The sequence below is a fragment of the Lutjanus erythropterus genome, chromosome 3, assembly GCF_056507025.1.
Source record: "Lutjanus erythropterus isolate fLutEry1 chromosome 3, fLutEry1.hap2, whole genome shotgun sequence".
NCBI lineage: Eukaryota > Metazoa > Chordata > Actinopteri > Lutjaniformes > Lutjanidae > Lutjanus > Lutjanus erythropterus.
In genome coordinates this window covers 39,655,078-39,799,256 of record NC_139319.1, presented here as the reverse complement: position 1 = coordinate 39,799,256, position 144,179 = coordinate 39,655,078, and the positions used below count along the sequence as shown (strand labels likewise).

Here is a 144,179-nt window from a genome sequence, read left to right as displayed (position 1 = left end):
TGTGTCAAATACCTCTCAGAGGAGTGTTGCAGACTGAAGCGGGCGACAGTTTTCCTCATATCTGGGCACTTTATCCCTGTGTGGAACCATTTGAACCTTCACCAGGTTTAGTCGTGCCCAAGACTCTTGTGTGTATCTCTGATTACTGCTGTGGCTCATGCTAGCTGATGATACTGTGCTTTATATTTAGATAGGTATGTTGAGTGGTATTACACACAGCAAGATTTGGATTTTGCTACTTTGCTTGTCTTTCTGATACACATGCATTTGTATGTTTCATCAAGATTATAGACAGTGTATTAATTAGTGAGAAGTGAAGCCAGTGCACAAGTGACTTAAACCTGCATTCTTTCTAGTGGCCTGCAGGAAAAATGACAATGCTTCCCACTTGAATTATGACCTCGCTAAACAGTTTCCTAATGAGTTCATCATCTTAAAATAAAATATGCCCAACACACAAGGCTCATGAAACTCAGATTATACAGTGAAACTAGGCAGTGCTGATCACATACTAATTAAGATTCCATTGCATATTTCTTGGAAAATGTTTTCAAATTTTATTGTACTGTTTAGCTGTAATATGAGAAAGATTGTGACTTGGCAGGCAGCCATTTTTTTGTGCTGAACGGGGAAGCCAAAACCAAGCACCACCAAAGTTGCAATATGTCACCCACCAGCTCCACACTCTCGTCGGTACCACACATGCTCTGGTTGCAAAAGACAAGATGAGCAGCAGCCTTGTAGAGGCTGAAATGAGGCTGGGTGATACGGTCTAATAATGAAGCGTCTTCTTCAATGTTGAATTAAATCAAAGCTACGCAACTTTGAAAACATCACAGTATAAGCTGCCTCTTCTCTCAGGTATTGAGTAGAAAAGGTACACTGTTCTTTGCAGGAATTGCAAAGGTTTTCTCCATCAAGCCCTTGCAACCATATACAGTTATGCACTTAACATCTGCTGCCTGTTCTGATCCAAACCTTTGGTTTATGTTCTCAGGTTGTCCGCCTGTCCATATGTACATCCGTCCGTCCCATTATTGAGGGAATGTTTTCAAACTCGACACAAGTATCCACTTGGACACAGGGATGAACTGATTAGATTTGGGTGGTCAAAAGTCAAATTCATTGTGACCTCACATCTGTCCCATTCTTGGGACCGTGATATCTCAGTAACACCTGGAGGGAAATTCTTCAAATACGGTACAAGCGCCCACCTGGGCTCAAGGATGAACTGATAAGATTTTGGTGGTCAAAGGTCACTGTGTCACCGTGACCTCCCAAAATACGTTTTTTGGCTGTGACTCAAGAAATCATCTGTTGATTATGATGAAATTTCACACAAATCGTCATCTATCGTGATAACTTTCATTTTGCCAAGAAAATACACTTAATACTTTTTGATAAATTCCTTCACTACATGTGGTTTCAGTCTGGACAGACATGGATGTAAACTGCAACTTGATTGGCTGATGGAGGCTTACAACCAATCAAAGCATTGAGTGCTTCCACTTTTTTTTAAATGAATCTAATCTTGTTTTAAAAAAGTGTCACAGTTGCACTCAATAAGTTGATTTAGTGTAATTATCAACAAGGATTCCCACTGGAGCTGACAGCTCTGTGATTTGGACAGGTTCACCATTTTGAGTGCAAACGACAGCTAAGCCATCTGGCTAAGCTCCTAATGCTCCATTTATAAATTACACCACAATAGAAAGTGGATTAACAGCTGTTGATGTAATCCTTTAATGAGTTTCATAGTGCTTTCTGTGATTTAGTTTATCCTGTACTGATAGCAGAGTCCAAAAGTAATACACACCAGTGAACCGGCATGTTGGCCTCTGACATGTTGATATCAACTGACAATAAAGAAACTTAGTTGTAGGGAGATGAGTCACATCAATGTTTCTTCCTTTTCCCATTCTTTAAAGCTAGAATTACTGATTTCATGGCCTCTTGGGGGCAGCACAATAAGCCATAAACACAACATTGACGTATTGTCACCTTGTAAAGTTGAAAATGTTAGCAAACATCAAGTAGACACACAGCAACATTGCCATTTCATTCATTGGTGGTCACGTTTGTGTCCAACTGTAAGCTGTAAGCCCAGTGTTCACTTTTGGCTCTGTTTTGGTCTCTACCAATCCCTCAGGAAAAGATCTGGCTGTTGAGCTGCTAAATGCTAGACTGTGTTCACTGGCTAGTTGTTAGTTACTCATGAAAACTGAAAGCTGTGGAATGTAAAAGCCAAAATGTTACGCTGACAGATGTTAAAATTCCCTATGCAGCTGAGGGCAAATTTTAAGCACTTTACTTAATCGATCATTGATACCATTAACAATTACTTATAGTCAATTAATTAAAAAACTAAACGTTTTGCTTATACCAAACAATGCTAAATGCGTTTTTCCCCCAAATCAAAGTTTTATTTCACAGCAACAAATTATATTATTCTGATAAAGAGAACGATCTTTATTTGACCAATTAAACTTTACTTGTCATTATTTTTTTAAGATCAAATTTTTATTTATTCAAAATTAGAAGAGACAATACACAATGATAACAAGTATAACAAGGCACAGCCATTAACTGGGAAAAAACAATAGTGCGAAATGACAACGGGACAAAAACAGGGGAGGAAAAGGAAGGCCACCCCAGGGCACTCCAGGACCAAATGCTATAAACCAGGTTAGATGACTAGATCCGTTCCTTTAATTTTTCAGTCGCCGATGCCCACAGACCAGTATTGGACTCGCTGACGCCAATCACACGAGCAGTGGACAACTCCAAGTAAAGTATATCGAAAAATGTGAGAGACCAGTTGCTCATTGAGAGCCTGTCAGGGTTCAAAAAACTGTTCGAAAGTAAAGTAGTTTCTGATACAGGCAGTGTCAAAGAGAATATATCTGACAATTGAGAGGAGAACGTGTTCCAAAAACGAGCGACAGGCGGGTGTTCCCAGAACATATGGAGGAATGTCCAAGGAGCCCTCAGGGATCATGGGGTGTATCGGGAATCAGCCAGGAGACCCATGAAATGCAGTCTTCTCGGAGTAAGGTCAATTCTGCTTTATAAAAATTTAAGTATACCAGCATTAAACATGTTATGTGTAATATTTCTACGCTAAAATGTCTATGACTAGTAGTTTGAAAATCCCAAATGTTTACAACCATGTTCAACCCCCAGAGAAAACAGGAATTTTAATCAAGGTACATTTTAATTTGGTCGCCTGTTCACGTAACTTCTGGGCAAACACAGAATACATCAAAGCGTGAGGTAATTCTACTTCATGACATCGTCAAACCGTATCTTTTGTCATTGTTTTGATGTGTGAGTGACCCCTAGTGGCAGAAATTATGTTCTGTGCTTTTAAATAACCTGTCTCCAAAACATCACATGTCCTTTCTTTCTCTTTCTCTCTAGCTAACCTTTCCCGTAAGTCAGTCTCACATGACTCATGTCTGAGAGAGAAGTTGAAAGTGAAAGAGGTATCACGTGAAGTAGTCAAGGTGTCCATGAAACAAGACATAACAAGGAGTAAGGAAAAAAAATAAAAGACAGGACCGGGAATTCCTGAGAGTTTAGAGGGTGTCTGCAGAATACGGAAGGCTGAAAAGACAATTTGAGGTCTGACCAAAAAAAAATGCAAAGGAGCAGAAAGAGATATAAAAACTCATGACAGCTAAAACATTTACTGGAGTAGGGATGCTAAGGTCAAAACTTTCCACTGGTCAGTTTTTTTCTCTGTAAGTCCTTGGTTTATTTGTCTCCTTGTCTCTGTCTGCGCTGTAGATGTTCTATCCTTCTACTTCCAGTAAACACTCCTCTTTTTCTGTCTGTGGCAGTTTGTCATCTCTTATCCTCCTGCCTCCCTCTCCCCATCTCGCCCTCTCTCTGTCTTTTTACACGTCCTTCAGTAAGACAAGCTGTCCTCTGCTCTGCAGGGCATTAAAGAGACGTCAGCTTCTCCCTTCACCCTCATTTAAAGTCTCCTCATCTTCAGCCTTTGTTAAATGCCTCAACTTGCATCACGTTCCTGGACGCCTCGCCCTGTTGATGTCAGGCACCCGACTGTAATGTCACTCGTAGTGAGTTTTCACAGAAGGAACACGAGTTCAGTGGCTTGTTGGGATCTGCCTGCTCTTATTTTGTGAAGCAAACGCTGAACCCTTAAAAGATGGGTGCAGGTGAAGATCTGTGCCCGCACACCGTATCTCCTTTTTGCTTTCCCACATCCGCCTGGAGTCAGACACGTCTTACTCTGTCAAAGACAAATCAACACGCACGCAAAGCTGGCTTCAGTTTAGAGACTACTGGGCGAATCTGCAGGACAAAGGAGGTTTTGAATTATATTAAACACACTTTTGCTGCAGAGATGGGCAGCTGTTGGTACAGGCTGAGACATAAAAAGACTGTAGACGTCCAGCCAAAGTGATGGATTTCACAGAGGGTGGAAACAATAAAAGGCGTTCAGCTCTGGGAGAGTCTGTGGTGTAAATCATAAAAGACCGGGTACATCTGACATGGATAATGGTCTAATGATGTTCAACCCAGCCCTCCAGCATGTGACAGGCTGAACTTATTACAAGTTTATTCCTGTTAATCTTGTACAATGTGTTTAATTTGTTGTTTTTGAGGTTTTCAAGAAGTGATCAAATTCAGATGCGTAAAACAATTGTAACCAGTTTAGTTTTTTGGTGTACACTCATTCTTGAGAATTGGGACAAAACCATATTTCAGGTTTTGACTTTTAAAATATATTTTAAAAACTCAAACTCTTGGATATTAAACCTTGTAATTTAACCTTTGTAAAAATAAAAACTTGATTTTTAAACAAAGATGATTATAATAGCACATTTTGACAGCTATGTTATCAGTAGGTATCGTTAGTCTTAGATTTTGAAGGTTTTTAACACATTTTTAAATTGTTCAAAGTTGTAAATTCTTGTCTTGGACAAGGGTGTTTTCTGGCACAAAGCAAGTTAAGGGGGAAAAAAGTTATTCAGAGCATTTTATAAATCACATGTATCTCATATAAATTCTTAAAGAGCGTTGGTATTAATATTTCATGATAATTATTGAATTTTTATTTTACTAGCACATGATTTGTCCCAATTCTCAAGAGTGGGTGTTTAAGTTTGGTTGTGTTGCTATAAGAGAGACGATGGTAGACAGACATGAAGTTCACACTCTGTTTGACCTGGAGGAACACACACACATACAGATTTGCGCTGACCATGTGCATTGATATTAATCAAAAGAAGTCTTTCCAAGAACTGACGTGTGCTGATTTGTAGTCCCTCCAAACAGTTTTAATTATAAACAGACTGGGTGTTTCCCTGATAAATAACAGCTGTCTCCTCTGATGTGACTCATCAGCTCTGACAGCAGCCAGAGGAGGAGCTTGGTTTGTGTGTGTTTGTGTCTATGCCTGATCGCACATGTACTGTATTTAGTTTGTGTTTTATGGTCACATTTGATATGATTTGTTGGCCTCCGTTTGTAGTTGTGTTAAGATCTAAGAAAGAGTTCTGGTCTTGTCGCAGCGGTCGTATATCTTTCACTTATGGCCGTCATGTCTGCGTGCCATGGTTTGGTGGTTGACTTTGTGATCCGGTCCATGTGATGTGTCTTGTAATCATTAGGCTCATCCCAGTGAAATGCATACTGACCACATCTTGACCACATACACATGAGGGATGTTTGCAATTAGTCAGCTAAACGATTAAATGTTTCTACTTTCACTAGTGAACACCAGAAACACTAGACAGTTAAAATATTTACCAGTATTTTATTAATGTGCAACACTGGCTAAAGTAGTAATCTGTAATATATTTAATGTAATAAATCATAAAACGACCACAATATGTCATCAGAGATCAAGGAAACATGTTAAGTTGAAATTCTCAATTCACTGACAACCACAGTCCAGCCATGGTGTTTGAAATACTTTGACATTTCTATTCAGGGCCAGAATAACTGTTATTGTTTGCCTGTTTAATGTTAATCAGAGTTCAAATTCTTGCCGAAAGTTCGCTGAATGAGATAGTATCTTCTTAGGACTTATAAGAAATCATTAATAATCTTGTAGAAGGAGCAGATGTTTATAATGGTTAAATTGAGCAAAATGTTAATGGAGTTTGGCAGGCAGGAAGACAGGCAGCCACTTAACTTGAAGTTCAGCGTGTGTATTTTTCAAAGCAGTGGACTTGTATTGTCAGGATAACAGGCTGAACTTTACCTTGACAGACATTTGATGGTTATAAACAGCTGATCAGCTTACAGTGTAGAACTCGTTGTCACTTGTTATTGTCAATTATGATGTTATTCTCCTGCCGGGCTCCTGCGGGGCTCTTGCGGGGTTCCTGCAGGACTCCTGTGGGGTTCCTGCGGGGCTCCTGCAGGGCTCCTGTGCTTCTAACACTAGCTAATCTGCATAACTGCTAACGTCTGGATGCTGTGATTCTGTTCGGACTCAAAAGTTGATGCATTTAGTAAATTGTTGGATAATTCGCAATGTTCATAATGCAAGTGCCACACATTTCAGCAGCCTTTGTAATACAATTTATGTAATGTAATGACATTGATCATTTATAAGGAATGAAATCATGCTTGCATTAGATCTGTAGTCCTGCACATAACAAGCAGACACATGAAACAAAATTTAAAGTTCAGTACAGACTACTAGACTACGCTACTACTTCACTACAGACTGCTTTCTGAGTGTTTTGTTTCTTTTTGACTAGTTGACTTAAATATTTTGTGAAATCAAGGCGGTGATTTTGTGATTTATTTCTGCATACCATGTACAAAGGAGTGCCCACCTGTGAAAGCCTTGTAACCCTTTATTGGTAATTGCCTGGCGCCGGCGCTGGTACAAGCATATACACAAACATATAGGCCTACAGTCGAAGACACACTTACTGACACACATTCACTTTCAGCTCTGGTGGCCTGTGGGGCTTTTGTAGTGCTGAGAGGCCACAAACGACAGCTTTGTGTTCTGGGAGGCTGGGAAATTTGGACCGCAACACACACACACACTCTCCCTTTCACTTTCACACACACACACTTTGGCAGTGTCAAAGCCTGTGCTGCACAGTTCTGCCTGGCTCAATAGGCTGATTCATTAGAGCCTCCTCATGACACTAGAGGAGAAAATGGACTCGCAGTGAAGGGAGGACGAGGAGACGGGAGTGTTACGGCTCAGCATTCTGCTGCTGAAGTCTGACACGACCTGACAGTGGTCAGGTCAGTCTTAAAGGAAAAATCCCCCCTAAAATGCTTGCTTTTTTGTGTGTTGATGAGTAGTGTTGGTCCAAGCATTCTCGGGTACATTTTGTTGTTCATAGATGGATCTTTATCGTGTTAGATGAGTGTCATTCAAGGCCTCTGTGGGCATTAGCATCAACAACATTAGTTTCGTAAGTGTAGATTATATATCTGTATTTCCCAGTGTCAGCTGGGATATGCTCCAGCCCCCAACGACCCTGCATATGTGGTTATAGATAATAGATGTTTGGATATTTGTAGTGTGGGGAGGATGGAGGCAGCATGTCCACCACAACTACTAAAAAACATGATGTTGTCCCCCACAATAAATTATTTTGAGATAAATTATGTATTTGAAAGTAATTATATTTAATAGAAACCATCTCCACTTTTGAAATAATTCACACAGTAACACAACATTTTTTGAAGGTTTTTCTTTGTGCTCCCTCGATCCATCTGGCTAAGTGGTATGACCTGCATATGTCACTTTAGTCTGATGAAAGCAAGTGCTGTAGTGCCAGGCCTGTCAGTACGCGTACACTGAGTAGAGATGTACTGATCCACTTTTTTCAGTTATGATCCAATTCTGATATCTAAAATCAGATGTTTACCAATACCAATACTATACTGATATCAGCACTCTTTTTTCTTTATGTTTATGATTGTTTATTATTATTATTAATATTATTGTTGGTAGTAGGAGTAGTAGATGGAGTAGGAGTAATAGGAGTAGTAGTAAGGCTGAAACTGAACTACAGGAAAGGCTGTGTAGTTTGTGTAATGTCACTTTGTGCAAGTTAACTTTGTGTCCTCCAACCATTGTGGGGTGCTGTAGGATTCTGGCTTGTGACATTTACATGTGCAGCTGACATACTGAGAGATGATCCACCATTTGCATAATTTCCCATGATACATTGCTGAGATTTTAAATTTGTTATTTATGTTCCAAAATGTGAATGTTACTGTTACTGTAATGTAATGTTACTGTGGCTAGTACATTTACTCACTCCAGCTTTATCTTTATCCTTTCTCCGGATATTGGATTGTTTCGGCCCCATCCCTCATCGCAGGTTAAGTAATGTTTTTACTGCTGATCGTTCCTGTAGATGAAAGTACATAAGAAAAGAGTATTAGTGATGTGTAACACTAGTTTTTACTGTGAATAGAATGGAGTTTGGTTTAACAGTCTGCCAACTTGAAAGACCACCGGGACCAGAGGATATTTTAATGTTTATTGTGATCTGCGCCCCCTGAGTGTGGGTGCGATGTGTTGCCTCCTTTTCACTTGACCTTACCTAACCAGGCTTTCGGTCATACTTTAACTTTCAATGGGGACAAGCACTGCCTCAGGTTTCTTAATGGTGCAGATCATATCAGCGCTGTATTCACTTCTTCATCGCGTTTGTCTGCACTGGCTTGTCTCAAAGTGTTTTACATGCATTATATTTGTAGTGAAAGAAACTTGGAAGGATGACATGTGTTGTTCCTGATTGGCCCATGTGCCGTTTGTACCCTAGATCAGACAAATAAAACTACTTTATTTCAATCAAACAGCTTTTGATCTCTCCTTCAGTTCATTTCAGATCTTTCTTCTATTCTTTGCCCTAAATTGGGAACTTCACGCGATTGAAACACCAAGCAAGTAATAACAAACACTACAAATTATTCTCTGTCTTCATTGTAGCCCAGCTCTGCTTAGAGGGTCCAGATATATCATAGAGAATTTCATTGCTGGTGTCGTTATAGCTGTCATAAAAGTGTCCCATCAAAACATAATTTTGGCAATATTTTCCTCAGCAGATCCAAAAAATCCAAAATTTAGAGGGTACTGACAGCCATCATTACACATCATTATTCACACTGGAGCCACACAATGATTCACAAATATTTACACTCTTCAGTCATTCTGCCTCAGTGCATAAAAACTCTCTGAAAATGTCCAAATCCTTTTCTTTCCAATAGCTCATCTCAGATTAATTTCATTTGCTCTGCAGGAGAGGGTTTTTTTTTTTTTTTGTATTTTTTAAAGTTGTTTTTATCTAATATTATCATTACTGAATCTGGCACCAGGCAGTGGAAATGTGCTGTGGAGTGGAGTGGGTGTTGTAAGTAACGATGCTTGGCAGCGAGCTGTGTTTGTCTGGATCTTTCCCTCGCTGTCTCCGTTGGAGCCAGGCAGACTTAAAGCCGAGGCCTCCTGTCGACGAGGGGCTCTTGCAGCCCAAACCCGCCACCCCCCCTCCCTCGGATACGTGTGAGATTTACTTCGTGTCCTAACAGCTCCCTCTGGACAGCGCTGGGAGATTAGATTGAATTTTCAGATTTTTACGATCTGTTGTAGGTAGATGAGTTTTATGGTGTTGCTAAACCTGATTTCATTATCATGAAGCTACTGACGTGAGTATCACTAAATCTTGAAAACTGGGCCAAAACCATATTTTGAGGGGGGTTTGATTTTTACTCTTTAACTATGCTGAGAAAATGTATTTTGAAAGACCAAATTCTTGGCTATTAAAATGGTTCAACCTCCTAATGATGAATCTATTTATTGACGGACTTGACAAATGTTCCATTTTTTCATTTTACAGCATAGTCATAGTGAGTTAACTTGACATGCCAGATGGTTTGTTGCACAGAACCATATGGGAAGTTGTCCTTAGAAAGTGTTTGGAAAAGGGCAGGCACTTTCAAAAAAAACTTAGCAGGTGATTGGATAAACCATCAGTCTATAATGTCTGACTTCAATCAACTGCTTTTATTTCACTGAAGAAACAGTCTCCAGTTTTGATGGAAGTGATGCTACAGCAGTATCTACGCTAACCTCTTCAGGAGCCGCCATTGTTTCTTCGAGATGATTCGCTTTCATGGCCAGTAGTCCTTCCGAGGACGCTGATTGGCTGCACCACTTTTGGTGCAGACACAATGCATGACTTGAAGCCTGGCGAGATTGATTCTCATGTGATCTGGTGAATCCAGCTGCCTCTCACGATAAGAAGTGAGTGACCATTTTATTTTTTAAAAGTTGCTCAGTTCTCTTAATGCTAATCAAAATGCACATTTTAAAACCCATTTCTTATTCAGCTTTGATTTAGAAGAGAGACATGTTGGGATTGAGACACATCTGAGAGTAACATTATTTGATGAATTTGTCGAAATAATAAAAAGCTTTCTGGTGCTTGAGCAATATCCCTGCCTTTTATAAACCGGGAAGTGAGAAAGGGGTCCTTAGGGTATAGCTGATCCTTTTTGTGCCGGATTAAAATGTTTTTGTAAAAATCTGACACAGTTGATGGAAATCTGGGACACAACTTTAAGAGCCAACATTTTCATCAAAAAAATCAATTTAAAAGAAAAGATTATTATAACATCACATCTCTATGCCTTTGTTATATTGTAAGTTTGAGATTATAAAGGCTTTTTACGTGTTTTTAAATTGCTTGAAGTTGTGAATTCTTGTCTGGGACAAGGATTTTTTTTCTGGCACAGAGTAAGTTAAGTAATAAAGAAAAACTAAAGCAGCCAAAAACATTTCATGAATTACATATATTTCATGTATATCCTTTAAGAATACATTTTCACACACACACACAAATGGAATTAGAGTGTTGGTATTAATAACTTTTAAAGTTGTTTTGGTAGGACATGATTTGTTCCGATTCTCAAGAATGGGTGGTATATTTTTCTCCACGAAGGAAAGAAAAATCATAGGTGACCGACTGTTACCGATTATTACATTTCAAATGAAGTTAATCATGTTCCAGCTCTTACACGGTGAAGTTTGAGTCCCCATCACAGTGTGCGTGTTTACCATAATGAGCACCTCCTGACCTTGGGCCAGACATGGACTCATTAGCTGAAACACCATGTTTACCTCTGTCACATGGTGTTACAGTCAACATGGGGAATTAAACAGAAACCCCCTCCCCTATGCAAACAGGCCAAGAGTCTCCACACCCCACGCTGTGACGGGGGGAGGTCGCCTCAGGACTCGAGTGGACCGAATTCTGCGAATAAACAAGGAAAAATGAATCTGGATGATTAACAAAGCAGAGCGCTCTGGGCCATTTTGTCAGGTTTAGTTATTATGAAGTATGACATGTACCTATGAATTATTTATTAAATGTCACACTTTGTCAACATCTAGAACTATGAAATAAGAAACCTTATAGATTCCTGGAAGAGTTTAATAGATAATACATTAATTACGCAGCTCTACTATTTTCTCTGAATCTCTTACCGGTCTTGCATTATATCAGCCCATGCTGTGTGTTGCTACACAGGGACTTTATTAGGCCTGGCGGTCAGATCATGCAGTGGGTTGTGCATGCGTGTGTGTGAGTGAATGTGTGACCTATGTCTGCTCTGTTTGCAGCTAAGCTTGCATACCACAGTTTTTGTGCACATTTATGTTTCAATGCTCAAGGACCACTTGTGGTTGTGGTAATCACAATTTATGAAAAACCTTGAAAAACTCATTTTATTGACTGTTTTATTGACTGAGGCTCAAAATCTGATATCCATATTAAAGTTTTGCTTCATCTTAAATCAGAGCATCTGCAGATTAATTCCAGAACCAATATGTTATGATCCACTAAAGACATGATACCAGATGGATAAATCTCTGTTGTGTTAGCATTGCTGCCATCTGAACTGTAAGTGAGCATATTGGAGCGTTCAAGTTCCACTAGTAATTCTGAACTGAAGTCCACTTACTGGTGTGATCTTATCATCTCTGTGCCAAAACAATAACCTTGTGTATAACCACAACTTCCACTGTGGCATGTGACACAATTTTTGACGTAACATGCTGGCAAACAATGGAGCATCACGGTTTGGTCTGACAGGCTAGCTGCTAGCTAAAACTGAGGCAAGGCAAGCATTACAAGAAGAGGATACAAAATTGTTGGTGTTCCATAATTGAAGACAAAGTCAGATGTTTGGTAGGGTTTTGGTGTGCTCAAATTCTGTGAAAATAACTTTGTAGGTTTGTTGCTTGTAAAAAGCATCATCTCTATGAAAACATGTCAACAGCTGCAGAAGCACAGATGCTGGACGAGTCAGTTAGTGACAAGTGAGTGACTGTAGGGGTGTTTAATCACAGGGGCGGGGCAGGACACAGGGCTTATATTCACAGTTCTGGGCAGGTACATATTTGACTTTGAGGTAAATGGCAATATTGGTTTGGTTCAGGTTCTCAGCTTTGTGGGTGCGGGCAGGGCCGGTTTGCAAAATACGACCAATGCAGGACCAAATCCATATTTTGATTTTAAGCAATTTTCTGATTTTAGACAGCAGTTCATTAATTATACCCTGACAACATTTACATGTCATTTACATTTTCAAATTTTTCTTTGAAAAGTAGGGTATCAAGTGTGATATAACAGCCGGTAAGCTATGCTGTGTCATCTTTGAAGTGTTCCTTATTGGTCACGCATCAGATGTTGCAAGTCGGCAGGGATGGAGAGAAAAACAGTTACTGGGAAAATTGTGATTCTGCCTTTGAACTTTCCATACATGTATATAAGAGAACTTAAGACTAGAGGCCTATTATACTAAGCAAAAAATACATAATTTAAAACTTAAGATATTCTGGTTGCATCTGGCAGTTGTGGTGGCATTGCAGTAGGTGCTTCACCGACTATTGCCAGACAGACACATGCACTCTACTGAGTGCACTCAGGCTGGCTGATATCTCTTTACCAAAAGGACAGTCAGCCTCCTCCTGCATCATCTTCAGTGTTGCTGGATGCAGGCCTGTAGGCCGCTGCAGGTGAATCCTCACACCTCCTCTGTGTTTTTCAGGGTATTTGAGCTTGTGTCAGCGGTTACTTTGCTTCTCTATCCTCTCGTGTTTGCAGCATAAAGTAGAGTAGAAATGGTTTATTCATGCACAGAGCTGGAATCTGGGCAGAGGTATTTTGTCTTTTTAACCACTTGATTAGATTTTTTGGGCTTTTTCTTCTCTTTCAGTATAAAACATTCAGACAACTATTGTGTTGCTGTTTTATTCTTGTTGATGCTGCAGTTCTGTGGCTTTTTCTACAGCTCCAGGCTGCTTGCTTTGTTGTTTTTGGTTATGGAAAGCTACATATTTGTCATATGTAAGAGTGGAAAGAATCATGTATTGTGGCTCGATGGATCAAATGGTATTTTTCTTTTTAAAAAACTCCAACACTGACATTCAGCAGCAGGTTTTGTCTATCAGCTGCAGCAGCAGGATCATTCACACAGTTGTTGAGTCTTCACAGCTGAGTTGAGAAACATTATGTCAGGGTCAGTTAACGGGCGGATACTGACAACCAATCTGATGATTTATAATGTCTGAATCTCACTTTGGTATGCACAGATCATATGTGCAGACACAGAATTGCCAACCAGTATAGATTTACAACTTTCTAATAACTCCAGGGCTCATTCTGCTCTATGTGAGCTATATAATTAGCTGCCTATGAGTGCTTATTAACATAGAGTATGCACACACCATCTGCCTTGTGCAAAGTGCACCGCTCCATCTTCCTCCTGCCTCTCCTTAAAAGAGGTATTGTAGAAAGTTACAACTAGCAATCCCGCTCATAAATAATGTAGATGTGCTTCCCTTTTTAACCTGTGGAGACTGCAGAGCCCCTGCACATTTCACTCAAATATGTTCTAATGTTAGACCAGGCATCCAGCTCGGGTTGTGCTGCAGGAGGCCAGAGGGCGAGGGTTTATTCTGGGACAGGTATGCGCAGAGATGGAGGGAGGCCACGAGAGTGGACGAGGTGCTGGTTCTTGTGTTTAATGTGCTGTTAAAAGAGGTACTGCACACTTCAACATGTTTTTGAGCTATAAACTGTTACTTTATTACTGTACTGTGATGAAACACATCAATTCTGGTGGTAATAATTGACATTACTTTAAATGACTTTGTAAAACTTTTAGGAGTTGTAAATGACTCAAAATGCCACTCGCTTTCTTAAATAGATGATGACACTGTCCATCGAGATGCTGGACAGATCGTCCACTGAGCTCTCTACCATCATAACATCATAATTTTAAAGCACCTTTGATCTGATGGATATATATTTTAAGGAGCACCATCCAGAGAGCACAAAGGTATAGGATGTAATTATTATAATAGCATCTTGCGTCTGATTTACTTAAGGAAAAACAGCATGTGATCGCTTGCATATGTACGTGTCCCTGACTAATGGACCTGAAGCTTGTCCGAAGCTAATCTCAAATACTACTGGACCGATAAGCCTAATTTCTTTTGTGCACATTCAACACTGTATGCTGAAGGACCTCTTTGAGTCAAAGTTTTGGGAAAACCTTGGAAAAACTTCTTATGGCTCCACACTGGCAACAACTGCGGCCACGGACATTATGTTTTTGGGTCATCCCATTGTTGTGAATACAATATGTCTAGAACAGCGTGAGAGAATTTCTTTAAATTTGGTGCAAATGACCACTTGGACTCAAGGACGAACTGATTAGATTTTAAAATGTTGGTGATCACATAGGGGTTACATACTGATATCGAGCTAATGTGTGTCCTCTGATGGAACTGTGAGTGGGAGGCTAACAGACGACAGCGTGCTGGTAGGTTGCTGTTTCAATGAGTGCTGGCTTGAAAATGAAAAAGGAAAAACGTGATTGTTTGATCGATTAGGTCAAGTGTTTATTTTCTTCCTTTCATTGTCACCTTGCTGTAGAACACTGACAGGCACCTGCCCCTCTGGTGCCCCCATTTTCAAAAAAGTTCGGCAGATGTGCCCTTTTGGGATGCCTGTATGGTAGATAAAACCTGGTAAGGTGCCCTACAAGTTTTCCTTCTAGTGGACGAAATGTGGTAAAGTGCCATCCAGGTGCCCTACATGCTAGAAAATTATTTGGCCTCTAGACACCTTTAAACGGTTAAATAGTTACAGAGGCGTAGTAGTTGTTGCACTTTAAGTCACATAATAAAACAATATTAATCTAAATCAATTTGAACTGTTTCACCTCAAAAGTATAACGACTTTTGCTGCACTGGTGCCCCGCTGCCTGTGGGTGATACCCTATAAAATTTTTTTCACCCCAACTGCTGTCACTAAACATACTTTTGGCTACTTATAGTACAATAATATCTGATTTAATGTGATGAAGAAGTGAAATAATCATTTGGATGCTTGATGGTTGACTTTGAAAAGGAGTAGGCATGTGTGAGGTGTTTTTATATGAAAAGAACCAACAACAATTAGGTCATAAGACGATGCAGGACTACGCAGGTATGAGGTTTTTGAGCAAACACAAGCTATTATCTGTCAATTACAAATTATTCCAGACATCACTGGGAGTACCGTCTATTCCAGTGCAGCTTTAACACACCACAGCTACATAGTTTCCAGTGTGGGGGATTCACTGCTCTCAGCCCTGACGAGGGATTGATCCTCCCGTCCTGGCCGTAGTTTGACAAACATAAAACCACACTCACCGCACAGACGAGCAGAGCGAGCAGGGAATCCCTGCCACTTAGAGATTGACAGCTGGGTATACAGTAGCTTGGCCATAATCTCCCCCTCTCTTAGCTTGAATAATTGATTCTGAATTGATTTCGGCTCAGCTGGCTCACTCACTTCTTCTGCCGGCTTTGGACGCTGGCGTGTATTTTTGCTTCCTATAATTATTGTCTGCCTCCTTTCTGTGCTAGTCAGCAGTAAAGCCGAGCCTTTACCCTCCAAATGGAAGCGTCTGCGAGGAAGCAGCAATTAAAAATTCATTTGAGAATTGTTTGTTGCTCCGACTGACCATAAATTACACACCCCAACATGAGTGAAGTTAAATGTCCTCTGATGCCCGTTTTAATTCTTCTAAATAGAGTTCTGAGAAACCTAAGGCCCTGTGGAAAATGATTTTCCTCAATATCAATCTGGTACAAACCCACTAATGAAATGATGTCTTTAAAAGCCTGTAATGCGCAGAATGTTTTTTTTTTCCTCTGGCTAGAAAGCACATGATTAAAGGGACAGTTCACCCCAAAATCAAAAGTACATATTTTTCCAAGAACTGCTCTCTCTTAATAGAGAGAAAGTAGCTTCATGTCGGAACTACTTTCTCTCTTAATAGAGAGAAAGTAGTTCCGACATGAAACTGCTCACAGCAAGGTCTGTGGATTATCCCAAGTAACCAGGACATGATTTCCTGGAAAGAGACACTGGTTTTTAATTTGTCCGTGGAGAGAAGGCTGATATCTCAAAAACTCTGCAACTCACATCAAAACTAATCTAAATGGAAAAATAGCCCTACAGGCCCAGAGGAAAATATGTATTTTTGATTTTAGGATGAACCGTCTCTTTAATGCAGAAGTTTTTCTATGACATGGAGGGAAGAAAAGTGAAGACGCCTCCTTAGTTCGACTTTGCGTGGACAGCTGTGAAGTCAGTGAGTGAGCCTTTCACATGCTAATTTAATGTCATTCCCCTGGCCTCTTTTTATATCGCCCCAGTTAACAAATTGACTAGTTGTGACAACACTAAAACAAATTAACTATCTGTATCCTCTCACATCTGCCCAGCAGTTTTGTAGGAAATACAGGCCACCGGTAGAAAGAACCGTGGAGGCCAGTGACAGCATATTACAGTGATCAGCGATGTTGGACCGCTGCTTATAAGGAGACGGATGCAACTCATGGCTGATCTGAAAAAGATTCCTGGGTGATACGATCACAGGCGGACAGCCCTGAGTACAGGTCTGAACACACTTAGGAGGCATTTGAGATCTGATCGCTCAGACCAGATCTGGTCTTGCAGTGTGTCCTGGGCTTCACTGAAAGACCACCTATTTAAGTGATGTTCTTTAAGTACATCATTTGTTTCACTACAGTATATCTATACTCACAGTAACCCCAAACTCCCTTAAAAAAAATCAGGCTATTTTGTGAGTTGCTGAGGTAGGAGAAACTTTATAAACTGTGTGAAATGCTGTCTACTACAAATTATTAATTATTTAGCTCTTCTTGTAAATTCGGCAAGTGTTATACATTAAGTTATTTCTTTCTTTGTGGAAAAAGAGTTGTATCCGTTTGTCTCAGTGTGTTAATGGTTGCTACTGTTGGCCTGCCAATTATGAACAAATATACAATTTGTGTTTATTTGCATACAGAGTGGGGAAGTAAAACGACTAAGGTGAATTCTTACTCAGTTGTGCCTCTTTGTAAATTCGGCATCAAATGCAATACATTGCTTTGTTTCTTTCCTTATAAAAAGTCTTGTGTTGCTGCAGAGCAGACAGGAGAGAGGCTCTGTGGTGCGCTGGGATGCATAGTTATAAAATCCCAGCGCACCACAAAGCATGTCTCGTTCCTGGCTGCTGAAAGTAGCTTTTTTTTTCTTTTTTTTTTTTTTTTTTGCTTTATTGCTGAGAACGAGATGAGTCAATTGATACCAGTCTCATGTATGCACAGTATGAAGCTACACAAGGGAAACAAGGGAAACCAGCTTGTTTGGCTCTACCAGCTTGACTAAAGTTCATTAATATGTTTTGTCTTTGTTTAATTGGTACAAAAACCAACTTGTAAATGTGACAATTCACCGTTTTATGTTGCATTATGTGCCTGACTATTTCTACATGTTAATTACGTTCTTTAGGCTAAGCTAAGCTAACCACAGCAGGCTCTCCTCTCATATTAAGTGCAAAGGCATGACAGTGGTATCTGTCTTCTCTTTTCATTCTTGACAAGATGAATAAGCACATTTTTCAAAATACTGAATTACTCCTCCCTTAAAGGTTGAGGGCATGGTTTGGCAGAAATTTCTAAAAGCACAAAAAAAAAGATAACAAAATATCCAGTGTCTTGACATTTTATGCAAATCCCACTCTTTCTAAATACCAGCACCTCCCTCATGTCTTTGTTTCGGTCAAATTCTCCTCCAAACTCCTTTGTGTGGAGGGAGATTCCTCACATGAGGAGGTTGTTAAGCTGCTATCAGGGAAAGTGCTGCATGTCTTTTGGAGGAGTAATGTGGAGGGAGGGACCCTTTAGTGGAGGGAAAGAAGGAGAAGGCTCTCTTGTCAAACCTGGCTGAAAGAAACTCCGGCATTTTTTTTCTCTTTTTGTGCCTCTCCAAGGACTTTGGAAAATGTAGCAACAATGATGGAGAGGAGTTGAGTGGAGGAATTTAAATTAAAGGGGTAGTTCAACACAAAATCAAAATAATGTGTTTTCCTTCTGGCTTGTGGTGCTTTTTATCCATCTAAATTTTTTGGTGTGAGTTGCTGAGTTTTGGAGATTTTGGCCAAAGAGATGTCTTGCCTTCTCTCTGACGATATTTTTCTCAGTCTGTCAGTCTTAATTAATCCTGTCATAATCTTGTCAGTTGAAAAATGTAGTGATTGTTTTCATTATCAATCAATCTGTCAATCATTTTCTCCACTAATAGGTTAGTGGTTTGGTCCAGAAAGTGTCAATCCTTGTTTCGCAAAGCTCATGATAACATCCTCAAATGTCCTGTCATGACCAAAACCCAAAGATATTCAGTTTAGAAGTAAAGAAATCAGAAAATATTCACATTTAAGGAGCTGAAGTGAGAGAATTTTTGATTAATTATTTCCAAAAATCATAACACAGTTACTTAAAATATTCCACAGACCTTGTTGTTAGCAATTTCATGTAGAAACTACTTTCTTTCTGCAGTAGAATCTACCAGAAGTACTTTAGAATCTACTGGAACTACTGTCTTTTCTTCTAGAAAAAAGTAGTTCATACGTGAAACTGCTCTCAACAAGGTCTGGATTATCTTGAGTAACTGGGGCATGATTTTTGGAAATTTTTCACTTTTACTTTTTTGGTCCTTTGAGCACCACAAGCCGAGTGCCATTTAGTCCCATTACATTTGAGAGGAAAGACAGAAATATTTCAAAAATTGCAACTCACACCAAAATTATTTAGATGGAGAAGGCGGGAAATACGTATTTTTGATTTTGGGGTGAAAACCGTCCCTTTAAAGTAAAAGTTGAATGAAAGGAGGGAGTGGATACAAAGGTTTAGCAGGGACGGCAAGAGGTAAAGAATGGGGGAAAAAAAGGAGACGGAGGGAAAATAGCCAATAAGTTTTTTTAATTCTCAACTTTTACTTTTCGCTTCACTCTGATTCTGTTAGCCTCCAACTTTGGGCTAATGAATGAAACATCATGAAAGAAGAGGGAACGGAAAAAAAAAAAAAAAATCTTTGAAGGTCTTTTCCACAAAAGATCACTGAAGCACCCTGAGGGGAAAGGACCCTGTCATCCCGCTCCTGTGTTTGTGTGTGTGTGTGTGTGTGTGTGTGTGTGTGTGTGTGTGTGTGTGTGTGTGTGTGAATTTAAATCAGGGTCTGACCCTCCCCCCCTCCTCTCATCAGCACCCACTGAACAGTCCCCCCCATCCACCACCACCACCACCACCACCACCTTTTTCTGCACGCCGGGCCAGTCCTCTGCAGCTCGTGCAAGCAGAGAAGTTGTGTTTCCTATCAGCAGTGAGGGAAAGGGAGTATAAAAAAAAAAAGAAGGGAGATACTGTAGGAGGAGCGTGAGGGAAAGAGGGCAGCAACAGTTTTACACTGCATTCAGCTACAATGGGAGAGGCGTGTTGTTAGAGAGGCAGAGCCAGTGCAGGCTGAGGACTCGCTGCAGTGCAGGTGGATCACAACTGTCTGGTGAGGAGGAAGCTTCGGAGGCAGCGGTTTAACTCTGATTGGCTGATCCTGCAGGTTTGTAGAGCTGTTTCTTACCAACGCTGGCTGTCTGTTGCGTGGTTCGTGCCTGCGTGTGTCTGATATAATGGATGCTGTGTTCTCCACCATCGGGGCTGCTATCTCACTGTTGTAACACTCCCCCGAGCTGACAGTAGCAAGGAAGAGATCACGAATCTGGGCTTGCATTTTTATTCATCTATTCATTTATTTATTTATTTTCACTGGCGTCTCATGCAGACAAGTTCAGGCAACATGAAAAACTGGGAGGAGAAGAAGACTTTCTGCTTTTCGTGCTAAATGAAATAGCAGAGGCCCTCTTCCCTCCTTTCAGATGGGCTCTTTTTACTACGGAGAAGAATAGAGCTGAGGGCTGTGAATGGGCCTGAGTTGGCTTTCTGTGTGCAGAGGAGAGGTGCCGCCCTCTCAAGTGTCAGCATGCTTAGTGGGTTGGTGGTGGGGGGGGTTGTGTTCATGTGCTTGGCTGGGTTTAATGCCTTGATAAGAGAGGACATATTACCTGTGTTGTAAAAGTTGTCTTATAAGTATTTCTAATGTTTCTTCCTGTGATGTGGCATTACAGCCGCAAGGGAAAGGCAGAGCGATGCTTCAGTCTCCGTCCGTCTTTTCATCGGTGTCTGTTTACTATTGACCGAGCGGTGATAAGGAGCCGTGAGGAGCTGCTCGTTTCTATTCCTGGCTGTTGTTTTGAGGGTGTTCCTGTGAAAGGGGCCCTTTCATGCTCAGATAACTGACTGAGTGATGTGAGAAGCTCTTATTTGTTTGCCAGCCATGAATCTGCTGCCTACAGTCGCTTTACTTTATTCAATTTTATGTAGCGCTTAAGGCGTTTTGCGTGATTCCAGGCCTCAAAGTTAGGGAGCATTTTGTTCTTGTTTTCTTTTTCTTCTTAACCCTCTGCAAAGGAACTACCAGAAATATCTGCACAGCATTTCAGCTCAGGGGTTTTTGATTTTGAATTTGGCTACAAATTATTTTGTAATCGTCTTTTGGATTAGCAAGTGAAGTATGGAGATTTATGGCCAAGTTGAATCTTGTTTGCGGTGCTTCTGAGGTTCTACTTGCACAAAAAGCTACAATATGAAGCTGGATTTAAAGTTTTGTGTTGAATCTACGCCACAGGTACGGTGTAGCCTGTCATGTACCTCACCAGACATGTAACGATACGTTGCAGCAACACAGCTCAGTTTCAGTCACCATTGTTTGAAGTATGCAAAGACATGCAACACAGTGGCATAGTAATCCCACTGCCAATTAGGGTTTTGGTGGTGTAATAGCAGAGCTGTGTATCTCTGTTTTATACTCACTTTGACCTGGCATGTCAGCCCTGCACAGCCAGCATTATACTCAGGCCACCCCGTTGAGGGCGTGTCTTTTTGCTTACATGGATGAAAAAGAGCAAATAAACATAAAATTTCCTATAAAGTCTTCACAATAAAAGTCCCCTGTTATTTTTGTATTTAAATGCTTTTACTACAGAGCTGCAAGATCAGGAAGTGATGCGTTTTCATCAGCAATTACTTAACACGACTCTGATCAGCTGAAAGTGAACACGAAATGGTAAAATGAAACAGACACCTGAAAGTACACACAGCGACGCAGGGGAGAAACTAAACTGCAGACCGCAGACATTCAGTTAGAAGTTACAAAACTACTGAGTGCCAAACACACAGACACTTTTAAAATATAAATATAAATAGATAAACAGAACTCCCTATGCACAGCTAGGTCAGATCAGGTGCTGGTCGTTGCAGGAACATTTCAGGTAAAATCATCGACATAAACCAAGCACACTGAACTGAGTTACGGTGATTTTATTAGGAGCGAATAACGCATTTCGCCTGTGGCTTCTTTAGGTTTGCTCAACAGAATCAAATAAATATAAACAGATATATGAAATAGTAATCACAACTGTGCAGGACATGTGCATAAACAACAGAGAGCCTATGTAGAACTGTAAATCAGCTTTAAGACCATCTTGCAGTGCAATAAAATAAACCTCCACGCTGAACAGTATTAAGCTAACAAAGCTTCAAAATGTGTCATGTCTTTAGAGAAATGACTCTCCAGCATGTGGATATTTGCTCACAAGAAACAGCACTTTTTGGTTTGCCTCACTCCCTGTCATTGAACTGTTCTTTCTGACAAACACAGCTGAAATGTTTTCCCAGCCACTGGCAAATTGACTCTGACTTGCTGTCAAGTTTGTCTCGTCAGTGCAGATATAATGAAGTCTGATGGGTTCACATCAGTGACACAGACATCTGCGTCCATGCTGCCGCCTCCTGAAGGCATGGAGCTCCTTGCACGTTGTACACGCACTTTCCTCCTCTGTGGCATCATTATATTTTCTGTTGTCGCCACCAAGATGCACATGAATTTAAATTAGAGGTATTCTGAGAACATTATTAATTATAGCAGTCTATCAGTGGGATAGTACAGTGTCTAAAGAATGTAGAAAGATGATAGATAGAAATGGTTTTTGGTCAAACATATGAGGATGTTTGATCTTGTTCTTGCTGAAAAGTAGATTACATAATAGATTTGCTCACAAAGTGACCCTTCCTACATCCCACCCCTCTTCACTCCCTGCTCCAATGATAGTTGAGCAAGCTTGGTAACTCTGTCTCTTTCCTGCAACTATTAAACTTTCTATTTTCCTCTGAAAGTTTTTTTCTTTTTTCAGATATGACATCCATAGCTAGCCTAGACTAGCCATCGGCACAATTTAGAGTAAAAGGCTCTGAGCCACAGATGCAGGCTATGATGGACATTTTAGATGACAAAATATTAATATTCAGTGCACAGATACACATCTTTACAACTGGAGAAAGTATGAATCTATTTAGATCTAGGACAAGGATAAATGAAAATTAAAATGTTAAAAGACTAATCAACATTTATTTCCATATAATTTGTTGACATATAAGCCAAAGGGAGTCACTGGAAAGAAGCAAAATTTTGCTGACTCCTGAGCTAGATGGTTAGCATTTTGCTAGCATTGGTTAGATAATTAATATTTTACGAACACTAGCAAGTTTAAAATGTGACCTCGTGTGTTGCTTTTCCAGTACAAAGAAAAAGTTAACCTAGCCACCAAAAAATTATTGGAGCACAGAGCAAAAAGGGGTGGGACAAACTGACTAACCTTACACACAGGATAGTTTGTTACACAGAACCATCTGAGTAGTTGTCCTTGGAAACTGTTTGGAAAAGGGCAGGAACTTTCAAGGAACACTTGGCAGGTGACTGGATGAACCAGCTGTCTAACACGGGCTAACTTTATCCAATCAGATAAACAAATCACATTAACCAATAGGAGAGGGCAGAGGAGAAACACAACAACAGTCTGTAGTCTGAAGTAGCATGTCGCTTCCATGGACGCTTCTCACTGTTGTCACACCTTGAACCACGGCCGTAACTGCCAGTGGTCCCTCCTAGGATGCTGATTGGTTGCACCACTTTTGGTGTGGACACAAACAGATAACTTAAACCCTGGCAAGATGGATTTTCGGGTGATCTTGCAAACGTAACTAACATTATGACATTCTGCATGCAAATTCCTCAAAACCCTTGATTAAGCAACAAAATGTGCACATTGTTTAAAGTGCAAATTCAGTTGCTAGTAATCTTGCTGTGCAGACATTTTACCAAAGTGCAGTGTATTCTGCTTTGAGATTCAACTCTGTCTGCAGAGGAGACTTATATCTGCATACACATCCTGCTTCCATGGCGCTCGCTGCCATGGTGATGTCCTCGGTCCTCTCATGAATCCTGAAACGTCTAATCAAATATTTGTCGAGAGTTCTTTTGCACAGAAGTAATAAAACAGGACCCTTGCAACAGGCTTTGTTTGGTCTTCATCTTTTGGCCGTTCTCCGAGGTTTTCTCATTGTTTCAGGAATGACTGTGTGTGCCGGCCGGGCCCTTCAAGAAAATATTGCTGCTTCAGGCCGAATGATTTGCAGTCACGCTGGCCTTGATTTCCTCTCCTGAGGCGTTTGTGTATCCATCTGAATTCAACACTGCATGCCTGCTCTCGGGTCAAGGTTCTCGGATATATCTTTGCGGTAAATTAAAGCAGATTCCTGTCGCTTTTACATGTGACTTATTGCACTTCCACCTCGGACATGTAGTTCAGTAACATTTTTTAAAGTAGCCAGAAGAGGTTCCTTTTCCCCCCACGCTGAACGTGGAGCACTGCGGCGGTGAAGTATTGTCCCGGTGTCTCAATCAACCCCGGTGACCCGAGCACCTCTCCAGTTCCCCTCCTTATGTTTCCACTTTAGGTCGGATGATAGAGTGTGTGCGCGCATGTGTGTATGTGAGTGAATGAGTGTGTGTTTTACAAAGAGGAGACAGGAAGGAGTTGTCTTATCGTCCAAGAAATGGGTGTTACTCTTCTTTCTAACTTGTGTTGTAAATCACTGGTTTATGTAATGTGTGTGTGTGTGTGTGTGTGTGTGTGTGTGTGTGTGTGTGTGTGTGTTAAATGGCTTGGCTAGCCTGCCTGCGATTATGTCATACAGCATGGTTTCCAGCTGTCCGAGTCTGCTGCATTTAATTTAGTTTTAAAGAAAGTCATCCCCAACCGCAGTGTGTGTGTGTGTTTGTGTATGTGTGTGTGTGCGTGTGTGTGTGCGTGTGTGCGTGTGTTTGTAAACTGTATATATTTGTGTGTTTTTAGCTTGTGCCTAATTGTTTGTATAAAAGCACACACTCAAAAATCCCTGTGAAGCGTCACCTGTTGGCCCACAAAGAGAAGAAATCACTGCTGTCAGATTGTGGCTAATGAAAGAACTCTGAACCTTTTTTTTTCTTTCCTTTCGGTTCTTTTTGATGATTGTGATTCGGGTCTGATTGAACCCTGCAGTCCAGCTAAGTCAAACCAAATGTATTTGGGCTGGGTCCCACTGAGGAGCTTTACACGTGAGCTTTGACAAAAGGACTGCACACATTTCAGCTTTAACGCAGGTGCACACGCAGGGGCCCAAACTCACTGCGATCAGGTTTCTTTGCAGAAAGCAAAGCGAGAAAATTCCATCTCTGAACCAGTGATTTTTTTTACAGTCTAGATCTTTTTATTTAGTAAACACTGAGGTCTTTTAAAGTTTGGTATTCCCATGGGCCGATGCTATCTGATCTTCAATTTCCTCCAGATTTAAAATCATATCTAGCGGTTTGTAGACATAGGCTCTTTGACTCATTGTTGTCCTCTCCCACACATGGTTTAACGGTTGTGTTACTTAATCAGACTCCTGGAAACGCCTGGAAAAAAAAGGCTGTTATCAATACATCCATTGTATGTTCCTGATAGTAGGAGTGTAAATCACAAGTTTCGCCATGATTCTGTGGACAACAACACGATATTTGATCACAAGTCTGACATGATACAGTTTCAGTTGAGTTTGATTCAGCAGCCTGTAATTAATATGAGATGATATCATGTGCCCATTTTAAAGGGACAGTTCACCCCATATCAAAAATACATATTTTTCAACCGGCCTGTATTGCTGTTTATCCATTAAGATAATTTAGATGTGAGGTACTGAGTTTTGGAGATATTGGCGTAGAGTGAGAGAGTCTGCCTTCTCTCCAATATAATGTAACTAAATGGCACTAGACTTGTGGTGCTCAAAGCACTAAACACATACATTTGAAAAACTCAAAATAAGTGTCTATTCCCAAAAATTATGACCCGGTTAGTCAAGATAATCCACAGACCTTGTTGTGAGCAGTTTAACGTAGGAACTACTTTATTTCTAGCGCAGTTTGAATATTTAGGAAAGAGGTGCGCTTGGACAGAAGCTTTTGGGCTCATAGAATTTACTTTGGTTTGTCCATACCTGCAAATATCACTCATTTATTGTACAATCTGAGATGCCTGAACATTTTTATCTGCAGATATTACATGTTGTTTGCATCTGATCAGTGCAGTTTTTCTTCAGACTCCCTTTTGTCAAGGACAGCTTTCCTCCCTGTTTTGGCAGACGTGCTGAGTCATAGGGACTATCATGTGTCTTACACCAGTTTGGCTGTTTGAAGGGAGGAATTTCAGGGTATTTGTTGGCATCAAACTAACATCAGCTTTTTATTAGCACTAGTTAAGAATGCTGAGCCAACTAGTCGAGTAAGAAACCACCACTCGGCATCAAACTGAAGCCACTCTTGGTTTTCGGTAGCTGTGGTAAGTCAGGGAAACAGTTTGAAAGGTGTTTTATGAGTTTTTTTTATTGTGATGTTTAATGCCTCATTAACTTTCATATTAATTGCTAACAGATGCCAGGTAATAAGTGCTAATTTCCCAATTTCCTTGGATAAAGTCTTCAATAAACACCAGAGACGGGAACAAGTCACAAGTAAATCTCAAATGTTTGTATTCAAGTCCAAGTCCCACATCAAGACAGACAAGCAGTAAGTCAAGTCCCAAATCCTCCAAACTTTGAGTTTCGAGTCCTGAACAAGTGATTATGTGATCCTTGCCAAATCCATTTTAGTCTGAATGTGTCTTGATGTACTATTCTTTGTGCAGCTTCAAACATCTAAACAGAATGGAAGTTGTCATGTCTCTATGTGTACTTTTTCACCCAAAAGTTTTGCATACTGCAGTTTGTTTTTTGTTGACCACCTGTAATTGTACACAAATGAATTATCTTTATTCCCACCCCAAACGGAGCTTAGTAACGTAACGCATGCTGTTACTTGATTCTGGAAATCAAGGGAAATGGAATGACTTGTGGCACATTTTTTAAAATAATGTACTTTTTAATCCTTGGGTTTTGGGGAAAGGCTCTTGTCCAAGTGAAGTCACAAGTAATTGGTGTACAAGTCCAGTTTTGTCTTTTTTGGTTATGTCAAGTCAAGTTTAAAGTCATCAAATCAGTGACCTGAGTCTGACTCGAGTCCATGTGACTCAAATACACACTTCAGGTAAAGACTTGTGAAATTCTACATTCTCTGTAAAATGAAAAGGGGAAGTCTGTATTTTAAGCGGAAGGTGAGAATTTCAAAGTAAAGGAAGAACTTTTTTTGATGAACTGTCGGTTTGTTCCAGATGTGACATTTGTGTGTGGGGATTTGCAGCTGTGTAATGTGATGTGTGACAGGTTGAGGGGGTGTAAAAGGAGGAGTGAAGCACACAGGAAGGGTATTGCTTTGCCTCCTCACTCATATCAACCAACCAGCACAAACGCATATGAACAAACTTGCAGTACATCCCTGGAATACACTGCCAAACTTTACAGAACCTTGTTTGCTGAAGTCCAAAAACAATGACTTCATCATTCGGTGGGAAGCTTTTCTGTCCTGGCAAATATTGACTCTGGGGGTGAGGAGGCTGGGCACACAGCCTCCCAATTTCCCCTTAAATCCCTTCCTTTCTTTTTTCTTTCTATCATTTCTTTCCCTCCCTCCTTCTTAACCAAAACCTGGAAGTCATTTATGTAGTCAGGATGGGGTTTCTCCCATCCAGAGGAGGATATTTGAGTAGAGCCCAGTGAGGCGGGACTCCAGTTTGACGTCCCACACCTCCCATCAAGGGAATTGCATCAGAGTGAAGCTGAAGATCTCAGTGCTGGAACCAGCTGTGGGTTGATGTTTAGCTATAACCAAAACTAGTTACTAAAGCAAAGACTGTTTACCACAGTCACAATCTTTTTAACAATCACAGTCTCTCCCAAATCAAACAAAGTGCAAACAGGTGCTCAACTGTACATCAGTAGCATTGGTGTAGAGACTTTGTACAAGATAGTGTGAGGCCTGTGAGGGGAAATCGGGAATATACTGGCACAGTTCACCACTACAGTTTACTCTGAGCAAGCTGTATTGCATTGTAATATGGGGTTAACTAAAGCAAGTCAAGTGAAACTCAAGTGAAGTTTAGTGAAGAAGAAGAAGACTGACTTTATGGAAAGTTTTCTTTTAATGAGTTTAAGTGTTTGATATCTGTTATGTGTAAACATGATATTTCAATGGGCATTCCCCATTGTTTCATGTCTGTGCTGAGCTTCAAAGAATGGATTAAGTTATTTTCGAGGGAATCAAATCCAAATCATTCAAAGCACCATCTTTCAGTTCCAGCCTTTATTTTCATTCTGTTTCTGTTTTCCTGTTAATCTTGAACAAGGAGGGACTTACCGTTAGGCAAGGTTTGGCAATTGTCTTAGGCCCCAAGTTACAAGGGGGGCAGATGTTGCATGTGTAGGCCATTCTGGATGATGTTGTTGGTGTGCTGATGTCTTGTTGTTGTTTCTTCCTCTTCAATGTTTTTGCCTCTTAGTGTTGAGCCTAAGATGTTTCATATGTCTGCAGACCAATGTGGAGTGTCTGCTGCCACTGAAGACAATCCTGAGCAGCGTCTTCCTAGGTGGTGATGTCAGATGACTAAATTATGATACCAGTACCAATATCAATTACTCTGACATGCCAACTGGTTTGTAACACAGAAACATCTGGGAAATAAAAGTGCAGGCAGCTTGGTGTGGTGTACAGACTGTTAAAAAATAAAGCAAAGCTACCCCAGTTGGTTTAAAAAATAGTAGGAAGCTGAAGGATACTAAAAGACAATACCCACCCTAGCCACAGCCTGTTCACACTGCTCAGACTCTCTGTCTGGCAAGAGATACAGAAGTATCCAGACAATAGCTTTTTTTCGTTGAGGCTGTGAGTAAGTTTATTATTTTAGAATTCATTATTTATTTAAGGATCGAAAAGGGAGGAGACCAAGGAATGTGGAGGGCCCCATCCCAGTGTTTCCCATAGGCCCCAAAATGACTAAATCTGCCCCTGAATGAACTTGTTCCTCATCTGTAAGAATGACCTTCATTTACCCTTCATTCTTACATTTGTTACACAAACTGGATTAGAGGTATAAGATACTCTAGTATGCTTGTTTTTACTGTTATTGTACTGTCTCATCCTGATCTACCTAATCAGGTTTACTATAAAGTACACTATTTTGATACGTCTGTACTCTTTGAGGTGGTCTGTGCTTTTGTGCCTCAAAAGTGAGAATGTAAATGGATAAAATGAGGGAAAACAGATGAAGTATGTAATCCGTCCACAGTTAATAAAAGTGTTAAGATGTTAAGAGTTAAGATGTTTAAGTGTTTAGATACATGGATACAAAGCTCTTGATTGTGTTGAGCCGTAAAGCTCAAACATAACAAGTTTGAGGGAGTTCTGTGGGTCCACTCCCTAAAGCCTGCTAATCATTGTGGGCTTGAAGTTGGAGAACACAGCCCAGATTCCTCACGCATGACAGAGGACAGGGTCTAAAGAGGGAGCCTCCTGAGTTTGTGCGAGATGGAGCGACGTATCAATTTCACGGGTCGAGGGTCCCAACCCTGTAGATGAAACGAGTAGAAGTGCAGATTGAGAAGTGGGGCGGGTGGTCAAACAAGCCACATGCGCAGAAAAAGAACAGTTTTGGATACATGTAGGGAGAAATGGGCGATGGAGTGGGGAGCATGAGTCGGTGGGAGGAGATGTTATTAATCTCTGTTGTTTTCCTCTCATATTGTCATTTCCTTTGCAGCTGGTCCCGGGTTGAGAGGGAAAGAAAAACACAACTGAGGAGATCAGAAATCTAAACAGTGGTCCTGCCAGTGGGCTGGGTGTTCCCCACCACTGACACATCTGTAATAAAACACATTGTCTGATTTCATAATGTGCTGCTAATGAAGGTAAAGAGAAGGCCAGGCAGAAGAAGAATGCACAGATGTAATGCAGCCCTTATGTTAAATAAATCAGCATGAACCAAGGATTCACAAAGTCACAAACTGATATTAATGAAGATGGATTACCAATCTCTAGATATACATTCTTTATAAATCGTATTAAAACCTGGTCATGTATCTGCTTTGCTGTCTCAAGTGTCCCAACACTATGACCTGAAAACAACCTAAAACATGGACACACCATTTCACAGGCTAATTGGACAATTGGACATGTACGGACATTGTTTGAGACACCAGAGGACAGTGACAGGATTTTTTTTTTTTTTTTTTCTTTTTTTTTTTTTGTTCTTCTGTGTCAGGTTGTTGGAACTGAAGTGAGCTGAAGAGAACTGCTGGTCTGATTTTGATTGAGAGAGTCGCTCAAGGTATGTTCATAGCAAAACGTTGTGGAAGGGGAAGCAGTATCATTCATGTGATGCTTCACAGGGCTAATATAGTGTTCCACACTTCAGTACTACATAGTTTTAAGTCTTTACACATTTTCAGCAACTATTTTCTAACATGTATGATATGTTTATCTTCTAAACTCTGAATTCCCTTTACACACACTTAAACATTTCGCACCACTTGGTGTGACAAGAGTAGTTCCACAGATTTATTGCCCTGCGTTGGCCCTCGACTGAGATCTCCATCAACCCTCTTGTCTACTCTCAAGTCAGGTCATAGGAGTTTGACCTGACCGTCTGTGGGTCATGGCCCCATTAAAACACACTCCCAACAAGGGTTTTCCCACCTGACAGCAAGCCTCTTCTAGACCTTTACGCTCATGAACAATCATGTATGCACTCATACACACCAGAGACCATCTGGCACTGAGGGAGAGACATCTATGCCAAGTCTTCATATGGTTGGAATACCCATAGCATGTCGTGCCACTATCAGACCTCCCGTTTCTTAACAATAAAAGCCTTTAATGAAGAAAAACTTGTGCTTCTGGTCAAACTTTACCTTGATGACCAAAAGAAAAAATTTGAGGAGCCTCAGTTGATCTTATTTTAATATATGAGTTTTAATACAACACACATCTGTTGACAGAGAAGATGTTGGTACAGTTATGTGCACATGGGTACAGTTTATGCCAAAAATTTCAAGATACAGTAGAAACACTGTATTTTATACAGTGTGTCTTGCGTCATACAGAATCATGTATCATCAGGACACTAGACAGGAGGGCACTTCATTGCATAAGCAACAATGTCAGTGTTGCAAAAGCTGTTAGGACTTTATCTAAAGCTCAGGATACCTGTGCACCAGACAGGCTGACACACATGTCATCCACGTGTCAGGCATTATTATATATTAGGCAATTATAAAGTTATTCAAAGTTGTTTGCGTAAATCTTTTAATATGAAGTAACAGAAGCACAAAATGTTGTGCTTCAAACAAAGTCCTAGTCCAGGCATGTCCAAACTGTTCCATAAAGGGCCGAGTGGCTGCAGGTTTTCATTCCTACCAAGCCGGAGCACACCAGGCTCGACTCATTTAATCACCTGATGTCAGTCTTCAAACAGCTGATTAGTCGAATCAGGTGTGCTGTAGACTGGTTGGATCAAAAACCTGCAGCCACTCGGCCCTTTATGGAACAGTTTGGACATGCCTGTCCTAGTCAGATCATTTGACAGCATCTTAAAGTCTGTTTCAGACATTGAAATCAAGGGGCAGAATGTGTCCGAAAACCAACAAGCATGTCCACTTCGAGCAGGGATCGGCTATCTGTGTCAAGGTGAGACAGTAAAGCAGGTTTTCAGCCTCTCTCTCAAGCTCTCTTTTTTCACTCCACCCACAACTATTTCCATCACTTTTTTGTGAGAATACCTGAATTCAACACCAAGAATGCTGTCTAGAAGAGACTGATTGAAAGTGTGTGCTCTTATTCCATGTGTGATTAATCTCTGAGACTCTATAAAGATCTGCAAAAGACATAGGATTCTTGGAGAGAGGTTTGTAAGGCAGCCAGAGATTGCAGTCTTGTCGCCCCATCTTCGAGTGTGGACATTCTTATCAGCTATAAACACTTTTAAACACTTTAGATGACTGGACACAAACCTGCCTGTTTCAAACAAAGTGAGGGCTTTATCAATATATTTTACAGCAAACAGATGTTAGCACATCATAGTCTCGTTAACGAAGCATGGATCAGAAAATAGACCAAAGTAACAACAGCCAGTAACAGTAAGTGAGGAAAGAGTCCAGAAGACTTCCTTACACAGGACTTACAAAGGACTAAGACTGGTTATCGGTACTTGAAACAAAATAACCCAGTACCAGGTTGTGTTGAAACCCCTCCAGTGAAACGATATCTGCATTTGACCCTTGTTGTACTGAGATCTTGGAGAAAAAAAAAGGCTATTTGTATGGTTTTGCTTGCAGCTGATCCCCGCAAGAGTTCTTGAGCAGTCTGTGGTGGGGTTTAGTTGAGTGTGGTGTATTTGACCGAGTTGGCAAAACATAAGTATGACTGTATGACACCCCTGTGACGTCTGATAAAAATACACATATAAAATGTCACGATTATTTCAGGAATACTTCCTTTCCCATGACAAGTAGAAAAAAAGGGTATTGAATGAAGTACTCCATTGGTATCACTTTAAGAATACTAGTATTTGTTGTAGTACTAGTATTTTTTAAAGGATACCTAGCCCTGAGGACGTACCAGATGTTGAGCACTGGAGAGTTTTATAAGTAGTAGTATTAGTTTCCTGTCTGGCCACAAATGTTGAGCCAATCACTTCAGTGCAATGACACCATTCAGCTGAGGACAGAGACTGTCATGGTTTGGCCCTGCTTCTAAGTATGACCGCAGCATCATGGGTCAGTACACTTGTTCCCAGCTGTGAGGCTGCACTGATCACTGCTCCACACACCACTCCATGTGTGATGCGTGCTATACAGGGGTTACATAAGGGGGCATTTAAGGTCCCATTCCACCCCCGGTCATTATTAATGCTAATGTATTGTGTGTACGACAGAAAGAAATCTGCATTTGGTCTGATCTGATTTGATCTGCAGTTGATCTGGCATAGTGCTATTCATTAATCATTGTGAATATTTTTTCACTGTTCTTCTTTAATAAATTGCAAGAGAGACACACACGATTTTGCATTGTCCATCCATCCCATTGTCATGAATGCGATATTTGAAGAACACTTGGACAGGATCTCTTGGTGGTTGAATACAAATGTCTAATAAGATAAAATAAGAGGATAAAGTGATGAGGTGACGACATTTTATATCCCAAAGGTCAACTTCACTGTGACATTGTAATATTCAGCTCTTTATCAGTCTTCTGTACAACTAAAAATATTCTCTATGGGAATACAGCATGTTATTCATTGGATATTATTCACTATAATAATACATGTCCATTTGCCAAAAAGAAAGTAATAACTTTTATTAAATTCCTTCAGTGTCCTCACTATACACATTATATGAGTCTGGACAGACATGGATGTAAACTGGAACTTTACTTGTTGGTGGTGTTATACAACTGTGAGGTATTATTTCTAGTTTAGTTATAAGTTTTATTTATCAGTTTAGCTCATAGATATGTCTTCTTCTTGCTTGAGAAGCCCCTGGTCTCTTTTAAAGCTGCTCAGCGCTTCAAAGGATACTACTTGGCTCCGGTTCACAAAGCTCGTCATCAGTGCCGCTAAACTGGCTCATCTAGAGTCCACTGCTTCCCTCATGCTGCCTGGGGTTTGGCAGGTAAAGAAGCCAGAGTTATGGAAGTCATTAAAATTCCTCGGGAACATGTGGATGCTTGTTTATTTTTCCGCCTCGGCGGGGAGGGTGGAGAGCTGCCAGGACGCTGCACTGTCCTTCTTGCTGAGAGAAGGACAGTGGGGCAGAGTGTGTGAGAGCGAAGGAGGACCTGATCGAGGACGAAGTAGATGAGAGACAGATGAGATGGGGAAGGGAGGAGCGAGCAAAGCAGAGGACAGGACTGGTGGAGGGGCCGAGGGATGGAGGGTGAGCGGAAGTGGTTGAAAGGGGGAAATGGAGGATGGAGGGATGAATGAACATCAATCTCCACTGGATGCCAAATAAAGAGTCGGACAAATGAACGTTGAGGTTTCAGTGAGCTGTACAGGAAGTGGATTAGGGACGGATGGATTCACACACTGGCTGGAGGCGAGAGAAGAGTGGAGGGAGAGTGGGACAATATATAAGCAACATTTTGTCCAACTGTCGCGTAAAGTTCAGGCAAAGTTTTAAAAAAATCATGAAAAATATTTTGTATCACTTGGTTGAAGCAAATGATGTGGGCATAAACTAGAAGTGGTCAATCAGTAGAGTCCAGCTCTCCACCATCAACCCCAAAAAAATATTAGGATCACCAACATTTTGATTAGTAACTGTAATTTAATTGCATATTTTTTCTCAGTAACTGTAATGGATCGCAATGACATTTATTTTGTAAATTAGTTACATGTGACTACTTACATGTAAGTGTAAGTATCACAGCTTTGCACCAAAATCTAATCCGACCATCCTTGAGTCCAAGTGGACATTTGTACCAAATTTGAAGACATTCCCTTCTAGCATTCCTGAGATACCGACTTAATGAGAGTGGATAGATGTGGGGTCACAGCTTGACCTTTGACCAACAAAATTTAATCACTTCATCATTGAGTCCAAGTGGACATTTGTGCCAAGTTTGAACAATTTCCCTCAAGTTGTTCTTGAGATATCAAGTTCACAAGAATTGGCTGTGGCCCTGGGTTGTCACTAGCGTGGACACATTAAAAAACACAGGTTTTACAAAAACTGAAAAACTAATACAAGAAAGTTTGCATCCAGGCCACCAATTTTTTCCTGCTTGAAAATGGACCAAGGACTGCCATCCAGTGACTAACATCCATCCAATTGATAGAGCCATTTGGGTTTGGATGTTTAGTAATGCCCCTTGGAAAATGAAAATTAAGCAAGATATTGCAGGTGAGTTACAACCTGTGTCTATCAAACCTAATCAAACCACAAGCACACAGTCCTGATTAAACACATGTATTATATTTTTGAATGATAAACTCAAAATAAATAAAGAATCTTCTTTCTCAAACCTAAACTTTTCCCATGGTTTATGCAGTCATAAACATGTTTAAAATTAGACATCAGGGGCAGAAGCGGCTAATCAGTCCATCAGATCATTTCCCCTCACACGTCCCAGGCTGGTCATTCCACACCGCTGTCCTCTGTTAAAGCCATCCGGCATCGTCGGCTGTTAACAAGAGATCTCGGATGGTGTCTCATTTTCTGTGACGAGTTAGTTCCTCCATGTGCAATACACGGTCATGCTTTACATCGCCCACCAACGAGCCATAAATCTTCTTTCCTTCATTTTAAATGTGGAAAGATCCCTTCACGCTCGTCTTTAAACACCAGATCCAGAAACGGCCTGCTGCAATGGTGGGTGTTTTCTCTGATTGGTTAAACAGAGGGGAGGACTTGAAAGGGATATTGGTGCTGAGGGTTACCACGGGGGAACCGATACTATAATATACTTGTGTGAGTGTGTGTGGGAGACAAAAACAGAAATGACCGGTCTGCCTCTTCCATCAGGCACCTTGTAAACTGAGTCAAGTCTCTGCCATGACTTAAAAAGACTTCAGTGTTCTCCTTTTTCTTGTCCACTGACAGTATTCAGTTCACCATCTGATCTGACAGTAGCTTGATCATTGGAAAAACCCACAACTGCTGTGTTGTGTCTCCCTTTCATTCATCTTCCCTCCAGTTTTTATCTAATAACCAATGATAATGGATGAGGAGATTGCAAGGACTCCACAGGGGGCAGGGAATGAGGGATGAGGACGGTGCAGTCGGCCTGGGAGAAAGAGGGGAGCTGTGGAATTTCTCAGCGCATATTTGCGGTATCGCCTCGCGCAGCTGAAAAATGTATCAAAGCGATCATTTCTGCTGCCGGTACTCCCCTCATCATGGGCCAAGAGACTTCAGCCCCAGGCCTTCAGTGAGGTCACTCCCCATCTCCATCCCTTTCTTTTTCCGCTTTTCCTTCCTCTCCCTCTCTTTCCGTTTGATCATGATAATTGAAACTGATGCTGTGCGGACCCTGAGGGTGATCCTAGCGTTTACCAGCCCTGACGACAAATGGGTGGCTAATTGAGACGTAACGTGAGAACCTGCGTCGTCCTCCCGCCTAAACGTTCCCTCACAGAAGGCTGTGGCCTTTGACATAGATCCAAGTGTCACATTGCACATCTGCAATGGCAATTTAAATGATTACGTGGCATGTCTGCAAAGCTGACATGACATCAGTACATTGGGTCAGATGCATTCCTTCATACCATATGTTGGGAAATCAAGTTTATTACTTAAACAAAAATGTCAAAGGTTTGCTGAGAGTTTGCATGCTAAAGATGAGCTTTACCCAATCTGTTGGCAACACCCCCCCCCCCATGTACCAAAGTCCCTACATAAATTATAGTCATGTGTCAAACAGAGCATCAGTCAGTCAAGAGAGAAGTCATTCCCTTCAAGGATTTCCCTGGATTTCCCATGGTTTTAAAGTTTATGAGGTCAAAGAAGCAGGTTCCTAGTTTGAATCCTAAAGGCCACAGCAAGCTTCACCTGCTGGATCATCTTAATCTAACAGTCCCTCAGTCCCTCTTTCTGTGGAGGTTGGCCAGCTGTTTGTAGCCAGATGTGAAGCAAGCAGGACTTGAACTTCTCTCTCATACTCTCTTCATAACCCCAACTTTTATGCAAATGTGAATAATTGTAGCTTTCCTGCAAATTCCACCAATCATAGCTGTTCCGTTAGTAAATCTCATACGCTGAAAAGAACACAAAGGACATTTATCAGAGCTTTACGTGCTTTTATATCCTACAATTTTGTGCTGTTTTGAGCTTTTGCTTCTGTGTGGAATATCCCCCAGGTGCTCGTCTTCTCTCTTTACACATGCAGCATATTTCGTTAGAATTTATCATAAGCCTTTTTGGTGAGGTTGCTTAGAGCGCTCAGAACAGATTGTGGTTTTATTCTCCCTGGAACAAGTTGCCTCTGATTTTTAAGGAATTATGCAAAAAAGAAGTACGCAAAACAAACAAAAAAGGAATCTTTGGTATTGAAGCGGGGCTGCTGCCGAGGACTCTTAGCCTCAGTATACGGGGGGCACCCTCTGCCAAGTGAGCTACCAGGGCACCCAGGCTTTCTTCTTTAATTGATTATGCAGCCACTTTTGTCACTTTTTGTGTGAAACTGAGTTAAGCACTGTGAATGCCTTTGAGGAGAGACTGTCTAAAAGCATGCGTCCTTATCCCCATTTGTACAATTCATCACGGAAAGACTTCAAAACACACAGAGTCGTTTGAGCTTGATAGGAGAGGCAGATGGATCGAGCCAAAAGAAAACCTCCGACAGTGGAGTTTTTAGCCAGCGTTTCAGCATGGCCATTTAGAAACCATATAAACACTGTTCTTTTAGACGTGGTTGGACAACATTCAATCATTTGAAGCATACTGTGGCCTTAAACTCTCTCTTTTACTGTTCCCTTTGAGAGTGTCGCTTTAAACCTGTGATTGCTCATCTATAAATGTGTTCAGCTCCTGCTGGTCGTTTGGTGTGACAGTATGAATGTTGTGATTGGCTGTTGATGGGGACAAACCTCTGTCTTACATAATGCTGAAAGGCACACAGGAAGCTGATCATTTCTGTTGCCTGGACACTTTTATACTTTCAACAGCTTACTTGTCATTGGTGATCTACAATGTAAGCTTATTCTGTTGTATCTGCAACAATTTATTGATAAGTCACTTGAAAGAAAATTTTGAAAGTCACCCATTTCAGTCATTTTTCAAGCAAAAATGTCAAACACTTTTTGGTTCCAGCTTCCTTAATATGTTGTTTATTAGGGGTGTCCCAATCCGATATTGGATATTGGTCCGATATCAGCCAAAAAACAAGTATTGGATTTTATCGGACTGCATCTAAAATCTCCGATATAAGCGCTCCGATAATCAGTCCATTTTCCGCTCCAGCACTTCTATCCATAGGTGACTCTGGTTGCTGACTATTGTTCTCTGTTTGAGTAACATCACTTGATCAAGCCTTTTCTAACATTCCACACTACAAAATAAGTAATAAAAGTATGTATGATTTGTGCTGATATCGTATTGGATCGATATCGGTATCGGCCAATACTCAAGGCTGCAATATTGGTATCATATCGGAAGTGAAAAAGTTGTATCGGGACATCCCTAATGTTTATGATGGTACATGAAGAGTCTTAGGGTTTTGGACTGTTGGTTGGACAAAAGAAGAGATTTGAAGACGTCCCTTTGGGCTGTGAGAAACTTGTGATGAGCATTTTTCACTTTTTTTTTTTATTTTATTAGTGGATTAATTAATTAAAATAACCATTAATGCAATCCTAGTAGATAAGAGTGTGAGCTTAACAGGTGTTTATGGTTTGTATTGAAGTTTGGTCTTGAACAACTTTTGTCTGCTTTTGTGAAAAATGTTTTCTCAGACAGGTTCCCTGACTTGATGCTGATGCACAGTGACACACTGTACTTCCTTGTAACCATTAGCCTGCAGGAGTTTTTTTTCTTGAATTAACGTCTGAGTGATCTTTATCCCGGCGGGAAAATGATCAGACATCTAAGCTCGGAGGTTGAAAAGATAATCCCTCGTGCTTTATGGTCCACCAGCAGTTGCGTAATCCTTCCTTTGCCTGCTTTGCTCTCGTTCTGCCATTTTAAACGTCTCACCGTCTACGGCGGCTTCAGGATATCTGTCATTAGATCCTTTTGGTTTGTTCCCCGCCAGTCTCAAATTGACAGTGACACGTGTGATGGCGGTGCAGGCATGCCGCAAGTCGACTGCAGAGAATCTAAAGATCCTCCTGTCGAGATGCCAGATAGATAAGAGATGAAGGCAGCATTTGAGACAAAACAAACCAGATGAATACCATGAGTAAGCACTACTGATTGAGTGTTTTAGCTTTCTGCAAGTGCTAAGCTGCACTGCATCCTTCATCTTGAAAATGGCAAAAAACTTTGCTGTGAAAAATACAGTGCTAAGCTCCCGCCTGCTACACCAAAGAGCCGGTGTTTGTTGGGTGAAGGGATCACTCCACAGTCACAAATTTGGACGTCCATGACGTGGCCTGTAAGTTGTGAAAGGATGATTTGGGTTTTACTGCTTGAGGCATCTTGTCAGTTACTGGAGCCAGAAAATTCAAATCTGGGGAGAGAAAGGGAAGCCCACTGCAAAACATCAGCTCACCAAAACAAGGGGAAGAACTGCAAAATAAGCAAAATTATCCATCAACAGGACAGGAAACTTTTACTTTGTTTTTAAACAAAAAAAAAGTTAAAATAAGTCAAAATATCTAGTCTCAAAGAGCCAACAGCTTGTGCTGCCAAACTAAAAACAAGAAAATTACTTTGATACAAGATTTAAAGAAAAAATCTGTAGCACTTCAGAAATTAGTACTGTAGTTCAAACAGTGAGTTGGAGCCATAGATTGTGTATTAAATAAGTTGAATCCCTATTTAATATATGATCTAATGTTGAAGTGTTCCCCCCGCCCCCCTCCTCTCTAGACTCTCCTCCTCTCTAGCAAAGCTCAGGCAGGCTGCAGGAGTTCTGCAGGAGTGTAAGACGAGTGCAACATTGTAAATTGACTATAACAAGCAATGAGGAGTCCTACACTGTAAGTTGATCAGCTGTTTATAACTGTCAGTTGCCTGTCAATGTAAAGTTAAGCCAGTTATCCAGAAAACAAAAACCCACTGTTTGAATTCAGTGATTGCCTTACTGGCCACCAAACCTCATAAACATTTTGCTCACTTTAGCTGTTATAAACATCTACACATTCTAAAAGATTATTAATGAACTCTTATGACTCATAAACAGACACTTACTCATTCAGCAAAACATTCGGCATTAATTTAAACTCCAGTGAATGAGAAATGAAAACCATTATTCTGGCCTGCAATGGAAATTTCAAAGGGGGACGACACAGCCATAGCTGTTGTCAGAGAGGCGAGTACTTCATTTTAGCATGTATCCTTTTAGATAGATAGTTTAGATTCCATGAAATCAAGTAAAACCATACTTATGTTTAATCTCTACTTAATCTCTACATTTGATTCACACTAGGCACTGAACAGGAGACTTGCATTTAGCTATAAAAACTGAGTCACTTCTATACAGTTATAATTCATTAGAAGCTCTGGATGCTGCCTGACTTTTACAGAAAGATGAGTTCAGCACTCAGCTGTGGCGATTGTCACTCACTTCAAAGTTTTCCTTCCTGATTGCATCACTAGGTCTTGGTCTCCGTGGTGACAGTGAGTCACAGCACACTGGTCGTCAGGAACAATAAGTTGCCGCAATGATAAGCCGCTTCTCTTTGGGATATCCTTTAAGCTCTTCCTGACTGGGAAGGATGGTAGTGTTGTGTGTGCGCTGGTGTGTAAGTGGGAATGTGAGGGGTGTGTGAGGAAACAGCTGGACCCACTAGTACAAACATACACCGAAACACAGAAACATCCACATCTGCACAACTGGAAATTAATGAGGTCATTTATGTTTGTGCAGAAATGTGTTTCTTGAAATTGTATCAAGATAAAGCACATAACTTATAGAAAATTGTATTACATATTCAGTCAAAATAATCAAAATATGACTTTTTAAACATATCTTGCAGCCCGGCAGCAGTCAGAAAAAAGCTGTCTACCTAAAATACGGTTTGTTGTCGACCTTGTCCACAGCCGTTCATTGCTCAGCATCTATGGTAGCTAATACATCATTGATAAGTGCCTCATGCAACCCTTTATCACATCATCTGAAGTATCTCTTTAAGGCTTTTAAGTACAACTATGCGAATGAAAACATCATATGAATCTGGCTGAGGTATCATGTGATAGTGGGAAGAAGCAATTTCTCCATACACCCAAAAGCCGCAGACAGTGACTTAGTAATGTAATCTTGGTTCTGAGGAAATTGTAATTTTATAGCATTTATCTACCCAGTCGTTATTGTCTATTTTTTCTCTTCTATATTAAGCATTACATTTCCTGGTCAGTAACAGAATTATTGTTCAGATCGTCAGATATTCTCCAACATTTTTGTTCTTTTTGTGCCACTCTGAATGATTTCTATACATTTTGCCAAGTAGAGATCACAGAGAGAAACATGCATGAATAATGGTGACAGGAAGAGAGGATGTGGACCGAGAAGGCGGCTGAGATTAATGTAGAGAGTAGGACGGATGGGAAAAAGTAGAGAGGCAGGAGGAGAGGACCAAAGGGGAACTAGGAGGCCCAGTCTCTGGAGGATTTATCTCCTCCTTGGTGGTCTCATTATCTAGAGTCTGTGTAGATCAGTGAAGCCCTCCACTGTGATTGGGGTGCAGGAGAGACGCTGATAATTGGCCTTATTCAGGCTGATCTGGAGCTCTGCTGCTCAGGAGTTTATGAATGAAAGCTCCGCCACAGCACGGGAGTGAAACCTCTTTGATGCTGGAGAAGAATTTCCTCCAGTCGATGAAATGACTCCTCTGAAATGAAGTATGCTTGCTCAGTGGTCAGAGCAATCAGGATGCCGACAATTGCACACGAGTGTGCTGCATCGCAAGGACACGCACAGACACACACAAACTCCGACACGCTTGGTTTCAGCAGAAAGTTGTGACTTCTGGCCAAGTGCCACTGTCCCCCTGCTGGACCCCACATCCTGTCAGGAAGCTTGTCCTTCCTTCACACACACGCTCACACACACACACACTCATATGTGTGACTGTCAGAGAGGCACTGAGACACTGCAGGCTACACATTTGGACGACCACAAAATAACAGTGATAAGGAGATGGAGAAGAAAACGGATGAATAGAATGAATTACACACACCACAAATGGGGGGAAATGGTGCCTAAATTGCACCAGGACCTCTTAATAAAGAGCTCTGACCCCATGTGGAGGGCCTGGCTTCCCAAACGCACCTCTGCACAATAATTATTGTCATCCATTGGCTTTAAGCAAAACTAATGGTTCCTGTAGACGGTGAGATTTCTGAAATGCAGCCACACTACACAACATGGATCTAAAGAAGCTGGGGACTACATCAAGTTTGATGTATATAAACTGTATGATGATCACACCTACTGAATCATAGGCTATGATAGGGCTGTGGTGGTATGCATTTTTTCTTACCACCATGACAAAGCCACACATTCCCGCAGGACGGCGGTTTACCACAACTTGAAGTTTTACTGTACTTTACATAGCTTCTTTAAGGAATATGGCAGTACATATTGTGGGTGTGTGTGCAGTGTACAAGTGAGCAGCAGACTGAGAGTTACAGTGATCCCCATAGCGGAGCAGAGAGTTGTCAGTCTGGCAGTGAATGTACAGTTCAGGTTACAGTGTGTCTGTTAATAAATGCTGCAGCTTCTCAAGACCGAGTCTTGTCTGTTGTTTCGCAACTGCTGGAAAAGTAATGTGGCTAATGCTAAGCTAATGCTAGCGCTAGTTTGAACTGCAGCGTGCCCAAGGTTATTGTCACAGGCCTGGATGTCATCAGTGTGTGTCATCCATCTGCGTTGATATAGTGGTAAATGGTGAAGCTAAGCAAGAATCAAGGTCTTCCAATGTATTTTTAAAAGAGATGCATCTCAATACCTTTCAAGCCTTTGTCAGGGGGTCAAACAGATTAGTTGGAACAAAAGTCACCGATCAGAGGTCCTGTTTTTGACTTGTCAACCAATCAGACACACAATATGACAATTATGTGGTCAAGCTCTTATCGTCAAAGCTCTAACTTTGATTGGTAGCTGCTCCCATAAAAGAAAGACTAAAATGTACAAGCCATGTTGCATCATTCCTCTCACCACAAACACACACAGTCATAGTTCAGACTACTTAAAGCACCAGATAAATGGACCTGTTTCCTCCTCAAAACTGAAATTCTTTTATCTCCAGCCATGTTTTTTTGGATTCTCCATGACAGTGAAGCTCAGTGAATGAGTTGTTGACTGGGCGAGGAAGGACCCCAGGGTCCTGTGCAGCAAGATGCCTGACCTTCTACATGTCATCTGCATCAGTTGCGAACACTTTCCTTTCCATGATGGATGCTTTGTATGGATTTGTGTCGCAGCCCCCGAGGTTTGAGCCTGACAGGGCCGGAAACACACACACAATCACGCACACACATTAGAGGCTCTTTTCCCTCTGCTGTGACAGCGTGTCATTGAGCGGTCAGATGTGATAGAAGGGGTCAAAGCACAGCACAGTGACAGTGACTCACAGAGAAGAACTCTGCTTGTTTCCTTTCCTGTTGTGGTAGAGACACACTGAGATTTCCTTCCAAATAAAACAAGGACTCATCAAAGCCCCCTGGACGAATTCCAGTCTGTGGAGACCACCCATTTAATCCATGGTCTGCATGGGTCCACACTGTAGTCCAGAAAGTCTTGCCCAGAGAGCAGCTTTTGGCACTTGAACACTGTCAGAAAAAGCCGACATCACAACTGTTGGATTTTCCAGACCTGCCCCAGCTTGGTCCATGAATCAACTAAATATCCGTTCTGATCACGGTTGACTGCTAACTTGATTGACGTACTGGCATCGCTGCTATATTTCACTCTTCACCCTGGTAGGACATTAGTTTCCTTTTGGCTTCTTTTCACCAGGATAGTGAAACTTCTTGCTGTCAAGCATATCATGCATACCATTATCTACTGGCACTGGCTGTGGACGGCTCAATGTTAGTCATAGACAGGAACAGAGTGGAAGGAGTCTCCAGATTCAAACTAGAAGAAGAAGAAGGCATACTTTATTAATCCCTGAGGGGACATTTTTTTTCATTTTGTACATAATACACAGGCCAGAAACACACACACATGCATAAACATGCATAGGTGTCAGAGCGAGGGGGCTGCACACATACATATAGTCAGGCGCCCCGAGGAGTTAGAGGTCCGGTGCCTTGCTCCAGGGCACTATGGCAGTGCCCAGGAGGTGAACAGGCACCACTCCAGCTACGAGTCCACACTCCGTACTTTGGTCTGTGTGGGACCTGTACTGGCGACCCTTCTGTTCCCAAGCCAAGTCCTTACAGACTGAGCTACTGCCGCCCCTGAAACTAAAGCAATAACTAAAGTTATAGGAGTGTTCATGCCTGTAAATACTATGGTTGTGCTGATGTCCATTGCAATGCCTGGCAGTCATCAACCAATGAGCCCCCACCATCGTGACATGGAAAGCGCCTTAGAACTGCTAAATAAAGAAGTGTCAGCCAGAATTATAATAGCTGCTTGCGCCATGCATAAAAAGTATAAAAGAACGTAAATAAAAGTAAGTAAAAGTATATAAGTATGTGAAAATATCATTGTCTATCGTGAAATTTAAGTATCTGGCCAAAGTGCTTGAGTTCTGTTACAATGTGCCTTCACGTGTGTGTGTTTGATGTGCTGCTTTGTATACAGGTCAGACTTTGTCATCTTCCCTGTCTGGTGCCCACAGGTGCCTACTGCTTTTTTTGTTTTTAATGGAATCTAACGCTTGACCTTTCACCAGGACCAGCTTTCATCTCGGCAGGATGGACCTTAGAGAACAGAGGAAAATGCCAAGTGTCCAAGTCCAAGTGGTCAGAGGTTTCTTCAACCAACAAAACATCTAAATGCCAGCGTCCTTTTAATGTGCGGATGTGGGCGTCTTGAACCTTGATTGACCTCGGAGGCTGCTAAGCCTCAGTAACCGGCCTTCACTTTGATACAAAGCTGCGTGTCTATTGTTGGTTTGCTCTTTTTTTCCTCTTTCTGGAGTGTAAGGTCGAATGAAAAGGCCTTTTGTGGGGGCTGGTTGTCTGTGTGGTCACTGTGCGCTCAGGCTCCGACCTGTGTGGTAGAACAACACAAGAGGCCCATGGGATGAGGTTATTTCACCATCCCTCAGTCTTATTGTGAAATCAACTCTTTCCAAGTAACTCAACAAGAGACTCTAGTTTTAGTTTTGTTACCAATTTTGAGCATGTTTTTTGGAATACAAATGCAAGTTCAGTCCAAAGGTGGGGAAACGTGCGCTATGGTGAAAGGTTTCTTCCAAAGGTGGGAACGAACAAATTACAAAATATTCTGTTACTGTACTCAGTTATCTGTACTTAACTTGAGTGTTGTTGTTTTTTTACTGACAGTGTTTTACTTTCACTTCCTACATTTTAACACCAATATCTCTACTATCTACTTCTTACATTTTCAGAACAGGACAGTAACACATAGAAAAGATGAGTCATTGTTGTATCCATCAGTGCAGATCAGGCATGACAGATTTACAAAACTGAAAGTAAATAAAAGACGTAACAAGATGAAAAGACCAAAGAGGGAGACTCAGCCACAGAAAAAGAGTGAGGGTCAGTTAGCTTTTCACAGAAACAGCCAGTAGAAATGTCCTACTTTTTTACTTTTATACTTTGAGTTTCAGAGCCTGTACTTTTTCACTTTTACTTGAATGAGGAAGTTGAATCAGCACTTCTACTTCTTTTAACAAAGTCTTGTTACACAAGTATCTGAACTTCTACTTGAGTAAAGACTGGATGCTTAAAAAGTCTAAAATCCAGTAATTGTAATTTTAGGCCATAACATGTCTTAAATGTGATTTTGAAGTTGATGTTATATATAAAGTTGCATTAACATCTGTTCCTTTTTTAAAAGTGTTTTTGGAAAGATGCTGTAACAACTACAAAACAAAATCAATATGGAGCCAATAACCTCTAATGCAAACTGTGCAGCCTGGTCAGAAATTATCAGAGGACATCCAGCAAGTGTCACTTTCAAGTGTGAAGAGGACAAGAAGGCTTACATTACACGCTTTTGATTGGCAGATTTCATTAAAAGATTAATTTGTTTTACTTAATCATTATAAAAAAAAATCTGAATCATAGATAGAATCTTTTGTTGAGATAATTTACTTATATTCTTTTGACAAAGTTGAATCTTTGAGTTTTAGAAAACTCCCAAAAATGTGTATTTCAGAAACTGTTCAGTGAGCTGTAAACCATATTTGTCATTATTTAGGTACTTGAAAATTAAATGGTTGCAGTGGAAAATATCCAATTATTGATCATTATGACATTCACTTCAACAAGTTTACCCAGCAGTTTGTGAAATAGAATTTTCTGGGGCGTTTCTAAAACTAAAATATTCAAGTTTAACTAAAGTAAATTATCTTAACAAAACGTTATTAGTTTGTAAAAAAAATTTGTACAAAAAAAAAAAATTGTATTTTTTGTTGTCTTATTTGAGTTCAAAGCTAAAAGTTTTTTTCAACTTGCATTGCATTTGTTTTTAAAAAGGTCTTCTGCCACCTCTGGTTTCTTCAATGCATGTGGCAGTTTTTTAATGTCTGCTATAAATCAGACATAGAGCGTTCATAAGTGAAGCATATGCAGCTATAGAATCTGTTTTAATGTCCTTTACAGTTGTCTTCATCTCCACCCTCGCTCTCTATCTTGCTTAATGTCTGTTTTCGCCTCGCTGCCTCGGTTTCTCCCTCTTTTTTTCTGCTGGGGTGGGGTCACCACATGTACGGACTGTTTGTTTGGAGTTGCTATGGAAACCCATGTGAGTGTGCGACTGTTTGTGTACTCATGCCCCTGTGTGTGTGTGTCTGTGTGTGTGTGTGTTTTTGTGCTGGTGCGATGGGGCTGCAGCTCTGCTTCATGCGTAATGACCTCATCCAGACACAGACCCTGACATATCGAATCCGTCTGCTTCCTCGGATTGTGTAATGGATAGTCCCAGAACACACACACACACATACACCAGCTCTCTGGCTGACGCCCCCTCAGTGTTGTGCCTCGTTGCTTGACCACAGGCGGGTCATGGGGCCGTATGCTCATCAACAGTCGTACAATCCATTTGACAACAGGAACAATGTGTCATTGCTCGATAATTTGATTTCAGATCGTGCATAAGTGTGGAATTTGATTTACTTGGATGGAGTTCTGCGTCAGACGTCTCTTTAGAAAAGGGGAAATAAAGTTCATGAACCGATGATGAACCTTTGTACCTTAGCGCTCCTCATCAGGCATGTGTGTTTCAGCGATCCATGTTGTTACAAAAGTGCTCCCACTCCCTCCTTATCACCCGGGATCAAACACTTTACGTTCCTCAGCTGCTAATCTCAGACAGTGTGAAAACGTGGAACACAGCCCATCTGTTGATGTGCATTTATTACAAGCTGAGAATCAAGTCGGTGCTCAGAAATCTTTTCCGTGTGGAAAAGAATGCCGCTTTCTCTGAGGGGGAAAAGTTCTGCTTCATTGCAGCAAAGATTTCTGGAAGATCTATTTTCCCCCAAAGCATAAACGTACACAGTTATTAAAGGTCTTATTATTGATCCGCCATGTGACTGTGGTCTTCCACGAAAAAGCCGTATTCACTGTAAAAAGGGCACATTCAGAAACGCTGCCACAATGTTCAGTTTGGCTCCTCGGTCGTTGTTGTATGCAAAAGAAAGAGAACTTTCTTTTGCGTAACTGTGCATAACACAGCTGAGAAAATCAGTTACATTCAGATACACATGACTACTGATCCTATTATATGCAGCTTTACAAGTCTGATTTCAAATTATAGACATTTCATATTGGAATGAATAAATAAATAGCTGATTTGACGTCGGAGTGTCGCAGTGACGGACTTTCCCCTGTGGTTAAGTTGACTCATAAGCACAGCATGCATGCATCACTGCAGCTCTTTTATTTGTTTTTGCAAATTATTTTATTTATGACAAATGAAATTTGTTGCACTAAGAAGCTAGCTAGCTAGCTAGGATGCTAGTTAAAGTCAGACAATGTTGCAAATGAATTCCTAGTTTCATTCAGCATTTCTTTTTCCCACATAGATGTGTTGTTACCTGCAGGGCATGTCTATCAAGTAAATTTACATATGGCAACAACACAAATACACATACACAGCAACGTCAAAGATCACAAAGCAGAACTGGACAGCTTCTGTATAACAACAAAGCTAACACGCTAACGCTGCAGCATCAACTTTAACAAAAAGCAACATGAAAAAAATTATTACCAGCATCCAATCTACAAGAGCTGAGCGATATGGCTTAGAAATTATATCTTGATATTTTAAAGTTGTTCCCAGACATGTATCTCTATATACACATTTTCTCTAAAATAACGTACTGTATGTACACATACACATTAATGCAGCGGTGATATTAATCCAGAAACATCAGATATGATAGTAAAACACTGACAGGGACCATTTTACTGCACAGTGAGAAATGCCATATTTACTTTTGACACTTTTGTTGTAGTACTTGCATACTTTTACCTTAGTAAAGTTTAGAATGCAGCCTTCCTCTTAAAGGAAGGTGGGCTTGTAGTTTGTAGCTGTCTAAAGTCTAAAGGCTAAAGACAATGGAAAGAGCCTCAAACCGGAGGTCTTCCAGATCCTTTTTTTTAGAGTAGCAAACATGATTATATGATCAACTGTGTTTTCATATGATTATTTCTTTTACAACACTGTGAAAAAAATACTTGTAGCTGCTAACTAGCTAAGCAAGCTTTTCACGGAGCAGCTCTGCTGTGAAGAATACAGGAAGACGCTGTAGTAACGTGACATAAATGGACTTATTTATTTTCTGTGGCAGCAAACACAACACACAGCCTTTTAGCAACAATTATACTGTTATCTGAGCTGATCTACACACTTTATGGCTGACAGACTTAAAGTAAAAGCCCCTCAGCAGCGACCAGCAGAAACTCCAATATAATGATATGGTCATCAGCTATATCGCACATTAAATAATACGCAGATATAATTGATTATGTATCACCCAACCTATGATCTACTACTCTCCTTATTTGGTTGGCTTCAAATGCATTCACACAGTTTCTCTTGACTGTCCCTCAATATTACAACATTAGTCCAACATTGCCTCAGTCTGTGCTGGTAGCCATATTTGCCGCGCAGCATGCTAATGCTGATTTCAACAGCTTTATCAACAAAATAAACAGTAAAAAAAACAAAAAATGGCAAAACTTGCAGCTGTCAAGATTAGCAGTTGGGTCACAGACAGCCTGTATTGATCTGTCATTGAGCTTGAACCCCGGGCCTCCTGCTGCTTATCAGACTTTTGAAGATTCATTGAACCCGCGCTGAAACGTAAGACAAGAAGGTTAAGAAGATAAAACATGAACGTTGTAGTTGTTTGCGTCTCCTGCGGTTAGCGTGTGAATAGTGTGGCATTTCAGAATTGTTACAGCACTAATTTGACTCAATCAGTTTTCAAACCAGTCCCCACAGGAAGTCAGAGATCACAACCAATGTGCATCAACTCATGAGACGTAGCACATCCCCCAAAAGCTGTTATTGTGCTCCATGAATAATTTGTCTATCTGTTCCCACACGTCAGGCAAAATGTGTGGTCAGCTGCACTACATTTTTAGTTGTCCCCTTTTATCCCTTTTATTATTTGCCACGTCCCACATATTCATTTATTCCCAAACATACGAAAGTGAAACTTTTCATTCCAGTGTGAAATATCTACTGATTCTGTCATAGTGACACACAGTCCCACTCAGTGCTCCATTCTGCAGCTTTTGCCCCTGAGACTGACAAAAAATAACTCAGCTCTCAGTTGGAAATCCAGGACAGAAGTATATTCTCGTCCTCTACTGCAGGAAATCTGTACAAGCTACTGCAGCAAAGAAAGGGATCTCTCCAGGGGTTTTGTGAATATAAGAAAAGGCTTTAAAAGGTTCCTCTGCGCAACGTTTGTGCCCACAGCCAGGAGAGAAACTGCAGTTGTGGTTCATAAAAAACGGATCTTGATAATCCGGCTCTGATACATTAGTCAGACATGACTAAACTAACAAGCATAATGATGCAGCAAACACATTTTAAAATCAGGGATTTACCAGTGGAGTTGGATGGAGGACATGGAGGGAAAGATACTGCAAATTCAAAAAAACATAAATCAATTAACTTCCAAAAAATATGCTTATAAATTATAGCTAACTCATAACTTCAATGATTTGAAGTGACTGACCAGTGATTACAAATATCATTTAGAGTACATGGTACAAAAATACGATTTAGAAGGGCTACAGAGTTTACATGTCATGGTTGAGACACACCTGACAGGAATATTATTTCATGAATTTATCAAAAAATAAAAAGCTTACCAGTGCTTGAGCAGTATTCCCACCTTTTTTAAACCAGGACATGAGACAGGGGTCCTCAGGGTATAGCTAACTCTTTTTATGCCTGATTAAATCATGATATTGTAAAAAATGAAAAACTGATTTTAAAACAGAGATGATTATGACAGCACATTTTGACACCTGTGTTATCAGTAGGTATTGTTAGTCTTAGATTTTGAAGGTTTTTAACACATTTTCAAAGTTGTGAATTCTTGTCTTGAACAAGAGTGTTTTCTGACACAAGTTTAGAGATTAAAAGAAAAATCGTCTTCTTTTTTAGTAGGACGTGACTTGTCAAAATTCTCCAGAGTGGGTGAACTCTCTGGGTGAATGCTACTGTGCCTTTTAGCAAACCTGCTCAGCCAGTATGTTTATCAGTGGTCAGTAGTGCTGAGGCTGTTTGTCTGGCTGATAGAGTCTCACTGAGCCCCGGCTTGTGATTTGAATCTTAACCAGGTACCATGAAAACATTTCTAAAGTGTTTTTGTTTGCAGAAACCATCAGGACGTAATTAAAGAAAAAAAAAACAGCGGACTCAACTTCAAAGTCCACATGGTTTTCTCAGTCTTTCTCAGTCAGCCATTGCTGCCAGTAAGAGCTCTGAGGAAATGTCAAGTAATTCACACCGAGGCTAATTCAGCACACAGCTCTCCTGTAAAACTGTATTGTTTTGTGTAGCCATGGAGCGGCTCGGACCGCTCTGCCGTTGAGTCTGTCTGACTATAAAGACAGCGTCTGGCGGTGAGGACATACGGTAGCAGTTAGCAGCTGCGACACCCGGCGAGGGATTGTTTTTGTTTGTGTGGTTAAAGCAACGGGGTCCCGTTAAACTGTGTCTATGGCTCTGTCATTACCGGCTATAATTACAGGGTGATTAGCGGACAGCGCTCTGTGTGTGTGTGTGTGTGTGTGTGTGTGTGCACATGTGTGTGTGACCATCAGAATTTATTTCTACATTTCACTTTGGTTTGTTTGTGTAATCCTTTTTTGAATTATCCTAAATTGCTCTAACATCAGTGATATCATAATTACTGAGCAAGTCCATTGAACTTACATTTAATGATAATAAATGACCAGTTTTTAGTGTTGTAATGTGTTATACAACTGAGTTAACTACCCTGCCCATATTTGTCCAACCAGTTAGCTTAGCATAAAGATTATAAGCAGGGGAAACAGCTTTCATAGCTCAATTCAAAAGTTAAAATTTCCCACTAACAGCTCCACCTCACCAAATAATGAAAAAAGTATAAACAGGTTGTATTTTTTGCCTGGGAACCTCAAAGAAGTGTTAAGTCTCTAGAAGCGTCACCACAAATTTGTCCAGCATATTAACCCCCATGTAAAACACAAAGTGTTGCTTTTACACTTTTGTATGTGTATTAAACAAACAAAGTATAGCCTAACAGCTTAATTATTTTACCGTAGAAGTGCTGATGGACAGAATTGGTTACCTTTCAACTATAGACTTATAATAGAATTAGGCAGGACTTTGTCGCTCAGCGTTACCACCAATTTTTCCCAGTGGTTACTCGCGGTGTTGTGGTGAAAAATTCCCCACTTGCCCAAAAGCCATTTTCCCCCATCAACCACCAGTGTAAAAGAGACGTTTGTAAAACTGTTGACAGGACACTTCAAACTGCAAACAAGGCCAGTTACTACTCTTTCCATTATGAAATTTTAATCCATGGATGTTTTATATTTGTAAAACTTTCCTTGCATAGAAAAAAGCTATTTTAAAATCTGTGACATCATCACAATGTAAAGTCTAAGAGCCAAACAGGAACTCACGGGTGTGGGAAAGGGGGGAACAATATTGCAAATTTTCAGTGGGTCATATAACCAGGAAGTAAACCTACAAAAGCCATAAAACTTTTTTGGCTCATGCGCCAGATGAGTCACTCTCATCAGACTGAATGGACGCCAACTTTGCAAACACTATTTCATTACAACATATCTATGCTTTGGACAGACCCTAGCTAGCTGTTTCTGTCTATATTTATGCTAAGCTAAGCTAAGGCTGTAGCTTCAAATTTACAGACATGAGTGTGGTATCGATCTTTTCATCGAACTCTCAGCAAAAAATCTACAAGGCATGTTTCCCAAAATATCACACGAAAAACATTTGTGTGCAAGTTACCATGATGTTGGTGTTTGTTGCTGGACAACAATTCATTAACGCACATTTAATTTCAGTGGAATTTTATTGTGTTGTGATGCTCGTACTTGGTTTTCATTAAATTCTGCTGCCCAAACTAGTGATTTCCCAGCTAATTAGAAGTAAAAAACTACATAGGGCACTAACACTAAGTGTCAGTATTCAACAACCTGGGAATGAGACTCAACAATCTGCTATCTTTCTCCAGAATTACTTTCTTTACCTTTAAAAACTAACAGAAAACTAACTTACATGATGAGTTTTATAGCAAGTTTGATGCTTTTCTATGTAAACATTTCCATACCATGATTTAAAGCACATTCACATTGGAAAAACATTCCTGTTAGTATTGCAATATACATTTTAGCCCTAGTTTGTGGCATGTTGGTCATATGATGAGTGAATAAAGCTTTATTGGGTCAGCCTGGCCATTTTAATGACCTTACCACATAATAAATTTTTATGAAGATGAAGATGAAACATGTTTAGTAGCTCCATGCTTAATATGACTTTTACAACCCATTTTAAAAACAATATGACCAGTTCCTTTCAAATGGCCAATTAAGATTGTCACCACAAATTACTGCTCTCTGTCAAACAGCATTGTCTGATACTAATCATTGTGTTTAAGCTTACCAAACACACAGTCATGCACACACATTCTCCAGAATTGACGGTCATTGGCTTCTTTCATGCTATGCGCACTGTGCCGTTCACTGCTGAGGATAAAAGTGGGCGATCCCCTCCTTTCACGGCTTTGATTCAGAGGAATTGGCCAGTGGGATGTGAAGCTACAAAGCAAAGTTTTGTGTCCTGAAAGTTTGTGTGTGTCGCAGTCCTCTGCCTTTCATGTCTCAGTTTGATTAAAGAGTCATACTGCTGGCTGCCAAGTGGGGACTTTGTGACTTGCTTCTCATTAGCTTCAAACATGCTAAAAATCAACAGCTTTGAACCTCTAAGTTGCCCCACACCCATGAATAGTTGCAGTTTACAGCGGCTTCAAGGTGTTTCCGGCCATTCTGGACAAAAACTTGACAATGAAGTTCTTTTGATATTTTGTGATGTTACATTTAGTCCCTGTGGCTCCTCCAAAAAGAAACTGCTGCAGGTCAACGTCTGTGGACTTTTCTATTGGCGCTGTTGGCTGTGGTGAGTCAAACCATGCCATGCTGATTAGCATTTCCATTACCACTTTTAACATGCCGAGCTGTGCTAAGTCGCGCCCATGATGGAACTTCTCTTGAGTGAAAGGTTGCTGGACCCACCTCAGACATCTTGCCAACTGCACCCAACCTGTAATGACCCCACCTTTTAGCCCCTAAAACAAGCGTATGTAGTGAGACTCGCCTCTGAGGCTGCCTGAGTCAAATTTTTCGATACCAGCACTGGTACCAATTTACCTTGCGAGGCAGCTGGATTTGCGAATCCATCTTGCTAGTCTTCAAATTACCCATTAGTGCCCGCACTGAAAGTGGTGCAGCCAATCAGCATCCTTGGAGGGGACTTATGGCAGCTACGGGTGTGGTTTTAAGTGTGACGACAGCGAGAAACATCCATGGAAGCAATTCTTTTCAAACAAACAGTGGCAGCTCTTGAAGAAGTTAGCATAGATGCTGTGATGGCATCAGCATTATTTCTTCATAGAAAGAAGAGCGAAGTATGGCACTGAAGGCTTTTATTGATGGAAAATATGTTTTTGGTCTTCTCTCGACCGTCTTCGGCAAGCTTGTTCCGATTGGCTGGTTCATCCAATCACCTGCCAAGTGTTTTTTGAAAGTGCTTGCCCTTTTCCAAACAGTTTCTAGGGATGACTTTTAAAATGGTTCTGTGTAACAAACCATCTGACATGTCAGGTTATGTACCATACCATTAGCATTACGGCGTGCTTATTTGCTAACTGACGATGAGATTTACTTCTTAGGTATTGAAATTTGGTATCAAATGACATGGCAAATGTTTATTCACCATTTTGCAGCCACTTGACTTGCGCTAAGCTCATCTTCAGTTAAAAACACACCTTCAAACGGTTATCCCTGTTCTAACTGAGATAAAAATCCCTGCCATGATGGGCTGATGTGCTGAGTCAAACCAGACCAGCACATTTGTATGGGACTGGACTACAGAAAATGTAGATCTGTTAAGTAAATTTCCTTTGTTTTTACATGTTTTAAAGTAAAAAAAAATGGATTGGTGGCAACACGAAAAACTACAGAACATAAATATGTTATTTTGTGAACATTTTGTCCTCATTTTCTGTTGACTCAAGGTGCGTATGGCATTGTCTTGTCAACAGGGAGTGGAAAAGGTGTGTGTGTGTGTGTGTGTGTGTGTGTGTGTGTGTGTGTGTGTGTGTGTGTGTGTGTGTGTGTGTGTGTGTGTGTGTGCGAGGTTATCTGATATGCTGAGGTTGCTGTGGGAGTGACAACAGTCCATGACTATGGTAGACTCTGTTTAGAATTGGTCTAGGGCCTCCTCAAGAGATAAACAGCACAGATAAAAGATGTTACACTCCGCCTGAATGATCTGGAAACCAAACCAAACCTTAACACAATAATCCCTTGTATAGCTCTTAAATATTGTGAAAGATATTTAATGTATTCGTTTCAGTGTGCAACTCCCACCTGCTTGTCTTCTAGACATGCTGAGGCATCGAAATGTAATGCAACACTGTTTAATGGAACTTTTGCTGAATTCTTCTACTGTATTTTTTGACAGGAAACTAATAACTCCATAACTCAATTATGGCTTCATGAGAATTTAAGCAGAGGCTTGTCTCAATGCATTTAGTGTCCTGCTTTTTCACAAGAACGATAAGAAAAGACGTTTGTTACTTGAGGAAATGACACATGTAGTTAAAAGGTCAACATCAGCAATAAATGGAGACTGTTCCATAACCAGCTAGAAACCCCTTGTAGTAGCTTTAATCAATGAATTGATTAATTTATAAAATATTTAAAAAATTGAAAAATACTCCCCAGAGCCCAAAGTGACCTCTTCAAATAGCTTCTTTTGTCCAACCAACTGCCCAAAACCCAAAGACTCTCATCATTTACCTTCATAAATGACCAATAAAAACAGCTTATCCCAAAATCAAAAATGTATATTTCTTCCCTGGCTCGCAGTGCTATTCAACTGTCTAGTTTTTCTTGATGTGAGTTGCAGAGTTTTGGAGATATCGGCCATAAAGATGTCTGACTTCTCTCTAATATGATGGGACTAAGCTTGCAGTGCTCAACCTCCCCACCCCCCACAGACAGACTTAAAGGGTGACCAATAGCATTGATTTATAAAGGGCTGGAAAGTCAAAATATAGAGATACAGTGTTTGCACCCAACAGTGATGATATGTGACCAGGACAAGGAAGAGTGAATAGAAATGAATTGGTCAACATTATTAACGTTTGAGCCTTGTCAGGTGAGTCATCGCTTGGGTCATAAATTAGCATCCGTGAGGACAGAAGAGTTCCTATTTATTCTCTAAATTTCCTACAGGCAAACACTGTGTTTCCTCGACGATCTGTCACTGAGGTGCTCTTCATTGAACTTGACCTGGAATAGCACACTTGACCGAGCTGACGACCGGGCGGCGACTTCCCATTGTCACTTCCAGGCCTCGTTTCATCTCCATCAACGGAGGAAATGAAGGACTAACAACGACTCCTTAAAAAATACACACATGCACGTTTCCTCGCTCGCTCGCTCGCTCTCATCTGTCTCTATAGAGGTCTGTTATCTCTCTACCTCAACCTACCAGAGACCCTGGTCACACTTGAGTACATCCCTGTAATGGTGTGTATTTATGTGTGTGTGCTTGCGTGTGTGTGTGTGTGTGTGTGTGTGTGTGTGTGTGTGTGTGTGTGTGTGTGTGTGTTTGTGTGTGTGTGTGTGTGTGTGTGTGTGTGTTTGTGTGTGTGCTTTTTCTCCTTGCTCAGTAACACAGCTGCTCAGACAGTGACAGCATTGTTCCCGGTGAGGACTCCAGGAAGTGACTCTGGACATGTCTCAGTGCGTTAAACATTAGCTGCTCTCTAAATACCTCTTTACCCCTCAAACATGGATTAGAGGCTACTTACAGTCGCTCCCATACCAGCGTAAAACTAGACAGGTCGTAAAGAACTGGATAAACAGACGAGTGACAGCTATACGGGTTTTCTCTGGGTGCGGGTGTGTGTGTTTGGGTGTGTGTTTGTGTGTGTGTGTGCACGAAAAACAAAGTTGATCAGGGCCAAACCTTTCTACACTGCACTGCAGCGTAGCTGTAAAAAGGTCCACTGTAATTGTACATAATTTGTTTTCCCAGTGTCCACTCTTACAAAACATTATAACAACTTGGGCTGCATCCTAAAAGTTGGAGATGCCTCTGTTGACTTGGGCTGAACAATTAATGGAAATTTTATCAAAATTGCATTATGGTCTACTTCAATTTTCAAATCACAATATGTGCGCAGAGAAATCTGTAATTGCCGTTGCTAGCAAGTTCCTAGCTAACCCTAGCTTCTGGGAAAACATGGGAGACATCAGATACGTCTGAGGGTCAGGACAGAAATTGATTAACGTAAGAAAAAAGCTTTAATCACCTCGTTCATGAATGTTATGTCTGCCGGAGATTTTCATCAGCTCTGATGGTTGTTTGGCTGCTCTGTGGAGAGACGTCTGGCTATTTGAGAGGCTAACATGAGTGAAAACCTCCAGGTGAAGTTGGAAAAAACGTCTCACTCTGCTCTTGCTTGTCCTCAATCTTTTCTGCAGGTCAGCTCATGATGAAACATGATTTTCTATGTGAACTGACATGCTGTTACCAAGAGTTAATTCAGAGGCCGTTGTGTGGCTCTATACTGTCCTCCAGGGATCAACTTGACCTCTCTGTCGTGGACAAACAGTGTTTGAAATAAAAGTAGTCAAAACAAGCTGTGTGAAAAAGCACTCCTCTTATGTCATCAGCGTTGCCACACTACCATTAACCGAATGAGTTTTATTTTCTTAAGAATTACCACATCTGTCAGTTTCCCACCATGGGGTGTCCTGCACCAATGGGGTTATTTTTCCTGTTCTTGGGAAAAAACCTCAGCGTTCCCAATAATGAGCTCAAGTGTTTGTACATTCCTGAACAGTTAGCATCAGTGAACGTGCCCCGTCTCTCCTCTCCTGTTACGGCTTGGCGTTTGGTGGGAAATGCTGACAGAACACTGATGGCGAGGCTTTGGCAGTAAATGGATACCAGCATGCAGACGCTCAGGTCTTCCGCTCCGTTGTGTTTTGTTTTTTGTCCACAGCTTATCACAGGGGTCAAGGAGGGGATGACTTCAACCGAAATACGGGATAACTTAAGAGCACTGTGGTGTGCGAAGGACTCATTAATCATCCGACTTGATAACAGTTGCGTGGAGACGGCGGAGTACGAAGCACACGCTGGACCGCCCGGGTTTAGTCTAATCTTGTCTGTAATGTGTCACATGAGTCAACCTAAAGTAATAACAGTTATTTGGGTTTCCACAGGGTCATGATTAGCTATCGTTCAGAGACAAGCCTGCTGTTATCAGCCAGTGAGACATAGCTGCTTGGACAGTCTCCTGGGACTGTCCAAGTTTGATTGGTTCCCTTTGCTCTGTGCTCATATAGGCCAGACAGAGATGCAACAGTTTTATATTTCAAACTCCAATAGGATCTGTCTTAAGTTTTGTCGTTTCGGATGATGTGCAGTGGTGGAAATTCAACTGCAGAGTCTCCTTACATCATATATATGGTTTCTATTTTTATATTTCCTCTGTTTATAATGTTCCTATTTTTAATATGTACGTTCATTTGTTTAGATTGTCCATATTTTTTATACTTACTCTTACTTATGTTTATATTTTTTATTTTTTATATTTTTTATTGATGCATCTTTATATTTTTGCTCTCCACTTTGCTGCTGTAACACTGTAAATTTCCCCACTGTGGGACTAATAAAGGAATATTTTAATTTATCTTATCTTAATTACAGTCCAGATTTCAGAGTGGTTGTTAGGGCTGTCACAATATCAGATTTTTTCTACATGATTAGCATGGTCAGAAGAATTTATGATGCAATATTATCACATGAACCAAAGGAAAAAATGCTTTCAATCAAATCATCTTAAATTTTGTGTTTCTTTTGTTTTGTTTTGTTTTTGTTTTTTTTGTCGCAAATCATTAACACTCAAAATACACAAATACACATGTAGGCAGGTAGAGAGACAGTCTGTAGCCAAAACTGTACAAAAGTCTGCAAAAATTATACTGTGTCTGACCACAGGCTTTAAAGCTACACAACATTTCCTCATTAAAATGTCTAAAAACATTAAACATATGTTATATATGTTGTTCAGGTGTGCACTTACATTATCACAAATTTTATTTATTCAAGGTAATGGTGTGTCTCCTGCTAGCCATTGCTAGCTAGGTCCTGTAACATATAAGTCAGAGAGTGAGGAAGGAAGTCGAAGGACGTGAATAAAACTTCAGACTTATTAACTCGTCCACGAGCATTTCTGCCTGAGTCATGTCAAATAGATTGTCATCAGCTGCTGTGGGTTGTTTAATAGTGAAGACAACAACTCCCATGACCCTGTGTGACTTAACGTCATCAAACTATCTTTTGTTGTTGTTTAAATGTGAGAGTGACCCCTAGCATCAGTTGATTTATAGCTACCAAACATATTTGTGCAACAAAATCCACACTACAGTGTAATGTCTTCATACAATGGACCATGTTTACTGTCTGTTTAGAAGTGGGAGGACTCAGTATTGTGCAGGGATGTGTGTGTGTAGCTCTGTTTCCCTGAGTCAGGCCTGGCAGTGACAGCTAGGGATAGTGTGTGTGTGTCTGTGTGTGTGTATTTGTGTGTGTGTGTGTGTGTGTGTAGAGGCGAGTTGGGCATAAAGTGCTGAGTGATGCACTGACATCCAGGAGGAGGGGGGGTGGTGGAGGTGGAGGGAGATCAGTCTCCTTTCTGTGCCAGTCTGGACCTGGCATATTCACTGCACTGCAGATGAGAACTACTGCGTATCACCACAGGGCAGCACAGAAAAAAACTAATATTGCGCTGGTCGCAAGAAAGAATCTCAGTATCATCATTTAACTGAGCCCACCAACATATGCAAAATGGTCATTCCACTGAAGTCCATCATAAAATTTAATCACACAATAGAAACTCTTAAAAACTCCTTTGTCATTAATGTTGAGAACAGATTTGTGTTTAGTGCAGAACACTTGCAGCTTGTAGCACAGCAGCACCTCATTTTATGTGGCCTGTGAGAGCTTGCAAAGAATGTGATTTGCAACACAATTCAATGCTAATTTAAAGAGATACAGTATCCATAAACTATATGTCCCATCCCAGTTTTGTTATTCCAACACTGAATGTATCCAAAGATAATCAAATGCAGATGCAATTCAGTGATATTCCATACATTTGTATAGTCTTACATTTACAACCAGTTTGACACTCCTGGTTTATAGTAACACTGTTGCACAACAATGATTGTGTGAAAGTAAAAACTGAAGACAGTTAAGTATTGAACATCCTTTTTTAAATATAAAAAGTGATATAAAGCTGGTAATTATTACCAGTATGAATGTTTAATATTAGAGCTGTGAGAGCATGCATTTTTTCTAATCGATGTGACAAAGCAACATATTCCCGCAGGATGGCAGTTTACTGCAGCTGCCTCAATAATTCTGTTTTATTTGACTTTATTGAAGGGTAATGTCATAAGCACAGCGTAGCTTCTTTAAAGCGATAGTTCACCCAAAAATGAAATTTCACTCGATGTCTACTCAGCCCTGTGCTGATGTGAGGATGGGTGAAGATCTCCAGTTCACAAAACATTCCCAGAGCTTCAACAGAAAACAGCGATGCAACCAAATCCAGTACAATTGAAGTGAATGGTGACCAGTGAAGGTCTTTTTGGGTCAAATTTTAATGTCGCGGCTTACGGACAATTGAGCAGTATGAGCAGTATGGAGACATTTTGTGTTTTTTTGTGTTCTTTTTTTACATTTTAAAACTGGTCACCATTTACTTCAATTGTACTGGATTTGGCTTGACAACTTAAGTTGTCAGTGTGGCAGTAAATGTACAGTTCAGGTTCCCAAGAAAAGTCTTATCTGTTATTTCCTAATTGCTGGAAAAGAAGTTAGCTGGGCAGGACGGGCTAACCTTAATGCTAACATCATACCTTTACAGCATCTACTCCATGCAACTGTATTCCTTTGAGAAGCTTCTTTTTTTGAGACAGGGCAAAATAAATCTATTATGATAAATCCCAGAATGGATAACTTCTGTTGTTATTTATTATTTTTCCTCCTTCAAAATAGTTGTTGTTGTCGTTAGCCACTGGCAATCCCAAGATCTCAAGAGCGCTGATCCCTAGACGTATTAATAGATCCCTGCCCTGATCTCAACATGGAATTGAGCCTTCAAAATAAAATTTGCAGTGATGACACGAATGAGCTCAACCCTGTGGCAGGCATCACATGGCTGCGGTAATGTGGTTATCATCAGAGCCCTATTGAATAAAATCATTAAGTGATTTAAAAATTTAGTTTGTTGTGCAGTGATAGACAAGTATAAATACATTGATGTGCCAATGACGTTGATTCCAGACAACCCATTGTGGTGCAGACTTCCCTGCACATTTATTGCACTAAAACATTTTCTTTAAGATGATACTGCAGAGGATAATTCTCAGTCTGAAGTACACAGTCCACCCAAGCTACTTAACACATATAGGGGTATTTTCTTTTCTAAGCATTGGATATCATTTCATAAGCCAGCAGTGCAGGCGATCCCCAGCAGCACATTATTGTTACAGGACAGAGTTTGTGGGGAAAAGACAGTAAGTCATGAGGCGACTGCAGGATGATAGCTGTTGTTTGTTGGTGTGGAGCAGCTGCAGCCCCCTGAGCGAACGCTCCGCTGATTTCCTCCACATGCATGTGATGCCATTTAGAGGAATCGGCCTGTTTTACATAGACAGCAGCGCCCGGCCCGCCCGCCCGCCCGCCCGCCCCACGTCTGTGGAATGCATAACGCAGTGCATGTGTGTGTGTTTGTGTGTGTGTATTGTCAGTCACCCTCATCATTAGGGTTTACAATCTTACAGGCGATCGTCCTCCCCTGTAAAAGATAAGCACGGAACAGTGTGTGAGTGTGTGTGCTCCTAACAAAAGGTCATTGCAATGAGGAATGTGGTCAAATGCCATTGATGTTACAGCCTAGTGAAAATAATGGACAATGCAGTAATGTGTCACGATATAAAACATTCATATTGTATCATCATTATTATTGTTCTATGATGATCAGTTGTTATTAAAATGTTTTATCGTGTTAGACTCAGATAGAGGGCCAGTTTGCAAAATAATAATCAGAAAACACTTAAATGTCAATATAGGGCTGCATGATTATGGTAAAAAAAATGATATTGCATTTATTTTTATGGATACATTACATTTTTTCAGTGGTATTGTGGCCACCTGTAGTTTCAACCAGTATTTGGTACACATGGTTGCAGTACGTTTACAGGTTCACCTCCGAGATGTTAACTGCCTCCTGTGTCAAGCCGTCAATCATACAGTGCTTCTCATTTTAACTGTTGGCTCACAGTGACTGAGAGACATACTATCCATGCATCTACACATACCTCAACACGCACATGTAGGGCAAACACTCATTCTCTCACCGGCATTATTCATTATCTCCTCACAGTGTATCAGATTCATTCAGTTTACCTTCGTGCCTGAACGCGTCACACTTTGTTCCAGAGGTGGAAGAACAAACACTTTGTTATAGGTAATAAGTTTTTCAGGTGTCTGCACTTCACTTGACTATTTATATTTCTGACAATGTTTTCCTTTTATTCCCTGCAAATATCTTTACTCTCTATTTCTTACATTTTCAAAACAAGCTTGTTTCTTCAATTTTAAAACAAAAAAGTTAAAATACAAAAAAAAGCCTAAAAGATTAACATGACTAGACAAAAAAGACATAACAAGATGAAAAAGACGTAACAACACAAAAAACAACATAAAAGACCTCACATCACAAAAAACAACATAAAAGATGTAACAAACAAAAATACCTAACAAGATGCAAAGGACAAACCTAGACAAAAAAATTATGTAAAAGAAGTAACTAGACAAAAAAATGACATAGAGGACATAACTAGACAAACAAGATGGAACAGTTAGAAAGCAACATAAAAGGACGTAACAAAATGAAAAAAGTAACGACAAAAAAGCCATAACAAGATGAAAAACAACGTAAAAGACTCTGCAAGCCAAAATAAATTAACCTAGACAAAACATTACGTAAAAGACATAATAAGATGAAAAAGACGAACTTGGACAAAAAATGACGTAAAAGACTTAACAAGATGAAAAAGATGTAAAGAGACTTAGCTTTGCACAGAAACAGCTGGTAGAAATGACTTACTTTTATACTTCGAGTACACTTCAGAGTCTATACTTTTTCACTTCTACTCGAGTAAAGAAGTTGAAGTTAAGCTTCAAAGTCAACTTGAACAAAACACAAAATATTCATCACTTTTTAAGACAGCTTGAAAAACATCAAACAGCTCCGACGCTGGCTTGAAGTGATATCAGGAGAAAATTCAGAGTCGGATTTCAGGAAAACAATGCAGGAGTGTGTGTAAAGTTTCATTTTGGCAGGTTTTCAGCTTCAGTGCAGGTCGTCAGATTGGTTTGGTTTGGTGTCTGTTGCCTCAGTGTTGCTACAATCTGTAGCAGCTGGCAGCCATGAGCCAAAAAGTTTTTATCTTGTAAGCTATCGAGTGATGACAGTCGGTGTGTACTGCAGCTTGTTACTTCGCCAAAACCTTTGGCACTAAAACCTGCAGACCTACTTGCATAAATTGGAAGCTACGATTTATGACGAAGTTATGTGCCAAAGACAGATAGTGACATGTTTTTACAAGACACTTCAAAGTTAAATATTAATCTTAGTGAGAGAGACACAGTGGCAAGTTCACATATCACTGAACCAGGGAAGAGAGCACTGGGACAAAACAGTAGATTTTGAAAAATAGATTCTAAAGATTAAATTCTTGGTATCAAACCTAGCCAGCCTCCTAGTGATTACACTTTAGATTAAACGTAGAAATCACAATGTTGCATTTTTTTCATTTCACAGTATAGTCATAGTGAGTAGCTTTTTTATTTTTTAAAGTTCAGTCTTCTCTTAATGCTAATCAAAATACGTATTTTTAAACCATAATTCTTATTTAGCTTTGATTCAAAAGGGCTACAGAGTTGAGCAGTATTCCCGCCTTTTTTTTTTTAAACCAGGAAGTGAGACAGGGGAGCTAAGGGTCCAGCTAAACCTTTTTATACCTGATTAAATTATGTATTATTTTAAAACAAAGACGATTATAATAACACATGTACGTATTACTTTTTTAGCAAACCAAAACATGTCATAATTTCTATATATGAAATATATATAAATAAAGAATACACGTCCACAAAGAAGTTGGATTTAGAGTGTTGTTATTAATCATTTTAAAGGGTTTTTTTGGTAGGACATGATGTGTCCCAATTCTCAAGAACAGGTTATTACCATTTCCTGGATATTATTTGACATACAATCAATACAATCTGTTCTCTGCATATTAAATCTAAAACAAACTGATTAAGTGTCTCATTGTATGTGTAAGAGTTAAACAGTTAATTTACTTAGCAGTGGAGATGAAGCCTAATACTGTGGAAATCAAACAGCATCACTCAGGACTTGGCTGACAGGTTGTTGACACCCTGCAGGCTGCCTGGATTGTTTGTTTTTCCTCTGCATGTATGATTTGTGAACTGTTTCTCCTGTGGTTCATGCATCTACAGCGTCTTCACTGGGTGGAGAAGAAGCAGTGCTGTTGTGCAAATTAAGTACATTTCTTGCTTTGGTGGATCAACAGGTGGAGAAACGTCCATGTCCTCGCTAGACATCCTGAGGTGAACACAAAGGCCAAATACCTTCTAATTACACAGTTTTGAAATGTTATAAGAGATAAGATAGACTTTATTGTCCCGAAGGAAATTTGTCTTGATTACATGCAGTACCTGCTGTTAAAAGATACAAAAAAACACATACAGTTCCTACATACAATATACAACACAGAGAGCTGTTGCTATTCACAATCACACACATTCAGTGCAGTTATAGTCACTTTTCATCAGAATCTTAATGTTGACAATCCGACAATCAACCTTAAAACACTGTAAAATGTCTTTGTTTAACTTTGTAATCAGCTGAGCTGGACAAAAATTGATTATTCACTGTTTATTTACTGTAATACTTTATTATGTATATCACTATCTTTAGGTGCAGATCCTGGGTGGGACGGAGGGCGTGTCCATCTCAACTTCCTAAAAACGTGAAGTTGCCCCCCCCCCCCCAAATAAATTATGTCTAAATAAATGATGTACCTGAAAATATATATATTTAATCAAAATATCATGCTGAATGGTATGAACTTTCATCTTTTAAAAACAAGCAGTGTATTGCCGAGCCAGTCAATATGTGTAGTGTATGTGTCTGTGTCAAACACTTCGTCACAGGTTAGTTAATGAAGTTACTGAGTAAATGACATGTGTGCCGATCGTGACTGTTGAACAAATTAAATTATAATAGAGTCTTAGTAATGGCTTCACTGAAGTTTTTACTGTGGAAAAAATATGGCATTACCATAAAACACCTGTTTTGAGAATGGAGTCTGGTTTAACAGTCTGTCCACTTGAAAGACTGTCAGGAGCAGAGGATATTTTAACATTAATAATTCACATAAATTGAGTCGACCTACCTTTTAATTTAAGTTGAGTTTAAGTAGAAGTGGGGGGACAGTAAGTGGAGCTAAAACCGATCTGTTTTCTACTTCTTATGGCTTGTAGTACAATGTCACGTAGCACAAACTGCATTGAAAATAGAGACAGTGGCTCCACTCTGCAGAGCAGGAAGTCCAGGGCTGAATTTCACCACTGTCTTCCCATCAGTTGTAATGAGTTTGGTCTTGGCTTTTTAAACGTATCAGTTGGGGATGTACTGCAGGTAGGCCTGAGCGAGATGGGTGAAAAGTTTATCACCAGGGTGAAGTTACATATCAGTTGATGTTTGATAATTATTGGTCACATAGCTTGTGAGTCTCATGCTCCCGTCATCCCGCTCATAACGTGGTCCTGACACTCAGTCCGAGCCGCCTGTAGCCAGTCTTTTTCCTGTCTTGATGTTCCCATAAAATCAAACATGCAGGAAGGGTGTGTGTGTGTGTGTGTGTGTGTGTGTGTGTGTGTGTGTGTGTGTGTGTGTGTTTGACAGGACGGGGACGTGCTCACTGCAGGAGAGGGAGCTCAGTTATAAAGAAACTTTTTGAAACTGCTTTCTATGTGAACTTTTCATGTTCTCTCTTGCTCATTATCTCTGGATCATTAGCTCTGGATCAGGATCATATAGCTTGTAAATATATAGTATGTGTGAGCTTTTCCCTCTTTGTGGATCTTGGTTGTTCTTTTATGGAGTCATAGGACTGCCATATAAAAAACCTTAAAATGAACAATGTCTCTGCAGTGACCTTGTGATTATTTGAATAATCGATTAAACAACAATTTTGTTAATCGATTACTAATTTTGAGTAATTTTTTTAAAATCAAAATTGTCTAATTTCGGCTTCTTGCAAGTATTTTTTGGTTTCTTTACTCCTCTAAAAGAGTAAACTGAATATCTTCATCTTCGGTTTTGGGACACACTGATTTTTCATCATTTTCTGACATGTTATAGACCAAACAACTAATTGATTCATCGAGAAAAATTTTCAAACAGATGAATCGAAAATAATAGTTAATTGCAGCCCGAGATTATTTGGCTCTAGATTTCTCTGTCTACTTTTTATATTGCTGCTGATTTCTCGCTGCAACCAACATAAACTTTCTTTACTTGCTTTTGGGCAAAGACATGAATCACAAACAGCTTACCCCGACCTCTGACCTGGGACGTGACCTGGAGTCATTTAACTGACACATTTTCATTTTAAAATCTCATTTTTAAAAGCGTCCTCTGACTTTTTTTTTTTTTTTAGAAGATATTTGGTCTTCGAGTTCACCACACAGAGCCAGATAACACTGATTCCGAGGTGCAAAAGCAGCCATGAAGGCCGATGCCGGTTTGTGCGGCTGTAGGTCCACTGCTGCCAGACGAGCTCATAAACACTGACCTTTAGTACAGTTGCCCAGAGGGGCGGCGGGGTGGCGGGAGGGGAGGGGGGCGTGGACGAGGGACATAAAGAGATAGAAAAGAGAGGGTAGTGGAATGTGGGAGAGGGAGACCAGAAAGTGAATGGATCAAAGAAAAAAGAGAGACAGAAAGAAAGAAAAAAAGATGACTAGACAGACAGAGAGGGAGTGAGGGTAGGCAGGGAGGACGAGGAGGAGGAGGGGTGATTAGTGTGTGTGAGCCTGAGCTCTGATTGGTCTAGAAGGCCTGTGTGTGTGTGTGTGTGTGTGTGTGTGTTTGCCTCAATCTGTGTGTGTGAGCTTCTAGCCAGTGGGCGGGGGATTAAGCTTGCGTCACGTGGTCCCTTTAGCTTCTTTTCCCCGCAAACACACACCCTCATTTGCAGAGAGCACACACACACACACAGACTCACACATATATCCTCTCTCTCTTACACACACACACACACACACACACACACTCACAGCTGTTGATACTTCTCTCTCTGATGAACGCCGGGGCAGCTGAGGAGCAGAGCCTGCAGGAATCCGGGAGAATCTGCTGTCTGCTGGTAGGGAGCATCTATATGGAAAATCTGGACGGACAAGTGAACCGACTGGTTTTGTGATCGCAGCCTGGTTCTCACTTTCTGCCGCTCGTATCCCGCTCTTTCTCTTGGCTTCTCCCTGGGACTCAGTGTTGGAATTTAGTCGCAGACGCCGAGCAGCAGAGAAAAATAGAGACATGTGTTTTGCCTCAGCCGCCTACTACTACTGCCGGTTCTCTCCCATTCACTGACTGAGGAGGAAATACAAGGTTGGTTCACTGGGCTTGGCTCATTTGTTTACGTGCCAGTTTCTTGTGTCCTTACACCTGGTTGGATCTTTTTTTTTTCTTTTTGGCGTACATTAATTTTAAATACACCCAGTCCTCTCATTCATTTCATATAAGAATCCAGATTGTCTTCTCTTTTTTTGTGTTCCCACCAAAGATCAGCATCTCTGAAACTGATTTTGTAGTTTTAGGGGAATTCCATGTTAGTGTGGCTGCTTGGGCACACACACACACACACACACACTCCTGCACTATAAACACGCTTGGCAGTAACAGTGCAGTGAGTGTGAGCACCAGGGTAGATTAGCTGTGGCTGTTATCTCTGATATGTACAACATGTATGACACGATTGAAATTGGGTTACTGCAGCAATAAGAATCAGTCGTCTGCATATATAAGCATTTAGGCTGCAACTAATGGTTATTTTCTTTATCATCATTCATTTTCTTGATTAATTGATTATGTTGTTGTCCATTAAATGTTAGAAAATGGTGAAAAATGTTGATTGCTGTTTCCCAAATGTCTCGATTTGTCCACAACTCAATGATACAAAGTTTAAAGTCATGGAGGACTGAAGGAATCAGAGAATATTTACATTTGAGAGGCTGTCAGAGAATCTGGACATTTCTTCAAAATGAAAAGGATTGCCCACTGGCTTGGGACAAGTAAAATGCCATGCTGAGCTAGTAAATGTGGGCAAGTGGTAAATATAAATTAAACTGTCAAATTATTATGATAATCAGGTGATGGTTGGATGATTTTGGTTCCTTTTTTTGTGGGGAATATTTGCATATTCTAATTACTTTTGAAGACACCCAGTCCTCCCATTTCTTTCTAATAAGAATCTAGCATGTTTTTTTTCCCCACAGTCCAAAGATCAGCATCCCCAAAACTGATTTTGTAGTTTTAGGGGAATTCCATGTTAGTATGGCTACTTGGGCACACACACACTCACACACACACTCCTGCACTATAAACACGCTTGGCAGTAACAGTGCAGTGAGTGTGAGCACCAGGGTAGATTAACTGTGGCTTTTATCTCTGATGTGTACAACAGTAGAGCCTGTGTGCAAAGAAAGGAAGACACAGTTAGTTAGTACTTCAAGGCGGTCAGAGACTGGGTCACAGGAGATTTTATTAGATTAGATTAGATTTTTTAAATATGTATATTGTTTTACTGATAAGATGAAAAAAGGAGAGCCTGTTAATTCTAACTAAATGCACTGATTTTGTTTATTTATGAAGCAGGAAGAAATGGCAGAAAAGGTGGTCAGGAAGGTTCATTTACACGCCGTTTACAGGTCACTGCAGCAGCAAGAATCAGTCATCAACATTTTGAATGAATATTAGGACTGCAACTAACTATTGTTTTCATTAGTGATTCATCTATCTATCATTTTCTTGAGTAATCAATCCCTTGTTTGGTCCCTAAAATGTTAAAAAACGGTTAAAAATGTGGATCGCTGCTCCTCAAAGCTCAGGATGACGTCCTCAAGTGTCTTGATTTGTCCTGACCTCAAAGATAGTTTTCATGGAAGACCAAAGAAATCAGAAATCAGTCAGAGAAGTCAGTGAATTTAGCCTTTTTTTTTCTTCAAAATGACAGTAAGAACTTCCCACTGGGCAGTGGCAAGTAAAATGCCATGTTGGGCTAGTAAATCTTGCACGTCACTAAAAACTAATTAAACTATCAAACTATTTTGGTAAGTTGATAAAGTATTTTTTCATGCAAAAATGGCAGAAAAATGCATCTTAAATATGGAAATGTACCATTTTTCTCAGTTTATTATAATGTAAACTGCATAACTTTGGGTTTTGGACTGACAAAGTGAGACATGTAAAGACATCGCACTGGATTTTGAGAAACTGGCACGGACATTAATCAACATTTTCTGACATTTTATAGACGTTGCAGCCCTACATTAAACATGACATTGACAAATGATTAATTAATTATTAGAATAGTTGGTGATTAATTTAATTGTTGAAAACTAATCAAGTGATGGAAAAAAGTAAAAAGTCAAAATTCTCTGATTTCTGCTCTCAAATGTGAATATTTTCTGGTTATTTTTGAACATGTCATAGACCCAACAACTAACCGATTAGCTGAGAAATGAAAAAAAGATTAATCGACTATGAAAATAATCATCAGTCGCAGCCCTTGTTTTGAGGGAATGCCAGTTAAAAGAATCCAAATAAGTTTTTTCGTGTGTCTCAACCTGCACAAGAACCAAATTGCTGCACTTAAATAAAGTTGCACAAGAAACCAACACCGCAAACTACAACCAGCCGCTGTCATGTGTTCTGTTACACAAAAAAACACCAACCGCTGGCACGTTGGTGGGCTGGTGGGAAGAAGAAGAGCAGTCGTCTGTGTCTCATAGTAAAGCCGCTGGAGGACCTGTAAGCTGCTGGCTCGCACGCCGTCCTCCAGTTTCACTGCTGGATCTGTCATGCGGGCTTGTTTAGACACACCTACTCCTCTGTGAGCGTGTGTGCGAGCGGGGCTGACACTGCAGGTCACTTGTGTGCAGATTTGTTGGTGTGCCATTTACAGTGTGCGTGGATATAATTAGCCGACGTACAGATTCTTTCCAGGTATTGTTGCCGTTGGGGTTGTAACACAACCCAAAAGGCGGAGTGTCTATTTTTAGGGGTGGCAGCTCGGAGAGACACAGGCAGCCACGCTTTGAAGCTTCCCCCAGGCATGATAAAGATATGAGGTGTGTGTGAGTGAGTGGGTGGGTGGGTGGATGTGTATGTAGTGGTGTTGGCGTGTGTTTGTTTTCACTGCCTGTGATATTAATCAGCATTATTGTGACGTCGGTGGGTCTGCAGCTAACAATTATTTTCATTATCGAGTAGTCTGCAGATTATTTTCATGATTAAAGCCACTACGAGGAACTTTCATATTGTGTTGACTTTGGAGGACCTTGTGGACACATCTGCTTGTGTTTCCACAATAATAACCACTAAATATGGCACCAAAATTAAAATGATCTAAATAAAATGTTTCTTTTTAATTGATTAACACACAACACAGGCTTGTTTCATGTGATTTCATGGGGTCAGTCTTCTCTCCACATGGTGTCATTAACTTATGTAGGTCATATAGAGGCATCACTGAAAAACTGAGTGTCTTTCATAACCAGTTAAAAACTCCTTATAGTAGCTCTGATTGATTATTTATTCTGTTCACTGTGACGTCTTCAGATTGTCTCTTTTGTCCAATCAACAGTCCAAAACCAATAGTCTCTCCATTTACTGTCATAAATGACAAAGAAAAGCAGCAAATCCTCACATTTAAGAGGCTGGAAATATTTGACATTTTTTGCTTGAAAAATGACTGAAGCAATTAATTGATTATTAAAATAGTTGGCCACCAATTTTCTTTCAATTGCACGGTTTTATCTACCATTGTTTTCCACCGCTGCCCCCCTTTGAAGGACACAAAATATTTTATTTTATCTTGTGAATTCTTCACGTTCACACGTTTTAGTTTAGAGACTTTTATTTTGAAATTTTACTTTGAAAGTACACATTTGTTTCCGCTTCCTGCTGCTATTTTTCTGTAATAGAGCAAAAGTCACAGACGAGGTGTCGTCAGGCTCATATAGCACTATGCCTCAACTCCCTCTCAGTTGTACATGATGTTACGCTGTTAACCTCGACAAGTGATAAGCTTAGCATGTTAGCTTATCTGTATTACTGTGAGCGCACACTTAACATGTTTTTTTGCACACAGTTAATGTTGTCACGTCACATATATGCAGTATACATGCAGAGCTTAAATCCCCTGACCAATCAAGTAATCGACTGACCGCTGCTGCTCCAGACATTGGTTTTATTTGTTCTTTCTTTCTACGTGCATTTCATCTTGTACAAAGTTCTGAAGGACAGAAAAATAAAAGGCGACACGATGGGGGAGAAGTCAGAGGGGAGAATGACGGGCAGAGATGGAGAGACATGTAGCAAACCAGAGAGACAGGAGCAGACAGAGAGATGCAGCGACAGATAGAGGGGCAGCAGACGCTGGTTTGCAGATTAGCTGGCTGTCATCAGATGAAGATGGAGAGCTGTTTGTTGTCTGAGCTGCTCCAGCTCCAAATGTCAGAGGACCACTGAGGCATTATGGGTGAGCGCTCTGTCTTAGAGATATAGTGGAAGCTCCTGTAATAGTGATGAAGGAAGGAACTGAATAAGTTTTGCCTGCTTTTATTTCATTCATTTTGCATATTTGTTGCCCGCAGCACGCAAACATTTCCAACTCATGCATTTAAAATGAAGCAATGCTCGTCCATGTCGGTACATAAATACAACACAATCACCAATTCTTAATACATAATTATGTCAAAATGTTTTGTTGTAGATAATAAAGTTGGAATGATTTGCTAATTAATCAATTAGTTGCTCTAAGTGCTTAATCGTCAGTTTTCAAGCTAAACTTAGTTCCTTCTCCTTAATTGTACGTTTGTTTGTTTGTTCTTTTTGTTGTTGTTTTTTTTAGTAAATTGAATGTCTTTGGACTATAAGTCGAAACAAGCTATTTAAAGCCATCATTTCAGGGTTCAGATTGAATAATAAATAATAATTGTTAATAGCAACCCTAGTAGAATGTAGTTTCATCTAAACTCATATATTTTATTAATTTTTGCAGCCTCCTAGTGCTGGTCAATACAGATATCTTTAATTTTAATATTTACTATGATGCAGATGGTTATTTTTTAAATGGGTATGTATTTTTTCAAAATAATGTTTATTTTTAGAAAAAAAAAAGGGATTGGAAATGGGGTCAGGCTGCATCGCAGTGCCCGACAGTTATTGTCCATTGAGCCCTCTGCCATCATGATATTGTGATTTTAAAGTCCCTGATGAAAACCTGATGAATATGTATTTAAAGGAAAAGCAAAAATAAAGGATGTGTGTATCATAACAGGAAAAACCCCATGAGGTTCTGCCCAATTTGTCCATTGTTTTGTTTCACTATGGACTTTGTCGTATGCCAACTCTGTAGACGTCGCCCAACCCTGATCTGAAAAATCACATGACACATACAAGGCATTTTTGTTTTTTGTTTTTTTTTTAACAAAAGCAGATATGCTTCTTTATACAGCCAGCCTTTAACTTTCAGGGTGTATTGCACCACACACCACGCTACATTTCCTTTCCGCCATTCCCTTTAAGTTTGGTGCAAAAGTATGTGACCGTCTCCGACTGCATGCTCAGTTTTCATGTCTCATTGGTTTCCACAGTCATGTGACACGGGCCAGCTAAATATAAAGTGTCAGGACTGTTTATTGACACAAAAATACCAAAGTACTGATAGCATGTGGAGGTGATGCAGCCACACAGTTTTTTTAAAGGGACAGTTCACCCCAAAATCAAAATACACATATTTTTTATCCATCTATATTGATTTGTGTGATCTGCAGAGTTTTGAAGATATCAGCTGGAGAGATGTCTGCCTTCTCTCCAGTATAATGGGACTAAATGGGACTCAGCCTGTGGTGCTGAAAGTTACTTTCTTTTCCTCTAGAAAGAAAGTAGTTCCTACATGAAACTGCTCACAGCAAAGTCTTTGGATTCTCTTGATAATCCGGGTTATGATTTTTGGAAAGAGACACTGGTTTAGAATTTTTCAAATGTATTATCTTGGTGCCCTTTGGTCCCATTATATTAGAGAGCAGGCAGACAACTCTACAGCTGATATCTACAAAACGTCACAACAGAAAAATTGAGATAGATAAATAGGACTTCATGTAAGATGAAAAATATGTTGTTGTTGTTTTTTTGTTTTGAGCTGAACTTGCCCTTTAAAGGAATCAATACCAAATGAGTGCCTTGTGAGTATCAATATATTGATTCTGCAGAATCGATTTGCTCACTTATGTTTAAAACATAGAGAAGTATTATAAATCTCTTGCTCTTATGCAGTAACAGCCTGTTGTTAAGGTTACCATGCATCATGTAACCCCTGGTAACCAAAAACATGTTAAACAAAGTGAAGTTTATTGCAATAAGTAGCTTTAATAGATTCTTTAAATGATTGCCAATAGATGAGAAACTTGTCTACTGACAAAGACGGCTTATGTCTGCAGAGCTGCTGAACATGGGGGACAGGGAGGGAGGGGGGCTCTCTAAAGGTCACGAGGTTAGAGGTTACGGTCACCTTGCCTCGGGCTGCGGTCGCAGTCTAGCGCCCTTCAGTAAACACAGCCGGCCTCGTCTATCTGCCACAGATTAATGGAGCTTAAATCAATTACAATACAGCGCTGTCCTCCGCCGCCACATCTTTAAAGGGCAATTGTGTCTCAAATTTGTCGGTCACTGAACTCAGTTTAAACTTTCGGCCGCTGTTGCGAAACTTCAGTGTGTTTGATTCAAACAAATCACAAGAGAGCATCTGCCCCGAAGCGTGACATTTGAATTATAAACATCGACGCTGTACTGCGAGGATCAGATTTCATTCTTACTCAGATTAATCATGACATCCACCATCCCCCCCCCCCCCCCCCCCCCCCCGCCCCCTCCTCCCCCTCCAAAAACCTCCCAACTGTCGATCTCTCTGGATGAGACCAGGGCCAAGGGGGTTCTGGACGGGGACAATGATCTATTGACAGAGGTGGAGGGAGGGTGGAAGCTCATGCTGGGGACTGCTGGAGTTGTGTGTCTTGTGACATAGCAGGCATGGGATGGTGTGCTGGTGTGTGCGTGTGAGTAAAAGGGGAAGGGAGGGGGAGGGCTTCAGAGCTCCGAGGGGGGTGTGTAACTTTATTTTGGTGAGGCTACAGCTGTTGCATGCGGCCGCGCAGAATTCCACTCATTCAGCAAATGTTAGGCATGAGCTTCTGCTGTCAATCACTGCTTCTCTCATGTGTTTCTGAGAACGGTGGCTGATTGTGGGCACTACTTTTTATTCACTTTAAATAACTGTTAGGGGAGAATGGGGTGTCATGATTCTCCAAATCCACAACGCAATGTGACTTGTGATTTTAAGTTCATGATTTTGATTCAGTTTTTGGGTTTAACCTTTCTTTTCTTTTCTTTTTTGACAAGGTTGACACCGATTCTGCCTTCAGCTCATTTCGATCAGTTTTTGATTTATGCCTCATATTAGAATCGTGACACCCCTACAGAAGAATAATTGCCTAATTTAAAAAGATTGTAAAAACTGTAGAGTTGATGATCATGCCTTCAATACTACTCCCATCACCAGCCCATCATTTTTCTGTTTTATCCCGGCCTGTACTGTTCACAACCCTTTCAGTAAGCAGAGCAGTACAGGCGATCAGGAGGATGAATTCAATATCAGGTTACATAACTCTGCTCTGCCCAGCTGGCTCCAATTAAAGAGGATTTTTTGGGCGGCTTTTATTCATTTCCATACTATAATCACAGCTTTAGTTGTAGGATCAGGTAGAGAGCGAGAGGTTTCCAGTGCCCCGATGTGTTCTCTAGGTCTAACAGATAACGTGGATGTTTTGGCATGTTCAGATAAAGGATTTTTTTTTTTTAGGTTAAACATTCTCACATAATAGGTTATGGTTAGCTGATGCATTAAATTTTCCAACTGGCCAATCCTAATTCCCTTAATTCACTGAGTTAGATGTGAAAATATTCTGTATTTCTTTGAGAAAAAAGATCTTCCAAAAAAGTAACTGCACATGGACTGAACTAGCCAGTATATTCGTCGATCACTCCCACCCTATTAGAGGTGTACAAGTCTTTGTTTTCCCCTACTATTTCCAAAAACTTGTAACTGCAGAAAACACTGACATCGTCTGCATAGAGGAGTTGTGTACCAGTTCAAATTCCCAATGGGGAAAATTTAGGTGGGAAAAACAAGTGACACAATGAACTACTACTGTTGAAGTAAAACTTTTGTTTTGAATAACGGATAATTGTGATACCTGCTGTCTCATAACACCAACTGTTGTGGTATTTTATTGAAAAACATTAAATGTTACCAGCTATACTGTACTAAATAGAGAATAATAATACCAATACCTTCAGTGCTTTTCCAAACAAGTTACAAAGAATTTAACAACAATTTGGTACAAAAGAAGGTAATAGAAAAGGTTAATGGAATAGTATGATAATGAATGAATTAAAGATAATAAGACAAACAGTAAAATTAGTCAATTTAAAGCCTAAAAAGTGACTTAAAATAAGACGGTGTATTAGCTCACCGGACCCCCTCACCTCTTATGGTTTGATGGAGGAATGGCCAGGAATGATCTACCAGAGGGTCTCAGGTTGGATTTAGGCTCGTAGGAGGTCAGGAGGTCGGCTGTAAGTGAACATTAAAATCTAAAAAACTATTCCAATATGCGCTGGAAGCCAGTGAAGTGATTTTTAAACCGGTTAGATGTGTTCCCTCTTGTTTTACCTGGAAACGAGTCTGGCCGTGGCATTTTCAGTCAGGTTAAGTTTAAGGAAGGCATATTTTTATTGTTAATCCTTTGGAAAGGAAGCGCTGAATGTTGTTTCTGGCTTCCTTGAATATTTAAATTGGTACAGCAGCAACACTCTGGACGTCAAAGTCTCAACACAGTGGTTTTCTTCCATGGTAACAAGTAAAGACTTTGTGGTTATGAGAGAAAAACCCACTAAAAACACTACATGCCGTACGCGTTCATCCACTTGAAGGGATTTCTGTTTGTTTGGTCTGAGTACGACTCCATACACTGAGCTGTGTGTCACTTCACTAATCTCAAACATCTTTTTAAGTGGCATTTGACCTGAGTGAGTAGCTTAGCGGCATGTGCGGCACCAAATCACCTCTCTCCAACCCCCTGTTTCCCATCATGTAGAGTTAAGAGCAGAAAAGGGCTAAACGGGGAGAAACAGTCACTTCTGGCAGAGTAACCCCTAAATTTTGATCCTCCTCCAGTCAGATGACCACTGTTCTTTTGAAGATGGGAAGCAGCGGGATACCTCCTTGTGCTCTCTCTCATTTCTCCGCTCTTCAAGCCAAAACACCATCTGGTAGAGCTTCCATAAGCCCCGCCTTTCCCTAATACACTACCAGCTTATCTTCAACGCTACCACAGCAGCAGCAGTGTTGCAAAGGATTCTGGAAAATGCTGTTTTATGTGTTTGGCTGCCTGCTCATCTTTTTACCTCAACCAAGGACCATGTGTTTGATTTCATATGTTTGTTTTCTAGTTACGTGGTTTGTGCAGGTGCTGAAAATACTTGAAAATGCTTGAACGTCAAGGCAACTTACAGACATGAAACTTAGTTGTGTTTTCCATTAATGTCATCATTCTGTAGAATTCTATCACAAAACATTTGGTTGTTTATAATGCAATAATATCTGATTTAATGCAATAAAAATGTGAAATAATGATTTTGAGTACATATATATATACATACATATGTATATATATATACACATATATATATACATACATATATATATATATATATATATATATATATATATATATATATATATATATATACATATATATATATATATATATACATATACACATATATGAGAGAGAGAGATATGTAAGGTGCTAGAAAATCTTTACAATGCACCTTGAAAATACCTGAAAAGAGCTTGAATTTGACTTTGGAAAAGGTGTAGGAAGCCTGCAGTTAGTCTTCAGGACTTCTATAAATAACCATGGAAAGTCTGGCCACTGTTGAACAAGTGGCAAACAAGTGTTAGTGTTGGATAGATAGGGCTTTTTGATCATGAACTGCTGCACTTAAATGAAAAGAAAATCTATGTTTTCTAGCTTTCTTGCCTTTGCTTCATTGTCAGATTCCTCTCATATTTCTCTCGGCATCACAAAATAAACTCTCTAACCTACATGCAAACTTTGCCATATTTATTTCCACCAAGGATATCATATTTTTGGTGCGATCTTTTTGTCAACAGGGTTATGGAAAAACTACAGGACTGATTTTAATGAAACTTGATAGAAGAGTGTCACATGGGCTAAGGGAGAATCCATTAAAATCTATGTAAAGGAAAAACAGTTTTTCCTTCTAAACACATTATACATGTTAGAAAATAGTCACTGAAAACATGAAGACTGAGATCTGTGTAGCACTGAATTGTCGAGTTAAGTCATAAATGTACCCTCATCGACTCTCTCAGTCCAAATCAGCCCAACTTTTCACTTGAGCTCGCTTCAGTTCCAACAAGCTGACACAGAAGTCAGAAATGTCACAGTCACCGTCCTCTGGTGGCTCAAACATGTCTTGACATGTCAGTGCTCATTTTTTCATGACTTTGTTTATATTTACACATTTTTAGTCATTCAAATGTGGCTGGGTGAGTAATAACACATTTCTGTGTGGTGGCAAACACACGTTTATCATTGCTTCAAAAACTTTCAGGATCCGAAACCTGAGGCAAGTGAACAAATTAATTTACTGTTTCATTAAAGCTACAACAAAGAGCTTTTATTTTGTTGATTTGGAGGCCCCTGTGAACTAAATCAGTCGTGTTTTTACTGTAATAACCACAATATATAATGTCTAAATAAAATAAGTCTCACTTATTCTTCTTTTGAACAGGCTATAGTATTACTCACTGTAACTTTGTCTGGGAAAATGTGAACACAGGCTGATTTAATCTAATTTCAAGGAGAATCCGACCTGGTGGCTGGCATTAAAAAATACTTATATAGAAAATAGCCAGTCTTCTTGCCAGTGGTCTTGTTTGCTTATATAGATCATGTCGAGGCATCAGTAATAAACTGAGACTATTTCATAACCAGTTAAAACTCATTGTAGTACCTTTAAAATTGTGCGATAGGGCATTTGGCCTTGGTAGAGGTACACACTCTCTAAACGGCCCTTTAGTTTCAAACGTATTTCCTTTCACCCTTATTGGTTTTGTCCCTTGGCATGACAACAAGGTACTGAGAGGCTGCGTCACACTTGTTGCTTTTACTGTAATAATTCTTGTATCCTGCAAAATGCTTGTTGTCATACCAGCTGACCTGAGAATGAGCAGTGGGAGTAGACAGAAATGAAACAGAAATGCTCCTGTCCTCTGTCGGGTGGTGTGTCAGTGTGACCTGACTAAAGCCTACGTGCAGTTGTGACACACTGTGTTTGTGGAACGAAACTCCGCTGTCAGGCCAGGAGCTTGTTATTTGCGTCAAAGCAAAGAGCAAAGAGCTGCGTCCACCCATCACAGGCCTTCCTGTTTGATGAACACACGCTGTGAACAGACGCATTCATTATGTTTTTTGTGACTAAATTGGGTTATCATATGTCAGATGTTTTCTATGAGTTTTGAAAGTAATACATTACTTTTTGCTTACCCTGTTAAGTAACTACTTGCATTAGGAAGTTTGTCTTGTTGAAGAATGACAACAGTCATTTATCTCAGATCTGTGGGGAGGAGTAGCAACATCACTGTGATGATTGTGTGGAATTACAGCCTCTTTAATGTTCCATCTCTGTTTCCAACTTGCTATTTGGACTGCAGAACTCATTTTTTTAAGTTTGTTACTTATTGCTCATTTAAGGAAAACGTACAAAATTTGCAACCCTAGTAGGAATAAGGCACCATAAATTTAGGCTAATTCATGAAAACAGACTCGCTCAACTTTTCCCTTCAAGTGATGTAATTTGTGTTCTAACGTGTCCACCTCTCTGTCCTCTTCTCCGCAGGTGAGAGTCACAGCTGCAGCCATAGAGCGAACGAGTGAGGCGAAGCAGGCATGAGTGCGGACAGCCATCAGGGGGTGGTGACGACCCCTCCCCCGCCCAGTGGAGGGACTAAGGAGCGCTACTTCGACCGGGTCAACGTCAACGATCCGGAGTACATCAGGGCCAGGAACATGTCGCCCGACCTGCGGCAGGACTTCAACGTCCTGGAGCAGAAGAAACGTGTCACGCAGATCTTACAGAGCCCCGTAAGTCAAGCCTGTGATTTTAGGTTTCAAAATTAGGGGAATCCTTCCTGTCCTGGCATTTGACCTTTGTGCCCTCAAGAAATTGACAACACCAAAGGTCGAGTGGCCTTGGCCCTAAAATGCTGAAATTCCAGGCCTTTCCTCCAAGGTCCAACAAAGCTGACAGAACTCCCTCAGAAAAGAAGAGACACCCTCACGCTGAGTTTAATTTTGTGCTAAGAGAAAAAGTTATTGGCTGCACAGTGAAGCAGAAATTAGCAGAGTCATCTCACAGAAAGTCCATTGGCTGGCTCAAGCCTTGTTTTTTTCTGGCTGTCCAGATTCTGAAACTGGCAACTCCAAATTTCCTGTAGGTTGGAACATGAGAGTCAATGTGTTTGTCTGTCTATATTTGTTGGCTGTGTGATAGACTGCTGATCTGTTCAGGCGGTACCCCACCTGCTGCTCAGTCTATATTAGGCCCCAGTTCCCCACATCCCAGAACAAAGCAAACAGTTTTAGTCAAGTAATGGAGTGGTGGGAGGGAAAACTACCTGTATGCTTAAAAAAAGAAAAAGTTCAGTGCTCAGAAGTTCAAATAAGAAGTTCACTCAGTAGAGTGCAGATCCCCAACAGGCAATCGATGGTGAAGCACCTGCTGCAATGTCACCACAACTACCAGATGCAACCAGCATACGCATCACATACGCTGTCTCTAGCTTAAACATGATTTCAAACTAAAGCAGTTGTTGAACACTTGTGGCTCCTAGCGGTCAGTCAAGAAGGGTGAGAAGTCAGCTGACAACGGTCGTATAAAACAGAGCAGTCAAAAAGTAGAATTACTGCTCAGTAGTTTGCAAGATTAGCTCCGGACAAGACACAGGTCCTTTGATCACGCACGCACACAATCACTCACGCATGCACATGTGGAAGCAATTGCATGATCCTAAGCCTGGCGGGTATAATGAAGGTGCTCTTTGGCAGGGAATGCAAAAATTCAAAAAAGAAACAAGGTCCAAGGCTATTTCAAAGTGACATTTTAAAAGCATGTACAATGCTTGTACAAAAAAACGCTGGATCTCAACCTTTGCGTCATGACACAACGGCCTTCCTCGGGGTTTGAACATCCTGAAGAGGTCTGTTTGTGCATATCTTTGCCAGAATCTTTTTTTCTTCTTTTTTGGACCGTCTGTATGTTATTCTGTCTTTGTCCAAAGAAGGCAGCAGTTGAATTATCAAGATTGCAGAAGACCCAGCGGAGAACTGTCACAAGCAAATATCTTTTCACCTCACTGACTAATATCTTGAGTAATCAGTTCCCATTTTCTCTTTCTGTCAGTTATTATTCCCCAATCAAGTGATTTCTGAAGACGTTACAGCAGCAATTGCATCACATGCTTGTGTGTGTTTGTGCTTGTGTTGATGTTGTGACATTGGCCACAGAATCACAGCAGTCAGCGGCCTGCTAAAACCCTAATATACCCACCAGCTACCACGCCCTCGCTCAGAGAGAGCCGCCGCCTGCTGGAGCTCTCCAAGTGCCCTCCAGGCCAGAGGCTCTCATGTCGGGTCAGGTTTTGCTGAAGTAAACAACTCTGTGAGCACAAGGCGTATTTCAGCCAAGGCGCATAATGTTGTGGGTTGATTTTCTTTCCTTGGAGGTCTGGATTTTTGAGAATTACAGTTGCTCTACTAGCCAGACTTGACTGAAGTGCTGGAGGAGTTAGACAGTCAGAGGTTTGAGCCCTCTCTGGAACACGCATGCTAATTATTTAGGCACTCGTCGTGCTGTAAAGGCAAAGCAGTGAGATGTAATACTTTACCTTGGCTTTGTAGCTGGCTGCAACCTCTGCAAAGATCAGAATGAAGTGCAAAGATTGTGATCATAACAAGAGCAGTTCAAAGAGAGCACACGCTACATCAACTCTTGACCACAAAACTATGATTTCCCAGTAGAGTTACTTTTATCAGCTATTTGTTATTTAGTCTTAAGTCTGTGTGTTAGTTATAATTGCATTTAGCCAACCAACTCCTGTCTCTTTTTAGTCATTTCAGTAGTAAGTCTGAGCCTTTTCCACCAACACTTTTGGCCACACTGAGCCAAACCGTATTGCGCCGAATTGCATTTCCATTATCACTTTCAGCACGCCAAGCTGCGCCAAGCCGCGCCCCACATGGACTTACTCTGGAGTGAGGCCAAAGCGAGCCCAACCTGCTCTCAAGTGGGCCGTGGTGACGTCTCCTCCGCCACAGCCAACCTGTGATGACCCTCTTTTCTCCCTCTCAAACAAACAAGACGGAACCTTTGTTTTGAAAAGTAGTTTCTCTCTAGTGTCTTTGGCAGTTTGTGCTTTCAGGCATCTGCATTGTTTTACAGTTTCATATTCGCTTTCAGCTGTGTAGGAGTCATGTTAAGTTACTGCTGATGAAATCCCCAAATAAAAACATTTCCTGATCGTGCTGCTTCATAATAAAAGCATTTAAATAACGAATCAACATGGCACCTGTATTGTGAAGAATTTAAAGAAACAGTGTGTTTATCCCAGCAACGTAAATGAACAGTTTATCCATCACTTTACAGCTACTCGACTCGAGCCTCCTCAAACTCATCTACAGGTAAAAGACACACCTTCAAGTGGCCCTGTTGTAATGGAAATGCAAACCCCTGCCTGGGCTGACATGCTGAGTCAAGATGAGTTGAGCCAGGCCAGCTCTGTGTGTGGAAAGGGGCCATTAGTCAAAGGCATCCTTATCAAAGAAAAGCGCAACTTTCATCGTCTAGTTTCAGTCATAAGATTTTATTTTGTCATTATCTGATGAAAAACATAGATGGAATGATCCACAACACAGCTTATATAATGTAACTAGAGCTGCAACGATTACTCAATTAGTTGATTAGTTGTTGATAATCGATTAAACATTTTGAGTCTTATTTTTTTTTCTTTTTTTTTAAGAAAAAAAAATAGCTTCTGAAATGTCTGGTTTCTTTACTCCTCTATAACAGCAAACTGAATCTATTTTGCTTGTGGACAAAACAAGACATCTGTGGACGCCACCTTGTGCTTTGGGAAGCACTTATCAACATTTTTCACCGTTTTCCTACATTTCATGAGCCAAGCAACTAATTTGTTAAGCAAGAAAATAATCAACAGATTAATCAGTCATGAAAATAATTGTTAGTTGCAGCCCTAAATATAACGCCGCCGCCTTACCAGTTGGCTTAATAAAGCTTTTAAAAATACAGCCTAACATTTTGTTAAAATACCTCACTTTCTTTGTGGTTGGCCTTAATGTGTCTCTTTAGGCTTGTGGTATTATTACCGGCTATTTTATGGCCACATCGTTTCCATTCTAATAAAGCAATGCATTTGATTTTTCTTCTGAGCCAAATTGTAGAGAAAATGGGCCCAAATATCATCTTGTTTCTCTCTCCCAAACCCTGTTGTTGTTGTCATTATATTTAATTTACATTCTGTAAAATAGTTGATGTAAGTTGCTCCAGGTCCTGACTGTGCTCACTGTGTGCCACTGATATGATGCTCGCAGCACGGGATACTTTGTGCCCTATTTTTGTCAATGAAAATAAAGAGATTTTGGTAAAGTTTTTAGGTTTTAAACTGCATGTATGTTGATATAGTCACGGTTGGTGTTTAATGACAGTGGTGCCATTAGTCATGGGGAAAAAAAGGTTGTCGTTTTTGCTCACAAAATTAACCAGTAGTTCACAGAGAAACACACCATGTGCTGTAGTTTTCTCAGACTTATTTAACATCTGCCGTGTTTCTTCAGGAAACACATTAGTTTCCTTTTTGACCCTGAATGCATCTCCATCCCTGTCAGTAACTCAACACCTAACTCTGGTAATGATAGTCCATCTCACTCTGCTCATTTAGCTGTAGATAAAGTCGAGCTCATGGCCTCGTGTAAAGCAGACGGCGTTGCTCTATTTGACTGTTTGTATTGTGCCCTTTGAACAGTTGCGTCACCCCGTGTGGAGATTTTACAACAGCCCCCTGCCTTTCAGATCAGCCTACGAGGGATTAGGAATATTTACTCTGTACTGTTGACTCAGGGCTGGCCTTTAACCGAAGTGCTCCTCGCTGTTTACAATGTGGTCTTACATTTGGAGACGCAAGGTGTGTGTGTCTGTGTGCTTTGAATTACTTTGAAGTGACAAATACACTTTGAAGGAGTCAGCAGGGATAAATGTACGGTAAAGTCAGGTAAAAGATAGGGTTAGACGTTGCTGAGGCATGTGTGGCATGAATGAATGTTCCTCATAGGAACAGTAACACAAGTCTGGGATTGTGTGTGTGTGTGTGTGATTGATATTGGGCAGTGGCTGCTGTGGCTTGGCCCGTTCATTTTAAGCTTTAAATGTGATCCGCATTCTGCACATGACCAGCGTGGTTTTGTTGGCACGCTGCGTTTTGTGCCAGATGTCTGGGAGGGCAGCAGCGAGGTGCTGCTGATGCAGGTTTCCACTTGATACTCCGTGCATGTCTGCGAGTGTGTCTGCGTACGTGATAGAGTACCGCAAGTGCAGTTAGGGGTGAGCAAATGAGTGAGTGCATTTTAGGGCCCTGCTATAACTCGCCTGCAGGGAACTGTCTGGCCGTCACTGAGCGTCTGTGGTCGACCGTCACTGGTATTTTTTGCGTGTGTGGTGTGTCGGGCACAGCTGCCCCCAGTGCCTCGTTATCAGCACAGATTCGACACGTTGAATTAATGCCAGAGGCCGTCAGTGAGACAGACCTGTCTGACTGGATTTTGAGCCTCCTGAATCTGTGTTTCTATCAGCAGAGGAGCCTGTCAACACCAGCCACAGTGATCTGTCGAACAGATCATATGCTCGATTTGTTTGTTTGTTTGTTTGAGACCACAGGCTACTGACTAGTTATTACTAGTTACTTAAGCTAGAAATCATGTGGACTCCAACCAGCTGACCATTGATTCTAATCTTTGCGGTGTGTTCAAATGCCCCTTTTAAAGGACAGCACAGATCGTTTGATGGAGGGTTGTATGAGGTACTTATCAATAGTGTATGAGCAGTAGATGGTGGTCAGCATGTCCCAAGTTAGGAGAAGCAAAGAGAGGCATCAGCACCGAAGCTGAGCAATGAAATTTTGTGGATGGGGTCAGCAGCCACCTTAAGAAAAGGTCCACCTAAAAATGTCACTTTTATTGTGCACTTTATTTGGGATATTTTCAACACTTTACCTTGCCTTCAGACAGCCTTTTGCAACAGAATACTGACGTTATACAAACCAAATGCCTCTTGCTCCAAACCAACCAAACTCCATGAGGGAAATCAATCATTTTACCATGCAAAACACAGGATTTGTTGGTCTACCACTGCCTCAGTGTACAAGTTGTTGATGTTAATGTGCGACTGGTGAAATTAAACAATTCCTTTAAAACACCAAAGTCAAACAATAATCTAAAAAAACTCACAGATTAAGGCAGTGGTAGACCAACACCTCCTATCTTCTTGCAAGTTAAAATGACTGATTTCTCCTATGGAGTCTGTTTGGCTTGGAGGGAGCAGTGATTTGGCTTAAATAACTGATAGTTGACCATCAGTAAAGTCAGTCTGACAGCCAAGTAAAGTGGTGAAACTATTCAAAACTCAGCATACACTTTAATTTATACTAATGTCTTCCTAGGTTGACCTTTTTTAGGTGGCTAGAATACATTTTGTTGCTGACCCTGTCCACAACAGTTCACGCTTATCTTTCATGCTGGTACTCCTCTCTGCTTCTCCAAACTGGGGACATGCTGACCAGTAACTAGTGTAGCTAATACAATGACAATAGATAACTACCTCATACAATCCCTCTTCAAATAATCCGAACTATCCCTCTAAGACATGCTCTAGTTCTAATTCGCTCTTGGTTGATCTTCTTAATCTAAACTGTGGGAGTTATATCAGAGTAAATTGTAATATATTAAACTGAATTGAATGCAAAGCAGTTCAGTTTTATTCTAGCTGCTCTAACCAATATTTCTAAATGAACAATAGATCAAATGATTATGTGTAAAGAACTGCTTATATGAAGAACCCACAGAGAATCATCATTCGACACTGCAGCTCTCATCAGCTCTAGAGCATTGTAGCATCTTTCAGCTCATTATTCAGGTGTTCCAGCCTGCAACTTTACTGTTCTGGTTCACTCTCACTCTTGGCATCAATCTAAACGCTCTGATAAACTGCCTGTGCGGTACCAGCTCAGCAGCACCACACAGCAGACAGAAAAAGTTGGTGATTAGCTGGTGAACATACTGGAGCATGCAGCTGATAAAGGCAGATATTTCCTTCAGAAGGTGGTGGAGACCAAAACAGAGCTAAAAATATTGGACTTCATCAGGTGGTCAGAAACACAACTCCAAACTGATTTGTAATTATCATGATTATTGCTTATTCTGAAAACCAGTAGTGTATTTTTTCTGCTCTTTTTTGGTTTCATGTTCTGTAGAATACTGCTGGACTTTAGTGACTAATAAAGGGTATTTGCTATCACCAGTGATAACTGTTATTTCACCAGTGTTACACTTGTGGTTCATCGGCTTAGTGTCCAGTCTCGCTAGGCAGCTGTTTTCAGCAAAAATGCTCTGGTGAACTGATTGAACAGCACCTCCTCAGCGGCACCGCACAGCAAGCAGACGAAGTTAGTTAGTGATCAGCTGGTGAGTAGAGCGTTTATTTGAGAAAGCCAGATATCTCCTTCAGGTGGAGACCAAAAACAGAGCTAAAAGAGGGTGAATATTGGACTTGCATTCATCAGGTGGCCAGAAACACAACTCCAGATGGATGCTGATGTTGTTCTGTATCTACTGGATGTGTAAATAGGCAGCACAAACACCATAACAACTTTATAAGGTGATAATTTGTCAATATTGTGTTTACGGCTTATTCTGATGCTCTTTTCCCTGTTTTAAACCATTTTCTGTTGAATACCTTTGGATGTTAGTGACTAATAAAGGCTGTTTGTTATCACCCATGATAACTGTAATTGCACCAGCTGGACATCATAGGCTACTCACTGGTGTGTTACACTTGCGGTCACGCAGTGTTGTGTATATCATTCCTGCTTGATGTGGTTTTGAACCTGAGCCAGCCAGCTCTCCGCCAGCAGTAACAGGTGGCTCCCTGTGGGTCGCGGAGTCTTTCCAGCCTCTACATCAGGACAGTTGGCCTCTCGGCGCTGGTTTACTCACATTCAACAACAATAACAAGTGTGTGTCACCAGCTGGAGATGAACACGTGTGCCCCCAATCTCTCTCTCTCTCTCTATCAGCTCCATTTCTTCCTTCATCTTTCTCAGTTCGTTGCGCTCTCTCATGTTCAGCTACAACAACAACAACAACAACAACAACAACGTCACCAGCTGGGTGTCCACACATGTGCCGCTGCTCTCTCCCCCCCTTTCTCTCTTTCTTTCTCTGTTTGTTTTCATTCCAGTGTTATGGGACTAGCGGCGGCTCCAGATTACATGTTTCTAGCGCTCAGATGGCAGGCTGTATTTAAAGTCGGACCAATATAGACCAGGCGGGAATGAATCAACTCAGCTGACTTCATCCGCCCACTTCATTCATGCAGCAGTGTTTACTTTTGGAAGTCGACGGCTTCAGCTGAACCTTGAACCCTTTCCGTCCCTTATTTTTTTACCATCAGGTCCCACCAGGCTGTGTGGACACACAATGCCTGTATGCAACAACAATATACAGAGAGGCAAAAGTAAGACAACAGAGGTTATAATGAAACAGGGGTTGGGAAGGTAATGCATGCACGTCTGAGGTAGTCTCAGGTCACGTGAAACATAACAAATACATATTCTGCACTGACGCATTCATGGCACTGACATGGACATAAATATTGATCACATTTTCAAGCTGAAATCTGGTAGGTTTTCTGTCTCATTTCTAAGAATAAAAGCATCAAAATCCTCAAGAGTTTGGAAGCAGAGATTAATATTTAAAGTGTAACTGCACCTCAGGTCTGAGCCAACCTTCGCCCACTGTGTAAGTTTTGAAAAGTCTGCAGAGAAACACTGGATACACAGAGAGTCCGCTGGAGCTTTGACAGTCACTAGGAACACATTTGTGTCCCTTTGTGTAAAAGGTTCTGTGTTGTACCTGTACTAGTGGCTATTGGGACCGCCCAACTCTGATTAAAGGGTGTTAACATTCTTTTTTTAATATAAATTTCATGTCACAGATCAGTCCAAAATAGTCAGCTCTGTCCCAGCATTAACTTAGCAAATTTTTAGGATGATTTAAAAGAGTGGGTGATGTTTTAAACCATTTTCAACTCTCGAAATGCAGTTAATTCAGATAAATTTATGAAGAAATTACAAAATTAACACAAGCACTGGTGTGTTTCATCACAGTACAGTAATATAATTTAGTTTAGAGCTCAAAAACACATTTAAGTGTGCAGTACTCTTTTAAACAGTTTATACATTTGATTTACAGTTGCATTAAAGGTAGAGTGTGAAGGATTTTTTAGTTGCTGTTTGTAGTTGATTTCAAGTACTGACATTAATGCACAGAAATGTCCAAAACACAGCACAAAAAAAGAAGAAGAAGAAAATAAGAAAATACAGGCAGAGGGCGGTGTCTCTGCAGACACCACCATACACTCTTAGTGGGTCATAAGTGATTATTTAAAGGGATTATGTGTATATGATTGTATAGATTGTTTTTAGGAGAGTATACCTTTTAAGATTAACAGTAGAGCATTGTTTTCCTTTACTGATATCTTATTAATATGCCCTGATGTTGATATCACTTAAATTTTTTGAATATTTAAGTCAAATGTAGAAGGAAGAAAAAAGAGGAAGTGGAGGATTTTTCAGATGGCTTTTGGTGGTATTGTTGGTTAACACAAACGGCGTTCTGTATGACATGCAAGGACTGAAATTTGCCTTGAGGTGGTTTGTGAGACACACTGAGGTGGTTTTCTGTTGCATTTCATGCGCCAGATTGGATACAGATTTTGGCTGCAAATCAAAGTCTCATGATGTCATGGTTGGAAAATCACAATATTAGTTTGTTTGTGTTAAATGCTGCGGTTAAGCCCCTCTCTGCGTTCCTCCGTAGCTGCTGGGAACGAGGTTGCCGTGACTCCACTTGTGACCCAGAGAGTCAGAAGGTCAAAAAGCCCTCAGAAGCTTGAAATTAAATCAGATGAAATTGAATTTTAAGTCGTCCTTCCACATGCTGCTTCTATTTTCTGCATCTCTGCTGATCTTGCCTTTTTCCCTGCCATTAGGTTTTCCTCTCCTCTCCACGTCTTGTGGCACAGTTTGTTCATCTTCCATAGAAATGATTCATTGATGCCAAGTGGTAAATTTACTCAGCCCCATTTGCACTAGTCCCGTGGTTTTCAGAGGAAGTGCACATTTTCAATTGCCAGAAATCACAAGTGGATAATTTATGGTGCTTTGGCGAGGTCTGCTCAGAACCCCCTTGTGTGAGGCAAATGTCACGGCTGCTCTCTATGATGTTTTCCCCTTTTTTCTTTTTAAAGTCCTGAAGGTCTCATTTGATAGAACATTAGTGGTTGAACTCACTCCAGAGACTCTGTTTTTTCAAAACCACCGCCTTTCCACTCAGTGCCGTGTCTCGGCGGCTGTGTTTCAGTTTGGCATTTCACGACATCTCTTGGGTGCTGAACTTAGAAAAACCTCCAGCAGTGGAGCAGTGCCCTCAGGATTAGAGGGTAACTGACTGAAATGTTACTAAGTCCACTTTAGCTCATGCACAACCTCAAAAGGGAAGGCCAGAAGTCAGAAGAATCCCCTCTGTGCTTAGTGTCGTTTTTCATTCAAAATCATAGACAGGAATGTTTGAGTTGCTAAGTAAAATAAATATCATGTTTTTTTTCTTGCTGAAACCGGTGCATGCAACAGTTCAATATGCCAGATTGGTATGAGTGCAGATACTGACCTTATTAAGAGGATTGTGTATCAGCTATGACGTGACCAATGTTAAATACAGCTTCCTTCTCAATGTCATTCAGTGTTTTCCACTATCAGTACATTCATTCAGCCACAAACACCTGTTTTACACAAACATGACTCCAGTGAGTTCCATGCATAGACTGTATATTAAATAGTGGACAGAACTTCCAGGTCTGAAAAGTGAAGCTGATAAGGAAATGCCTTAAACCTGTATTCTTTCTATTGGGCAGCAGGCAGCGACTCAACTGGTGGCAAAAACAAATCTGACTGTATGGAGCCTTGCTGTAAAATGAGCCTACAACTCACTTGATCTATGGCTTCAGTAAGCAGTTATAGTCTCAGCCGCTAGTTTCAAGTCTTTGCCTATACAGCATCTTGTTCATTAATTAATTTATGGTCCCATTTTGAGTAAAATAGATGATGAGGCATGTTATGCTTTAAGGTGAAGCTACCATCAGTCTCAGTGAGCCTGTCAGGTGCAACACACAGGGCTCCCAAAACTCAGATCAAACTACCAATCTAGACAATATCAATCAAGATTATGTTGCTGCGTTGCCTATTTCTTGCCTAAAATGTTTTTAGAAATATATTTTAGTGTACTTTTTAGCTGTAACATGAGATAAGATCACAACCAGGTGGCCGCCTTTGTGCTTTCTGTTTCCAGCAGAGCCTCCTTAAATTCAGATCAAACTATTTTGCTACTGCATTGCCTATTTCTTGCCTAAATGTTTTCAGAAACCTATTGCAGTGCACTGTTTAGCTATTATATTGCCATTATTTCCTGCTGAATGGACGAGCCAAAAACCAAGCAACGCCCAAGTTGCGGTACATCACCCATCAGCCTCACGCTCTTGTCAGAACTGTGCATGCTCGTTGCAAAAATCCAGGATGGCAGCTCTCATTATGCAAAGATATGTAGATATGTGTGTGTATATATATATATATATATATATATATATATATATATATATATATATATATATATATATATATATATATATATATATATATATATCCACATGAATGAATCCACACACACATAATACAGGGTCATCTGCATGTATTTGTACAACTTATTGTCACTTTTAACAACATGATGAGTGTATATGATCTCCCATGCTCAGGCTAACCCTAACCACCGACTTTCCTTTTTGGGTGAACAAGTTCATCTCTCAAGAAAAAAGGGCAGAGAGTTTATGCAGAGTAGGGAGCTGTTGCAGCCGCAGTCGGGGACCAATTTCACTGATGCACACTCCGAGGTGAGACAGGGGCAATCAATAGCATTGGCAAGATTTCAGGCAGGCACTCTGCTACTCTGTAACACTGTCACATTGACGGCGTGAGAGAACAGCATTGTGCTGACGTAACTGGTGAGGCTGTGGCTGAAATTACAGGCCTCACCTGGTCTGTGTGTTTCACTAAGCTTTGTGTGCGGGGGGGTGGGTGTTTTTTGCATGTACTGTATTTGTCTTTATGTAAGAGTCTTTTCATGCCACATATGTTGGAGAAGTTTTATTGAGACTTTGTTGATGTTACTGTTGTAGTTAAGAGACATGAAAATGCAGGTCGCTGTGTTCTTCGGGTAAACTGTGATGCAGTTTTGTAGGAGTGAATGTGTAATCCTAACCTGCTGCAGGAAATGACCCCAAAACACAGCATTCACAGGTGTAAGAAAACAGAAGTTGACATTTGATATTCAGCTGTTAAAGTCTAGTTCAGGATCTGTTCAATACAAGCTACTAGTGACTGTTGTTTTCAAGCCCTGGTTGCTAAATAATAACCTTTTTTTATGCACTTAATTTAACTCTGCTGTAGTGAGTCAGATCTAACCATAATAGTGTCATTTCACATGATGACATGAGTGTGTATGAGGTAATGCTGAAACCGTCAGGAGCCACCCACACTTCTTTGATCAGTGCAGGATCATCGGACCCGCTTCCAACAGAGTCATAAAAAGTCCCGTCTTCCTTTCCCACTGGATGACGCACAACAGTTTGTGTCACCTGTATCTGTAACAATGGCTGAACCAGAAACAAGAGAATCACAACAAAAGGAAACTTCTCTGGAAGTCTTGTGACGCGAAGTCCTTGAAGACTTGAAACTTCCTGTTATAGTGAAAATTTGAAGAAATGCTTCCATTATCCCTCTGAGAACATGACCCAGATGATCTAAAATATGCATGAGAAAATGTATTTTTGTAAATTACTCTTTTCAGGAAGCATCTTCCCTAGCGTAATGTCCTCAAGTAGGACCCGAATCCTGACAGCTTGTTCAAACCGAGGGGATATTTCTCAGTAATACAGTAATATCAGAAGAGAGGGAGTGCTGTTGTACTGGATATCAGGACAGCTGAGAATTGGTCGTAGGCGTTTATTTGTCTTGTGTAGCCAAATAAATGACTGGGACAGGACTGTTGTCAAGCAACACACACACATGTTCCTGCACACAAACGTTAGCTTACTAGCTACTTTGTGTAGGTCAACACATTACCGCAGTCGACCTCTCCTTTAGTTGTCCAGATGGCTCCATAAAACTGCCTCAAGAGTGTCTTCATCTCTGTCTTTTTTTAATGGACTGAATGTTGATGTGTGTACTTTTGAGACTTACACTGATACGGACCAACAATTAGACCGAGACCACCTGAAAAGTCTGGTCTTTTTTAAGTCTAACTGGACAAGTGGGGCAGTTTGTTTATGGTCTGAAAGCAGGTGGTGAAAAATTGTGAAAACTAGCGATCAGTGTTTCAGAAAAGTCCTGAAATGTCTTGTTTTGTCCACAACTCAAAGATATTCAGTTTGCTGTCAAAGAAGAGAAACCAGAAAATATTCACACTTAAGAAACTGAAATCAGAGAAATTAGACTTTATTTCTTTCAAAATTACTCAAACTGATTAATTAATTGTTTAATTTAAGAATCTGTTAATCATTGCAGTGCTAGTGAGGGTAATATAAGGTGATGTGGTAGTGGAAGAAGAAAAATGGTCAGGAACATTCATTTATGCACAAATTAAGCCTTACCAACATTTATTAATTGTGGAATGGGTCATGATGGTTTGTCATTCTTCGAAAGTTGGTCCCCAGGAAAAAAAAAGTTTGGGAAACACTTTTCTAATTGATCCCTTTAAGCCGTGAATATATTCAGATCATTTCATAACATGCATACATGTCAGTGCTGGTACTTTCCCTGATTAATAAGTCAAAAGTTGTTAAAACTGCTGCTCTTGTATCCTGTTCTATGTACTTTGTCAGATTAGAAAGCGTGACAGTAATAAGCCCTGGATCATTACTGTACAAGACGTCTCCTTTAAGTCCTGTCTCTATGATCTCTACATGTTAGGTCACTGTAATGTAACTGTAACGGTTATTGGAACTACTGTAAAGTGTAGTTGATGTTCCCAGTGCTATTATACTCTATATCAGCACTCAGCAGCCATTCTCAACCACTGAAAATCTCCTCCCATGTCACCCTCTATAATGGGATGCCTCTTGTCTAATCAAATTACTTTGTTGGCTCTTACACAGAAGTTCCAATAAAGTCTCACCTTTACAAAAGAGAAAGTCTGCAACACTTCCATGCCAGACTGTTTAACGTCTCAGAGAAACCAGGATTTTATTTCTCCAATCAACTTTTTGTTCTTTAAGTAAGTGGCTGTGTTTCACTACCCTCCTCGCTCTCAGGCTCCTCCTCTGGAGAGCTGGCCACGCTCCAACCAGCATGTCAACTTAATACTCTCAAGACCGCTACAGTTCCATTTTGAAAGATTAGCTTTAGCCATTTTGGGGCAGTCACGGAAACACTTTTTCATTTCTCTGATTGGATCAGATTTTTTTTTTCCTCCAGTAAGTGGAGAGACCTGCTGAGCCTGCTTGCCTTGCCTGTGATTTTAATCTGGCAGGGTGGAGGATGGATATTTGTGTTATTTTTCACTCCAGAGGTGAATGTGCTGGAACTGCAGTGATGTAATATAATATTTTGAAGGGTCACCTGACCTCCTGCCCCTGGGTTGAAGTGGGGGTGTTTTCAGAGTCGAGCAGTCACACCACAGCAGTTAAAAAAAAACACACATGGTGTGTTGATGTTTTTTTTTATTGATGCAGATGTGGGGGTTGTACTGAAATATTAATGATACGATTCCACATTAGGCCCCGGGATTAATCTGTTTAGATGATGGAAATCAAATCCCTGCTGTCATAATCTTCTTGGGAACACACACACAAATTGTAGAGCAGATGCCTGCCAGTGTGTGTGTGTATGTTTGTGGATGTGTGTGTTTTCATGCTCATGTGTTTTCTAATAGGTCTCATTCCAAAACGCTGGTATGTTGAAAGTTAATTTGAAATTAATTGGAGACTATTTTAAAAACAAAAGCGAGTCTAAATCTGTGTTGTAAACTGAAGCCAACAAAAGCTGTACTAAAGCTGATTTAAAGGGACAGTTCACCCTAAAAATCAAAACTACACACTTTTCCTCTTACCTGTAGTGCTGTTTATCCATCTAGATTTTTTTGGTTTAAGTTGTAGAGGTTTGGAGATATCAGCCATAGGAATGTCTGCCTTCTCTCCAATATAATGGGACTAAATGGAACTTGGCTTGTGGTGCTTACAGCACCAAAAAACTACATTTGGAAAACTCAAAACCAGCATTTCCTTCTAAAAAAATCATGACCCTCAGTGATACTCAAGATAATCCACAGCCCATGTTGCGAGCAGTTACATGTAAGGACTACTTTCTTTCTGCAGTACAGTCTCATGGGGCTACTGAGATTGTGTTAATGGAGTCTGGCAGACAGTGAGTGGGCTTTTGTTTTCAGGATAACAGGCTCAGCTTTACATTAACAGACAACTAACGGTTATAAACGTTTGATCATCCACAGTGTAGGACTTGTCATCACTTTTTTATTGTCAGTTGGTCCATGTTCACCATGTCTTGCACTCCTGTAGTGTTCCTGCAGCCTGCCTGTGCTTCCCAGAGTCTGGGGAGGAGTGGGCAGGGGGAAACCACTGGGTTCAACCATAGATTATGTCTTAAATAGGGATTCAACCTATTTAATATAGAGTCAATGGCTTCCACTTGCTATTTGGTCTCTTGTGCTCGTTTGTAGACCCACAATTGCTAAAATTTGCTCCTTTACATAACAGTATACTTGTCAAAATGTCAGTGATTACAGAGGGGATCCAAATATCCGTTTCTGGTTGTGTGGAGGAGAGCACTCTTCTAGTTTACATTAATGCTCTTTTTAACTCTTTTTCAACTCTTTTTAAGTTAAGCACTTGGAGTTGCATTTAATATCTGACTTATGCAAGTTGGATTGCTTGTTGAAGAGCCGATCTGGGCTTGCATTTTTGTTCTTTTTCTAAATGCATGAAAGAAAATCTGTGTTTGAACAGGAACATTCTACAGTGTAAGTGAAACATTTTATTGGAGCAACCAATGCTACACTAGCTGACAGTGTCAAGCTATGCGAGAGAATCATCCAGTATAAACCTCATTTCTGTGCTCTGGCTCCAGCAAACTGCATCATTAGCTGTGGCTCCGCTGTCAATCTGATGGCACAACTGTCTTTGAGACAGAAATGCCCAGAACCACAACAACAACTGAAAAACAGAAAAACCCAGACCAACCACTGTCAGACATCCGCAACAGACCGGTTGCCACAGCAACCTTGCCACTAGGGACAGAGGAATGTCTGGCTTGGGTTCAGAACCAGCGGTGCTCTGGGACTGTATGTGTCCTGACACGGGGGGTTGCTCTACTTTTAACAAAACACCCCCGCATGGGCATAAAACCAACGGCCCCGGACTCCATTCGTATAACACTAATGGACCATCCCATGGGGGGGGGGGGGGGCAGAGGCAAGGGGAAGTGAAGTGTCAGAGATGTTTTTTGTGCAGCTCTATTGGGAATGTGTTGCACTGAGATGAAATAAAGGCATGAATATTGAATGTATTGAATATTGGCCTGCTAGAGGAGTCATTGCATGGATACAGTGTCATGACCTATTTTCACTGTCAGGCTGGGCTGACTGTGCCGCAGATTTCCATCAGTGGTTATGAATTTCCACCAGGAAGTTAAAATGAACCCGTCAGTGGACTCTGACATCCCTGTTTCCTAGAAATTACATTTATATACAACCAATTACAACAGCAGATATCTGAGGGCAATCTAATACCTGATTGAAATATGTTTTATAGTAATATACCAAGGAAATGTTGTTAATGAACATTGGCAAGTCACAGAAATGTTGAAACTGAAGGAATCAGTACAATTTGTTTTCTTTTGCTGGGCCAAATAGGTCATCTTGAATATATGTATATGACCTACATAAGTTAACGAGACCTCTGTGAGAAGATTCACTGTTGTTCTGTTTTTGTTTTTTTTTGTTTATATATATATAGTATTTGGCCCAGAAATTCGATCGTTATCTACTCACCCTCAAACTGATTGAAGGGCAGGTTTAGTTTTTTAGTCCACAAACACTGCTGGAGTTTCACAGGAAAACAGCGTTGCAGAATCTCCCAAACAATGGAAGTGAATGGTGACCAGTTTTCAAACATTAAAAAAACAACAGAATAAAAACATGAAATGCCTCCATACTGCTTGTTTGGCGTAATCCAAATCTCCTAAAGCCCCAACATGCCACGTTGACCACAAAAATGTTATTTTGCATCATGTTTTTAGCCTGAATCTTAACTGTAGATCCTTAGCTTGGAGTCACATCCATGTCCACACTGTCTGAACTGGGTGTGCGTGGTGTGATGGTGCACAAATGTCATGTTGGGACTCCACAAGACTTTACCATTTTTTTGTTTTCAGTTTGTTTTTTACATTTGAAAACTGGTCACCATTCATTTACATTGTTTGGGAGGTTTTGCAACACTGTTTTCCTGTGAAACTCCAGCAATGTTTTGCGCACTAACAAAATAAACCCGACCCTCAATCAGCATGAGGGTGAGTACATGACGACTGAATTTTCATTTCTGAGTGAACTATCCCTTTAATGTCACTGGGTGCGAAATTAGATGAAACTTGAAGAGTGCAGATCGCCGGGCACCAGATGGTGAAGCTGCCACCACAACTGCCAGATGCAGCTAGCCGAGTCTTGTAAAGTTGCACCAGCATTAGCATGACCCCCCACATACATTTTTATATTTTCACAGGCAAACATACAGTGAGTAGTACATTAGCCAGTTAAAATGAAGCAACCTGGACAGGAACAGGAACTCTTTACTTAGCTAATTTTATCTTTTACATTATATTTTGTGGTTATTGTGGTGGAAACACTACCGCTTTTGTCCAGAGGGGGCTTCAAAATCAACAAAATATAAAAGTTCCTTGTAGTAACTTTAAGTTTAAGTTGAAACTTAAGATGATATGCAACTGGGCACTGGTTTCTATTGGAATATTCCACAAGTGGCAGGTTTCTCAAAATCAAGAAAAGGTTTTCTGTTTCCTTGCTCAAAATCAGGCAAAGGTTTTGTCCAGGTTTCTGAAATGAGAATATGACATTTAAATGTGTAAAAACAGCAAATAACCAGCATACTTGACAAACGGCATCATAATCAGAATACTGCTGTCTATAAAAATATACTCATGTGTTATCATTCCCTCCACTGATTCACACGTCAGGGTCTATAAAGTACACTGCAAAAAAAACATCCTCTGTACTGGTCACAGCTTGCTTTAATTACATTAGCCGGCAGGGAAAGGTGAGCGTTCCCCTTGAGAGGTTAACAGCCTTATTAAGATTATGAGCAGCTATACATACAGTATTAGCTGCTGTTCTCCTCTGCAGCCTTGGTCTGAATTATTGGGCCTCAGGCAAGAAGACATTTACAAATTTCCTCTTATATCTATGAGTTGTTCTTATTTTGTTAGTACCCACTGATTTCTGGGATTCACAGATGTCCTTTTACTTTTGCTTCTCTTTTGTTATTTTACTTTTACTTTTACTTTTACTTTTACTTTTGCTCCTTAGGTAAGAAAAAAATTCATGAGTGATCAAGAGCAGTCTTACCGAGATCCAGTACCAGACAAAACTTTGGATACACTCCTCATTCAATGTTTTCCCTTTATTTTTGTAAGAAACAGTTCATATCATGCCAACACTGCTGTGCTGTCATCAAAGTTTAAGGTGGCTAAAACAGCAAAAAACTTTTGCACACTTGTATGTAGGTCGACAGAAGAACCATGAGTTGCACGCTGTCTTCTGCACCTGTAATCAAAGATTTAAAATATTATATTACAAGTGCAGAAGACAGTGTGTGAGAGTTTTTTATATTTTAGATTCTTGAAAAGAACGTATTTTGCCTCGTTTTCACATTTTTTTGCATACTACATAATTCCATATTTCATAGTTTTGACGTCTCCATTATTAATTACTGTAGAAAAAGTCATCACTTACTCTCTTCAGTCACTGTGCGTTCTTCTGCTGACACGACATTTATACCAATACCTGTTTTACTACTGCAGAAATTCGTCTTACGTCTTTTTGATGGCGTCTCTCAAATTAGTAGTTAAGAGTAATATAGCCTGTAGCATCAACACTGTCAAACTGTCCCTGACACTTTCTGTCATGAGCTCCACTCTCAGAAGTCCTGTTTTTCCTTTTTAGAACATTTGATTTATGATCTGTTGTGTAATGAGGAACATTTGCTTTGAAGGAAGGTGGCAGCATAAATTCATGCAGTACTTTATATGATGTAATGCAGCCATCTGTGTGTGTGTGTGTCTGGTCTTGCATAAGAGTTAGCATATACCTCATTGTGTCTGTGGACTCAACAGATGACTATAGTGTGCACATGAGGATTAGCCACACACACACACACACACACACTCTGTCTCTGTCCCTGTCCCTGTCCCAGTCGCACCAAGCAGCCAATCAAAACGTGCGGCTGCAGGCTGGCCAGACAGCCAATCCTGACTCAGCGTGTTGGGTAGCCGGCCTATCCCGATCCAGCTTCATAGAGCGCTTCGAGGACGATTCAGATTGACACCGGAGGAGCATGTCTAATCTGTGATTAACACGTCTCCCTCGCTCTTCTTCTCTTTATTCCCACTCGTCCTCCCTCTTAATGTTCCCACATCTTTTTACACTTTCATCCCTCTGTCACTGCTAATCCCCTGTCCTCCACCTTAATCTGTCTCACCATCTTCTCTCCCTGTCTTTCATTAAAAAAAAAAATCTTTACAGTTAAAGCCTGAAAAAAGTTATTTATTTCACTTTGAAAGGATTTTTTCTTCAGTTCAGGCTACAGGACACCTGACTGAGGTGACTGAAACTTGTTGAAGGCTTGTTTTTGTTGATTAGTACACATAGTGTTTTCCCTGCCTGTGTAATATAAAGGAGCACCACTTCTGTTTTTTTGGCTGCCACCTTGCTGATCTGTAATTCATTCATCGCTTGTGACCCGATGACTTTAAATCAATACCTAATGCATATTAACCCCACATCTCTTTTTGTTGGATTTTAACTCTTCTTCTATTTTATAATCATTTTAGCAAAATTCAGCACTTTTTGACCCACCTGTTGGTACTTGTTTACTAGTCAATCAGGAGTGAATCATTCATATGCACAGATTTGATCTTAAATTGTGTGTGTGAACCATTTAAGAACTTTTTTGGTGTTCATTAGTACTTTCTTATTTCCTGTTTGTTCTTAGGTGAGATCAAAATTAAGACTGCCCCAGACCACTCAAGTACAACAGCCAACTCACATTTTGTGCTTTGAAATGTAATAATGATGAAAAAGTAATTTTTATTTTAAAGTTTATTCATTTAAATTTAAATTCATTTAAATTTTTAAAATATGATTAGATTGCAGAGACAGATTTTCCAAAACTTGTGTGCTGTTCTGAACTCTATCAGCAGGATGACATTGTTCGTCTGTGCCGGCATTCAGCTTCTAGTTTTTGACACGTTGCGTTGTCTCAGTGTCACATTATTTCCCCTCTCAACTCTTCCTCTCTCCTCTCCTCTTCCAGGCCTTCAAGGAGGAGTTGGAGAGCCTGATCCAGGAGCAGCAGCGGAAGGGGAACAACCCCACCGGCCTGCTGGCCCTCAGACAGATCGCTGACTTCTTCATGGCCAGCTCGGTGGCTGGCTTCAACACCTCCCCTCTCAGTGAGTGCTCGCAGTGCTGGGGCCCGTTACCCCGGGCGACCAGATGCTAACATTTAGCAGGACAGGCCACCCTTGCCCAGGGTGCAGCGGCTTTGAAGTGCACTGAAAAACAAAACACGGCATCTGTATTTGAAGACAGGAGATCCGTATTCCAACATGAAATTTGTGCGCTCAGGGGCATGAATACCCCGAGACGACCCAGCCCCAGACTCCGGAAGAGCTGCGCATATTTCTCTGGAGTTTGATCCTTCGTGAGTTCTGTCCAGGAGTCCATATGTGGTGTCTGCTTCCAATCACAGCGCTGGAATGCACAACTAATGCTGAATTACACGTCAGAGGCAATATAGCACCTCAGTTTAGCCCGTCTTTAAAATATACCCATAATGAGCAAGTCTGAGGAGGCGTTGCCAGTAAACAAAGTATTAAAGGCTGGAGTGTCGCCTCCATCACGTCAGTGTGAAAAGTAGGATTCATGTGGAGCCAGATGTGTCAGATACACATCATTAGATAAAAAGACAGATGTTGGATTGCTGTCCTGTGTGCTGTTGTTGTTAGGAAAAGAGGATCAAAGTGTACAGTGTATGTCCTCTAACACAGGGGTTCTCTGGACACCGAGAGGGTGGCGAGATCATGTCCAGGGGTCGCCAGATGGTTATGGAAAATGAAATAAAATATTGAGGCAAGCAGCATGGAATGAGAACCAGGAAGCAGCTCTCAGCGACACCAACGTCAGCCTCTTAAAAGACTTCCAAAACAAAAACCAAGCACTCAAAAATGTGCAAAATACAGCCGCAGCCACCTCACTAATAAGTAAAACTATAAACCAGCACCAAAATGACAATTACCAACATAAATCTCCATGTTCCAAACAAACACAAACACTATCAAAAAGCAACATTTACTTTTGTTGATTTTTGGGGGCCTCTTTAGGCTAAAGCATCAGTGTTTCCACTATAATAACCACAAAATATTATGTGAAAAATACAATTATCAAAGTAAAAATCTTCTCCTGCTTCTTTTAAAGTGATTAATGTACAACAGCAATTCCAGAAAACCTTGGATGTTGTGTAAAACGTGAATAAAAACTGAATGCAGTGATTTGCAAATCATTTCTGACGTGTATTCAATTGATTACAGTGCAAAGACAAGATATTTGATGTTCAACTTGATTACTTATTCTGTTATTGATGCCTGCAACGTCTTTTTCAGAGACGTCCCTGCTTATTTTAGCAAAACAAAGCCGCATTCTGCACGTCTTACAGCGGCATGGCTCTGTGACGTATCACAGTGGTAAACTCGCTCCTGTATCAACTTTTGTGGAACATGTTCCTGCATAAAAATCAGAATGAGTGTTTTTACAACCAGTTTGAACGTTAAATATCTTTATTAAATTGAATATATGTCAAATTGTTTTTGCATATCACTGCATTCTGTTTTTATTTGTGTTTTACAGAAGGTCCCAACTATTTTGGGATTGTGGTTGTACTACTCAGAGTAACTTTGTCTGGGAAAATGTGAACACAGGTTCGTTTCATCTGATTTAACTGAGAATCCATCTTGGTTGCAGCCAATCAGAATAACTGTATAGAAACAGCAGATCTTCCTGCTGGTCTCTCTTTCTTATGAATCTGTAAGTCATATCGAGGCATCAGTAATAAACTGAGACTGTTTCATGACTGGTTAAAAACTCCTTGTAATAACTTTAACAAACTGCTCAGTCCAGAAAGCATGATGGGTAATAAGGTCCATATTATAGACTGGGGGGATGTTTTTATTTCATGACATCACCTCTAGCAGTGATATAATTTGCCTTAGAATAGATTTAATTTGCTGTTTTTGTGAGAGTCAAAGCGTGCGTGCAGACACACACTAGATATTAATATTTTTCCCAAATATTAGACATTTTCTCTCCCAGGAACAGAAGCACGCTATTCCAAGAATCCCAGGAAATGTTCCTGTTTTTAAGGTATAAATTCAGCTACAGTCAAAATGCACTGCCCATATTTCAGGCACCATTGAATGCAACATGGAGAAATATGGGTCTCCAGTCTGACCACTCTAGTGTTTTAGTAGGTGGTATTTATAATTATTGAGGCAGAAGAATGCCATTTATGTCAGTCAACATTAGAAAGAACTGTGCATGTAGCTTGAAGTTCGCTGCAGCTTCAGGCAGATTATTCAGGTGATTTTGCTCGTCTCTCTTCACTGCTGCTTTGACACAGGTGCATTTCACCACCGCCTACAGCTGAAAGTGAATCCATCATCTGCTGCCATCTCTGCCACTATTTCACCCATAGAAGTATTTTGGATAAACTATGAATACAGTGTTCTTGTGCACTTTGAACTTTAACTTTAAATGTTGTTGCAGTGAACTGCAATCTTTATTGTTCAATCTTTTGACTCCTATTCACACCCAAAGCTAGTGGCAGAAGCTGTGTTGTGTTTCTGTAATGTAGAAGGTACAGCCTTGAAGTTACCATAGTAACTACCCATCAGAAGTCAGTCAGTCAGTCAGAGGTGTTTGAATTCATGGCACTTTGTGTTTCTTTGTGTTTCTATCAATTAAATGGTACACACACACACACACACACACACACACACACACACACACACACACACAGCTGTTGCATATCTTTTAAGAAAATAAGATATTTTCTAAATATGTTCCCATATACTGTAGATGCTTAAAAACTTTTTAAACTGTTTTCCCTTTATTATATTTACCTAACTGGGAAATTCCTGCAAATCCCATTCCCCACATGCACAAAACCTCTTTTTTCATTTGGCACTTTTGAGTCACAGTATCATGTTTAACCAAGCAGCTATAGTCAGATTTGCTAGCTATCACACTGAATGAGTACGATGAAGCAATGGCTTCCCAGGAAAAGTATTCTTGCTCAAGGCTCGGGCCAACAGGAGACTGGACAGGGAATGCAGACTCCCGAGCTCCCACCAGGCTTCGGAAATATCACCCCACACTTTCTGCAATATGGATTTTTTTTTTGTGGGGGCCAAAAATACCAGAGTGATTATTCTGGGGGGACACGACTCAACAAAGTTGAGAACCACTGCTCTAACACACACCTGAAGTGAATATGATCCTGCAGACTTGAATGTAAAGAAGAGAAAATCATTTTAATACAACTTGATCTTTTTTTTCCTTTGATTTAACCCCTGATCTTTCCATCGTTCAGGTCTGGGGATGGTCACTCCCATCAACGACATGTACGGAGTGGAATCCACCACGATGGTGAAAGGCGAGAAGCTGACGCGCTGTAAACTGGCCAGCTTCTACAGACTGGTGGACCTGTTCAGCTGGGCCCACTTCGCCAACTCCTACATCACAGTAAGACGCTGCAGCCAAGACCACAGCTGAGTCCATGTTTTACTATATCGTGCGCTATATTTACTTGACTTTTTCTTGTTTGTTTTTTTTAGGGTCGCGTCGGTAAAGAGCAAGACCACATCCTCATCATCCCCAGAGGACTGTCATTCGCTGAGGCATCTGCATCAAACCTGGTAAGAGACATTTCTCTCTACTGGAAGGTTTCCACTTTCTTTAGGCCATAGAAAGAAAGTAGTTCCTATATGAAACTGCTCACACTACAAGGTTTGTAGATTATCTTAAGTAAGCAGGTCATGATTTTTGGAAAGAGACACTGGTTTTGAAATTTTCCACTGAAAGTGCGTTGAGCACAACAAGCCGAGTACCATTTATTAGTGCCATTATATTGGAGAGAAGGAAGACATCTTTATGACTGATATCTCCAAAACTCTGCAGCTCACACCAAAAAAATCTAGGTGGATAAATAGTACTACAGGTTTGAGGAAAGATTTTACTGTCCCTTTAAAGCAGCTTTAGTTTAGCTTTTGTTTGCTGCAATCTATGACGCAGACTGACTTTTGTTTTTTAATACTTTACAATCAATTTCAAACAAACTTTCAACACACCAGCATTTTACATCTCACACCAAAAACTATAAATGAACAAATAGCACTGCAGGCCAGGGGAGAAATATATATTTTTGATTTTGGGGTGAACTGTCCCTTTAAAATGTCATAAGCAGTAAAACAAAAAGAATCAGTAAAAAATAGGGGAGGTTATTCCACCTAACTGGATAAAAAAAAGTTGATTGTAACAAGTGAAAGATTCTGGGTCGGGAGATTTTTCAAGACATTTTTAATTAATTTCATGTGTAGCTTTGAAAATTCAAACATAAACAAGTAAAAACAAAACAAAAGCAGCTATAGAGAAATTTATTTCAAAGTTAAACTGTGACTTGAGCAACCCGTTGGTCATTTGTTCTGTCTGTGTCCTTGTCTGTATATGTTTTTCCTCTGAGTATTAAGCTTTTGTCCTTCACTGGACAGGACTAATGCTTTTCCACTTTGCTTAATCAGCCATTTACTTCCTTCAATTGACTTCCTCGAATTGTATGAAGGGGAAAAATAGCAGATGAACCGTATTTCACCGTTTCTGAGTGCCACAAAGGAAAACGTGCCTCGCCTTTTCTCTCTCTGTACACGTTTGCCGTATTCATTGTCACTGGTTCTTTCTCATGTTGACTTGAGACTGACCAGAGCGTCTCTCTCTCTCTCTCTCTCTCTCTCTCTCTCTCTCCCTCTCTCTCTCTCGCTCTCGCTCTCTCACTCTCCCTCTCTCTCTTTGCTGCTCTCCTGCATCAAGTCAGCAAATATTGTGGTTCAGACTGTTTGTCCGTCTAGTTTCGGTTCAAAGGGTCCACATGCTGTCAGAGCTCTGGCTATGCCGTGTCAATAGATGTGCAATAACGTGTGTAATAATCTGTTGGCAGCCCTGTTTCCTTTTTAACTCCCTCTAATTCAGTTTCTATTTCCATCTGTGTGTGTCTGTGTCTGTCTGCCGCTTTCTCTCACTCTACTTTCTCCCTCTGGTTTCCATCCAAGTTTTTATTTCTGCCACATTCCAAAGTATCAAGTTGAAAAAGCTGAAAACAGAAAAATTAATGAGCTTTTCTCAGAGTTAACACAAGTACAACACCCCAGTTGGTGCTATTAATAAAATAATTTATACCCAAATAGTTTTGTAGACTTGCTGATTAACCTGAATACAATAATGGCGTATGCTGGACCTGACCAGCCAGGTGGATGATTTCATTTTGATGCACAAAAAGCACTTCAACAATAATATTTCTGTGTGCTGGTCGCTCAGTTGGTTGATCACACACCTCTACAGAGGCTCAGGGTCCTCAGCAGCCTTGATTCCAGCCTTTGACCCTCACTGCTTGTCTTCAGCTTCAGCTTCAGCTTCTCTTATTTTTTTGTGTGTGTCTGAAAACGGCCTTGTCCCAGACACAAATTCACAATTTCAGACACGTTAAAAATGTGTTAAAAGTCTTCAGAATCTAAAACTAACAATATCTACTGGAAACATAGGTGTAAAACATAGGTGCTATTACAAAATATCTTTATTTTAAAATTGATTTTTTTTTTTTAAATGAAAATGTTAGCTCTTTAAGGTTGTGTCCCAGATTTTTGCAAAAACAAAAAAATGATTTAATCAGGCATGAAAAGGTTTAGCTATACCCTAGTGACCCCTGTCTCACTTCCTGCTTTAATAAAGGCGGGGATACTGCTCAAGCACTGATAAACTTTCTATTTTTTGATAAATTCATTGCATAATACTGCTATTAGATTTGTTTCAACCATAACTTGTCGACTCCATATCCCTACTAAATCAAAGCTAAATAGGAATTATGGTTTTAAAATGTGTATTTTGATTAACATTAAGAGAACTCTTAGACACTTTAAAGAATAAATGTCTGCTCACTGCAACTCTGCTGTGAAAAACATTTTGTCAACCCCTTAACACGTTGATGTCTGCATTTAATAATAAAAAAAAAAGAATCACGAGGAGGTTGGTCCATTATAAGTTTTATAGCCAAGAGTTTGATCTTATAAAATATATTTTTAAAGCACAAATGAAAATAAAAATCAAAAGCCCCTTGAAATACAGTTTTAGTGTAGTGATATATTTTCCCTCTTGTTGTAATCTATGAAAAATGACATATGGAAAACATGAACCAGCTCTAAAGAGAAATATGAACTTGCCCAGGAGTAATAAATTCCTTGAATGCTCCTCGTGTTTGTGGTTGATGTGGTTTGTTTGATATTCAGGAAGCACATGTATATATATTTACATCCACCAAACTGAGCCACATAACCCCCATAACTCAAGTTGATTGTTTTGTGACGTTACAAAAGGTTGCATAAAAGTCACTCAACACATGAATCATATCTCCTATCTTTTCTGTCTCTCTGCTTTGTCGTACTTCTCTCCTACTTTATCTTCAACACCTGTGCAAACATGCACACACGCACACACACACACACACACACACACACACACACACACACACACACCTGTGTAATGTGGCTGCAGGTGTGGGTCGACAGCTGGATGTAGTAGCCAGACTGTTGACAGGCAGATTTCACTGTTTGACCTGTGGAAGCGGTCGGCTCAGGTTTGGTTCCAGCTGGTGACCTTCTGGTGCCTGATAGCAAAGAGAGTGAAGAATGAGATTACTAGCATTTTGTTTTTTATTCCTCTCCAAGTCTGCTTCTAGTTTACACTTTATTTCTAGCTACACCTTGTCGGCGGTTTTGATTGGTTTGATTGGTTTAGATTCACTTCCACTGTTTGGGAGATTCAGCAATGCAGTTTTGCTGTGAAACTTTTGTGGACTTAAAAACTAAACCCCACCCTCAATCGGCATGAGGGTGAGTAGATAATGATTGAATTTTCATTTTTGGGTGAACTATCCCTTCAAATATTTCACCACTCTGTCACACGGGGCTGCATGACAGAAAGTAAAATAAGTAAGTATAAGTTAAAATAATAACAGTTTATGAAAAGATTTTTTCCTAATTTGCTATTAAAGAAGCAAATCCTAACTTAAGTTAGGATAAGAAGATGAACTGTTCATCTGTAATGGCTTTTTTTCTTATTCAGGTCCTGCCTCTAATTATCATGGTTATCAAACAGCTAAGTTAAGTAAGTTGTTCTCCTCCAGAGGTGTCGCTTTGTTTTCTACCAAGACTAATTTCAAATAAAGCATAGATTGTCCAGATTGTCCAGTATACCAAACTATGAAATGTTTTAGTTGTCTTATTAATGTCCAAATACTACATTTGTAATATTAAGGTTGTACAAAACCCAGTCAAGTTTAAGCTCCTGATAAAACTTTTTGCTAACATTTATTTTTTTCTTTATTTTATAACTTTTAAGAACATACATCCGGGAACTCTCAGAGGACATACATACACATGCTGTACAATATACACATTAATGAAAAAATAAAATATGGAGGATTTGTTTAAAAAAATATATAAATATAGATAGTCATCTAATTTCTTAATCATTTGGCACAGATAAGAAACAAACAAGAAGAGATATAAATAAATAATAATAAATAAATTAATATAATAAATAAAGCCAAACAGAGAGAGAGATTACTTTTTCTTATTTTAGTAAAACAGATGTGATGTTTCCCCATAAGAGGGTAACAGCTATTTATAGTACAAATCCGAGAAGTCGAAAATGTAGGCTCAAGTCATCATTTTAAAAAGTGAGTATTTTTAGTTTGTGCTGGACCACATCCATCTTTGCTGTGGTCGTCACTACGTGAGCGGTGCCCACAACACTGCAGCTAACAGGAGACACAACAAAATTATGTTGTCTGGCACTTTCTAATTGCTCTGACTGTGTTTTAGTCTGTTTGTGTTTCGATGCCAGTCTGTCTGCTGTTTCTCCATGATCTCCTCCCCTTCTGCTTCTTCTTCTTCTTCTTCTTCTTCTTCTTCTTCTTTTGATCCTGTCATCTCTATAGCTACACATGACTGAGTTCAAGCACTTGAAGAGAGAGGTGGAGAGATTGATTAAGTGGAAGTCACCCAGAATAAAGAGTGTGGGAGGTCGTGTTGGGGTCGGCCGGGCGGAGGCTGTAGCATCAGAGAGAGGCTGGAGTTCAGTTGTCTTTGGTCAGTTTCCATCTGCCTCTCCCTCTTAAACTCTGTGTTTGACCGCTGAGCTGGAGGCCGGGTCTAACATTCAACTTTCAGTTTAGTTTGATGTCAGTGCACTGATAGAGAGGGGTCAGAAGATTAAAGTGAGGCTTTTCTATTTGCTGAGCTTAAAGAGCAAAATGTAACAACTGCTCTTCCAAAAATGAGTCCAAACACAGTCTATGGTTGAAGTGAGTTGTTTCCCCGCCCCCTCCTCCCCAGGCTTGAGGAAGCTCAGGCAGGCTGCAGGAGCACTGCAGGAGGGCAAGACGAGCACAAGGTTATAATTTGACAATAACCAGCAACAACGAGTCAGCTGTTTATAACTGTCTGTTGTTTGGGATTCTTTCTGACACGTCCTTTGGCATCTTTTTATAATTAGAAACATTATATTTATCAGAAGGGCCTCTCAGCAGCAGGGCGCCTTTGAATGACAGGCTGCTGCTCTTTGAAGGACGTGACAGGGTGAACCGATCCTGTACTGGACATTTGACGTGTAAATCGATCGACGTTCAATTCGCCTGGCAGCTGGCTGTGCCTGTGTGCGTGGAAACAAAAGATGGCGGTGGTTAGTTACGCTCGGCTAGTGCCTTTCACTGGGTGAAAGATCAATAGACAGTCATCCATCCAAACATTAAAAAGCGGAACTTCAGTCAGGACATGTCTCAGGGTTTTCCAGCCTGAGTTTGACCCAGAGATCACCAGCAAGCTGTGGACTCTTCTCTCTTTTCCTAAACAACACCCAAGTTTTTGTCATAATATGAAAAGATAACTTATGTTGCTTTGCTGAACACAGACCTACATAAAAGTATCTTAATTAATTTTTTATTAATTAATTAATATTAATTAATCTCTGAATAAAAGCTGGCGATCCAAATCACATGATGTCAGGCTTCTTATCCTCGCAGCGCTCTCTACAGGCTGCACAGTTTGTGTTAGTGGTTACTGGTTCAGTGCTGGTTTGGTTTTGTAGTTGTTCCAGTGTGATCAATACAAATGTTTCCCAAAAAAACAAGACTGAAGTTACTGCAGCGTTTCATAATCCAATCAATAAGACCTGTCAAAATCCACAGACATTTTAAGGCCTAAAAATTCTTCTTATTATTGGATTTTAGACTTTTTAAAGACCCATGGAAACCCTGATTAATTGGAGGGATGAAAACAACTGTGTGAACTGGTGTTGGTAAATTAAATCAGTTTTTTTGTTTATTTTTTGTTTTGTTTCATTCAGTTTTGTTCATGTTTTATTCCCTTATGATGCTTTATAGAAATGATAAATTATAACTCAAAACCAAAGCAAAAAAAATTAAAAAAAAAAAAAAAATTACAGACACAGAAAAACACAGAAATGCCTTTTATCTTTATTTTACCAGAGATATTTGGATGCTCCAGTTATTTCTAATTAATCTTTCTGGTTCCTGTTGCTATAGTTTTGTGGTAAGGAGGCTGGTAAGGGTATTTATTATTATTTTATTTATTGTCTTATTTAGAGCCGACCTGTTGACCAATCACAGCTCTATCAGTCTATATCAGTGTGGTCCTCAAATATCCGCATATATGAAAACTATTTCTTTAACAGAGCGTAATGCAAATTGTTTTTATTTGTTAGCTTTATAGGCAGCTTTTTATGTTTAAACATGTATCTTAATTCAGGGTTAATACATACATATATTTTTCTCTTTGTGTTTTTATATTTATAGTCATTTAAAATGTTTAAAAGTTTGCTGTTTCATTGCCCTCACGTCATTTTCAACAATAAAGTTTATTGATAAATTGTGAAATACTGTGTTGTCGTCACATATCTTTGTCAAGTGTTAACCACTATGAAAGCATCACTGCAAAAAATGTGTGCATATGTGTCTGTATATTATATTCTGTATAAAAAATATTGTCCGATAACGATACAGAATAATTTTTTTTATAACTCCCCATCAGCCTCAAAAATCAACTGATAAATTTTTACTGGTCTGTTAGTTGTCTTAAATATTTTATTTTTTAATTCCTATTATTTATGAGTCTGTTTTAATTGTGGTTAGTTATGTGTAATGTTTTGTCTTTACACTGTTCACTTGTGGCTTCACATGTGGTTTTTGTGCAGCACATTGTGATTCCACTTGGGATGAAATATGATATAAAACTAAAGTTTTGCTTTGTTTGCTTGTTATTACAGTCGTTTCACTGCAGCAGGTTTTTTCCTGTTACATCTTCTGTTTAATAAGTTACTCCTGGAACACAGTTTTTCTCAAGGAAGCAGACCCTGTACGTGTTCAGCCAGCTCCAGCTGAACTGGGTGTATTTGATTAGCCTCAGACTGGATGATGGATGCCCTTTCCTGTTGTGATAATACACGCTTGGACTTGGTCTCGTGAAAGAGAAACGTGAGCCCGCAGGTTCTGGTTTGTATCACAGAACAACATCTGGTTACGCTGATGGTAATATTGTAAAACGTCTGCGGGCGGAGCTGTGTGTTTGTGTTTGGTTTGGTGTTAAGTTTTACGGCCAGGACTGACATCTGCAGTCGTTGCTCTTGTCTCGTTCAGGTTTTTATACGTCAGCCTCCTCGTCCAGTTATCTCTCTGTATTCCCTCCTTTTCTCTGGTTATCCGACCCTCTTCCCTCCAGGTCTCTCTGCCTCCATCGTCCCCTCCATCGCTCTTCTCCCGCCCTGTAATCTAATAACTGCTAACCGGCTGGTAATGAAGTTGTCATAGTAAAGGACGTCATGTCCACTCCCCGACTATATTATGCTTCCTGGTAACGCTTCAATTCATTTCCTGGAGAGGAGCGGACAGAGAGGAGGAATCGTTGATAATGTGATTTCTGTCTTATTGAATTTGACTTGTGTGTATGTCTTTGTGGTTAATGTTGGCAAGTTATCGGCTGTGTTTGAGTGTGTGGGGGGGGGGGGGATCTGGTCATGTGTCAGTCTCTGGATGTGCTTTAGTGTCCGGGCATACACTAATGTGGGCATGGTTAGTTTTTACAGTACGTCTCCCTCTGCTCTCCTCCAGCCTCTTCGTATCTCCTCTCCTGCATTCTCAGGAGAGCTGTTCAGATGATGCTGCTGTCAAGTTTTCACAAAGCTTGTTCAGTTCGTGTTTGACTGCCTTTGCACCAGTTAGGCTGGAGATTTACTCGCTGTTTAACCTCGTGTTTGTGCATGCGTAGCATTAAATTTCTGAGGATGTGCGCAACCATCACTCCAAATGGACACAGGACACACCAGGCATCCATGATGCATAAGAGTGGATTAAAAGCAAGTGTATCTCCGGCCTTAAGAAAAATCATTGCACTCTGTTTTTGTTTCTGTTTTACACCGCATCTCAACTGTCTTGGAATTTGGGTTGTACATTCATCAGCTCCAGTTCAGGAAATTCATGAAGCATCCACTGACTTTGTCTCCTCCCCTTGTTTCCCAGGTGAAGGTCAACATCATCGGGGATGTGATCGATCAGGGCTCCACCAACCTGAGGGTCGACCCCGCGGGTTTCAGCCCCCACGCTGCCATCTACTCCATGCGTCCAGACATCCGCTGCATCGTACATGTGCACACTCCTGCCACGGCTGCTGTAAGTCCACGTTAGTTCACCCTGGAAGGTTTTCAAACCTGCCCTGTGAGTCGAACCTCCTGATCAACCTGCAAGAGAACAGCTGGAGCTCATTTTGACAGGGAATGTGATAATGAATGAATCTGATAATTAGAAACTTCTCTATCAAACTTCAGCTGAAAAGGAATACTAAACACATTGTTAAGAGAAGTGTTTGTGATGTGCAACAAAGCGGCAGGTCTCTGCAGCCATTAGAGACAGAGTTTCAAAGTCTTCTTCACACAGAGGCATCTGTGAGAAATGTTAGCTGCAGTCTCAGATGAATAAAACAGCTGTAACACACCTGTCAAAGCTTCTCATCTCTCATATGCCTCCGCTGCCTTCTTTTCATCTCTCTGCTGCTTTAGGTGTCATCGATGAAATGTGGCATCCTGCCCATTTCCCAGGAGGCACTGATCCTGGGTGACATCGCCTACTACAACTACCAGGGCAGCCTGGACGACCAGGAGGAGCGCAAAGAGCTGCAGAAGACCCTGGGACCTACAACGAAGGTAGGAAAACCAACAAAGCTAAGCGCTCGGCAAAGTCTTACGGCTGGGCAGTCATGTTTTTTTACAAACATTTAATGTACTGTAACACCAGTGACAAATACATGACAGATGTATGAAATGTATAACAATAATACAAATACGTGAAGCTGTACTTGTTGTGAATTCATCAGTTATTTCTTAGCCAGGTGAGGTGACCTTAAGACCTCATGAAAAGCTATGTTTAGAAGTGGACATCTGAACAATTGGACATGATATCTTGAAAATTATTTTTAACACGCTGAAGGAAAGGGTGTTTTTATTCCTTGTCCTTGCAGTCAAGAAAGAGAAATGGACTAATTATCAGGGTGGGGTGAATTTCAGATAGGAAACAGTAGCATGACAGTCAAAGCAGCACATCCTGTTGAAACATCAGTGGTGTTTGGGTTACCTTCAGGGCTGTTATATAAATCCTTATGAACATGTATTAAATTAATATAAGAGAAAAAAAAAACTTCTCTGTGATGCAGTTGACGTCACATACAGGAGCACATTCAGACATTTTTGACTGGGTGACCTGAGTGAGCGCTGATTTATTTTTATTTGTTTATTCTTTGTTAAATTAACAAAAAAGTAGTTTCAAACACATTATTCAATTATTAAAGAGAACTCACCTCAGTCAGCACAGATCTCAACTCCGTAACATGGAATATTTGATAGAGTTGACATAATGTTAAATATTTTAATTTCACAGCACTGTCGTATTGTCGTAAACAATAATTTTGTATTTAACTTTGTTATCAAAGGGCTATGTAATTTGCACATTATAATTGAGACACATCTGACAGCAATATTATTAATGAATTTGTCAAAAAATAGAAAGCTTCCTGGTTCTTTAGCAGTATTCCCACCTTTTTTGAAACCAGGAAGTGAGACAAGGGTCCTTAGGATAAAGCTAAACCTTTTTATGCCTGATTAAATCATGTTTTTGTAAAAATCTAAGTTTACGTCTGGGACACAGCTTTAAAGAGCCAAAATTTTAATAAGAAATATATTTTAAAATATGATTATAATAACACATTTTTACAACTATGTTATCAGCAGATATTGTTAGTTTCAGATTTTGAAGGCTTTCAACACTTTTTTCTAATTGTTCGAGGTCGTAAATTCTTGTCTGGGACATGTGTATATATACGTGTGTGTGTGTGTGTGTGTGTGTGTGTGTGTGTGTGTGTGTGTGTGTGTGTGTGTGTGTGTGTGTGTGTGTGTGTGTGTGTATACATATAAAAAAGTGTTTGTAGTAATAATTTTTTTTGGTAGGACATGATTTGTCTGTCATCTCAAGAATGGGAGACCTCTAAACATTTGATCGGACTGTGTTGCTGCTCTTAGTCACTGTTTCTGTTTTTCTCTCTCTCTGTGTGTGTGTGTGTGTGTGTGTGTGTATGTGTGTGTGCGTGTATTTGTGCGTGCGTGCGTGTGTGTGTGTGTGTTAGGTTTTGGTGCTGAGGAATCACGGTGTGGTTGCTCTTGGGGAGACGATTGAAGAGGCCTTTCACTACATCTATAATGCCCAGTATGCCTGCGAAATCCAGGTACGCAAACGCCAACACACACAATCCAGCTAACTGCCACTGTTTTGGGTACCCAGCGAATTCCAGCACCACTCAGCTTCCTCCTGCCTTCGTGTTCAACCAGCAACTTTCCCGCTAAATCTAATCTCTCCACAGCAGTTTTCACATTTCCCCACTCTCACTATTTTAACAACGCTCAATAAGTTCTAATCTCTGCCCTTGTTGAAAATGTCGGCTAAACAGTCTCACAATCAGGCTATTAGGGCTTTGATGAAGGGAGTAACAAGCCGATGTGTTATTGTTGATGTCGGTCCAAAGCAGCATTTAGAGTCGGATGTTGTTCTTCCTTTTATCAACTGAGCCAATAAGGAATCTAAAAGGAAGATGTCAGAGAAGAATTTCAGGAGGTCTGGAGCAGGCAGGAGGAAGTGATCAATATCTTCAAAATCTTAGCCAGTCAGATATTAACTAATTCTGCCATCTGTGCCACTGGGGGTACTTTGGTATTTGTCATGGACAGTGGAGAGAGATTGATAGAGAAATAGTTAGGTCACCTAGCTAATCTGAAAATAACAATTTGATTAAAGAAAAACACATCCTTGTATTGAGTCAGCTGAAAAGTGTGTTGCAATTGTGATAAATGGTTGAAATGGTTAGCTAAATATAATGGATTAAACAGTTGAAATAGTTAGCTAACAGTAACTGATAAACGGTTGAAACAGTTAGCTAAATGTAATGGATTAAACAGTTAAAAGTAGCTAATGGATAAAAAGTTGAAACAGTTGAAATATTTAGCTGAAAGTAATGGATAAACATTTGAAATACTTAGGTAAAAGTAATAGGAAATAGTTGGAATAGTTAGCCAAAAATAATGGATAAACGTGGATAAATAGCTAGCTCAAAGTAATGGGTAAACAGCTGAAATAGTTAGCTAACAGTAAGTGATAAACAGTTGAAGTAGTTAGCTAAATGTAATGGATTAAACGATTAAAAGCAGTCAGCTAAAAGTAATGGATAAATGGTTGAAATAGTTAGCCAAAAGTGAGAGGGACACAGTTAAAATACTTAGCTAAAAGTAACAGGAAATTGTTGGAATGGTTAGCCAAAAGTAATGTGGATACTGAAAGTACTGAATTAAACCATTGAAATTGTCTGCTTAAAGGAATGGATAAAGGGTTGAAATAGTTAGCTAAAAGTTGTATAGGATAAATATTTGAAATGTATATTCTGTCACGTTCAGTGCTCGCAGTAAGAATCCAGACTCAACCAAACCAACCTAAATGTTGACAGTTTAACTGTATGAAAAAATATTGATACAAAATTCTCTTGTGCATCATTAGTAGTTAAATTATATCCAGTTTAAAATCTATTCACATGCTGGTGATGTTGATGATGGGAGTCACATACAGTATGTAGTCATCAGACATTTCATTGTCGTCACTTGTGTTGTGGCACAGCTGTGCCAGATGTTGTGATGTATCGATGCTTGAAGTTAGAGTTGTGTGAGGTTTCTCTGCTGTCATGCATGTCTTTGTGTTCACTTGAGCTGAGGATTTTTAGAGATGTTGTTGTGTCCCTCATTGTAAGAGGAATACCAAATCTCCTGATTGACTCTCCCCGGTCAAGCAAAAAGAAAACATTAATCCATCCCTGCAAAGCCCAGCTTAATTTCTATAAATAAATCCCCCAACCATGTTTGTTGTATGCCATGTGCTGTATATTCCTCGGTGCTGTGGTAGCTCAAGATTGAGGGGTATCTCATTTAGGGTTTGGTAAATTATGTCTTTCGTCTTCATGGAAAGTGGTCACGAAGCCTGTCTCTTTGTAATTCTCATTTTCGGTGAATGATCTGACGCCACAGATGTCCGCTGATAGGACAGCCTGTCTGTCTGTTTTGTGTTACATGAGCCATCAGTCAGCAGAGGCTCACATGCTTCTCCCCCTGTTCTTACTTTGTGATTTTAGGTGAATGCCATCTCAAGTGCCGGCGGCGTGGACAACCTGATAGTGTTGGACCCGGAGAAGTACAAATCACGAGTGTCGGCTGTGGCCTCGGCGGCTGCTGTCAACATGAGTGGCCAGTACAAGTGGAAAGTTGGCGAACTGGAGTTTGAGTCTCTGATGAGGATGCTGGATAACCTGGTGAGTCCGCTGATATTAAAGCGGGAAGATTTCTACATTTGACACAAACACTGGTTTTAAAAGAACACACATCAAGTTGCCATCAGGCCTCAGGCTCATTACATCACGAGACATTATGTAAGCACTTCACCTTCACTTTTTACTGCACTTCTGTGTGTTGTGTTTCAACAAATGAGCTCAGAAAATATTTTCTTTCCTTTCTGGCATCTCTCTTTTAGTCTGGGAGCTTGTACTTCTCAGAAACTCTCAAAAACATGCCTGATGAAGGTCTAGTACCGAAACGTTGCCCACTGTCTAACGTTGCAAGTTAGACAGTGGGCAGGAGTCTTTTTGTAACTTTTCAAAAACTCCAAAATGGTTTGAACAGCTCCAATTATTAGCTAAAAAAATTGACCGGGTGCTCACATTTGGAAATTAGTCCAGGTGAATGCAAGATGCTCCTGAAGTCAAACTGGTCAACTAGACAAAAGGGGGTTACCAAGGTTGTTTCAGTCCACATTGTGTCTTCTTGGGCATGAATGGAAAGAGGAGTCCTGGTCACAACCTGTTTATGTTTTTGAGATTTTTAGGCTTGACCTGCCCTAACAAATGAAGTGGCTGCCCATTTTTCCCTACTTATCTTAAAAGTAATTGATAAACAGTTGAAATAGCAACACATCTTATAAGCATATCATAATTGCTTTACGTTTGCTGTGTTAAACAACCTTCTGTTGGTTGTTTTTTTAGAACTGGGAAGGACTGGGTAGCTGACTACCAATGGCAGTGGTGGCCAGTGTGGATAAACAGAGTCAGAAAAGAACCCTCTCGACAAAAACTTTAACTGTATCGACAGGAAATGAAATACTGGGTGCTGTTAAACTGGCAAATATCATTTGGAAAGCACAATACTGACAGATCAGGGAAGGAGAGATTCATTTTAAATGACGCAATTAGAAATTTAAGGGAAGAGAGAAATGCATTTTAAGAGATGTTTTGAAGATGAAATCATTTGCATCACCACAAGAGCTGCTGTGTTCATGACCATAAAAGTGTGGGAGATTTGTTAAATGTCTTTGCTCCCTTTCTGTCTGAGCCTGTCTTATCGTCTGTCTCCCTCTGTCACACCCCACACTGTTCATCCCCCCCCCCCAGCCTGCCATTCCTTCTCTGCTCTGCTCTCTCTGCTTTCGAATCACCACCTCTCAGCCTGTCGAGACTCTGAACATCTCATCTCTGTGTGTCCCACAGCCATCCCTCTCTTCTGTTACACCTCATGAACGAAGTGTTTGTGTCTGTGCAGGAACCACGCAGCAATGAGAATGAGGGGGAAGATGATAAACTAGTTTTCTCCAGTACACAAATCAAGTCAAAAATGTGTGATTGTGAGGCTGGATGTTGCAGGAAGAGAGCACAGCAGCCCAGCAGACTGTTTCTGGGCTGAAAGTTGAAAGGTCAACTCTGACCATGGAGCTGAGATGAATAGAAAAGGACAAAACGGAACTTCACTGTCAAGCAAAGTGTGGAAAAATGTCCAAAAGACATTGGGATCAAGTGAGAGTTCAGCGACAGAGAGACAGAGGGGGAAATGGGAGTGTGAGAGAAAAGCAAAGATGAGGATAAAGAGGAGAGGGAGGAGGGAGATGGATGGAGGGAGGGAGAGAGAGAGAGAGGATCAGACAGGAAATGTCTCCCTGACTCTGTCTTCTGTGCGGCCAGAAACCTTGTGGTCACAACACTTTCTTTCTTTCTTTCTTTTCCATTTGACCAAATGTGAAACTGGCAGCTCAACGAGTGTTACAGGAAAGAAACGCCACAAAATAAATGCTCATTTGGTTCAGTTCAGTCTCTCATGATTTAAAATTGGCAAACTGTTTCCTGGTCATTGCTCTTTGTGACCGCACGCGTGTGTGTTTGTGTGTGTGTGTGTGTGTTCTTGCTCCCTGCTGCAGGGCTACAGGACGGGTCATGCCTACAGACACCCCATCATGCGAGAGAAGCCGAGGCACAAGAGCGACGTGGAGATTCCCGCCACGGTCACAGCGTTTATGTTCTCGGACGATGTGGACGGAGGAGCCACACGGCTGCCCTTCAAGTTCCTGCAGCAGCGGCAGCAGAGGGAGAAGACGCGCTGGCTCAACTCACCCAACAGCTACACCAAGGTCAGCGTGGAGGGCGGAGAGGAACGCTACAACAGCCGGACAACCACGGTGAGCAGCGTGTGTGTGTGTGTTCATGTGAAAATCATGACAGCAAACACAAGGATTAAAGGGACAGTTCCCCCAAAAATGAAAATTCAGTCTCCCAAACAATGTAAGTGAACGGTGACCAGTTTTCATATGTGAAAAAACAACTGGAAAAAAAAGTAAAATGCCTCCATGCTGCTCATCTGATGTAAGCCAAGTCCCCTAAAGCCCCAGCATGCCATTTGCTCACTGTCACTCACAACACACACACCCAGTTCAGACAGTGTGCATGTGAAGGTGAATGTGGCTCCAAGCTAAAGATCTACAGTGAGGCTTCAGGCTAAAAAAAACATGGTGTAAATAACATTTTTATTGTCACCTTGGTTTGTTGAGGCTTTAGGAGACTTGGATTACACAGGACAAGCAGTCCTTACATTTTTCATGTTTGAAAACTGGTCACCATTCACTTCCATTGTCTGGGAGATTCTTTTGTGGCCTTCAAATCTAAACCTGAGCTTCAACCAGCATGAGAATGAGTAGATGATGACTGAATTTTCATTTTTGGCTGAACTATCCCTTTAAAGATTTCAAGTTTTATACTGATTAGAGAATGTTTGAATTTGAACTTAATATCTTCTTGAAAATATAACAGTCCCTCCAGGATTTCTTTTTGGAATTTTTGCAGCCTTAAATGTCAGATTTCACCAAAGCTTTTCTAAATATTTTGATGCACGTTGCAATTTTACTCGTCATGAAGTTGTGGGAGAAAATTGCCGGGAATTCATCAAAAATCAGAGCCAACTTGCTCCATGGAGAATAAAACAGACTCTGTTCTGAGTGTTTTCTGTGTAACCTTATCAAAACATGAAGAAGTGAGACGTGTTCCTGAGGGATGTTCTAGAAAGAAGTCATATGTTTTTTGTAGCTCGAACTCAAAATTCTAAAATATACAAGTGCAGTGCACAAAGCATTAATACTTTAATAAAAATGACAAAAGTTCTGCTATTCATTAGTACTCATGACACAATGAAAAAGATAAAAATTCAAAGTAAATAAATAAATAATAAAACAGTGCATGTATGACATTTGAGTGGTGGGCTGCTGTTATTGGTGGAATAAGCAGGAAGCTACGGCGACTGGTCATATTTGCAGGAAAGCTACAGTCATTGGACAGAATCACTGTTGTCGTGCATGGGGTTTCAGTGGAGTGTGAAAGTATTTTCCCAAATCAAAAAACTAAAATGTAATAATTTATTGCCCAAATTCTCAAACTATTTTACTGGTGGAACGCAAACTCCCTCTAGTGTTAAGCAGAGGAATGTGATATTTTTTTTTTTAAATACTACACAATTTTGAATGAAAATACATATGACATCACTGAAATGTCATTTAAAATGAGTTTTTTCTGTCCTATATTTTTGTCTCCATATCAGCCTGCTGCATAGTCACATGATTACTGGAGGTTATGAGCTAAACTGTGATGCTGTGAAGATATTAAGTGGAGGTCAATGAAGAGACCGAAAACAAATGTGTCAAAAACACTACAGTCGTGCCTCCAAACAGGAACTTTTTTTTTTCTTCTAATATTTGATTTATAATATGTAAAGCAGCTGTGTTGAAAATAAAGTGGTGTCGGTGGCTGGTTATAACCCACCAGTGAGGTGTCCATAGTACCTGGTCACACTAAATGATGCCAAGGTGCTACTTGGAGAGCTCAGTCTTTTCTGAGGTGGTACGTGCTGTAAAAAGTGTCAGAAACACTTTATTGAATATTCTGTGCCAGCATTACACAGCCTATGAAATATATAAACATGCAGAGTCCTACATATTAAACAAATATACTTGAATATCAGATAACATTGCTCATAAAAATATCTTTATTTGATAGTAGATCGATTAAACTGTACTTTTCCAATCACATTCTTTATGACTGAAGGGTTTAATGACATGCTTGTTTACACGTGATTATGGATGATTATATGATAAAGTTAAACATGACGTGACAAGGTGTACATCACAGTCTGACTTGTCATTCAGATAATTTTTAGTTGGTGTTATAACTCATTTGTTATAACGTGTCATTTCCCTGTGGTTAAAACCTGATACGAGGTCACCATCTACTGGCTGAAGAGAGAACTACACTGATTTTGGTTCAGTTGCACTTCATCAGAATCATGTTGTAAACATACAAGGAATTTGGCTCCAGGTTTAAGTTGCACTCAATGTTACACACAGTTGCAATATAACTAAATGTACAGCTAAACAAGGACCACAAACCCAGACAAGGATAGTTCAAATAATGTACGTACAAGCAAGTGAAAAAGTAGGTGTATATATAAATATAATTTAAAAAAAAACAACAACAACCAATATCATGAAATGTCTATAACAGTGTGAAGAAATAAATATTGAGTAGATATACTTGAACTGGTTGATGTTTCTTACCTTTGAGGCATTTAGCTTAGTAACTGAGAATGAATCAGACTTTAAAAGAGGTCTCCAGTGATTTAGTGTCCCTGACTTTAAGTCCCTAAAAAAGATGGATTACACAGTTCCCATAATGCAACTCAACAGAGCTTTTCATCAACTATTGGATGCTCATATCTTTCAAACACTTTTTTTTTCTTTTGTAACCCATGCTTTTTAGACGAGATACTGGAAATTATAGATAATAAATGTGTTACTTATATATATAGTAGTAAAAACTACATCCTTTTTTAGAATAAATAATCAATTTATTACATATGAGTCTTGTTTCCTGCCTTCTTTTTACAGTGGATGAAGGCAGATGAGACGGGAACCCCGATCCGGATTGAGGACCCCAATCAGTTTGTCCCTCTCAACACAGACCCCAGTGAGGTGCTGGAGAAGAGGAACAAAGTGAGTTGAAGTCTTTTCTCTCAGTCAGCATGAATGCATGAGAGTTGTAACATCATCTGGAACAACTGTCAGTTTTTATTTACTTATTATAAGTAGACGAATGACCAGAAATAAAACAGGAGTAAAGAACAAAGGAAGATGACTGGATGAACGTATGATTTAAACACATCTGTACAGTGTTTAACATTTCATTTACATTTGAGTCCTGGACTGTTTCGACCGTAGTTTACATGTCAACGCTTCCTGCTTCCTGATGACATCACTGTGTGTTTTGTCCTGTCACAGATCAGAGAGCAGAACCGGTTCGATGTGATGACGTCAGGGCCGCGCTCTCAGCACCTCGCAGGCATCCCTGTTGATGAACCGCGACGGGTGAGAACTTACTCTCTCATGTCTGGACCTTAAGAAAAAAAAAGTAAATTAACTGGTGGCAGACTGCAGGTCTGGAAAGATGCAAGTGTTTGACCTTCTTTCAAACTTCACTGTAGCTGTGGAGCAAAATGTCTCACGTCATCTATTGGCCAGCTAGACAAAGAAATAAGAAAACAAATGTTTTCAGGAAAAAAAAAAAAAAAAAATGCCTGTATTCATGTGGATTGTTTTAAACCACTGGTTCCTGACCCAGTCTAAGGACTGCCAAAGCTTCAAAGGAGTTTTGGAGGCATTCTTGATTTAATTTTTTTAAACATACACATTCATCCATTTCAGCCAGGAAAACTAAATTAAATTCTTAGTTTTAACATTTAGATTAATATTAAAGATACAAACTTTAAAAACATCAAAGAATAAGGGCACAGTGAAGACCTGAACACCAGATACATCCACAGGGCCTTTACTCTCTCCTCTGCAGTGACCGTGGTCTGTCTCTATCAAATAAAGGCCTAGAAAGACTTTAAAGATGCTTTAAAAAAGGAAAGTACAGTTTATTAAAAAAAAAGCAAAGAGTGAATACAACAATCGCCAAGCATCAGAAAGATGAAAACACTGAACATGTCAAAAAAAGAATGCTATTAAATATGCATAATGGTTTAAAATAAAACATATACCAACAGAGAATTGTATAAAAATTTCCTAAAAATCAGGAAAACTCATCTCTGATGCAGTTAGTAACAACTCTGCTCAAAATTCATCCAAATCTCTCAAGTTCCTGGAGTTATTAATTATATTATGAATATGTTAATAGTATAGTTCATCATTTGCTCTTTAATGTCATTTCTATGCATCATATTTACTTGAAAGTATGTCACTTAGTGACGGGCTGTCAGTTAACTCAATGACAGAAAATAGGTCCCTTAAAGGAAAAGTTATGGGACTGCTGCTTTAAACTGATTTTATTGATCTGATGTTATTGCCAAACAGACAAAAGTTTTTTTATTCTGCTGAAAGAGACACTGTTTTACCAGCTTACAGAAAAAAAGTTCTCTGGCCCCAGGAATAATCTTCTTTTAATAGAAAGTGACAGAAATGTGAAGAAAACACAAGACCAGATTTTCATGGAGAGTTTTCATCTAATTCTACCTGTTTTTACAGGAGAAATATGTCATATAATTACTGGGCTAAATCATAAACTGACCATGATATGTTTAAGTAGAGATTAAGGAAATGTGCCAAGTTAGAATACTGTCTTCTCACACAGTAAAACTACAGGCAGCATGTTCTCCTTTAAATTTCCATTCCAATCCAGAAAATCTCTTTTTGTTTGCCCGTTTGACATTTCTTAGGGTTCAAAACATCCTGAACTTTATGCTGACAGTTATAAACAGCTGATCAACGGACAGGGCAGAACTGGTTGTTTCTTGCTATTTTTATGTATTTATTTATTTATAGGTTTATTTAACAGGGAAATGCACATTAATAAACATTACTATAAATGTGCCGGAGTTAGCCAACGGGACGTTTTTCATCTGTAGTCCCTGGACAGATGTTACAAAGTCACCCTAAAAACCAGAATATAAGATTAAATTACAAAGTTATTCATCATTTATCATTTATAAGCATGCAGAGCATTCATTAAAAGAAGAGAGAATACTGATGTTAATAGAACAATTCTCAAAAAGCAGTCCTGTATGTGTGTTTGGGGGTTTGCACTGGTTTATTGCAGGATACACAGTCTGTTGAAGCACTCAGCCTCCCTGCTGCACTGAAAGACCAGCAACAATACAGATTTCCCTGTTTATTGCTTGTTTACTGAGCAATAACTCAAAGGCGTTTTCATTTATTCTGGCCGATTAGCCGTCTGCTCAGGTTGCAGTTTGGCGGAGCGCTGCTGGAAACGACCTGAGACCACTAAACTACACCGGCTGAGAGGGATGATGGAGGTGTAAACTGCCGGGTGCAGCAAAACAAGGAGATGTCACACGAGCGCAGTCTATAAACACCCGCACAGTCATTAATCAGTCACACAAGTGAAAACACCTGTCTGTGTACGTGCACAGCCTGTTTAATGACACCTCATGACCACTAGGTGGAGACAAGTGAGCACATTTGACGCAGGCTCAAAGAACCACTGGTATGTTGACAGTGGTGCTCAGTTATCAGAGGAAATGATGGGACTGACATTTATAAATACACAGTGAAGATTAAAATAAGGTTAAAAAAGAGATGTTGATGCTGATGGTTTTGTGGCTGGTGTTTGTCTTGAAGGATCCGGTGCAGATAAAAGTTCTGGTAAATATTCACAAGTGTTTTCTAACTGTTGCTGTCTGCAGTGGTGTTTTTTTTTTTTCCTGTGGATTTATTTGACACTTTTTTGTCCTTTTAGAACAGAAGACATTGCATGTATCTTTTTTTAGTGGTGTGCTTTAAAGGGACAGTTCACCCTAAAATCAATAATGCATAGTTTACCCCCTGGTCTGTAGTGCAGAGTTTTGTAGTCATCCAGGCCGTAGAGATGTCTGCCTTCTCTTGAATATAACAGGACTACATGGCATTCAGCCTGTGGTGCTGAAAGTTTTAGGGTCAACTGTCCCTTTAAGACAGACACCAATTTTAAATCAGTTTTCACCAGTTTTATGTAAAGTTGCACCCGTTGTGTGAATTCTTTGTATGACATGTTGTGTCGGAGCATCATGGTTTTTTAGGACGCATCTCTCACGCAGAAATCTAAACGGACGTGTTATAAAATGTGTATTTTGTGTGCATGTGTGTGACTTGTATTGTGAGTCTGACCGTTCCTCTGGTGTAAACTGCATCCATACACATCTCGTACAATCGGAGTCTTTATTTTCTACACTCCATTAAAAAGCTGTCGGGGTTTGCAGACTAATTTTTCCTTGTAGAGTTGGTGGTTAGATGAGTTCTGTGTGATGTGGTCGACAGTTTTATCTTTATATGAGCAGCCTGAGTTATGTTGGAATGAATGATTGTGTGTGCGCTTTGTTTTTTGCATTTCTGAGTGTGTGCATGTGGCCCTGACTCTGTGTGTGTGTGTGTGTGTGTGTGTGTGTGTGCTCCCATGCTCACCCCTCTCCCTGTCTCCTCCCCAGCCATACGTGCCCACAGAGGAGGACCAGATGGCTCCCCTGCCTCCCAACCCCTTCAGTGAGCTGTCAGAGCAGGACATGGAGGAGTACCGCAAGAACGTGGAGAGGAGGCAACTGGGCCTCAGCGGTACGACACACACACACACACACACACACACACACACACACACACACACACACACACACTCATAAATGCGCACGCTAAAAGAAGCACTCAAACTCACACACACCAGCCCGTAAATTCATGAATGTTCGTAGCTGTGCAGACTTGAACTCGTTCACGCTCAACTTGCAGACTCCACAAGAGCCCAGTCACACTGAGAGACATATGGACTGAACACACTGACACACACACAAACACACACACACACACACACTCAGTGACTTGTGCTCAAAGCCAAAGACGTGTCCCTCAGTGTGAGCAGCAAACTGTCCTACCAATCTGTGAAGCTTCGTTTAGCAAAAAAAATACGGAGGGGGTTTAAAACAATCAATCAATAATCAATCTGTTAAGTATGAAAGCACACAGATTTGGGTGAGCAGTTTGTATCAGACCGGATACAAAATGCTAGCTGACTAGCTAGTTAAGCTACATCAACCATAGCTGGCTATATGACATAATAATATATGATCATCTTCAAAATATGTCTTTCAACATAGACAAGCTCAAACTACCATATTTATGTACACGTAAAATGAAAAGCGAAAGTTAACAGAGCTTCTGCTGAAACAACTTGATGGAAGCAATAAGATCATTTTTAAATCAGTAGAATAAAGTTTAAACCCATGTTTTGTGTCAAATTGTTGTTTTTTAGTGAGTAGCCATGTAACAAGTGGGATAACTATGTTGTTGCTGCTTCATGTTAACCCTTGTGTAGAATTTTTATGGGTTATCTTGTTTATTGTTTGAGTTTGAATTTAGTTATTTATAATACTTGATTTTTTTCTTTTAAAATAAAATACATTGTCCAACCATAAGATATAAAACTCCCTGCATAGTGTCTAAATCACTACTCTTTGAAGGGACACCTCGCCCCAAAATCAGTAGTGCTGTTAATCAATCTACTTTTTTTGGTGTTAGTTGCAGAGTTTTGCAGATATCGGATAAAGAGGTGTCTGCCTTCTTTCCAGTGTAATGGGACTAAATGGCACTTGGCTTGTGATGCAAAACGGTTTCATGTAGGAACTACTTTCTGTCTAGTAGAAATAAAAGTAGTTTTAGTAGATTCTACTGCAGAGAGAAAGTAGTTCCTACATAAATCTGCTCGCAACAAGGTCTTGTGGATTATCTTGAGTAATGGGGTCATGATTTTTGTAAAGAGACACTGGGTTTGAATTTTTCAAATGTATTATATGTATTGGTGATTTAAGTGCCATTTAGTCCCATTATATTGAACAGAAGACAAATATCTCTATGGCACATAAAAACACGTAAAATCTATCTAAATGGATAAATAGCACTACAGGAGAGGGGAAACTTCCCAGATATTAACCTCAAAAATTCAGCATGCGTTCAGCTCTAGTTTATGTCCCCGACACGCACTGAGAGTAAACTTTGACCTGGAGGTCTCCATCCAGTAGATTCCACCTTTGAGCTCGTGTCAGGCTCCCTCCGACTGTGCTGCTTTTTCAATCAACTAAAAAGACTTTCAACTGCAGAAAGGACAAGACCCTAACAGCGAGACGCGGACATCTCCTGCTGAAACCTGTAAAAATTGTTAACAAGCACCAGCTGACATTTTCAAGCGCTCAGAATCAGCTAAAACAGCTGGAGCAGATTTCAAACTGAGCTCGAACCAAATCAGGGTTTCTTAAAACTTGCAAATCTCCTGCTCAAATCTGGACTTTCAGATTGATTACTGTACAACTTGAGTTTGTTCGGCGCTCTCTCTGCGGTCTTGTCGTTAACAAACATCCATGTAATCCAGGATCTGTCACGCTGTCGCCTTAGCAGCAATCCCAGTGGACACACATATTCTCACACGCAGCCTGTGGTACCTCATGCAAACACACACACCTATATACCTTTTAACATGAGGGCTCATCCCCACTGCTGCCTTCATGTGCGTTAGCCTCACACACAGGACAGTCAGTCAATGCTAATCATATTAGCCCTCTGTCCCGCTGCCTTTCAGAAAAGCAGGGGGAAAATCAATAGAGGACAGATAGTGAAGGGGGGGTTGTCTACTAGTCCCCGTCCTGCCACATTGGACCAGATTAATGTGTGTGTTTGTATGTGTGTGTGTGTGTACATCAGCACGCACATGTGTTTCTGCATGTTTATAGGATCATGCAAATGCTCTTATGTACATGTGAAACACAGTGCAAGTGTCAGTGTGTGTGTGTGTGTGTGTGTGTGTGTGTGTGTGTGTGTGTGTGTGTGTGTGTGTGTGCGTGTGTGTGTGTGCGCACGTTTATGAGGGCCCTGTATGACTAAGATGGCAGACTGAACAGACAGCAGGTCTTCACACCCGCCACATGAGTGGAGCCCGTTGCTATGACACTGTTGCCCCCACAGCCCCATGAATCCCCGGTGGCCAATCTGGATGCAAGCTGGAGACCGTCTGTAATGGCCTGATATATGCTATACACACACACACACACACACACACACACACACACACACACACACACACACACACACACACACACACACACACACAGGTTTATTCTGTGATTAGTCATGTCCAGCCCACCCTGTATTTTAATTTTGTGTGGTTATTTTAAACATTAAAGGGACAGTTCACCCAAAAATCAAAGCACATTTTTTCCTCTTACCTGTAGTGCTTCTCATCCATATAAATAGTTTTGGTGTGAGTTGCAGACCTTTGGAGTTATCGGCCGTAGAGATGTCTGCCTTCTCTTGCATATAATGGAACAAGATGACACTCCCATGTAAAGGTCAACAGTAAGGCTGCATCTAACCATTGTTTTAATCATCGATTAATCTGTTTATTTTCTCAATGAATCAGTTATTAATTGATAAGTGGTTTGGTCTGTAAAATGTCATAAAATGGTCAAGCCAGCCCAAGCTGACATCCTCAAATGTTTCATAATGTCCAAAAGAGGACTAAAGAAATCAGAAAATATTCACATTTTAGAAGCTAAAATCTGAGAATTTGGATATTTTTATTAAAAATTTACTCAAAACAATTAATCGACAATCAGAATAGTTGGCGATTCATTTAAGAATTGATTAGTGAATGATTAATTGTTGAAGAGTGAGTAAAATTGTTAAAAAAGGGTTTAATAAGGAACTGAACAAGTGAATTTAATCAGGTAAATGAGGAGTGCACAAAGTGTGGAGTGAAAAAACTGCAGGAAGGAGAGGAAAGGAAGTGAGGAAAGTGAGGAAAAGAAATGTCAAAATAAAAAGAAAATAGGAATCTTTCCCACACTTATGTTGTGATACATTGCTTTGCATTATGTACGTAAGTGAACTTACATAAGTAACAGACTCAAAGAATGACCTTATTTACAACCAGTAATCAGTTTAGTTTTGTGTCCCAAACCCAGTCAAGTAGTTTTTGTGGCTGTATTTTGAAGCCTACCTGGACATTCTTTTTTTATTTCTGTTAACATCAGTGTGGAGCCCTGCACGAACAAAACAGACACTACAGGGCTACCTACAGTATTATAGTTTGAAGCATTCAGGCCTCATTATTGTAAAACTGATGATTATAATACATTAGAAATGGTTGTGCATCAATGCACTATTCAAAGTTGAAACAGGTGTTTATAAAACTTTACAATGTGTTCATGAATGGCTCATGAAGAATATATGCAACTTTTTTTAATCTAAATTTTAATTAACGATCAATTAGCCATTTATTAATGTCAGTTATTGCAAAATGTAACTGCAGGTTGATGTAGGAACTATTTTCTGTCCATGGAAGAATCTACCAGAACTAGAGGTGAGCAGCTTCAGTTAGGAACTATTTTCTTACTAGAAGAAAGAAAGTAGTTCCTACAGGAAAGTGCTCACAACAAGGTCTGTGGATTATCTTGAGTAATCTCGTCATGATTTCTGGAAAGAAACACCAGTGTTGAATTTTTCAATGATGCTTTGAGCACCACAGGCTACCGTTTAGTTCCATTATGTTTGAGATGAGGCAGACATCTCTACAGCAGACGTCTACAAAACTTTGCAACTCGAATCAACACTACACAGATAGAGGGAAAATATGTTTTTTGTATTTGGGATGAACTGTCTTTTTAAATGTCAAAAACTGACACAGTTGCAGCTGGCAGTTGAACCCGACCGACTGTAAGTGTTGTGCAAACTTCACAAGACTCCGCTTCATGCATGTGACACCTGATGAGCTCTTTCACAGCACAGACCAGGCTGTTATACAGCCACGATCTACATATATGCCGTGCATGGACAAGCTGTGAACGACTGGAGCGGCTCCTCCAACTGAATGTGTAACCCTGAATGTGCTAATTAATGTGTTAGAGTGATATGGGAATGTCATTCATTCACACTAATCAGCGTTTAAAACTAATGAGGCTACTAATGCTGAGCTGCACTGTAACATTTACTGTACTTACAAAAGATGTTTTCAAAGCTGTTTTTTAATCATGTAAGAGACACAAAAAGAGCTCCAATAGCTTTTCATGCTGTAAGTGCCAGGAACCACAGAAAACTGATGAAAGGATGTGAAATATAGGGAAAAAAGCTTATCTTTATTACAGTAAGGATATGAAGAGCGTTAAAAGTCTTTATATTTAGCCCTGATTTTGGTTTAAAATGCTGTTAATTCAGCAATATTATAAAAAGAGCATTTTTCAGTATCAGTAGAGTATCATGATACAGCAAATGTTTGTTAAAATCCCACATAAAAGGAACAAATTAATGCTCATTACAATAAACTGATTTCCAGTATTGTGCATCACATCAGACAAAAATATTCACTTCTTATGTAGATTTTTTTTTTTTTTTTTTTTTTTTTTTTTTTACCAAAATTGTTCTGAAATATTAATTTGGACACTGCAATCATTTATTCCTTTTTTTTGGTAAAAGTCAAAAAAGTTATTTGCATTGCACTTATCTGTAAAACTTACTTATCTGAAGACCAACACACACCAAAAAATTAAAGCTACTGCAAAGAACTTTCATATCGTGTTGGTTTTGGAAGCCAAAAACAGTCTTGTTTCCTCCACTGTAACCACAAAATATAACATCAAAACTAAAATGATCTAAAGAAATATCTCCTCCTGCTTCTTTTTAACTGGCTGACCTAACTTTTCCTGGCAAAATGTAAACCTGTAAATCATTTCATTTGATTTTAAGGAGAATCCAGCCCGGTGGCAGGTATCAGGATTAACTATATAGAAGCAACCAGTATCAGTATTTAAGCTTTTTTATAACCAGTTATGAATTCCTTGTAGGAGCTTTAATTCAAACATAATTTTTAATACACAATATTATAAAAATATAGTAAAGTTATATATAGGCTACACTAACAAGGCCCCTAACTCATCTCTTTCCTCTATTTAAAAGTTCATTGAGATTTTTGCATATTTCTCCCTCATTTATTTGAAAATCTGTTAGTAAGGGCTAATAAATTATTTTATTTTTAGCAAGTTGTGTGTTGGCATGTTCCCACCTGCAGCCCTTAATGTACTGGTCGGGGCATCACGCCCATCACAAGGAAATTCAGGTTAATAGTTTATGAAACTGAAACCATTATATGACTCTGTCCACAGCCACCAGACTCCTTTGGCAAAAACTGTAATTTACGTCCTAAAACACTGGACTTGATTGTCTTTTGCTGATTCAGTCAGTTAGTTTGTTTGCGTTATTGTGTGACTTTGGTGGAGTTCGCTTGGATTAACCAGAGTCTCCAGATAAAACAAAGTCACAGATCACAGCAGCGGCAGACCAGCAACTAGTGTGTTCTGTGAGCTAAAATTACTGTTTTTGTCAAAGGAGTTTGGTAGTTTTGAAGAGAGGGTCGATGGATTTTAATGGTTTGAGATTCCTGTCAGAAAAGGTCGTCTGACAACAAGATAAAGTTGGGAAAATATTCTAAATATTACGTACACTTAAACTGATACTGATTCTAAGGTGGACTTAAGTGGTTTAAAGAAGTTTTGTTGCTGACTCATTCATTCATAGCAGTACATTTCTTTGCTTCCTACACTAGTACTTCTGCTGCTTTTCCAAACTGTAGGCATGTCAAGCACCATCTACTGTGGGTAATACACTGACTATGGATAAGCACCTCAAATACTCCACTTCAGAAAACCCAAACTATCCCTGTAAGGCTCCACTAAATGCTGCAGTGCACGCTCAGCCACCAGGAGGAAACAGATAACAAACAAGTCGTGGCCTGACCATCAACAGACAAGGATTTTGGAAATTTTGTGGAAAAGCAGCTGTGTGCATGGCCTGATTCTAACATGTGTGTGTTACCACTAATCTCTCAACCCTCCCACCCTCACCCCCTCCCCGCTCCCACTCCCTCAACCCACCCCCTTTCTGACCCTTCATCCCAAATCCCACCCACCTCTCATCCCACTCACCCCTGCTGTCATCCCACTACTTCAATCCTCTACACCACCCTGCAATCCTCTCATCCATCCCTCACCCCCCACCACCCCACTTCGACCCTCCCCACCCTCCTTGCAGATGGAGAGCACGAGCTAACCTCCGACGACGGCTCCACTCTCTCTCAGTCTCTGTCTCTCACCCAGTCCCCGCAAAGCACTCCAGCTAAAGAAGGTATCACTCACCCAGAGACTTGTTCAGATTGATCTTCACTGCCTTGCTGTGTGTCTTTAATATCTGATGTGTGTTTGAGTGTGTGTGCATGAGAGTGCAAATTTAATGGACTAAGTTCTCAGTGTGCAGTGTCTAAACTACTGACCTGTGCTGTAACTTTGTGCTGCGCTCATGATTTTTCATGTTTCGCCCGTCTAAATCAATGAAACTGCTGTCTGCTGCTGGTTTTGAAAACTCGTCTTTACCCACCAGAGGTGATGAAGCAAACCTTGAAAGCTCTCACATGCTCATTTTATACTCCTGCTTTTCAAAGTACACATTTATATTTCATACATATGAGGATATACACAGATTAATTTCTCATCTTACATTGATTTCTGTTCATTTCGATGTATGAGAATCGGGTTGCAGGTATTTCACAAACCATCAAGAGCAATGCTGTCACCTTCGACTTCTTCTTCATCTGTGGGTATTTCAAATTAAAGAGGTGACCACCAAACCCCAATTTTTTTAAAGGTCATATATTATGTAAAATCACTTTTTCATTGTTTTTCAACAAAAAATGTGTCCCCGTTGTCTCCCAAAATATGAAAAACTGCCATCTTCTCTCTTTGTTGCTGGCTACCCCTTGCAAAAAACGTGTCCGATTTATCTCCCATTATGATGTCACAAGGGGCTTATCCCAACATCAAGATAGGTGACCACTGAGCACCTGAATCCCAGTGGGCAGTGCTTGCTCCCCTGAGCAGGGAGCTGACCAATCAGAGCAGACTGGGTGGGAGTATTACAGACAGAGGGTGAATAAAGGAGGTGGAAAAAAGGCCGGTATGAGAAAAATAATGTGTTTTAGGAACATTAAAGCTTGTAAACCTATTCTATTATAACCCCCAAATAAAAATATGAACCCAAAATTGAGCATAGTATGTCTCCTTTAATGCAAAAAAAGATCAAATCCACCTTATTCTTTTCAAAGTGACCATGTTTGCTTATTGTTTATTGTCTTCTGGGTTTAATTTAAAGGAATAGTTAAACATACGGTGAGCGACAGGAAGATGAAGGAGCAAGTGCTCCCTTCTGAATTGAGACATTTCTTAAGCCAAACAAACGATTTACAAAGCCGCTGGAAAAATGCACTGCCACAAAGCTGAAAAGATGGCTGTTGTTCTTAGCTCCTGAAAAGTCAACATTTTGGAGATAAGTGGTTTTTACTGGACAGCAATGATAGAGCCAGGAGATGGGTTAGCCTAGCTTAGCATGAGGAGTGGAAACAAAAACGCACCTGCTAACACTTTGTAAACTTAGAAATTAAAATGTTATTCTCAGAATTTAAAGTGTGTGGAAAGTTATTGTTTGTACACACATTATACGTGTAAGAAAATATTTACTTATAATGTGTGAAAGGAGTTTAACGTAGAACTGTAGAGTTAGATAGTTAAAGCACAAACTAGTTGCTGGGTGCTAGAATCAGATGCCTTAAAATTTACGTTTAATTTGCATACCAGCTGTCACTGCCAGTCAAACTTGTATTTTCTTCAGCCAATGTTAAGAAACAAGCCAACAAAATTCGCTAGCTAGTGTTAGCAAATGTGTTAAGGGAATTGGTTTTCATTCACTGAAGCTCCACCCACAAAAAGACCTAATAATGTTTACCAACAGAATAAGGGGTCATATCTTAAGTTAGATACTATTAGCAAAATGCTAGCTAATGATTTATGTAGATTAGCCAGCTAATTATCGGGCGAGGAAGAATTGCTAATGTTATCATGACGTTAACTAGCATAATGATTGATGTAAATTAGGTTGCTAGCATTTCGCTAACATTAGCTAACTTAGAATATAAACATATGTTGCTTTTAAAGGTCCCCCGTCTTCAAAATGGAGTTTTCTTTTCAACATAGACAAGTCTAGCACATAGCATGGCACAGGAAACAGGAAATGAGAAATTCAGCCAGGGTACCGAGGCTGCTCAACTGTCATTGGAGCACAGAGTGAAAAAGGGCGGGACTAAATAGGGGTCAGTTGTTCAGATGAGTTCACATGAAAACAAGAAGCCCCTCTCTTGCCTTTGGCATAAAATATCTCTGAGCTGCCTGTTAGTAACATGAGCGTGTTATGATGTCGCATCACATGATTTGTGGGTATTGAATTGTTGCCTCTTGCTGCCACATGGACCTGCTGTCCTGTTTCTATTAACATAAAAATCTTGTGTGTGACATTTGAAGCCAGTTGGTGTACCTCCAAGAGAGACAAAGATCACATCACGCCGTGTACGAGTTGTAAATAATGACACTGTGGGATTGACTTCCTGTCAGCTTCCCTCCAGTACAAACCGCACAATGAGTAATAATTAACCCACAACAGCTCATTGGCTCAGGGGACCCATATTTTCTGACACCTCCGCTGTGAGGTCAGCCAGTTGTTGTCCTCAAACCAGGTCAATTGTTGTGTGAGCTGCGTCTTAATGTCGTTTTTGAGCTAAGATGAAAATGAGCGGAGAAGACGTCACTCCCTTCATGTTTTAGTAACATGAAGCCGCTGCCCTGCTTTTCCTAACCTGCATTTCCAACCCAGAGAAAGGGACGTGACACCAGCAGACCTGTTACGTGAACAGTCATTAAGGGAGCGAGAGCACTCCCATTTATTTAAGGTGAAAGGAGGACGGGCTCTCTGGGCTATCAGGTCACTGGAGTTTTACGCAGGGATATTATGAAATATGTAGAGCACGGGGACAGCGTGTCTCTCGGTGGGAAGCGGAAGTTCAGCGCACAGTTCACATGGTGTTAGTGTGTTCTGTACAGCAGGGACAGCAAAGCCTCACATTTACTGCATGAGGTCAGTGAGACATTCAGGAGGTGGACACAATAACATGAACACCTGTAAAATATAGTGCAGCCCAATACAGCATTGATTAAAAAAAAAAGGCATCTTTGGTTAACTGAAGTGAATATTATTTTTTTATTTTTTTGCGTCAGTAAAAGGGAGGATTTGACAGAACCTTGTGTGCTTTTTTAAGGCTGTAGAATGTCCTGTTCTTTCCCTCTGCCAAGGAGGATATGTGTTCGGTGTTGTTTGTTTGTCCATATGTCCGTCTTCTGCAGGATTATGGAAAAAAGATACCGGCCCAGTTTTTATGAAACTTGGTGGAAGGGTGAAGCACGGGCCAAGAAAGAACCCCTTAAATTTTGGAGCTGATCCAACTCAAAATATTTTTCTCTTTCACAAATATTGCAAAATAGAGCCTTAGCTGTGCCCTTCTGAATTAGTTGATATTGCACTGTGTTACAAGCTGTTTCTGTCGTTTTGTCCACAAACAACGATTCTGTTCCATTTCATGCTGGAGAGCCCAAAAGATTAACCACTAAAATGAACTACTGTATAAATGTGTAAATACTGATAAGATTTTTTTAAACTTCCAAAAGATAAATTGGTCAAAACTGGTGTCAAATGAGCAGAAAGATGATATATAATTACATTTATGTCTTATTTTTTAACTTCACAATGATTATTGAGTGAGATAAGTGTTTCTCAACATGATATTTACTGCATCATGAAAGGGTTTTTTTTGTATTTTACAAATATAATAATATTAGAGCCCAACCAATATGGAATTTTTGATACTGTTACCGATTTTATACGGAAAAAAATCAATATGGAGGCCAATATAGTGAATGTTAATAAAAATAGACCTTTTCTATATGGATTGTGCACCAATATGATTATTCAAAGGTACTCAGAGGGCTGTAACTTTATTCTAGAATATTCAAAATTTTATTTAACATGTTAAATCATTTAACACACACCATATATGTCAAACAATTGTAGAAAAGAACACTGAGAAAATAAAGAATAAATAAATGAAAAAGTAAACTAAATAGCTAAATAGCTGTTCAGCATCAGTCAACTTCTGAATATTTTAATACTGTCAGTCGGTTAAGAGCAGGTTGTGAAACAAGAAGCAGCTTCTCAGCATTTATTCCTGCCAGGAGCTTCTCTTCTCCTCATAAATGTTTCACGTTGTGCTAAAAATAAATCGCCCCAAACGTAATTGTCATTTTTTTTTTTTTTATGTTCTATAAAAAAGAAACATTTTCATATCAGTGCATGATGGTAAACATATGTATTGATATTAATATATTTAATAGGCCCATATCATGCCAGTGTCCGGTGGATAAATTGGCCGACCGATACATGTTGGTTGACCGATTAATCGGCCGATTGATATATCAGCCAACCAATATATAAATAATATACAAATAGATACATAAAATAATAACATGATTGATTTATTGCATCATTTAGTTTGATTTAGCCTCTGACCTACAGACCGTAGTGTCTGTACTCGTCCACATTTGAACATTCTTTACTTGCACAAATGTTCATTGTCAACATGCAGCCATCTGGTTATTCACATTGTTTGTGGGTGCTGTCTGTTAACAGGCTGTGTCTTGCAGAATTAAGTGACATGTCCTTCCTGCGTTTTCTTGTTTCGTGTCCTCACCTAACCTGTGTCTCCCTGCTCTCTCCCTCAGAGAACCACACAGGCCTGATGAACGGCAAAGACAACCACGGCGACGTGGACGAGGAGCTGTCCAAGCGCGTCAGCCAGCTGACCACCAGCGTGGAGAGCGTGGAGATCACGGTGCGCCCCGGCGAGAAAATCGAGGAGGCGCTGTCCCCCGAGAGCTCGCCCTCCAAGTCGCCCAACACCAAGAAGAAGAAGAAGTTCCGCACCCCGTCCTTCCTGAAGAAGAACAAAAAGAAAGAGAAGACGGAGGCCTGAGAGCAGACAGGCAGGCAGGCAGGAAGAAGAAAGAGGGGCGGCAGCCACCTTTTCTGTTTAATGTCTGTGTTTTCATTTTGTCTCCGTTTTCAATGCCCTTTTTTTGTTTTTAATTTTATTTGAATTTTTTTAACAAAAAGTTTTATGTGCAAAAGGCAGGAGAACGGATTTCATGAAAGATGAATTGGTTCTTATCACAAAAAGAAAGGCCTCTCCATCTGCAAAAAGGTGTTAAGATTTTGGGATGGGTGTGTGGGTCTACAGATTAAAGTTGCAGCAGATGTAGGGTGACTTGGGTGGGTGTTGGGTGTCTCCACACCTGATCACCTGTGCAGTACTCTAAACAGGGCTCCTTAGAAGCCGTGAAGTGTCATCTGAGGCCACGTAGATCCTGAATAACTGGCTCCTCCTGTGTTGTTTCCCAGGCTGAAAACAGAACCTGAAACCACCTCGAGTATTTCTTCTCAAAATCCAATTTTATTAAACGATTGGATTGCAACCCGAGTGTTGTAAAACTGCACAAACTAAACCTTTTACCATCTCTGTTAAGACTCCCCCGGTCTTTTAAGGTTTTGTTTTTACATTCTGGTCACCTGATTCTGTGTAGGGAACTGAGAGGCCGCATGAAATTTGAAGTCACACTGGAAAACTGGTCTCAGAGAAAACAGCCACGGGGTTTTCTGTTGATTTATTTACCGTGAGAGACGTTTCCTCTCTGCCTCTCACACTCTCCGTGCTCCTTTAAAGCGCAGGCTTCTCATACAAACCTTCTCTTCAGCTGCTTGTGGTTGAACTACAGATGAGCTAAAGGGTCACTAGACTGGACGAGATAGTGAGGATGCGGGCCGGCGGCCTATCACAGCTACGATGACATTATCTCAAGAGCCGCTGACTCCCTCGGAATATTTATGTAGCATTTTCATATCTTCTCTTCATCTCAGCGTTTTTTTTTTTTTGTTTTGTTTTTTTGTTTGTTTTTTTTTGCCAAACTAAACGAAAGACAAGAAGAAACAATCTCATTTTAGTGAAGCGTCACTGTTTATGTCTAGTTTGTCATCTCATGAAATTCGATCTTTTTTTATCGAAACACAAATTTGGTATTAGTCAACTCTGTTTTGTACTCATTTCTAAGCTTTTACAGAGAACACAGATGTTACGCATGTTTTCTCTTTTTGCAAGAACTGAATTTCTATGGCTGACTATGTTCTGTAGTGATGCCTGATTGCTCAAGTTATATTCTAATCTTCAGAGTACACAAATTTACTATATAACACAGATATATGAGAACTGGATATGTTGGCTATAGATTTTTAACTATATATTTTTATTTTATTGTGCTGCACTTTTCTTGTGGTATATAACACATTTTAGTTGCAGGTGGTTTCACCAGTGAAGGAGATTGTGAAGTATTTGGTAAAAAAAAAAAAAAAAAAGTTGTGCAAGTAGCAAGCGAGGCATGGTGTCGGAGAAAGGTCAGGACCCCGAAAGTGAGTCGAATGAAGAAAGAGAGGATAGTCTTTCATTGGTGTCACACGTGAGAAATGATTTCTACTTCTCAACTCAACAAAGATTGAAAAAGAAAAAGAAAATAAACAGGAGGTGTAGTGCTGATATATTATATTAAAAGAACAGCTCACCCCAAAATAAAATCATACTTTCCCTCTAACCTGTAGTGGTTTTTATCCATCCAGATAGTTTTGGTTTGAGTTGCAGACTTTTGTAGATATCAGCCATGTAGATGTCTGACTAAATAGCACTTACCTTGTGGCGCTCAAACAGCCAATAAAAATACATCTGAAAAATTCAAAACCAGTGTCACTTTCTAAAAATCACGACCTGGTTACTCAAGATAATCCACAGACCTTGCTGTGAGCAGTTTCATGTAGGAACTACTTTCTTTCTGGTTAGAAAGATTCTAAAACTTTAAAAAGTATCTTAAATGGATCAAAAAGTAACAGACAGAATCATTCCTAAACAAATGCTGCTTTTGGGTCTTTTCACACATGACAACATTTAATGTCCCATGATACTTTGCCTCATGGTGATCTGTCTGCTTCCACCTAGTGTGACTCACCGGATGCACACCGCATGTATAAGTCTGCCATTGGTTGTTTGGTTTCAGTCAGCATTACAGCGTCCGCTATCTGTGTTTTCAAAGTCCCCGGGAAGCAACAACAACAACTGCCAAGCTGCAGCCTACACGCTGAAAATGACAAATTAGCACCTGGGGCGCTAATGGTACAAGCTTAAACAAGCTAACAGCTGCTACTTTTCTTTTGGAGTGATTTAGTCGTTTTATTGCCAGAGCTCACCACCCAACGTGCAAATGTTTCGACACTATTCAGCAGCAGCACCGTCGCTGCATCCTGGACTTAGTACCACCAAATAAGTTTGCGATTGGTTTAAAGAAATGCAAACAAAGCAGGGCATTTTTTTTCCCCACTGTAGCAGAATGTGCATTTGTGGAGCCAGACCTCTCCAGCACTTTGGAGACTGAAATCGTAACGGGAAAAAGAAACTAATTTCCTCTCAATTAAATTGTAGTCTCCTTGAAGCTTATGACAAACTCCCAAAAATGAGCTCACAGCAACTTCTGTGGATTATCTTGAGTAACCAGGTCATGATTTTTGGAAACAGAAGCTGGTTTTGAATTTTTCAAATGTATTATTTTGGTGCTTTGAGCACCAGAAGCCGAGTGCTACTTAGGCAGCTTTACGTCCGGTAACTGCAAACCTCTGCAGCTCACACCAAAAATGAATGAACAGGACTTTTTTAAAATTTTGGGGTGAACTGTCCCTTCGAATTATCCGCAGTCACCAGCTGAAATAAGAATCATGGGTCGTGGAGTGTGGAGTGTGGAGCGGTGACATCTTACGTTTGGTGTGTTTGTGTGTGTGTTTTTAAAGCCATATTGTCTTTTTTTTTTTTTTCCTCCATTGTTTTTAACGATGAGACAAGGGTTTGCGTCTGCCTGCTCGGGCGTCAAGGACCCCTAACAAGACCTCTGTTAAATCACCCCAGTGACTGCATCGACACCCCTCAGGCTCCCAGAAAACTCAACTTTTTTTTTTCCAGTAGCTACATTCACAGCTACGCTTCCTCGCTTAATTTGCCATTTATCTCCTCCTAGAACTGGAACGCTATAAGGAGGTCATGTGGACATTTTTATTTTTATTCGATCGCTCTGCGAGCACGGTCGTCATTTCAGCCTCTAAAGCCTCCCCCTCATGTCATTTCTCTAGTAAACACGATCGTGTTGTAACTGTCAGATGACCCACAGTTGAACTCTGCAAAGCCAAAGTGTGATGGGTTGCCACATATCCTCCCCCCGCAGTTTAACCAGATGTACCAATATCCCAGCTAGCAATGTGAAGTATTGGATTTGGAGGGAGGGCGGGCGGGGAGGGAGGGTTTACAGACACATCTTTAGCTGTGTTAAACGATAGCTTTTGGCTCTGGGCGAAGAGCCGAGGTCACACAACTGAAAGATTGAGAAGGGAGGTGTGAGTTTGGAAATGGAAGTGCATATGTGCGTGTAGTAGAGAGGGGCAGAGGGTAAGGACAGCCTGACACTAACGCACCATGTTTTTTATCACTCAGACTCTTTTTTTTTTTTCTTTCATACCATCTCTCCTCCTGGAAACTTTTTTTCATCCTCCATTTGTATCGCAGTATGCTTTCTTTTTTTCTCTTAGTTTGCAGAGAGCACTAGGCTTTTTTATTAACCATTTTAAGAGCATAAACTGCTCCCAGATGAACTGAATGTGCATTGCATCCTTTTTATTTTCTCCTTTTCTGTTTCCGACTGTTTGCACCTTGCTTTACTAATGCCTCTCTATCCACCTTTCTTTCTGTTTTTTTAAAAAAAAAAGAACGAGTTTTGCTTTGGCATGCCAGAATGAGCCAAGCTACTTTGTGACCTGTGAAAATCCTATATAAATGGTTATCTAATGGAGTTGCTTTTAGATGTATTGCTAATCAGTGTAAATTCACAAATAAAACTGTATTTTAAGAAACGGAAGCTCATTTTTTCATGTTTGTGCATCACAGTTCACATCATTCCTCAAACTTCTTTTAAGTTCAGCATAATCCATACACACTCATTTTACTTTGTGCCATTATCATGTATGATAAAGTGTACCTGATGATAATTTTACAGTATTGTAGAACAGCTTAAAATAAGCTGCATTTCCACAAAAGTACCTTGAACCTTTAGCCCCAGGATCTCCTTTTCAAGGACCTAAAAGGCCAGCCCATGGTTGTGTGTGTTTCCACCGTGGTCTAAAGACCTTGAAGATAAGACATATTAATTTGCTGACATGTGTGTCACATGTGTAATTTTTGTGCACAAGTATACAATAATGATGGTGATGGCATTATTTGTGTTCAGATTCTGTGCTCAAAAAGGCCCGAACTTTGTCACCAGTCTATCTGTAGTATGCTTTTTTCTGTAACTCCACGCTGATGTGTTGACAATCAACAAAAAAAGAAAAAATAGTTGCCTTGTTCAAATGCAGGCTGAAATAAAATGCTGCAAATCAGAAAAATTCAGAGCTGCAAGCGCCACACCCAAAGTTCGTGTTCTTTTGGAAAATGCTACCCCCAGAGCGAGGACCGTTTGCAAGCTTAAATTATGTCCCCAGAATTTCACATAGATCCTGGTCCTGGCTGTGGAAACGCACTGAATTCCTCCAAAGGCTGGGGCGAAAGTTCCTGCGGTGGAAACGCAGCTATAGATGGATCTATGCTGAAATACTTGAGATTTAAATGAGCAGGAAAAAAAAAAAGTAACTGGTGCCTTTTTAAAAACTTTTTATGTGATGATAATGAAAATGTGTGTGTGTGAGAGAAAGTAGTGAAATCAAGAAGTCACACATGGCACATTTATGGCAATGAGTGACTAAATGCAGTTGAAAATGGAACTGATTCATAAAGAGGCGCAGAGAATGTGGAAGTACTTGAGGCAGAAATGCTGTCTAGTGGCGAGTGAGCACAATGGCACTTCCTCTGACACACTGAGGTGGGCATTTCTCCTCGACCCTATGGCCATAAGAAGAGGTGCTTTACTTCTGGAATACATAAAGCATTATATGAAAAGGTCTTTCTCCAAATATATTCATTCAGGAGGTACTTATCACCAGACATTTGCCCTCGAATATGAGAGATATTTATAAATACTGTATGTCATTGTATTTACCTGTAAACTCATGTATCCTGTAAAGCAGTGGTTCCCAACAGTTGTGACCTCCACAGTTACCAGATGATTACCGGAGTTACAAAATAAGAAAAACAATAATCTGCTGCAAATTAGTTTAATTTTTCTGACTTTTCATGCAAAATACGGTGTAGTTTTTACCTGTTTACCTCGAAAAAATATTCAAATCAAACAATCTGACAAAATCGTTCTGCTCACTAGTCATGATGTTGCAAATATACATACACCGATCAGCAGTGGTGGACTCAAGCTGTCTGAGGGGTACCGAAAGTCATGATGCACTTTATCATCTTTTGTCAGTGGAAGGGCACCTTATTGGTCTTTTCGCCACATGTTGTCCACTTTCATGTGTTTTGTATTTCACAGGGACATTGAAGAGGGCACTTTTGCAGCATTTTTTCAATTGGCCCCCCAACATTGCCGATCAGCCAGAACATTAAAACCACCTGCTGCCCAAATAGCCCTGAACGCTACAGGGCATGGTCTCCATAAGACCTCTGAAGGTGTGGTATCTGGCACCAAAATGTTCGCAGCAGATCTTTTCTGCACCTACCTGACCCACGATGCAACTTGACCATAGCCTGCTTGGGTGTGTTATGCTAGTAGCTGCTAACCACACCTCTTTTTCATTTTCAAACTCAAGTGACATTATTTAAGGCACTTTATCAGATTCCACACAGCTGCCTCTGCAGCCATAAAAGGCTTTATGGCTTGATTGCACCAGGCATGGCTGTGTCGTGTTGTGGCTGCGCCGTGTCCGCAGGGGCTGATCACGGCCATGGTGTGCAGTGCTTGTGATTCCACTAGCAGTGCTGCAGTGTGGCCCTGAAGCAACTGTCCGCTCCAAATACGCATTGGGTCTATTTTTGACAGACGTTGTGTCAAGCTGCACAGAAAGTCAGAAACAGCATAGAGATTTTTTTTTTAAATAAAACACCTTGTGCAGCCTTGAGATCATAAAAATAGACAAAAAAAAGAACCTATTAAACTACCCTTGTTATCCAAGGTAGTAGCACAAAAATCAAAGAAAGAGGACCAAATCAACAATCTGAGCAAGTCAACATAATAAAGCGGGGAAAAATGCTCTGCTTCTGAAACACTGCTGGTGGGGCATACAGCTGCGAGGAGGGCGGATCAAAACCGTGGCGCAAATGTGCCATGACCAGTGCAATCAACAGGTTATACAGCTCTGATTACAGATACAGCAGTCGTCTCCAACACATGTAAACAGACTTTGATGTGTAAAGTCTGTTTTACCTTTTTGACCCCTTAAAAAGGTCAAGAGCAAAAGGTTGGGAGCCACTGCTTTAAACAATGGTTATGTCGTTCTGGTTTTGTGTGTGAGTAGGTGTGACTTTTTGTTTGGCGTCTCTTTGATGTGTCTACTGATGCTCACTTTACCCCCAAGGAGTCTGCGTCGCTCTTATTATCCAAACCAACCGCGCTCTTTCCAGCCACAACAGGGACGTCTGTCTCCTTCTGGTGCGAAGCTGCCACAGCTTGACACAACATGGCGTCTGAGTTGCACAGTGAGCGTGGACTGTCCAGTAGAGTATCCAGGCAACTGGGGGACTTTGTGTGCATATGAGCAGCCAATGTGCCTTGACTGCATTTATATCCTCAGATGCAAAACAAAATATGCAAAACCTATATCATGAGTGTGTGTTAACTTCCCTGAAAGATGTATCTCTCTGGTCTTTCACTATTTACTGATCAACTGAGTATTTACCTTTTGAAGTAGAACAAGTAGAGATTTTAGTTCTACACTCTGTCCATCACTTATTATGATGTCTCTTTTTTAGATAAGATTAGAGATTTAAACAAAGAAATGATGCCTTTTCTCGACACAGCTCACACAGCTCATGATTGAGTTTGATCATTTTATAAATTCTTGAGAATTGGGACAAATCATGTCCTACCAAAAAATACCAAGGATTTATGTATATGAAATATATGTAATTTATGAAATGTTTGGTTTTCTTTATTTTTCTTAATTTCTGTCCTAGACAAGAATTCAGAACTTCAAGCAAATTCAAAATGTGTTAAAAGCCTTCAAAATCTAAAACTAACAATATGTATTGGTAATGTAGGTGTAAAAATGTGCTGTTATAACCATCGTTGTTTTAAAATCAGTTTAATGGTGGCACTTTAAAGTCACAGATTTTCATCAGCTCCATCAGATCTTTACCAAAATATGATCTAATCAGGCACAAAAAGAGTTAGCTATACCTTAAGGACCCCTGTCTCACTTCCTGGTTTAAAAAAGGTGAGAATACTGCTCAAGCACCTAAATTTTCTATTTTTCCACAAATTCATTAATAATGATGACATCAGATGTGTCTCAATCATATCATGTCAACTCTGTAGCCCCTCTAAATAAAAAATAAATGAGAATTATGGTTTAAAAACGTGTATTTTGATTGACATTAAGCCACTTGGAAGTTGGCCTATCATGAGGTTTAATAGCCAAGAGTTTGATATTTTAAAATATATCTTCCTGTCATAATAATAATAATAATAATAATAATAATAATAATAATAATAATAATAATAATAATAATAATAATAATAATAAAGAGAAAAACCTTCAAAATATGGTTTGGTCCCAATTCTCAAAAATGAGTGAAATACCTGAATGGTTGGAGAAAAAGTTATTTGAATATCATTTTAATGAACATCTACATACTAAGAAAAATCAAATTCTGTTTGAATTGATCTTTGTCTCCACTGAGAGACACCGAGACACATCAGGGAGTGTGTTGGTAAAAGGACAGAATGAGACAAGTGAAAGTGGACTGGCCCCATTTTTCTCCTCCCGTCTTTATCTGTAGGATCATTTATGTTTTACATTCTGCTAGGTGTAGCTTCCACATATAGTATTAACAACACTGTAATCCTGTCCTGGCGTCAGTGAATGTGATATCAGTATACAGCACTTTACTTGGCAACGTTCCTGATATGAACAATAAAAGCGTATGAGCGATCCTGTGACTCAGTGTGTTTGTGCGTCTCTTGATGGTGGAGAGATGGTTGTGGCGTACGTATGGATGAAGTGCTGATTCTGAGGTAATCTGATTGGTTTGTTGGTTGTTCTCTGACTCGGATATATGGCAAGACAAATAACAATATAAGAGATGAAACTATCGATCCTCTTGGGGAAATTAGGTTGGGGGTCAATAAAGCTTCAACTCTCATCATGTATTACTCTTCACATATAGCAGAAAAGAGGAATAAATGTACAGTGTGTTCCCTAGTAACCTAGCATGTTGGAGAGTTTATGTCCAAAACACTCTACTATACTCTCAGTTCTACCAGTGTTTTTTTTTTCCTGATATCAGACTGACTCCGCAACTCGTTATGCTCCATTTCCATATTCCAGAGAATCAATCAACTTGGTGGACGGGGCAGATTTGAATGTCTGGATCCACGGAAGAAATGTTTATTTTTCAGATAAACTTCAAGTTTGGTGGATTCAACAGAAACAGTTCAACAACCATTTTGGTTGTTTACAAAAATGCCTCAACAGCAAATAAGGTTGCACTCCTCCGTACATTCATTGTATCAAACCCACCCCATATTAGATAAACATACCTGCCACACCAAACACAACATGAGCTTGCAGACTGATCTGGTTTGCGGCACACCGCAACGAACAACAAAGACATCTTCACCAAGTCGACAACACACAAACACATAAGAAGAAAATGCATCAAACTGAGACAACACAAGCAAATGCAGAAAAAAGTCTGCAAATAACAAGAGGAAAAGAGTTTTAAAGTCTCCAGTGGACACTATTACTGGGTTACACCAACAAGGATTCATTTTTAAACCTGATTAAACCATGGCTTGATTTTAATCTATGTTGCACTAAAGTTTTAAACTTTTAAACTTTGACCTACTGCTACTTAAAATTAAGAAATATTAAATTTAAGCCTCTCTTTAAACTTCAGTTTAGTTTTACTCTAAACGTAGCTTAAATTTTATTATGTGGCCCCAATCCTTTAAACCCTCTATTTA

General features: G+C 40.2%; 1 protein-coding gene across 1 annotated transcript; it reads left to right on the top strand.

The window, feature by feature from the left end:
- Nucleotides 1-66,717: 66,717 nt before the first annotated feature.
- add3a (adducin 3 (gamma) a) lies at nucleotides 66,718-136,434 on the top strand. The gene is made up of 16 exons (XM_084716149.1): nucleotides 66,718-67,110; nucleotides 78,775-79,019; nucleotides 98,944-99,082; nucleotides 102,277-102,428; nucleotides 102,521-102,601; nucleotides 110,545-110,694; nucleotides 111,081-111,224; nucleotides 112,697-112,795; nucleotides 114,740-114,916; nucleotides 116,845-117,102; nucleotides 119,854-119,958; nucleotides 120,244-120,330; nucleotides 122,602-122,625; nucleotides 123,444-123,567; nucleotides 130,075-130,167; nucleotides 134,697-136,434. The coding sequence occupies exons 2-16, from the start codon at nucleotides 78,825-78,827 to the stop codon at nucleotides 134,945-134,947; spliced, it is 2,079 nt and encodes a 692-aa protein (XP_084572275.1). The 5' UTR covers nucleotides 66,718-67,110; nucleotides 78,775-78,824; the 3' UTR covers nucleotides 134,948-136,434.
- Nucleotides 136,435-144,179: the final 7,745 nt, after the last annotated feature.

Coding starts and splice junctions, on each gene's coding strand:
- add3a (XM_084716149.1), top strand. CDS start 78,825: ATGAGTGCGGACAGCCATCAGGGGGTGGTGACGACCCCTCCCCCGCCC. Junction 112,796..114,739: donor AGTATGCCTGCGAAATCCAG/GTACGCAAACGC, acceptor TTGTGATTTTAG/GTGAATGCCATCTCAAGTGC. Junction 122,626..123,443: donor CGGTGCAGATAAAAGTTCTG/GTAAATATTCAC, acceptor TCTCCTCCCCAG/CCATACGTGCCCACAGAGGA.